Consider the following 144,179-nt stretch of genomic DNA (forward strand, 5'->3'; position numbering starts at 1 on the left):
GGGAAAGATAAGTATTTTGTGGTTTCTCCGTTTGGTGTATTTTCCTTCGTGACTATTAGTGCAATGGTGGGACCAGTATCCGCACTATCCAGTTCCCTAGTAAGGGATAGGTGCAGGGCTAGTAAGGGATTCAGGTATCCTGGTCAGCGACAGGTGAAGAGCCTGTATAGGGAACGTAAGGAGTGTTCAGGAACACTGCTTCAGGGGAGTGCAGGAGGTCTCCACGTCCCTGTTCCCTATTGCAGGGCCCACCATTGTAACTGTTTCCCCAGTGTCCCCTTTTGTTGTTTCAGTTACCGACCTGCGGGTCGTGTCACATAGGACAGGTATACGTGACAGTTTGGTTGTGTAAGGATTCCGGACTTTCCTTTGTGCCTGTTTGCCCTGATACAAGATGGAGTCTTCTATGTCGCCCTGTCATGGAACTTCCTGTCTGTCCTGATTATTTAAGTCTGGGTCGTGTGCTCCTCTTTGCCTGAGTATTTTGTTGCTGTTGGCCTCTGAGCTCCTGCCTGTCTGCTGGTGGACTCCCTGCTTCTGCTGCTCATTACTTGGTGCTCTGCCTCTCCACATTCTGCTGCATACAGTCCTCTGTGCGTCTCCCTGATGCTGTTTGTGCTTAACTACTGTCTGGACTTCAAGAGTGGAACTATTCTCCCTTGGAACTGCTGTGGCCTGTAAGAAATCCTGACATCATCGTCATCTCCTCTAGGTCTGAGTTTGTGTGGGCTGCGGTGCTGTATTTGTGCGGGACCTTGAGCCCAAAAGTACAAATGGTGACCTTCTCTTAATACCACTCCTGTATAATGCTGGACTTCTATGTTCAAGTGCTGTGTGCATTTCTACCCTTATGTTTGCTGGACTTCTACACTTTAGTGCTGTGTGCGTGCTCATTCTTAATTTTGCTGAGCTGCCTCATTAAATGTGATGTGCTTACTCTCATACTCTCTGCTGGACTCCTACACTTAGTGCCTTGTGCATACCTGCGTTATATTACTGTTGGAATGGTTCATGTTAGCGGTCGCGACTCGCACATCAGTTACTCTGGACATTCCTTATTGTGCTGTGTTTTTGTTACTATTGCAGGAAGTGATCTCTTAGTTTTGCTTTACTTGCATCATTCTATATTGTGAAGTGTTTTCGTTACTATTGTAGGAAGGGCTCTGTTAGTTTTGTTACACTTGTTAAATATACTTATTTGCATCAACTTTGGTCTCAGTTTCATATTATCCCACGCATTCAGATTCCGTTGTACCTATATAGTTGTTACAGGTTGGTGTATTATGGTACACTACTACTCCCCTCTTCCCTGTGCGGGGGAAGGGTACAGACTGAGGGCGGATTCAGGAGATAAGGCAAGGTATGTGGCACCAGCATCTTCACCATCAGACGTAATCAGGGAAACATGACGCGCTAAGATGCCCCAGGCATTAGGTACAGGGAAGGAGCCACTGGTCTCGGGACACCCGACAACAGAGTTATGACTTTAGCTTTGATCGAAACCATTTTTTGATCCAGTATGGATCCTATCACTGCTCTGTTGTTTTCAGGGAGGCCTGTAAACTATACTTCAGGAACCAAGGAGCGAAGGGTGGGGATAATCTCGCTCTTTCAGGGTGACCCCCAAGCATGAGCATTTTCTCTTCCGTCTGACTCCCAGTCCCTCCAGACGGTGGAGCAATTTATTCTGGCACTGTTTAATATATACAATTAGCTGAAGAGCCCGGCGCTGCCCGGGCATCGTAACTAACTACAGTTAATTATAACAAATTATAATGATTATATCTATATATATATAAAGCTGAGTGTATAGCCCCACCCACTCCACATAGCCACATTCACTATAATATCCCACATCATCCTGTCAGCCAGAGATACCGGACTACTACCCCTAATGTCCCACGTCGTCCAGTCAGCCAGAGCCACCGGACTACTAATATCCCGCATCATCCCGTCAAAGCCACCGGACTACTACCCTTAATGTCCCACATCATCCCGTCAGCCAGAGCCACTGGACAACTACAACTAATATCCCACATCATCCAGTCTCAGCCACCGGACTACTACCCCTAATATCCCACATCATCCCATCAGCCAGAGCCACCAGACAACTACCACTAATATCCCACATCATGCCGTCACAGCCGCCGGACAACTACCCCTAATATCCCACATCATCCCATCCGCCAGAGCCACCGGACTACTACCCCTAATATCCCACATCATCCCGTCAGCCTGGGGTCAGAACCAGAGCGCTGAGTGGAATGGTCCTAACTTCCATACCAGGGATCCTTTTATGAGAGGCCTGGGGTGAGAATCAGAGCGCTGAGGGATTTACCCTAACTTCTATACCGAAGATCCCTTTAAGAGAGTCCAGGGGTCAGTACTAAAGCGCAGAGTGGATTTGCCCTGACTTCCATACCGGGGATCCCTTTAAGAGAGCCTGGGATCAGAACCAGAGCGCTGAGTGGATTTGCCCTTACTTGCATACCGGAGATCCCTTTAAGAAAGGCCTGGGCTCAGTACCAAAGTGCAGAGTGGATTTGCCCTAACTTCCATACCAATGATCCCTTTAAGAGTCCCTGGAGTCAGAACCACATAGCTGAGTGGAACGGTCCTAACTTCCATACCGGGGATCCCTTTAAGAGAGGCCTGGGGTCAAAACCAAAGTGCTCTGTGCTCCTTTCTGAGGGGCACACAATGGCTGGGAGCTTATGTTCCCAGGGATGCTAGATTTCTCCCACCATGTCAGTGTCTGCTGAGATGTTGTCAAGTGGGAAAACTTGCTCATAGCAACCAATCACAGCTTAGCTTCTTTTAACCAGCACTAGTGAAAAGAGAGATGCTTAGTGATTGGTTGCAAGGAAATCTGTTGCTCATAGCAACCAATCACAGCTCACCTTCTTTTGAACAGCTCTGGTGAAATTAAAGATGCTTCATGATTGGTTGGTGTTACACACATACATACATTCAGTTTTTTATATATATATAGATGACCCCGACCACATCTCCCTGGCTGAGTCCACATTATGGTGCAGGAGTATTGCTCCAAGTTTCAGAGGTGGGCCACGGACACTAAGTGGAATGACCTTGCACTCCATAGCCAGTTCTGTGAGGGGCTATCAGTAAGGGTGAAGGATGCCTTAGCCCTGTATGAGACTCCAGTGACCCTTGAGGTGGCCTTGTCTCTGCCATCTTCGCCACAGACATAAAGAGACACCACAATGTGTGGGAGGTCCGGAGCCAAGGGAAACCTTGTCTGAGTCATCTGAGGAACCCATGCAGTTGGGTGGGGCAACTCGTTCTGGAAAGCAGTCTGTTGTTCGGTGCAAGGGGGAGTATATTTTTACTGTGGTATAAAGGGCTATTTCATGGGCACATGTCCTTCCTTATCTCACAGTAAACAGCCGCCGGAAAACTAAGAAGCCCAGATTGCGTCGAGGTTAGCAACCTAGGTGTACACATCTCCTCTGTGGGTAGGACACAATTTATTTTGCTGGCAGAAATCCATCTGAGCAAAAATAAGGTGGTTATTTCTGCATTTCTGGACAGTGGGGCATGGTTTATCCTAAAGATAAGGAAGGACATGTGCCCATGAAATAGCCCTTTATACCACAGTAAAAATATACTCCCCCTTGCACCGAACAACAGACCGCTTTCCAGAACGAGTTGCCCCACCCAACTGCATGGGTTCCTCAGATGAGTCAGACAAGGTTTCCCTTGGCTCCGGACCTCCCGCACATTGTGGTGTCTCTTTATGTCTGTGGCGAAGATGGCAGAGACAAGGCCACCTCAAGGGACACTGGAGTCTCATACAGGGCTAAGGCATCCTTCACCCTTACTGATAGCCCCTCACAGAACTGGCTATGGAGTGCGAGGTTATTCCACTTAGTGTCCGTGGACCACCTCTGAAACTCGGAGCAATACTCCTGCACCATAATGTGGACTCAGCCAGGGAGATGTGGTCGGGGTCATCTATATATATAAAAAACTGAATGTATGTATGTGTGTATCAGATCAGATTATAGGAGCAAAATGGTTTTCTACATGAGATCTCAGGGGGCGTCTAATCTCACTCATATTAAAGAGGGGGATGAGTGGAAACCAGCTTTCAGTACTGGTCCATACAGCTTGTCTGATTTCAGTCTGACAGGAGACTCTCTAACACACATCATACTCTTGGAAGTCCCAGACACAATAACACCTTTCCCAGAATCCCCTGGGGCTGAGCTAACCACTTGTCTGCTATAACCATTTTAACCGCTATAGTTGCTGGATGATTCTAAATCAACAGTGCAGCTTCTATCTGTCACATTTTGTATTGATATAGTTAGTCTTTACCCCAGCATCGATATTGAGGTATCACTTATTACAGGTCATCCGCAATTATTCAGCAGAAATGCAGAAATTTTTAGTTATAGCCATTAATATTCTGCTCCAAAATAATTATTTTTCTTTCAATGGCTTCTATTCTGTACAAAAACAGGGCACCTCAATGGGGGCAGCATTCACCCCATCCACTGCAAACATCTATGTGTCATATGGGGAACAGCAATATATCTTCTCTGATTCCAACCCCTTTACTTTCCATCATGTGACCCCTGACTCCTCCCCTCCTGTGACCTCATTACAGGTCCTGTGCGCACAGAACAGCCATATGTGGAGTGCGGCTCTGCGGGTGGAGGTAGGTGTCGGAGGGTGCTGCCCGGGCATAGTAACTAGCTACAGTTAATTATAACAAATTATAATGATTATATCTACAGTATATATATAAAGCTGAGTAGAGCCCCGCCCACTCCGCATAGCCACATTCACTATAATATCCCACATCATCCTGTCAGCCAGAGCCACCGGACTACTACCCCTAATATCCCACATCATCCCGTCAGCCAGAGCTACCGGACAACTACCACTAATATCCCACAGCTTCCCGTCACAGCTGCCAGACTACTATCCCTAATATCCCACATCATCCCGTCAGCAAGAGCCATCAGACTACTACCTCTAATATCCCACATTATCCCGTCAGCCAGAGCCCACCAGACTACTATCCCTAATATCCCACATCATCCCATCAGCCAGAGCCACCGGACTACTACCACTAATATCCCACATCATCCCATCAGCCAGAGCCACCGGACTACTACCACTAATATCCCACATCATCCCATCAGCCAGAGCCACCAGACTACTACCCCTAATAACCCACATCATCCCATCAGCCAGAGCCACTGGACTACTACCCCTAATAACCCACATCATCCCATCAGCCAGAGCCACCGGACTACTACCACTAATATCCCACATCAGCCAGAGCCACCAGACTACTACCCCTAATATCCCATATCATCCCGTCAAAGCCACCGGCCTACTACCCCTAATATCCCACATCATCCCGTCAGCCAGGACCACCGGACTACTACCCCTAATATCCCACATCATCCCGTCAGCCAGGGCCACCAGATTACTACCACTAATATCCCACATCATCCCATCACAGCCACCGGACTACTACCCCTAATATCCCACATCATCCCATCAGCAAGAACCACCAGACTACTACCTCTAATATCCAACATTATCCCGTCAGCCAGAGCCTCCGGACTACTACCCCTAATATCCCACATCATCCCGTCAGCCAGAGCCACCGGACTACTACCCCTAATATCCCACATCATCCCGTCAGCCAGAGCCACCGGACTACTACCCCTAATATCCCACATCATCCCGTCAGCCAGAGCCACCGGACTATTCCCCCTAATATCCCACATCATCCCGTCAGCCTGGGGCCAGAACCAGAGCGCTGAGTGGAACGGTCCTAACTTCCATACCAGGGATCCCTTTAAGAGAGGCCTGGGGTGAGAATCAGAGCGCTGAGGGATTTACCCTAACTTCCATACCAGAGATCCCTTTAAGAGAGGCAAGGGGTCAGTACCAAAGCGCAGAGTGGATTTGCCCTGACTTCCATACCAGGGATCCCTTTAAGAGAGCCTGGGGTCAGAACCAGAGCATTTGAAGGCAATTGCCCTGATTTCCATACTGGAGATCCCTTTAAGAAAGGCCTGGGGTCAGAACCAAAGCGTAGAGTGGATTTGCCCTAACTTCCATACCAATGATCCCTTTAAGAGACCCTGGGGTCAGAACCACAGAGCTGAGTGGAACTGTCCTAACTTCCATATCGGGGATCCCTTTAAGAGAGGCCTGGGGTCAGTACCAAAATGCTCTGTGCTCCTTTCTTTGGGGCAGACAATGGCTGGGAGCTTATGTTCCAAGGGATGCTAGATTTCTCCCACCATGTCAGTGTCTGCTGAGGTGTTGTCAAGTGGGAAAACCGAGGCTCATAGCAACCAATCACAGCTCAGCTTCTTTTAACCAGCTCTGGTGAAATGAGAGATGCTTAGTGATTGGTTGCAAGGAAATCTGTTGCTCATAGCAACCAATCACAGCTCACTTTCTTTTGAACAGCTCTGGTGAAATTAAAGATGCTTCGTGATTCAGTTTTATATATATAGATGTGGAGTGCAGCTCTGCGGGTGGAGGTCGGTGCCGGAGGCTCCATTATTCTCTATGTGGAGTGCGGCTCTGCGGGTGGAGGTCGGTGCTGGAGGCCCCATTATTCTCTATGTGGAGTGCGGCTCTGCGGGTGGAGGTCGGTGCCGGAGGCTCCATTATTCCCTATGTGGAGTGTGGCTCTGCGGGTGGAGGTCGGTGCCGGAGGCTCCATTATTCCCTATGTGGAGTGTGGCTCTGCGGGTGGAGGTCGGTGCCGGAGGCTCCATTATTCTCTATGTGGAGTGCGGCTCTGCGGGTGGAGGTCGGTGCTGGAGGCTCCATTATTCTCTATGTGGAGTGCGACTCTGCGGGTGGAGGTCGGTGCCGGAGGCTCCATTATTCTCTATGTGGAGTGTGGCTCTGCGGGTGGAGGTCGGTGCTGGAGGCCCCATTATTCTCTATGTGGAGTGTGGCTCTGCGGGTGGAGGTCGGTGCTGGAGGCCCCATTATTCTCTATGTGGAGTGTGGCTCTGCGGGTGGAGGTCGGTGCTGGAGGCTCCATTATTCTCTATGTGGAGTGTGGCTCTGCGGGTGGAGGTCGGTGCTGGAGGCCCCATTATTCTCTATGTGGAGTGTGGCTCTGCGGGTGAAGGTCGTTGCTGGCAGCCTCATTATCCTCTATCAGGATTCGCCTTTGTTTTTTCTGTCATTTGTTCTTCATCTAAATAAGGAATCACACAGACGCTCCGGAGGAGGCCACGTATCACAGCAGTTGCTCCCCATTAGAGATGAGGGAACCTTTCAAGGTTTGGTTCATCTAACCTCCCAATGTTCGCCAAACAATTTGACAAACATACCCGAACCCATTTTGAATTCAGTGAGAGGCAAAACCAAACAGCTCAAATTAGGGGCAGACACCAGGAAAAGTGTCACCAATGACCCAAAGTACAGATAGTATAATTGTGCAGCATGGATGCCTGGAGCAGAGCTTAGAGCAGCATCTGTATCTGAAACATTGATCAGGAACAGGTGGATGAGTGACAGGTGAAGGCCTGGTGCTCTGAGAGCTCTGCCAAATTCAGGCAACACACATGAAGGAGACCCAACTTGGAGTCTACACATTTCAGAGAATTATTGTCACACATCCCCAAAGTGACATCAATTTCCCCACAGTAGGAATAGTATAATTGTGCAGCATTTTGACAACTTCTGTTACTGGATGGGCTACTCCACTCCCTTTCTTTGGCAGCTGCTCAGCGGTATTATTTGTTATAGCACCATTTATGTGTAAAGGGGTGTACATAATAAGAACAAGTACAATAATCTTAAACAATACAAGTCACCGACTGATACAGAAGGAGAGAGGACCTTCCCCGTGAGGGATCACAGTCTACAAGGGCTGAGTGAGGATACAGTAGGTGAGGGTAGAGCTGCTTGTGCAGCGGCATGGTGGAGAGATGGTTACTGCAGGTCGTAGGCTTGTCGGGAGTGGTGGTTCTTCAGGTTCCATTTAAAGGTTACTACAGTAGGGAAGAGCATGATATTTTTGGGTAGAGAGTTCCAGAGTAGGGGATGAGCAGGAGAAATCTTGTATGTGATTGTGGGAAGAGGAAATGAGGGTAGTAGAGAAGGAGATCTTATGAGGATCGGAGGTTGCCTGCAGGTCAGTACTGGGAAACTAGGTCACAGATGTATGGAGGACACAGGTTTTGAATGGCTTTGTATGCCATTGTTAGGGTTTGGGTTTTAAACTGGAGTCTCTAGGTAATGGGGAGCCAGTGTAAGGATTGACAGAGGAGAGCGGTCGGAGAATAGTGGGGGGGTTAGGTGGATTAGTCAGGCAGCAGAGTTTAGGATGGATTGGAGGGGTACAAGACTGTTAGAATGGAGGGCACAAAGCAGGAGCCTGCAGTAGTCAAGGGAGGAGATGATGAATGCATGCACTAGGGATTTTGCAGATTCTTGATTAAGGAATGTATGGATTCAGGAAATATTTTTGAGTTGTAGTCTGCAGGAAGGGGGAATGGCATGGATATGTATTTTGAAGGAGAGATCGGAGTCAAGAGTTACCTCGAGACACAGAGGTTGTGGGATGCACTCATCTACACCTTGTTGATGAATTCCAGAAAGAGCATGTTTTCCCCAACTGACTGTGGGGAACCTCAGATGTGTGAGTTATGCAACCACGAGAAGCACTGCATCCTCAGTCACAACTCTGGTTGTGTACAGCAATGGTGGCAGGTGTGCAGTTCGTGAGGGTGGAAAGGGTTGCCTAGCCTGGGCCTCTTTTAAGACCCAACTGCAGGTTCCAACGTTGTAAAAATTACTGGAGCACATGCTCATTCTGGCCCTCATCTACAAAGCGCACCGCTGTATGCTGAAAAAGAAATGGAGTTGAGTATCCCTTCAGTAAGGGTATGTGCACACGTTGCAGATTCTGCTGCTGAATTTTCCGCGCAGAATTTGCTAAATCCGCAGGTAAAATGACCTGCGCTTTACCTGCAGATTTAGTGCAATTTTACTGCAGTTTTTGTGCGGATTTCCCCTGCAGTTTTACACCAGCGGATTAATTGTCAGTTGTCTTTGGATAGGACGATGTTTGTTCAGTAGAGTTTTCAGCAACATTACCACCTACCCCACATAAACCTCAAACACCAAGCGTGTTCCCCCTTCCACCACAACCTTACTTTTTCCCACTCATGTTGGCTGTACCCTTCCCCTCTTTTAACTGGCTGTTTCACAACTCTAGGCCCAGACCTGTAAGTCACTTGTCACTAATTTAATAATCATTATTTATTGGCTGATATAGTGTGGCTAGACCACAGAATTGGCACAAAAGATTAATATGTTGAAATGTGGACTGGTGCCTGCATCAGAGTATTATCCCAAACGACTTTTATTAGTAAATGTGACCTCTGGAGTCCTGACTGCAACACAGTATTAGCCCAAATAATTTTAAGTAGGAAATGTGGACTACTGCATGCACAACACTATTAGCACAAACTATAGGGTATGCCATTTATATGGATACACCTGGATAACCACCAAAAAGAGCAAAATGAAGGACAAAGATCAAAATATATAAAAATATTCAAATTTTATTATCTCATAAACACTACATATCATAACAAAGTAGAATAGAGTACCAAATAGTAAGGAGTCGGACCAGTACACAAAGAAGCATACAGGAGGTATAACCCAAATAAGGTTATATGCAAAGGTATATGCCAAAAATTTAGATGGAAAAATACGCAGGTTGCCCAATAAGCACACAAAGGGATATATAAGATACTAGTCAAATGACATCCGTCCAAATAAACGAATGACTATGGTGTTTTACCCAAATGAGCAAAGCGCCATCAATAAGAGAAATGCATGCCATATCCCTAAGATAACCTATGCCCATAACTGCTAAAGTAGTATATCACGGTATATCATAAGTATTTACCTGCAGTCATGATGAAATTTGGGGTAACCACCTGTAATGATGCACCTCTACGCGCGTTTCTCCGCCTCAACACGCGGTTCAGGAGGTATTTAGCCATTTTAAAGCAGTGGATTATAGTGTATATATTGGCTGTAATTCTATATGAGTATATATGCAAGTGAGATCTACATGAAATATATTTCAATCACAGCAGTGCCCAGCAGGGAAGAGGAACTTTAAATAGGAGCTGCCCCTCCAAAATAGGCTGGGGACAGCAATTCAAACGCACACACTACACTTAATAAAAGCAGGGAAAGTGTGGCTGCGTGTACCCCAAGCACAAACAGAAACCAGTACAGCATAGCCAACACAGGAACTGAGGCTTAAGGCACCTGGCAGCGGCTGCAAGCCTGGACACGTGGAAAGTAATGCACCAGCTGCAGAGGACCTCGCAACCCACGGATAGCTTCAGCAGCAGCCAGGGACCGCACACGCGGATGGTCATGCTGCAGAGCAAAGATTCTACAACACATGTACGGCTATGCAGCAGAGCAAGGAACTGAGCAGCATCCATTCAGGTAACACAACAGTATCCCAGCTGATAAGAGGGAAAGGAGCAAAGGGTAAGAGCACAGACATGCAGAGTACCGCCAGGGAAACAAAGCACAAACACACCGGCTTTACAACTTGCAGCAGCAGGAGCGGCCTTTCTGCGCTGTTACACTGAGAATATAGCAACAGCAAAGCATGTCCGCTTTTTATATGGAGAGGGACATGTGACTTCACCAATGACAGAAGCCCTTGTGTCATGAAATTGTTGATGGTTTCTGCGCCTTGTTTGCCTGCTGGAATACACACATTAAGTTCATTAAAAAAACATACAGACTGCCGGTACTCTGACCTCTTCCCATATCATTGCTTCCATTCGCTTCCAAACTCCTGGAACAGCACGTCCACGCTGAACTTTCCTCCCACCTATCATCTAACTTGCTCTTTGACAATGTACAATCTGGTTTCCACCCCATCACTCCACTGAGACAGCCCTGACCAAAATTACTAACGACCTACTTACAGCCAAATCAAACAGACAGTACTTCATACTCCTGCTTCTAGACCTGTCCTCTTCATTTGACACAGTTGACCACTGCCTCCTACTACAGATCCTCTCCTCCTTTGGCATCAAAGGCCTTGCCCTATCCTGGATCTCCTCATACCTTTCCAACCGCACATTCAGCGTCTCCCACTCCCACACCACCTCCTCATCCCACCCTCTCTCTGTTGGAGTCCCCCAAGGCTCTGTTTTAGGACCCCTACTCTTCTCAATCTACACACTTGGTCTGGGGCAACTCATAAAGTCCCACGGATTCCACTACCACCTTTATGCTGATGGCACTCAGATCTACCTCTCTGGCCCAGACGTCACCTCTCTGCTGTCCAGAATCCCAGAGTGTCTATCAGCCATATCCTCCTTCTCGCTTCCTCAAACTCAATGTAGACAAATCTGAACTCATCATCTTTCCTCCATCTAACAGATCTTCTTTACCCGACCTAGCTATAACAATTTATGACATCACACTTTCCCCAGTACCAGAAGTCCGCTGCCTCGGAGTAACCTTTGACTCTGCCCTGTCCTTCACACTGCACATCCAAGCTCTTTCTATCTCCTGTCACCTCCAGCTCAAAAATATTTCTAGAATCCGTCCTTTCCTCAACCCTCAATCTACTAAAATGCTTGTGCATGCCCTCATCATCTCCCGCCTCGACTACTGCAACATCCTTTTCTGTGGTCTCCCTGCTAACACCCTCGCACCTATCCAGTCCATCCTTAACTCTGCCGCCCGACTAATTCATCTCTCTCCTCGCTACTCCTCCGCTTCTCCCCTACGCAAATCTCTTCACTGGCTCCCATTCCCTCAGCGTATCCAGTTCAAATTACTAATACTGACCTACAAGGCCATCTATAACCTGTCTCCCCCATATGTCTCTGAACTAATCTCCCGATACCTTCCCTCACGTAATCTCCGGTCCTCCCAAGACCTCCTTCTCTCCTCCACACTTATTCGCTCCTCACCCAACCGCCTCCAAGACTTCTCCCGAATAGCCCCTATTCTCTGGAATTCTTTGCCCCAACAAGTCCGACTATCAACCACATTTGGATCCTTCAGACGGAACCTGAAAACCCTCCTCTACAAGAAAGCCTACAGCCTGCAATGACCCCGCTACCTCCTTCTCACTCACCACTACCGGTGATATCACCTCAACCAACACCGGAACTGCTGCAACCCACCAACCTACTGTCTCCTTCCCCACCATCCTGTAGCATGTAAGCCCGAAAGGGCAGGGTCCTCTCTCCACTTTGTATCAGTCTGTCATTGTTAGTTTGTTTACTGTAAGTGATATCTGTAATTTGTATGTAACCCCTTCTCATGTACAGCACCATGGAATCAATGGTGCTATATAAATAAATAATAATAATAATTCATCACCCCTTCCCCTCATCAAATACGAACCCCCCTAACCTAGCCAAAGTCCTAATGTCACGACTCAGCTGTTAGGTGACCCGGGACAAGGAGCACCTTCCCTGTCCCTAACTCTAGGGGGTGCCCCAGCTCACCCTATTCCCCAGGATACTTCTGAAGGTGACGATGCCAGGGCAGCCACCCTTCTCTTATCTCCTGAGTTAACCCTCCGCCTGTTCTGTTAACCCACCCAGGGAAGAGGGGTGCTATTCTGCACCACAGTACACCAACCCGACAAGGGTAAACTGAAAACATCATGCATACAAATATTCACTCACATATATCAGGAATGCATCGGGGAGTGGAGGATGGGGAAAAAAACAAAATAGAGGAGGGAAGGGAATTACCACACTTGCAAACCATGCAACAGTCACAGATAACTCCTCCAAAACTCCTCATGTGAACACCTCTCCTCTAAGCCATGAAACAAATGCTAGCTCTGATGTGGGTTTGAATCAGGACCCAGATTATATAGGGGATGTTGGTGGCTAACTGAGCACAGCTGAGAGCTCAGAGTTTCCAACATGGTCGATTAACCCCTGTTCTGCCAAAAGAAGAAATGAACACCATTAAAAAGAACTGCTTTTCAGCGCAGGAGTAGTAGCAATCAGATGCTGCGGTCTTCTGGATACTCTCTGCGGTAACCCTGTGACACCTAACAAAAGCATTATTGGAATCGCGATCATTTACCAAAATGTGCTCGAACTTTGCTCTGGAACACTAATCCGAATGTGCTACGTTCGTGCCGAATTTGAGATTGACGAACGTTTTCCGACAAGTTTGCACATCTCTACTCCCCGTATCGTACTGCACATTGATGCCTTCCTGAGCAATCCTTTTTCTTTTTTTCATGGACTTGTAACAGAAGGAGCGCCCATAGTGAGGTCACATGACGATCTCTGGTCCTCAGAATGGACGGGGTCCTGAGATGCCATTTTTTGACGTCTTATCTGCTCTTTTCAGGTCACTTCTTGTAACTGTTTTGCAGCTTTAGAGACCTGACGGAGTTAATAGAAGTTGAATAACTGAAAGTATGAACAGTGAGTTGTTTTTCATTTTGGTGCATTATGTTACAACTTTTGCCCTTTTTCGGATTGGTTACAGGACATGTCCACCTGACATATATATATATATATATATATTTGATATGTCATCCCCTGAGGAAGAAGTGGTATACACTTCGAAACGCGTTGGGAAATAAACAGTTAATCTTTCTCATAATCTGGATTCTTGAATTTGTCAAGCAGCGCACTGAAGTCCATAAATTTATTCCAAAAAAATCTGATGCTCCGGTATCTTGTTTTCCCATGGTATTTTGTATGTTTCTTCATCAGCTGATCTTCCTTCCATTTAGGATCCTGGCAGATACAATCGGTATAATTATCTTCTAGAAGATTTACTTTAAACTTTAACGGATGGCTACAGACAAGATGGAGAGGATATTACACCTCACCCTAGAGATCCTCTTCCGGCTTACTGGAGAGGTGAGAGATTCTGATGACGTCACATTACATCATTCTTATCTATGGGAATAACAGATGGACAGAACTGGAGAGGTGAGGACTCTGGAAATGTCTGCAGTGAGATTTATTAATGTGTCTCTCCATAACCAGGATTACACAGTAGTGAAGAAGACTTCTAGTGAGCGCTGTCAGGACCCTGTGTCTGAGGGATGGGGAAAACCCCTGAGCCCAATCACAGGGCCTACACCTCACCCCCTGAAACATGAGGACATCAATGACAAGAAGATCCTAGAACTCATCTACAGGATGACTGAGCTGCTGACTGGAGAGGTGACACTGCTGGGAATGCTGGGACATTATACAGTAACACTATGAAGGGATCGGGGGGGATGACGGTATCATTGTATGTGTCAGGTTCCTATACGGTGTCAGGATGTCGCCATCTATTTCTCCATGGTGGAGTGGGAGTATTTAGAAGGACACAAAGATCTGTACAGGGACGTCATGATGGAGGTTCCCCAGCCCCTCACATCACCAGGTAATAGACTTTACTAAATACACACGGCCTATAATTATCTGTATGTAGAGAATGAATTCAGTCCCTGTATGTGTTTCCTCCAGATCTATCCAGTAAGAGGACAACACCAGAGAGATGTCCCCGTCCTCTTCTTCCACAGGACTGTAACCAAGAAGATCCCAATGTTCCTCAGGATCATCAGGTAGATGGAGAGAAGCTGTCATGAGATCTCCCCTATGATGTGTAGACGGCTGTGAAGGTCTTGTGCTCAGTCTTGTTTTATCCACCAGTATTATGTGTTTTATACTTGTGTAATGAGAGCGGTGGAGATGGCAGGATTAGAGCTGATCATAGATGGGACTTCTCCATCTGTCTGTGACTTTTACAATATTTGTTTCAGGGTGAAGATCTGACCCATATTAATACTACAGAGACATATGTGAAGGGTGATGGGCGGTGTAAAGAGGAGATTCCTACATATGACTACCCAGGTGAGTAGTGACCACTAAATGCAGAGAAGTCACAGATTCTACTGTAATTACACACGTGGTCAAAACTGTTGGTACCCCTCGTTTAATGACAGAAAAACCCACAATGGTCACAGAAATAACTTGAATCTGACAAAATTAACAGATAAAAAAATCTATGAAAATGAACAAATGAAAGTCAGACATTGCTTTTCAACCATGCTTCCACAGAATTTTTAAAAAATAAAACTTGAAATTATGTGACAAGAGACATGTTAAATCGCGGTTTGCCCACTAATTAGCATCACAGGTGTCTACAATCTTGGAATCAGTGTGTGGCCTGTATAGAGGCTACAGATACTGACTGTGCTGTTTTGTGATATGGTGAGTATCACACTCAACTCAAGCAGGAGGAAGCGAAGGAAAGATTTGTCTCAGGAGATTAGAAAGAACATTATAGACAAACATGTTAAAGGTAAAGGCTATGAGACCATCTCCAAGCAGCTTGGTGCTCCTGTGATTACAGTTGCACATATTATTCAGAAATTTAACCTCCCTGGATGTGGCCACAGGAGGAAAATGGATGAAAAATCTTGCAACAGGATAATGACCCAAAACATACAGCTAAAAACACCCAAGAATTGCTAAGAGGAATACGTTGGACTATTCTAAAGTGGTCTTCTATGAGCCCTGATCTAAATCCTATTGAGCCTCTTTGGAAAGAGCTGAAACATGCCAAAAGCAAATTTTGGCACAGTGCCAACAATTTTGTCTGGCACGCACCAGGGCAAGTGGGAAGCGCGAGGCTAAGTGCCAGAACTGGTGCATCTTATATATGCTCCATTTTTGGTGCAGCTGAAAGCTGATGTTTTTATTCTGAAATGGGGCCAGTGTCCATGTTCCCTTTGTAGGCTCTTAATATCAGCCCGCAGTTGTCTGCCAAGCCTTTGCTGGTTAATAACTATAGGGGGACTTTACGTCATTTTTTTTTTTTTTGAGCGGGACCCCATTTTAACAAGCAGTAAAAGCTAAGTGTACAACTGAGAGCTGATATTAATAGCCTGGGAAGTTCCATGGGTATTACCTCCTTTCCAGGCCATAAAAATCAGCCCACAGTCATCTGCTTTACCTCTGCTGGTTATGAAATTTAAGCCCATGCAATTTTTTTTCAGAAAAATAATCATTTAATTAAATACATGTACAGTAAGCTGCACATACACACTGTGCTAATTATATGTGTGACTGACATCTTTATATCTATCTATTCTACGCATACAGGGAGGGCCATTTATAAAGTTGGATCCAAAATGGCCACCTTCAAAATGGTCGCCATAGTCACCACCCATCTTGAAAAGTGTTCCCCCTCCCACATACTAATGTACCACAAGCAGAAAGTTGATATCACCAACCATTTCCATCTTATTTAGATGTATCCATGTAAAGGACCCACCCTGTATATACTGTTTGTAATCTATCTGGTCTATTCTGTCGCGTCACGCTGTGATTCTACTGTACGCGGCAGATGAATTGCCGGCTTTTCATGAAATATATACAGTATGTGTTTATTGAAGTATATTTCCTTGGAAAAATGTGTAAATGACAGAGTAATTCCGTATGTCAAAGTTCATGTTTAAAATTGAATTGCAATCAAATAGCAATTACATGGTGTTCGGATGTCAGTCGCCTGCTAGGTGTGAAAAATCGGATTGTACTCGCATGAAAATCGCATGGCACTGTTTATGACATTAGTCCTACTTTTCTAGACTGAAATCGGAACATTTTTTTCATGGTAATGGGTAAAAGCCCTCAACACCTAATCTCTGAAGCCATTGTCACCTGTACACAAACGAAAATAAAACAACAATATCTCTCGCCTGTCCAAAATTGAATGAATAGAGTTACCAACGCTGTAATCAATCTGTCCGACATTTGCTCATAATAATAATCTTTACTTATATAGCGCCAACATACTCTGCAGCGCTTTACAATTCAACAGTTCATATACAACAGTCCTAACAAAGTTAACGATAATACAGTAATTAATGCAAAGATATTGAGGACCCTGCCCATAAGAGCTTACACTATACAATGTGGTGGGAGTGACACAAAGTACAGTGGCTTATTTTCAATGATGGTCCAACTATCTTGAGGAATTAGGGGTGGATAAAGGTTGGATGAGATAGTCACCAGCCTATTTTTGTAGTGCTTTTAGGTGCAATGGACTTTGGAGGGTTAAGAGGCAACCACTCCCGCTGAAGAGCAGGGGAAAGTGACTCCCTGCAACAAGAGCGGGCCTATGAACTGTGATTACCTCAGTGAGATCATCGCAGTTCACTTTGAAAAATCAGGGTGTGAACGAGTTATTCTACCCAGCTTTTCAACGTGAGTAGTCCCCTCAGGTTACCGCTTATTCTGATAAGCAAATGTCGCACAGATGGATTACGGCATGGGACACTTTGGATTCTTTCAAATTTGGACAGATGAATGATATTGTTTTTTCATTTTTATTTCTTTACAGGTGACCATGGCTTCACTGGATTAGGTGTTAGGCTATGTGCACACGTATGCAGAAAATTTCTGCATGAAAAACGGACTCCTTCCCGCGCGTTTTTGCCGCGATTTTTGCTTTTTTTTTTTTGTTGTTTTTTTCCCGGAGCATCCCCAGACACAGAAAATAGCCAGAAATGCGGAATTTACCGCGAAATTAATGAGCATGCTGCGTTTTTTACCGTGAAGCAGTTTTTCGTGGTAAAAAAAACGCATCAATATGCACAAAGTGCAAAATGCATTAAAATGAATGGCAGCTTCTTTTAGGCATTTTTTGAGCGGATTTTTTGGTAAATCCGTGGGAAAAAAGCAAAAAAAAAACCACAACGTGTGAACACAGCCTTAAGGTGAGAATAATGTGTGTGGTTTTTTAAGATTTAATTTTACTCTATGTAGACAGTGAGGCCTGAATACATCTCTCAATATTGTTCCCTGGTTGTGCTGATCACAGGCAGAGCAGGGTACAATGATGTGAGCTGTTTTCAACACCCAGAGCCGGGGATCAGCGAGAACAGTACCGATGATTCCCAGGCTCCTGTACTTTTCACACTGAAGACACACAGATGTTATCCATATCTCATTAGTGTGCACGTGTGCGAGACGTTTTGTGGACCGTTCTGCTAAAAAAAACAGTCATGTCAGCATGCCTTGCCCACAGACACATGGTCCGTGGAAACACACTGTTAAGCCGGTGGTGGCGAGTAGCAAGAGTGGACCCACTGGACCATGATACCGAAACTCCCCGAGCGAGCGCACCAGGTTCGACTAACCCCTATACAGGGATCGTTAGGGGCAGGCACCAGTTTGGTCCACTCTGCCATCTCCATCTTGGCTAGCTCTATCCTGGTCCGCTCGGCCATCTTTTCCTTCAGATTAGTACGCACATCAGCCATCACCTCTCGTATGATCTCCACTGCAGGGTTTAGGCCATAGAACGCCAGTCTGTTCTTTACCTTCCTCTGGAATTCGGTCTCCTCCACGTTCACATTGGGGGGCGCTGCACTGTCGTGTTCTATGATGGCTGCTATCAAATCCGCTTTTGTTTTGTTGCTAGTGATCAATCCTCGGGCTTCCACCAGATCTTTTAATGTAGTCCTCTTTAACTTCTGGTAGTTATTTTCCATTCATTCCTTTCCTCCTGTAGAAGGGGTATCAAATCCCGCTGTCTGCCACCAGTGTAATGGGGTCTACCCAAGCTGGGGTACCTCTTTCAGTACCACCCCGTGGTTTCGGAGGTCCACTCTGCTTTGGCTGGAGTCTGAATGAATGACGCTGGCTGTAATTCCCTGTTTACATGGACGCATATAAAAGATCACTGCTTCTCCATGTATTTCCAGTCTGACAACACTTTCCTCACAGGACACAGAATATATCACACAGATACAGAGGGCCGGCCAATAGAAAAGCGGCAGGCCAGACATACATTACAAAAGCCGCAGGTGGCCGGAGCCTGCCGATGTTTACTGTGGAAATTACAAAGGTGGGGGGAGGGCGGACAAAAGGGTAATGCTGATGCATTAGGGACATGCATCTCACATAGAACCTATTATACATCCATATAACTGCACAACATATTCTGGGTGCTAAGTGGTTCTGTAACACGTAAGATTTGATCAATTTTCTGTTGCAGGTTGTGTTTTTTCGTTGGAAAACATATAAGGTTAAAAACAAACTGCACGGAGGAAAAGGTGAAAAACAAAGAATTTGATGCGCTGCATAAAAAATTGAAAAAACGGGGCTATGCAAATTGGATGTTAGAGCTAAAATCAGGGCAGATAATAGGGACAGAAAAGATTTATTGGGACCAAAAAATAATGTGAATCCCATAAAAAAGAGAGACATAAATAAAAATAATAAAATATTTGTCAGTCTTGAATATAGTCTGCAATTTGATAAAATAAAGAGCATTTTTTTAAATGCCTACCAATCCTCTATGAGGATGAAACATTGGGAAAAATATTAGATTCTGGCACCAATGTTGTTGCCAGACGAGTTCCCACTATTGGAGATATGGTTTCCCCTAGTTTCTTTACATCTGCAGCATTATCGGAAAATTGGCTAGAACCCTTATGTTTCTGTGGACTGCAAGGAGAGCAGGCGGTCATCCACGGAGGCCATATAGGTCAATCTGTGGGCCTGGGTATCGCGCTGCTGTACTAGTCCCTGCTGGAGGCTGGCTAACTGGACATTGGACAGGCAGTGCTGCCAAGTCAGGTCACGCAGGGAGACAAGAGGGGCGGGCGCACGTGCGGTCGGGCCCTAAGGCGAATGCACGAATAGAGGGAGCTCGCCGAAGCGCCTGTACAGGCGCCTGGCGGGGAGCAACAGCAGGACGTGGGCAGCCCTGGAGCAGCGTGCGAGCGGCAGGGCAGGTAGCGGCGGACCCGGGCCTGGTGGCAGTAGGCATGAGGGTAACACACATTGACATGTGCGAAGATCCATTCATTGCAGTGGGTCGTCACCGGTACGTATGAAAACTGTCACCACATGTACCGGACACACTGACGTGTGAAGGAGGCCTTAAGGGGGTACTCTCATTTCCAAGATCCTATCCCAAAATATAGTAGGTGTAATAATAATAGCAAATACCTCCAATTAGTAATGTGGTATTCTTTTTCTGATTCTCTGTCGCTTACCCCATTACAGTAGCTTAGGTATCCATGGTTATGACCACTAGCAACTAACAGTCACTATATGAGTGGTAGTAACCATGGATACCTAAGATAATGCAATGCTCTGCACATGGGGTGAGCAACTTAGCGAGTCAGAAGAACTACACTACATATTTCCTAATATTATTATTACACCTACTACATATGGGGATGGATGACCAGAGATGGGAATACCCCTTGTGGAATCTCACATGTTTTTATCTGTTGCTACAGATTGTAATTTGATAAAGCTTATTTTTAATCCTCTCTTTATTGCTTCAAACTTTTCTGTGTTTGTGTATCATGTTTGTCGATTGTACTTTAGAGGTTCAGTACCATGGGATTTGTGAACAGGTGGCTCACCACTGTCTTAGGTCATAGTTTCATTATACTTTGAGTTGTATAGAATTATGTATATAGAAATTATATAATATATAAGGCATTGATATTGAAAAATAATAAAATCAGTTTTATTCTTGGCAGATGACTGTGGTGTAAAACCAGATACCTATGAAAAGCATGCCATTATTCCAGCTATACCTCCAGCCCTTCAGAGCAAAAATCAGTCATCGGAGCCTTTTCAATCAGTCACCTATTTGGATTCATCACAGACTGTTAAGCAAAATGAAAGCCACAAAAGTGATGTTGAACATCAAATAATTCACACAGAGAAGAAACCATTTTCCTGTTCAGAATGTGGGAAACGTTTTTTCCAGAGATCAGATCTTCTTAAACATCAGAGAATTCACACAGGAGAGAAGCCATATTCATGTCCAGAATGTGGGAAATGTTTTAACCGTAAGTCAAGTTTGGTTACACATTACAGAAGTCACACAGGGGAGAAGCCATATTCATGTCCACAATGTGGGAAAGGTTTTACCAACAGTTCATATCTTCTTAAACATCAAAGAATCCACACAGGGGAGAAGCCATTTTCATGTCCAGAATGTGGGAAATGTTTTACAGAGAAATCAGGTCTTCGCAATCATCAGAGAATTCACACAGGAGAAAAGCCATTTTCATGTCCAGAATGTGGGAAGTGTTTTAACTGTAACGCAAATTTGATTACACATTCCAGAATTCACACAGGAGAGAAGCCATATTCATGTCCAGAATGTGGGAAAAGTTTTATCCAGGGACAAAATCTTATTAAACATCAAAGAATCCACACAGGAGAGAAGCCGTATTCATGTCCAGAATGTGGGAAATGTTTTAGTTCGAGTTCAAATCTTGTTGCACATCAGAGAACTCATACAGGGTAGAAACCATTTTTTATGTTCAGAATGTGGGAAATGTTATTCCTGGGAATCATATCTTCATCATCTAAAATCTCATGTAGAGTGTGAAGCAAATGAATAACAATGGATATTAATAAGGCAGGAGAGTTACATTTAGTTGACAAAGGCTTTTGGTGGAGGTAGGTGTCAATCCTGGCACCTTAGCTCCTGGATTCTCAGCTTAGAGGGGGGATAGCAAATGGTCTGTACTAGAAGGAATATCTCCTATTTGAAAGGGCACAGCTTGGCTCATTGTCCATTCATAGACAACATCGTTTAATCCATTCCCGACTTGCGCTGTATATACACGGCGCAGTAGGAGCTGTGTTCCTTCAAACTGCCGTATAGATATGGCGCTGTGATCAGCTAGATCAGTGATCTGTCATTATACAGTTCATGACTTATCCGGGGATAATTTGCAAAAGTAAAAAAAAATTAAAAAAATTGTAAAAATATTTTTGTAAAAATCACAAACTAAAGAACAAAAAAAAAGAAACTATTAATCCAATAAATATATTTATGTTTAAAATAAAAAGTACACCTCTTTGGTATCGCCCCTTCTGGAACGACCCGACCTATAAAACTGTCTCACTGTCCCCTTCAATGAACTCCATAAAAACAAACAAAAAAAGGCAAAAAGCTATGCTTTATCATGATATTGCCGAACAAAAGTGGAAAAATAAGCGATAAAAAAGCAATCTCCATAAAAACTGTACAGCTGAAAACGTCATCTTGTCCTGCAATAAACAAGCCGCCATACGGGTCCGGCAGCAGAACAATAAATAAGTTATAGCTCTCAAGATAAAGCGATTCTTTTTTTGAATAAAATAGTTTTTATTGTGTAAAAGCGCTAAAACATAAAAGAATATAAATGAGGTATTGCTGTAATCGTACTCACACAGCAAAATTATCCTACGTAACGGGCCATAAAGCATGAATATAAATAGACCACAAAAAAAGCTTTTACCAAGGCCAGAGTAAGAGTTAAAAAGTACAAATGTTATTGAATATTGCATAAAAAAAAGAAATCATAAAAAGTCAGACACACTACAACAGGTATCAGGAAAAGTGGTGGGTACACCCAACCCAAAGTGGTGACAGTGACATACACCTGGTAAACCTTCAAGGCACAAAGTTTATTGTATGGGTAATGTCTTAGTGCAGGTAATAGCGATGGTTTAGTCCATTGTACATAGGTAATGATTCTGTAGAAATTAAAATAAAATGTGAACTTATATTCCAAGAATCAATACACTCCCTCTCAGAAGTTATGTCTCTTATCCATGTTATGTAAATAAAAGCTTTTTTTTTTGTCTGTTTGTTTTTTTGTTTTCCCTTTTTTTGTTTTCCAAAATTTTTATTAACATTTTGTATATTTTAGCAGTCATCAAATTAATTTTATCCAAGCCTACTGACATTTTCGCCTTATATCTGTTCTCCTAGATGATTTGTGCAGAAGGGAAAAAGGGTAATTGAAGAGTAAAAGGGACTGGGTTGAGGGTAGAGAACTCAGAATTAATAACTTTACATATTCTAGGCAACACATATTAAACAAGTGGAAAACAAAAAACATTTTTTTGAATAAAGTATCCTGAGGCACCTGAAGCCCGTAAAAGGATTATTTGGGTTTAGGGTTTGGGAAATATTGAATTCCATTGGCTCCATTTCTTCTCCTATGTATTAATGCAGCCACACAGCAATGGCATAAAGTGAGACTAGGGACTTTTTTTTTTTTTAAGTGGCGGAGGAATACAGTGCGGAAGGATACCTACCTTCCGTCATTGGATTCCTGCAGCCCGTAGAGAACGGCAGCAACAGCTGATGCTGCAGTTCTCTACCCAAGATCGTCGTGGGACACACTCGTGGACTGCTTCGGATCGTGGGTGAGTATTTTTGTGGTTTGTTATGTTAATATTTATTCCGGAAAAGACAATGGCTTCGGGGAACAATGTGACAAGTATTGGTAAGTATGTTACTCTATGTTATATGTACTGTATGTCTATGTATGTATTGTATGAATGTATTGTATGTATGTAGTATATATGTGGTATGTATGTAGCATGTAGTATGTATGTAGCATGCATGTAGCATGCAGTATGTATGTAGCATGCATGTAGTATATATGTAGTATGTATGTAGCATGTAGTATGTATGTAGCATGCATGTAGTATATATGTAGTATGTATGTAGCATGTAGTATGTATGTAGCATGCATGTAGTATATATGTAGCATGCATGTAGTATGTATGTAGCATGCATGTAGTATGTATATGGTATGTATGTAGCATGCATGTAGTATATATGTAGCATGCATGTAGTATGTATGTAGCATGCATGTAGTATATATGTGGTATGTATGTGGTATGTATGTAGTATGTATGTAGTATGTATGTAGTATATATGTAGTATATATGTGTTATGTATGTGGTATGTATGTAGTATGTATGTAGTATATATGTAGTATGTATGTAGCATGTATGTAGCATGCAGTATGTATGTAGCATGCATGTAGTATATATGTAGTATGTATGTAGCATGCATGTAGCATGCAGTATGTATGTAGCATGCATGTAGTATATATGTAGTATGTATGTAGCATGTAGTATGTAGCATGCATGTAGTATATATGTAGTATGTAGCATGTAGTATGTATGTAGCATGCATGTAGTATATATGTGTTATGTATGTAGCATGTAGCATGCATGTAGTATATATGTGGTATGTATGTAGCATGCAGTATGTATGTAGCATGCATGTAGTATATATGTAGTATGTATGTTGCATGTAGTATGAATGTAGCATGTATGTAGTATGCATGTTGTATGTATGTAGCATGTAATTTTTTTTTTTTTTTTTACATTTAACACATTAGCCGGATGATGGGACTACTACTGTCCCATCATTGGCTAATGTGTCAATCACTGTCATGGTAGCAGGCATCGCCAGATGGGACTTGTAGTCCCATCGGACGATGCCTGCACAGACCCCCGGAGCCTGCACAGCCCCCCGGCAGGCCGGCACAGCCCCCCGGCAGGCCGGCACAGCCCCCCGGAGCCTGCACAGCCCCCCGGCAGGCCGGCACAGCCCCCCTGCAGGCCGGCACAGACCACCGGAGCCTGCACAGACCCCCTGGCAGGCCGGCACAGCCCCCCGAAAGGCCCGTACAGACCCCAGAGAGGCTGTACAAGGGCAGGAAAGGGTTTTTCTTATTCCGATACCGGAAGTCCCATAGACTTGAATGGGACTTCCGGTATCGGAATCGGCGATACCGATACTTTTTTTAAAGATCGGCCGATACCATCCGATACGATACTTTGAAGTATCGGACGGTATCGCTCAACTCTAGTTCTGAGTAAACTTTAAATTTCGACGCTTTAATTACTATATCATAATCATCTAGAATGGCTTCTTTTAAATTTTGTTTTAGTAATTCTAAGTGTGTTTCAGGGGAGGGATGCCCTCGACTATTTTGGAGGTTTTCCTTTAGTTTGATGTGAGATTGTATATTTTGTTGTTTTATCTTTTTTTTACGGTTGTGTCTGGAGGAAATCTGTATCATTTAACCTCTGATGCAGGGCTGTGGAGTCGTAGCTCATTTTGGTGGAGTCGGTATAAAATGGTCCGCCTCCTAAAATATATAATAAATTGGGTACAGTAATTCAATGCAGAATGTGCTGAATATTTTTTCATAGGAATTTGGGAAAGTTATGAAATGTCCTATAAATGGCTGTTCTATTTATGATCTAAGGCTACATTCACACACAGCGTTTTTGCTGCGTTTTTTGAGGATACGTTTTTCAGCTGCAAAAGCAGATCAGATTTTTTAAAAACTGCATCACTTGAAAGGTTTTTGAGCTCATAGATAATGTTTTCAATAGCGCAGATTTCTAATCTGCTTTTGCTATCTATCCATTTATCCATATCTGTCTATCCATATCTTATCTGTACCAAAAAGAATGAAAGCCGGGTAGCACACAGACTAACACTCCTTTAGGACAGGCATTGCTCGTCTTCAGTAACACATCAACATCAATTGATAGTTGTAATAAATAGACTGCATTCACCACATCTTAAGGTGCAGGCTTTATTTTCAAGTGTAGGGGTGTGCAGTATAAGGTTCTGCAGCAGCTGAAGTGTGCAGTATGAGATTCTGTGGAACAGTATGAGGTTCTGCCCCCCCCTAGCTTTGATCCTGGCTAAAACCGTTTCTTATAGATATGGCGAACCCTCAGGTAACCCTAAATGAAGGTCAATGGACACAGGTGGCTGAATTGAAGGAATTGCTTAACCCCTTAACGACCAAGCCATTTTGTCGGTTAAGGACCAGGCCTAAATTTTGAAATCGGACCACTGTCACTTTATCTGCTTATAACTCTGGAACGCTTCAACGGATCCTGCTAATTCTGACATTGTTTTTTCGTGACATATTGTTCTTCGCGTTAGTGGTAAAATTTCGTCAAAATGACTTGCGTTTATGAAAAAAATGGAAATATGGTGAAAATTTTTAATATTTTGCAATTTTCAAACTTTTAATTTTTATGCCCTAAAATCAGAGAGATGCCACAAAAAATAGTTACTAAATAACATTTTCCACATGTCTACTTTACATCAGCACAATTTTGTAACCAATTTTTTTTTGTTAGGAAGTTGTAAGGGTTAAAAGTTGACCAGCGATTTCTCATTTTTACAACAAAATTTACAAAACCATTTTTTTTAGGGACCACCTCACATTGGAAGTCACTTTGAGGGGTCAAAATGACAGAAAATACCCAAAAGTGACACCATTCTAAAAATTGCACCCCTCAAGGTGTTCAAAACCACATTCAATAAGTTTATTAACCCTTTAGGTACTTCACAAGAATTGAAGCAATGTGGAAGGAAAAAATGAACATTTAACTTTTTCCCCCCAAATTTTTCTTCAGACACAATTTTTTTTAATTTTGTCAAAGGTATCAGGAGAAAATAAACCACAATATTTGTTGTGCAATTTCTCCTGAGTACATCGATACCCCATGTGTGGAGGAAGACCAATCTTTAGGCGCACGGCAGTGCTCAGAAGGGAAGGACCATCATTTGAGATTTTGAATGTCAAATTGTCTGGAAACAAGATCGGACGCCATGTCGCGTTTGGAGAGCCCCTGGTGTACCTAAACAGTGGAAACCCCCCATATGTGACCCCATTTTGGAAACTAGACCCCCCAAGGAACTTATCTAGATGTGTGGTGAGCACTTTGATCCCCCAAGTGCTTCACAGAAGGTTATAACGCAGAGCCGTAAAATTAAAAAATCATATTTTTTCCACAAAAATGATCTTTTCATCCCCAATTTTTATTATCCCAAGGGTAAAAGGACCCCAAAAGTTGTGCAATTTGTCCTGAGTACACAGATACCCCATATGTGGGGTGGATCCACTGTTTGGGCGCATGGCAGAGCTCGGAAGGGAAGGAGCGCCGATTTGGAATGCAGATTTTGATGGAATGGTCTGTGGGCATCATGTTGCGTTTGCAGAGCCCTTGATGTGCCTAAACAGTGGAAACCCCCCACAAGTGACCCCATTTTGGAAACTAGACCCCCCAAGGAACTTATCTAGATGTGTGGTGAGCACTTTGAACCCCCCAGTGCTTCACAGAAGTTTATAATGTAGAGCCGTGAAAATAAAAAATCATTTTTTTTCAACAAAAATGATTTTTAATGAGCTATAATTTTTCCATATTCCAGCCGACAGAGTCATGTGCAGGCTTGATTTTTGCGGGACGAGTTGACGTTTTTATTGGTACCATTTTCGGGTACATAACATTTTTTGATCACTTTCTATTCTGATTTTTGTGGAGGCAGAATGAACAAAAACCAGCAATTCAGGAATTTTTTTTTCTCCGTTCCACGTGTGGCAAAATTAGTATGGCAGCTTTATTCTTCGGGTCACTACGATTACAGCGATACCTCATTTATATCTTTTTTTATGTTTTGGCGTTTTTTACACAATATAAACTTTTGTAGAAAAATAATCATTTTTGCATCGCTTTATTCTGCGAGCTATAACTTTTTTTTTTTTTCACTGATGGCGCTGTATGGTGGCTTGTTTTTTGCGGGACAAGATGACATTTTTAGCGGTACCATGTTTATATCCGTCTTTTTGATCGCGTGTTATTGCACTTTTTCCACGCAGTATGATACCGTTTGGAAAAAGTATAACTTGCAACTTTTTTGTGGGTTTTTTTATGGTGTTCACTGAAGGGGTTAACTATGGTGACATTTGTATAGATCGGATTTTTTCGGACATGGCGATACCAAATGTGTATTTTTTTTGTTTTTATTTTTTTTATATAAAAAAGTGTATTTTTAGGGAATTTTTTAAAATTATTTTTATTTTTTAATTTTTTTACATCTATTTTTAAAAAATGTTTTTTCTTTTACTTTGTCACATCATGGGACTTTCACTTTCGGTATATTACATTGCAATGCTCCAGCATTGCAATGTAATATGCCTATTCTGAGAGCTGCTGAGATGGTCTCACCATCTCTCCATAGCTGTATGACCCGGAGGTGTCATGACACCTCTGGGTCATCATAACACAGGTCGGGCCCTCGATTACATCGCTGGGATGCCGACCTGAGGCAGAGGGAGCCCCCTACCCTCTGCCTCCTCCCTGAATGCTGCGATCGCGCTCGATCGCAGCAGTGAGGGGGTTCCCAGCTGTCAGTGCAGGACGCTCAGCCACTGCAGCGCTGAGCTCCTGACACTGATCATCAGGCAGGAGATGCTGTGCCTGTCAGCTGTCATAGTCCTGACACTGCTACTGCTGCCATATCTTCATCCTCATCAGATGAGGCGTTTGACTTTGACAAGTATTTGGATGATATGGAGCAGGCAAAGCGTTGCCGCAAGGAAAAAGATTTCACTCCGTCTCCTATAGCAGCAGATTGACCAGATTTCAGCAAAATGTTTCACTTGCTCTCAAAGAAATAGAAAAATTCAACCGTTCATCAAAACTGACTGTGCATGAGGCAACTCCTTTATACCCGGAAATTGTTAGAGATGTTGCCCATGTGGTTACGGCTTTGCCTCCAACCCAAGTTAGTGTAGACAGGTTGTTCTCTGGCCTTAAAATTATTAGGTCAGATGTGAGGTAATCTATGAAGGAGGATCTGATGGAGGCAATTTTATTTCTTAGGACAAATTCATAGACTGCACAAGTGTTATTTAGTATGTTTTTGCTGAAAACTGTTTTTTGCCACTTACATAGTTTATTACATAGTGTTATATATATATATGTAATTGATATTACATAGTGTATTACATATTTACAATTTATTACAGTTTTTTGTGTTCTAAAGTTGTATTCCAATAAATATATATTATGTTCTATCTAAATGTCTTGATTATTGTATCATAAAAAAGATTAAATGTCTGATGTTCACATTGTACTACAATAAATTTTTCACTTTTCACAAATATAAGCAATATATGTTGGAGTCGGTGAAAGGGAAATTGAGGAGACTGAGTCGCAGGTGTTGTGAGTTCATTTTCCCCTTCATTACTGAGGCCCGATGAACTCCCTCTTCTGGTAAAGAAAGGTAGTGAGCCTGATTATCAAACACCTGAGCCTAATGATGATGACTGGCTGAGTGGAGTTACTGACTGGATATGAGGCTGCCAACGCCCTTCTGCCCTGCGGGTGATTTCTCTGTGGGATCCTTGGAGACCAGTCTGAATTCCTGCTCTTCTAAAGCTAAGTTTTCTGCTCGGCTCTCTGCATTTGTGCTTTGACTTTATTTTGCTTTGTTTTTCTGGATTTCTGCCATTCCCTGCTGGGGTGAGCTGAATTCCTTTAGCTCTGTCTTCTGAAAATACCTGAGTGCTGATTTAGTTTTTGAAGCCTAGCTGCTTCAGGGTCTTTTTCCATATCAGCTTGTTGGCTTATGTCTTTGATAGGGTTTTGGCAGATTGCAGACAGCAACCTTCCTTTCCTGCTCTGTTTAGTTAGCTTGGGCCCCATCGTTTGCTCAGCCTATCTTTCTATCTGTGTGAGTGTTTTTTCATCTTGCTTCACCGTCATTATATGTTGGGGGCTGCCTTTTACTTTGGGGTCTGCTCTGGGGCAGTTTAGATTTCCTTTTCTGTCTTTAGGCTATTTAGCTCTCCAGCTGTGATCGAGGGGTCTAGGGCACCGTAGGAACCCCCCACGGCTACTGCTAGTTGTGTTGATAGGTTCAGGGGTCTGCAATCTGATAGTTGCCAACTTCTCTGGTTTTCTGGACGTAGCTTCTATTTTTGTGTCTGCCTCCTACGGTGACTCGTTCATAACACGCAGGTTTGGCTTACCGACTCCACAGCCCTGCTCTGATGACCGCTTTGTGCGTGCACCAAAAGATAAAGGGGTCTATCTTATCTGATTTGCTCTCATCGAAATAAAGTTTTAGAGTTTCCTCAACCTCTTTTTTTTTATATTCAGGGAATTTTAATAGCATGGAGTTACACCTCCAGAGGAAGATATTTTTGGAAAAAGGTCCTAGAGTTAATTCTGTCAGGACTGGAGAATGATCCGAAATGGATTTATTTAGGATAGATACTTTTCTAACCTTGGGGAGAGAAAAAATGTCTGTTCATAAAAGGTCAATTCTTGATGATGTTTTATGAACATTGAAGTAATGAGAATACTCCCTTGAGGAAGAATTTAAACATCTAATTGTGTCATATAGTTGGTTATTAATAAGCCATTCATTGAGTGAGGGTGATAAATGACGTGTAGTTGAGGTGGAATCAATGTTCCCGTCGGGGACAATGTTGAAGTCTCCCAGTAGATACAGTTCTCCCTTTCTGTGAACCTGGATTTTTTTAAATTAATTTGTTTAGAAAACTCAAGTGTTTTTTATTAGGGGCATAGATGTTTACTATGGTACATGTTTAGTTGGCAAACCAAGATGTGAAATCTACCCTTAGGGTCATCAATCTCCTCAATCAACTGAAACGGGATTGTATTTTTAATTACTGTCATGTCGGACGCTGTTCACACCACAGCGTCCGGCAGGCAGCGGTAGTTCCATCTCCGTCCACTATAGCCTCAGTGGCGCCGGCTTGATTTTACTCAGGTTATCTGGGGTTAATCTAGCTGGAAATCAGGTGGGATGTTTGGTCACGCCCACGGTCTTTAAATAGTCGTGCTGGCCTGTGGGCGTCGCCGATTATAGCTTGTGTTTTGTGCCAAGTGGTTCCGGTCTGGAGTGGAGGTGTTGGAGAGAGAAATTCATAGCTGGTGTCGTATGATCCGTTGTTACCTTTTCGTCTTCCTATATTTGTGCTTTGTTTTGCCCTGTTCACATTATAGTATTGTCCTGTGTGGTTGCGGCGCGGTGTGGTTTGAGTTCTCCCTGTCTGTCATTACTGTGTGGGTTTTGGTGGTTTGACAACTCACTGGGTGGAGGGTGGAGGGTTCAGCTTAGGGCTGAGCAGGAGATAAGGAGAGGCTGGAGGCTCAGGCATTTTCACCTTTAGCAAAAACCCTGGGTTGAGGGTCAGACAGGGTTTTCCCTAGTTTGAGGGACTCCGCAGGGGCCCGGGTTTTGTCAGCCTCCTTCGACCTAAGCCTCGCATAACATTATAATCGGCCCAACATTTGTCCATGGATTCCATGACTTCCATAAACCGCCAGTTGGCGGCGCTGTCCGTACAGGTCACCGAGTTGAAGGGGGCAGTTCAGCAGCAGGGCCTGGTTGTAGCTAATGTACAAGCGGCTTCTGCTGGTGCAGGTGCAGAGCCTAAGATTCCGCTGCCTGAACGATTTTCTGGGGAACGCAGCAAATTTGTCATCTTTCGGGAGGCCTGCAAGTTATACTTTCGCATGCGCCCGGTCTCCTCAGGTAATGAGGCTCAGCGGGTGGGTCTGGTGTTATCATTACTGAGTGGGGACCCCCAAGCATGGGCGTTTTCCTTACCAGCCGACTCTGCTACATTTCATTCGGTTGAGAATGTTTTTTCAGCACTCGGGCTCATTTATGATGACCCCGACAGATTGGCTTTAGCAGAATCTAAGATCCGCGCCCTCCGTCAGGGGGAACGTATGGCGGAAGACTATTGTTCAGAATTTCGCCGTTGGGCAGTAGACACACAGTGGAACGACCCAGCGCTGCGGAGTCAGTTTATTCATGGGGTCTCAGAAAGAGTTAAACAGGCCCTCCTGATGTATGAGACTCCTGCATCGTTAGAATCTGCCATGAGTTTTGTTATCCGTATTGATCGCCGTTTGCGTCAAGGGGCGCAGGAGACGCTGCCTCTGGGGGAAAGCAGGGGTGCCAGTGTGGTTGCTGCAGATGAGCCCACGGAACCTATGCAAATCGCTGGGGTATCACATGTGCAGCGTCGCGTTCCTGGGTTCAGGAAGCATGGAGCATGTTTTTACTGTGGTAAAAGAGATCATTATGTAAATGCTTGTCCTGTGCTACCAAAGAAAGTCGCACCGGCGGAAAACTGGTAAGCTCAGAGGGTATGGAGGAGGCCCAACTGAGCGTATGCATATCCTCCATGATGGTATCTCAATGTATGCTCCCTGCCAGGGTTATTATTGCGGGCAGAGAGCTACCAATATCAGTGTTTGTGGATAGCGGTTCAGCCACCAATCTCATGGATGAGGAGTTTGCACGCATGGCAGGTTTCAAGATCGAAAAACTCCCTCATCCTATTCGCGTGGTTACCATTAATGCCGCTCCCCTCCCACAGGGGGAGATTACTGAGTTTGTAGCTGAGGTTAAACTCCACATTGGGGTCCTACATTCTGAGTGGGTTACATGTAAGGTACTCAATAATCTCCCAGCACAAATAGTCCTGGGTTTCCCATGGTTGTCTAAGCACAACCCGGTGATTGACTGGAGAACCCAGGACATAGTCCAGTGGAGCAGTTTCTGCCAGGAAAATTGCTTGGCCACATGTGTGTCCGCCGTGAAGTCCAGCCTTCCGGAGGCATTGCTGGATTTTGCGGACGTATTCTCTGAGAGGGGTTGCTCAGAACTACCTCCACATCGAGCCTATGACTGTCAAATTAGGTTAAAACCCGGGGCTAAATTGCCAAAGGCGAGGATGTTTAGTATTTCTGGTCCGGAGAGACAAGCTCTTAAGGACTACATTGCGGAGAGTTTAAGTAAAGGGCACATCCGGCCTTCATCCTCACCTGTAGCAGCGGGGTTTTTCTTTATTAAGAAGAAAGATGGGGGGTTACGCCCGTGTCTGGATTTCCGGGAGTTAAACCAGATTACGGTCCGTGATCCCTACCCGATGCCTCTGATCCCTGATTTGTTCAACCAGGTGGCTGGTGCGAAGTGGTTTTCCAAACTTGACCTCAGGGGGGCATATAACCTCATAAGGGTCCGTCAGGGGGATGAGTGGAAGACGGCATTTAATACCCCTGAGGGTCATTTTGAAAGCCTAGTTATGCCATTTGGGTTGACAACCGCGCCTGCTGTGTTCCAACATTTCATAAATGATGTATTTGCTCATGTGCTGGGGAAATTTGTGATTGTGTACCTGGATGATATCCTTATTTATTCGAGCGACCAGGACACTCATTTAGAGCATGTCAGGCAGGTGTTACAGCTGCTCCGTGAGAATAAGCTCTATGCTAAGCTTGAAAAATGCGTGTTTTTTGTTCAAGAGTTGCCTTTTTTGGGATATATTGTGTCCGCCGCAGGGTTTAAAATGGATGCCGCGAAGGTGCAAGCGGTGCTGCGATGGGAACGGCCTGGTAATCTAAAGGCGCTCCAGCGGTTCCTTGGGTTTGCCAACTATTATAGGAAGTTTATTAAGAATTTCTCTACTATAGCCAAACCGCTCACGGACATGACGAAAAAAGGTACCAATCTCGCTATCTGGTCTGAGGATGCGGTGCGTGCATTTGAGCTTCTGAAGAACCGTTTTGCTTCAGCCCCCATTCTGGTGCAACCGGACGTACAGTGGGTGCGGAAATTATTCAGACCCCTTTAAATATTTCACTCTTTGTTTCATTGCAGACATTTGGTAAATTCAAAAAAGTTCATTTTTTTTCTCATTAATGTACACTCTGCACTCCATCTTGACTGAAAAAAAACAGAAGTGTAGAAATTTTGGCAAATTTATTAAAAAAGAAAAACTGAAATATCACATGGTCATAAGTATTCAGACCCTTTGCTCAGCATTGAGTAGAAACACTTTTTTGAGCTAGTACAGTCATGAGTCTTCTTGGGAATGATGCAACAAATTTTTCACATCTGGATTTGGTGATCCTCTGCTATTCTTCCTTGCAGATCCTCTCCAGTTCCGTCAGGCTGGATGGTGAACGTTGATGGACAGCCATTTTCAAGTCTCTCCAGAGATGCTCAATTGGGTTTAGGTCAGGGCTCTGGCTGGGCCAGTCAAGAATGGTCACAGAGTTGTTCTAAAGCCCCTCCTTTGTTATTTTAGCTGTGTGCTTAGGGTCATTGTCTTGTTGGAAGGTGAACCTTCGGCCAAGTCTAAGGTCCAGATCACTCTGGAACATGTTTTGATCCAAGATATCTCTGTACTTGGGCGCATTCATGTTTCCTTCAATTGCAACCAGTTGTCCTGTCCCTGCAGCTGAAAAACACCCCCATAGCATTATGCTGCCACCACCATGTTTCACTGTTGGGATAGTATTGGGCAGGTGATGAGCAGTGCCTGGTTTTCTCCACACATACCACTTAGAATTATCAACAAAAAGTTCTATCTTCAAATCACCAGACCAGAGAATCTTATTTCTCGTAGTCTGAGAGTCTTTCATGTGTTTTTTTAGCAAACTTTATGTGGGCTTTCATATGTCTGGCACTGAGGAGAGGCTTCCGTCAGGCCACTATGCCATAAAGGCCTGACTAGTAGAGGGCTGCAGTGATAGTTGACTTTGTGGAACTTTCTCCCATCGCCTTACGGCATCTGTGGAGCTCAGACACAGTGATTTTGGGGTTCTTCTTTACCTTTCTCACCAAGGCTCTTCTCCCACGATTGCTCAGTTAGGCTGGACGGCCAGGTCTGGGAAGACTTCTGGTGGTCTCAAATTTGCTCCATTTAAGGATTATGGAGGCCACTGTGCTCATAGGAACCTTGAGTACTGCAGAAATTCTTTTGTAACCTTGGCCAGATGTGTGCCTTGCCACAATTCTGCCTCTGAGCTCCTTGGCCAGTTCCTTTGACCTCATGATTCTCATTTGGTCTGACATGCCCTGTGAGCTGTGAGGTCTTATATAGACAGGTGTGTACCTTTACAAATCAAGTCCTATCAGTTTAATTAAACACAGCTGGACTCCAATGAAGGAGTACAACCATCTCAAGGAGGATCACAAGGAAATGGACAGCACATGACTTAAATATGAGTGTCTGAGCAAAGGGTCTGAATACTTATAACCATGTGATATTTCAGTTTTTCTTTTTTAATAAATTGGCAAAAATTTCTACATTTGTTTTTTTTTTCAGTCAAGATGGGGTGCAGAGTGTACATTAATAAGAAAAAAAATAAACTTTTTTTTATTTACCAAATGGCTACAATGAAACAAAGAGTGAAAAATTTAAAGGGGTCTGAATACTTTCTGTACCCACTGTATCTAAACCTTTTACGGTGGAGGTCGATGCGTCTGAGGTGGGAGTGGGGGCAGTACTGTCACAGGGCTCGTCCTTGAGCAATTTGCGTCCATGCGCCTACTTCTCCAAGAAGCTGTCGCCGGCCGAACGGAATTACGACATCGGCAACAGGGAGTTGTTGGCCATCAAATTGGCTTTTGAGGAATGGCGACACTTCTTGGAGGGGGCGGCCCACCAGGTCACAGTCATCACCGACCATAAAAACCTGCTCTATCTGGAGTCGGCCAAGCGTCTGTCTCCCAGGCAGGCTCGCTGGGCATTGTTTTTTACACGTTTTAACTTTCTGGTGACTTACCGTCCTGGGGCGAAAAACACCAAGGCGGATGCCTTGTCCAGGTGTTTTCCAGGGGGAGAACCTCGGGAAGAGCCGGTACCCATCCTCCAGGAAGGTGTAGTGGTTTCGGCTCTCACGACTGAGGTAGAGGCGGAGATTGCCGAGGCCCAGGAGGAGGTACCACCAGTACTTCCCGCTAATAAGTCGTTCGTACCCCTTCATCTTCGTCTTAAAGTGTTGGGGGAACACCATGACTCGGTCCTGGCCGGTCATCCAGGGGTTAGGGGCACCTTGGAACTAGTATCGCGCCGCTTCTGGTGGCCAAAAATCCGGCAGGATGTGGTTTCCTACGTGACAGCTTGCATCACGTGCGCCAGGGCCAAGTCGCCCAGAACCCGTCCTGCTGGCACTCTACAGCCTCTGGGGATACCTAGTAGGCCATGGACAGAAATCTCCATGGACTTTATCACAGACTTGCCTGCCTCGGCGGGGAACACGGTCATCCTGGTGGTGGTTGATCGATTTTCGAAGATGGCGCATTTTGTGTCGTTGCCTTCCTTGCCCAACGCGAAGACGTTGGCTCAGGTCTTTGTGCAGGAGGTGGTCAGACTGCACGGAGTTCCGTCGGACATAGTGTCTGATAGGGGTACCCAGTTTGTGGCGAAGTTTTGGAAAGCTTTTTGCTCACGATTGGGGATCAAGTTGTCTCATTCGTCGGCGTTTCATCCGCAGTCAAATGGTCAAACTGAGCGTATGAACCAAAATCTGGAGCAGTATTTGCGATGTTTTGTGTCTGACAACCAAGAGGAGTGGTCGACGTTCCTTCCCTTGGCCGAGTTCGCATTAAATAATCACCGCCAAGAATCATCGGGAGAGTGTCCGTTCTTTTGTGTTTATGGGCACCATCCTCAATTTTGTACCTTGCATCAGGGGGGCTCTGGGGGCGTCCCAGAGGAGGACCAGTTAGGAGTTCAACTATCATCGGTCTGGAGGAGTGTGAAACAGCGATTGCTGAGCATGAGTGCAAGATACAAACGTGTGGCTGACTCTAGACGCGTGCCAGGTCCGGACCTGTGTGTGGGTGATTGGGTGTGGTTAGCTACTAAAAACATAAAACTCAAAATTCCATCATTGAAATTGGGTCCAAGGTTTATTGGCCCTTTTAAGATTGCTGCCATCATAAACCCCGTTGCTTTTCGGTTGGAGCTTCCTGCGGTATACAAGATACACAACGTGTTTCACAGGTCTTTATTGAAAAAGGTGGTAGGCTCTGTGGACACGACGCCGATGCCACCTCCAGTCATGGTGGATGGCGATTTAGAGTTTGAAGTCTCCAAAGTGGTGGACTCTCGAGTACTGCGCCGTACCCTTCAGTATTTGGTGCACTGGCGGGGGTATGGTCCGGAGGAGAGGTCTTGGGTACCAGCCTCGGACATACATGCGGATCGGCTGGTCAGTTCCTTTCACCTCCGTCATCCGGACAAGCCGGGTCCTATGAGTCTTGAGGGCCCTGGGGTCCCTCGTAGAAGACGGGGTACTGTCATGTCGGACGCTGTTCACACCACAGCGTCCGGCAGGCAGCGGTAGTTCCATCTCCGTCCACTATAGCCTCAGTGGCGCCGGCTTGATTTTACTCAGGTTATCTGGGGTTAATCTAGCTGGAAATCAGGTGGGATGTTTGGTCACGCCCACGGTCTTTAAATAGTCGTGCTGGCCTGTGGGCGTCGCCGATTATAGCTTGTGTTTTGTGCCAAGTGGTTCCGGTCTGGAGTGGAGGTGTTGGAGAGAGAAATTCATATCTGGTGTCGTATGATCCGTTGTTACCTTTTCGTCTTCCTATATTTGTGCTTTGTTTTGAGGCTGGAGGCTCAGGCATTTTCACCTTTAGCAAAAACCCTGGGTTGAGGGTCAGACAGGGTTTTCCCTAGTTTGAGGGACTCCGCAGGGGCCCGGGTTTTGTCAGCCTCCTTCGACCTAAGCCTCGCATAACAATTACAGTCATAACACCGGCTTTCTTTTCTGTTTACCTTTGATGAATTTCGTTTCCTGCAGACAAATGATATTTGCTTGGGAAAGTCTGATCTCCTTCTACAGGGCACATCGCTTCCAGGGACTGTTGAGCCCTCTGACATTGTACGACATTATTTTCATGTGCATAATGAGGATCAAAAGGCTGCAAACACACTCAGGATAATGTTAATGAAACAGAGTAAAAAAAAAAAAAAGTAAGTAAAAATTAAATAATGAATCAATCCAATTAAGAATGCTTAACAGTAAAATACAATAATAGAACAATTGTAACGAAATTGAATCCCAGTAGAGAGTTCTCTTAAAGGATCCACACTCTTGATGGGATCTCTTTTGAAGTGGGGAAAAGTTTGTGGTGATTGCTCACCAAGATTCCCCTAGTTGAAATGAGACATTATCAGAGTTAAGTAGCCTTTCAATTACTTGTTTCCATTGGAGTATAAATGAAGCCAATCAGAAAGTTAACTTGGAATATACCCACTGTTCAAGAAGAGATGTTCAGGTGAAAGATTTGAAGAACTCCAGGCCTTCTTCTGGAGAATTTATTACAACTGTCTTCCCCTTGTAGTGAAACAGCAGTTTGGTAGGGAAGCCCCATCTGTATTGTATATTTCTTTCTCTTAAGAGGTTGGTGATTTCTTTAAAGGACTTACTTATAACCTGACGTTAAATTCATCCATTGGTTGTATAAATTATTCTTTTGAAAGCTGAAACCCTTCGAAATGTGGTTTAGGTTAAGAAATATTGATCATTTAATGGACACAGAATGGTCAGATTTTGGCAAGACAAAAGTTTTGTCAGCCGCAGAAAGTAATGTGTAATATTCAAGCAAATAATTAACTTAAAATACAAATATATGTTGCATAACATTGGTGAATGAAGTTGTGGTGCTATTAGAGTCATATTTAATATTTTGTGTGACTTCCATGAGCTTGAAGGACTGCATCCATGCGGTTCAACAATGATTCATACAATTTATGAATTAAGTCATCAGGAATAGCAAAAAATGCAATCTTACATGCCTCCCAGAGTTCATCTAGATTCTTTGGTTTTGTCTTCCAAGCTTTCGCTTTCATCCTACCCCAAACATGCTCAATGATGTTCATGTCTGGTGACTGGCCTGGCCTGTCCAGTCCTTGAGCACCTTGATCTTTTTTGCCTGGAGGAACTTTGTTATAGAGATGGATGTATGAGATGGAGCACCATCCTGCTGCAGATTTTGACCCCTTTTATGATTTGGAATATGAGGTAGCTAATACTTCTTGATATTTTAGGCTATTGATATTGCTTTCCACCTTGCAAATGTTTTGCACACCCCCATACTGAATGTAACCCCAGACCTTTCCACCACCAAATTTAACTGTTTTCTGCGTGTATTTTGGATCCATACGGGCTCCAGTCAGTCTCCTGCAGTATTTGCAGCGGCTGTGGTGTAACTCTACTGATGATTCATCAGAGACATCCACCTTCTGCCACTTTTCCAGCATCCATCTGTTTAGCAGGCTGTGGGACCTTGCAAATGCCACACGGTTTTTTATTTGCCTTTTCTTTAGTGCTGGCTTCTGGGCACTGATTCGACCATGGAGGCCATTTCAAGACAGAATCCTACAAACTGTTCTAGTTGACACAGGGACTTGAGGTGACCAGGCCTGTTGGAGCTCTGCTGCAGTGGAAGAAGGGCTTGCTTTGGATTTTCTAACCAACAAATGTTTCTCCTGAGCAGTTGCCTTGCGGGGTCTGCTGGACCTGGGCTTGTCAAACACATCTCCAGTCTCTGAATCTTTTTTTTAATTCTTTGTACTTGACGCTGAGACCCACTGCAGAGGTGGCTGGCACCTTTAATGTATCTGGTCTTCAGCCTCTTGATAATCCAGGCTTTGGTCGCAGGGTGGATTTTTGGCATGTTGCAGCTCAAGTGAAGGTCTGGGGTACTGGGTTTCTTTTTATACACACCCACTAATTACCCGATCATTATTGAGCACAGGTGAGGATGTAAACTAGGATTGGGTGCATTTATATGACCAGGTGACACAACTTTTGTCTTGTATAATCTGACCATTCTGTGTCCATTAAATGATCAATATTTCTGCATTGATGGCAATTTATTTTCTTAAACGAAACCACATTTCGGAGGATTTCAGCTTTCAAAAGAATAATTTATACAACCAATGGATGAATTTAATGTCAGGTTATAAGCTTTTATTTACATAACATGAATAAGCGACATAACTTCTGTCAGGGAATGTACTACCCACACAAGTGGCTCAGGTAGTGCAGATAATCCAGGATGGCACATCAATGCAAGCTGTGGCAAAGTTTGCTGTGTCTGTCAGTGTAGTGTCCAGAGGCTGGAGGCACTAACCGGAGATGTGGAGGGGGCCATAGGAGGGCAACAACCCTGCAGAAGGACTGCTATCTCCGCCTTTGTGCAAGGAGGAACAGGAAGAGCACTGCCAGAGCCCTGCAAAATGACCTCCAGCAGGCCTCAAATGTGCATGTGTCTGCACAAACGGTTAGAAACCATCTCCATGAGGATGGTCTGAGGGCCCCATGTCCACAAATGGGTTTGTGCCTATAGCCCAACACTGTGCAGGAAGCTTGGCATTTGCCACAGAATACAGAATTGGCAAATTCGCCACTGGCGCCCTGCGCTCTTCACAGATGAAAGCAGGTTCACACTGAACACATGTGACAGAGTCTGGAGACGCCATGGAGAGTGATCGGCTGCCTGCAACATTCTTCAGCATGACCGGTTTGGCAGTGGGTCAGTAATGGTGTGGGGTGGCATTTCTTTGGAGAGCCACACAGCCCTCCATGTGCTCACCAAAGGTAGCCTGACTGCCATTAGGTACCAAGATGAGATCCTCAGCCCCCTTGTGAGACCATATGCTGAGGCGGTTGGCCCTTGGTTTTTCCTAATGCAGGACAGTTCCATATCTCATGTGGCTCGAGTATGTCAGCAGTTCCTGCAAGATGAAGGTATAGAAGTTATGGTCTGACCCGTCCGTTTCCCAGACCTGAATCCGATTTTGCACATCTGGGACATCATGCCTCGCTCCATTACCAACGTCACATTGCACCACAGACTGTCCAGGAGTTGGCGGATGATTTAGTCCAGGTCTGGGAGATCCCTCAGGAGACCATCCGCCGCCTCATCAGGAGCATGCCCAGGCATTATACAGTAGGGAGGTCATACAGGCACGTGGAGGCCACACACAACACTGAGCATCTTTTCCTTGTCATGAGGCATTTCCACTGAAGTTGGATCAGCCTGCAATTTGATTTTCCACTTTGATTTTGAGTATCGTTCCAAATCCAGACCTCCATGGGATATTAATTTGATTTACATTGATAATTGTTATGTTTTATTGTTCTAAACACATTCCGCTATGCAATGAATAAAAATTTGCAACTGGAATATTTCATTCAGAGATATCTAGGATGTAGTATTTTAGTGTTCCCTTTATTTTTTTGAGCAGTGTATATACAGGGTGGGCCATTTATATGGATACACCTAAATATAATGGGAATGGTTGGTGATATCAACTTCCTGTTTGTGGCACATTAGTATATGGGAGGGGGGAAGCTTTTCAAGATGGGTGGTGACTATGGCGACCATTTTGAAGTCGGCCATATTGGATCCAACTTTATTTTTCAGTGGGAAGAGGGTCATGTAACACATCAATCTTATTGAGAATTTCACAAGAAAACAATAGTGTGCTTGGTTTTAACATAACTTTATTCTTTCATGAGTTGTTCATGACCACTTATAAAATATGTTCAAATTGCTGCCCATTGTGTTGGATTGTCAATGCAACCCTCTTCTCCCACTCTTGGCACACTGATGGCAACACCACAGAAGAAATGCTAGCACAGGATTCCAGTGTCCATTGTTTCAGATGCTGCATATCTCGTATCTTCACAGTATAGGCAATTGCCTTCCGATGACCTCAATGATAAAAGTCTAAGGGGGTCAGATTGGAAGACCTTGGTGGCCATTCAACTGGCCCACGACGACCAATCCACTTTCCAGGAAACTGTTCATGTAGGAATGCTTTGGTGTGGTATATGGGGTACAAAGATAGTGGGGCCATTCTTCATCAATGGAAACCTCAATGCCACTGGATACCTGAAATTGCTACATGATGATGTGCTGCCTCTTTATGCACTGAAGATGGCACGTTCCCTGAGTTTTTCCAGCAAGATGGTGCACCACTACATTATGGGTGTCAGGTCCGAGCATTCCTACAAGGAATCTGACCCCCTTAGACTAGCATTTCTTCTGCGGTGTTGCTATCAGTGTATCAAGAGTGAGAGAAGAGGGTTGCATTGACAATCCAACACAGTGGGCAGCACTTTGAACACATTTTATAAGTGGTAATAAACTTGCAAATAATCCATAAAATAATAAAGTTACGTTAAAATCAAGCTCACCATGGTTTTTCTTGTGAAATTCTCAATAAGTTTGATGTGTCACATGACCCTCTTTCCATTGGAAAAAATAAAGTTGGATCCAAAATGGCCACCACCCATCTTGAAAAGTTTCCCCCCTCCCATACACTAATGTGCCACAAACAGTAAATTGATATCACCAGCCATTCCCATTAGATTTAGGTGTAGCCACATAAATGGCCCACCCTGTGTATGTATGTGTGTGTGTATATATATATAATATATACACAGTACAGACCAAAAGTTTGGACACACCTTCTCATTCAAAGAGTTTTCTTTATTTTCATGACTATGAAAATTGTAGATTCACTCTGAAGGGATCAAAACTATGAATTAACACATGTGGAATTATATAATTAACAAAAAAGTGTGAAACAGCTGAAAATGTTTTATTTTCTTGTTTCTTTAAAGAGTCCTCAGTAGTTGATACCTTTTAATGGCTAACTGAAAAGATGGTAACACATTGCAAGCTTTCGAGACTACTCAGGTCTCTTCAGCAGGCTAGACTAATACAAAATCTGAAGTCACATTTTTATGCACAATACAGCCTAGAAAAAATGCAATAGATAAGACAAGTGACGTGAAGCAGAACTATCAATATGGGATAGGGAGAAACATAAATATAAACATTGGACCAGTTCATAGATAAGGAGTCTGGATGTTTTATGGTCCTCTGATTGGGGTCTAGTTCTGTGTTGCCCCGCAAGGTTTTAAAAGGAAATTCCTTAATTGATGTAAAAAGACATAAATCCATGCGACACATTCATTCCAGCACTGAGAGTGTCAAAGTTCGTCATAAATTTGTACTCCCAAACTCGTCTCTCTCTCTGAGATGTGAAGTTACCTTTCAATACCAGTAATTTCATATCCATGCTGCTGTGATCAGGGATACAGAAATGTTTTGCCACAGGTAGATCCATTCTTTTTTCTCTTATTGTGTGACGATGAGCATTCATCCTTGTTCTAAGCTTTTGCCCTGTCTCCCCCCACATACAGACCCCCAGTTGGACATTTAGTACAAATAATTAAGTACACCACATTAGATGTAATGCAGGTGAAAGTACCTGGGATCTTGTAGTCCTGATGTGAGTTGGGGATCTTTATCTTGTCCGTGGTCATTATAAATGGACAGGTTTTACATTTTTTCTGGTTGCACGGAAAGGTTCCTGCAGCTGTTGGAGAGGACAGGGAGCTTCTGACAATGATGCTTCTTAAATTTGGGGGCTGCCTAAAACACAGCAGTGGGGGGTCTGGAAAAATGGATTTGGGTTGTAGGTGACTACTAGAGGCACTCGGTTATTTTCTTCTTTAGCTTTGTAATGTAGCAGGTAATTCCTTGACAATCTGGTGGCTCTTGTAATTTGGTTTTCAATTGTTCTTGGATGGTAACCCTGATTCAAAAAGGTCTTTTTGAGGCGACCAAGGTGTTTGTCTCTATCCATGGGGTTGGAACATATACGATTGTATCTGATGGCTTGGCTATAGATAATAGAGTTCTTTATGTGTTTTGGATGGAAACTGTCCCATTTAAGGTATGTTGGACGGTCGATTGGCTTCTGATACAGGCAGGCATGTAAACTGACAACTGACCTATTGAATAAACTAGCAGCAATAGGTCCTCTACCAGAAGGAACCATCCTGGCCACCATGGATGTGGAATCTTTGTACTCTAATATCCCACACCAAGATGGTTTACATGCCTGCAAATTCTTCATGGAAAACACAGGGACTGATGCTAATGCTGTGGTGAAACTTATAAAATTCATCCTCACCCACAATTACTTTGAATTTGACAACAGGATCTATCTACAGGAGACTGGCACAGCTATGGGAAGTAAAATGGCTCCACAGTATGCAAATCTTTTCATGGCCAAGCTTGAAAGCGATTTTTTGTCCTCATGCCCCATCAGGCCCCTGGCCTACTACCGCTTCATTGATGATATTTTAATCATCTGGACGGAGTCTGAGCAACAGCTAAAGACGTTCCACGAACAGTTTAATCAATTTCATCCCACCATCAATTTAACACTCAACTACTCCAGTACCGAGATTAATTTTTTGGACACCATCATTAAGCTAAAAAACAATGAAATAGAGACATCCCTGTATCAGAAGCCAATCGACCGTCCAACATACCTTAAATGGGACATTTTCCATCCAAAACACATAAAGAACTCTATTATCTATAGCCAAGCCATCAGATACAATCGTATATGTTCCAACCCCATGGATAGAGACAAACACCTTGGTCGCCTCAAAAAGACCTTTTTGAATCAGTGTTACCATCCAAGAACAATTGAAAACCAAATTACAAGAGCCACCAGATTGTCAAGGAATCACCTGCTACATTACAAAGCTAAAGAAGAAAATAACCGAGTGCCTCTAGTAGTCACCTACAACCCAAATCTGGAGGTGCTAAGGGGAGCTGCACGGAAATTACAACCTTTACTACAAAAAGATGCCCGATTAAAATCCATTTTTCCAGACCCCCCACTGCTGTGTTTTAGGCAGCCCCCAAATTTAAGAAGCATCATTGTCAGAAGCTCCCTGTCCTCTCCAACAGCTGCAGGAACCTTTCCGTGCAACCAGAAAAAATGTAAAACCTGTCCATTTATAATGACCACGGACAAGATAAAGATCCCCAACTCACATCAGGACTACAAGATCCCAGGTACTTTCACCTGCATTACATCTAATGTGGTATACTTAATTATTTGTACTAAATGTCCAACTGGAGGTCTGTATGTGGGGGAGACAGGGCAAAAGCTTAGAACAAGGATGAATGCTCATCGTCACACAATAAGAGAAAAAAAGAATGGATCTACCTGTGGCAAAACATTTCTGTATCCCTGATCACAGCAACATGGATATGAAATTACTGGTATTGAAAGGTAACTTCACATCTCAGAGAGAGAGACGAGTTTGGGAGTACAAATTTATGACGAACTTTGACACTCTCAGTGCTGGAATGAATGTGTCGCATGGATTTATGTCTTTTTACATCAATTAAGGAATTTCCTTTTAAAACCTTGCGGGGCAACACAGAACTAGACCCCAATCAGAGGACCATAAAACATCCGGACTCCTTATCTATGAACTGGTCCAATGTTTATATTTATGTTTCTCCCTCTCCCATATTGATAGTTCTGCTTCACGTCACTTGTCTTATCTATTGCATTTTTTCTAGGCTGTATTGTGCATAAATATGTGACTTCAGATTTTGTATTAGTCTAGCCTGAAGAAGAGACCTGAGTAGTCTCGAAAGCTTGCAATGTGTTACCATCTTTTCAGTTAGCCATTAAAAGGTATCAACTACTGAGGACTCTCAATCCTGAATATTTTTCTATCCACTGGCTAACACGGTACAAAGATATACATCTTTCCTGTATCATGAGAGGGGTACTCATTTATCGTGGGACACGTCTCAAAAAAAACTATAGCGGCTGAGATACTCGAATTATCGAACCAAGTTCAAAAATTAGAAAAGCAGCATAAACGCGATCTAGACACTGATACACTTGCACACTTATCCACGTTGAAACAAAAGCTGTTAGCTGTAATAGACCAAAAGTCCAGACATTTTAGGGAGCGTGCCAGGAATCGCTTTTATCAGTTTGGGAATAAGTGTGGGAGACTATAGGCAAAAACTATAAACCCGTGCACACCCAATACTTATATTCCCTATATTAAAAACCAGGAAGGGAAGAGGGTCCATAGTATGAGGGACATTCTCTCCTGCTTTGGAGACTATTATAAAGAACTATATAATATAGGTGGCCACCACAAAGATATGCCTATCCAGCGCCTCCGTGATAAGATAAAGAAGTACTTACAACAGGCCAAATTACCCACAATATCAGAGACAGGAGTTGGAAAGAGACTTCGTTAGAGGAAATCTCTGAGACTATTGATGATTTGAAGAAGGGGAAGAGTCCCAGCCCAGAGGATATTCCCCGGGATTTTACAAACAATTTTCATCATTGCTAAGTCCAATATTTTTAAACCTATGTAATTTCATCTCATCAGGAGGCTCTTTTCCTTCTCAGTCACTGATCGCCAATATTGCTGTAAGCCCTAAACCGGGTAAGGATCCCTCTATGCAGGAGTTATCGTCCAATTTCCCTGATACACCTGGATATCAAAATATATGCAAAAATGATAGCAAAAAGATTATGCCCCGTTACCAGATCTGATAAATCAAGATCAGGTGGGATTTGTGCCGAGACGGGAAGCCAGGGCCAACACCATTTGTACTATCTCCTTGATCGATAGGGCGGTTAAAGAGGGGGAACCCATGTGCATTCTGTCGATTGACGCAGAGAAGGCTTTCGACAGGCTGAACTGGGACTTTATATTTCAAACGTTAGAAGGAATTGGCTTAAAAGAAACTATGCTCCGTAGAATTTCTGCTTTGTATTCATCTCCCAGTGCACAAGTAAAAGTTAATGGCGCGCTTTCAAACACATTTTTAATTCGGAACGGCACGAGGCAAGGTTGTCCTCTCTCACCCTTGCTTTATATACTCATTATGGAACACCTAGCAACTGCGATACAGAATAATCCCTCCATTAGAAGTGTAAAAGCTCAATCAGAAGAGCACAAACTGGCCATTTTTGCCGATGATCTTCGTCTATATGTTTCTTCCCCAACTATAAGTCTTCCAAATATCTCAGAATTACATAGATTGGGTCGTCTGAGCAATTTCAAAATCAATACTCAAATCTGAGATTCACAATATCTCAATACAACCAAGTGAGATGGAGAGATTAAGGCTAGTTTCACACTAGCGTATTTTACATGCAGCGCATGGCGCCGCTAAGCCCCGCCCCCTGCCTGCCCCATCCGGTTATTGCCTCATACTATCGCACACGGCCGCATGCGATCTGCGCACCCTATCTTTAGCATAGGGTGCGCAGACCGTGTGCTAGTAGGATTTGTGTGTGCGCTGCGCACTTTTGAAGGTGCGCCGGTGTGCGCCGAACGCACCATGTTGCATTTTGGCGCGCTCGGCGCACCTTCAAAGGTGCGCAGCAGCGCACGCAAAAATCCTACTAGCACACGGTCTGCGCACCCTATGCTAAAGATAGGGTGCGCAGATCGCATGCGGCCGTGTGCGATAGTAGGAGATGACCGGACGGGGCGGGCAGGGGGCGAGGCTTAGCGGCACCATGCGCTGTATGTAAAATACGCTAGTGTGAAACTAGCCTAACAGCTTCATTTCCCTTTAAGTGGCACTCAGATTTTCTTACTTATTTAAGAATAAAAATCACCGCCAAGGTATCTAATCTTTATGAAGCAAACTTTAAGACAGCTTTACATAAAGCTGAGTTAGACTTGGAAAAATGGCATAAATTACATTTGGTTTGGAAGACTGAGCGCTATTAAAATGGATTTGTTACCCCGTCTCCTATATTATTTCCAAACAATTCCCTTATATTTACCCGCCTCCTTTTTCTCACGTCTTAAAGCGATTATTTGTTTTTTTTTGGTCACAAAAGCGAGCGCGTATTTCATATTTTTTGTTAAGTAGATCAAAGCAAAAAGGGGGGGAATAGGTCTACCCGATTTTGCTATATATAAGATATAGTCGAGCAGCAATTGGCACCTGTATTTTAGATTTGTTTCACAATGAAAAAAAAAAACAAAAAAATGGGTTACATTAGAAAATGATCTTAATGGATTTGATTCCCGAATAGTTATCTGGTCCCCAAGGGGAGAGAGGGAGCGGGATATACTTCTACCCTTCCTCACTAAAAGCATGATATCACATATCAAAAGGGAGGATCAAAAACTGGAAATCTCAGTCTCCTGGCCCCCTAACTCCTATATATGACAATCCATCTTTTCCTGCAGGACTAAAAATAGACGTTTACATAAAAAAAGAGCTTCATGCCCCATAGTTCATGATTATGTTACAAGGACGGGAATGAGGTCTCTCCAGGACATATTTAGGGATGAGGAGCCGCCAACGGGTGCATGGGTTCTTTTATGAGCAAATAAAAAGTTTTATTACTAAATTAGCCAAACAATCCAACCCATATAGAATATTATCCCCATTTGAGAGTCTTTGTTTATCGACAAACCCTACAGACCACACTATTTCTTTACCATACAAAATCTTCCAAGAAGGTCAGACCCCATTGCGAGATTTCCCAGCATTTTTTTTTTGAAAATGGGAGATTGACTTGGCTAGACCCTTATCAGTTGAAGAAAGAACAAAGATTTTCTTATGTACACTCAGGTCATCGCTCGTATCTGAAACTGAACCTGTCAAAGACTGAACTCCTTGTGTTTCCTCCCTCTACTAATGTACCTATACCCGACATTGCCATTTCTGTGTGTGGCTCCACTATTACTCCCCAGCAACATGCCCGCTGTCTTGGGGTCATACTTGATTCCGAGCTTTCCTTTGCCCCCCCACATTCGATCACTGGCTCGCTCTTGTCATCTGCACCTCAAAAACATTTCTAGAATTCGACCTTTTCTTTTGAGTCTGCAAAAACTCTTACTGTTTCTCTTATTCATTCTCGTCTCGACTATTGTAACTCTCTTCTAATCAACCCTCCCTCTTACCAAACTCTCCCTTCTCCAATCTGTCTTGAATGCTGCTGCCAGGATCATATTCCTCCCCAGTCGTTACACCGATGCCTCTACCTTGTGCCAGTCATTACACTGGCTACCCATCCACTCCAGAATCCAGTATAAACGTTTATGAATGGGTCACCGAGGAGAAAAAAAGCAACACACGCTAAGTCTCAGAAAACCAGAGAGGTTGGTAACTATGCAGATTACAGAGCCCTGATCTTAACACACAACTAGAAGCAGTTGTGGAGCGTGCCTACGATGGTCCTGGACGCCTCGTCACAACCGGAGAGCTAAATAAGCCTAAAGTAAGAAAAGAGGAAAACTAACTCCCCCAGAGCAGACCCCAAAGGAAAGATAGCCCCATACATGTATTGACGGTGAAGCAAGATGAAAACACAAACAAAGGCAGAAAAATAGGCTGAGCAAACGATGGGGCCAAACTAACTTGAAAGGACAGGAAAGGAAAAATACTGTCTGCAATCTGCCAAAAAACCCTACCAAAAATAATGTCCAACGCTTCTGATAACAAAATTAACCCTGAAGTCACTAGACTTCTCCACTATATCAGCACTCTGGAATATTCTGAGACAGAGCAAAAAGAGGCCAATCTAATAAAGGAAAAAAAGGCAAATTGGCAAATACAGATAAATAAGAGTGGAAATTCAGCACAGCCCAGCCGGGCTGGCTGACCACACAAAACCTGAGTTGGCCAACAAGAGCAAGTGTGAACATTAGCAAAAAACAAAGTTAACTTGAGAAGACTGGAGCAGAGCTGAAGTCCAAGACCTGAGAAGCAGACTGAATCACCAGCAACAGGATAGGGTGTCGGCTGTCTTATATCCAGTCTGATACTCCAGAGATCCAATCATTATCATCCTCGTCAGGTGGCAGACCATTACCAATTAAACTAACCTCACTACCTCCTGTCACCACCAGAGGGAGAACGGAAGGAGAACTCCCAGCTGGTGGAGCAGAAAATGAGCTCATAGCAATAAACTTATTACCCTCACCCACAAAGCCCTCCATGGCTCAGCACCACCCTACATCTCCTCCCTTGTTTCAGTATACCACCCTACCCACGCCCTCCGTTCTGCTGATGACCTGAGGTTAGCATCCACAGTAATCAGAACTTCCCACTCCCGTCTCCAAGACTTTACACATGCTGCGCCAATACTTTGGAATGCACTTCCCAGGTCAATACGATTAGTCCCCAATCCCCACAATTTCAAGCGTGCCCTGAAAACGCATTTATTCAAACTGGCCTATCGCCTCAACACATTAACCTAATCTATCCCTGTGTGGCACAGCCAAAAGTTTTACCATAACCAGGTTCCCCGCATCATGTTCCCACATGCTTTATGCATCCATTAGGCCTCTGCGTCTGTACTGTTACACACTTAACATTATGGCTGGTCCATACAATCAGGGCCACTGTTACCACCCACCTTTCGTGTCTCCCTTTCTTTCCTCATAGACTGTAAGCTTGAGAGCAGGGCCCTCATTCCTCTTGGCATCTGTTATGCTCTATGTGATTATTGTTATGCTGTAATGTCTATTGTCTGTACAAATCCCCTCCGAATTGTAAAGTGCTGCGGAATATGTCGGCGCTATAGAAATAAAATTTATTATTATTTATTATTATCGCTTTGCTCAACGTCACAAGAGGAGCTTCAAAATCTTGTTGAGATGGTACGGATGCCCATCAGAATTAAACTTAATTTATCCCACAACACCAGATACGTGCTGGCGATGCTTAAAAGATAGAGGTTCATTTGCACAGATTTGGTGGTACTGCCCACTCATACAGAAAGTGTGGTTAGCATCCTTTGATCTCTTCAACAGATTGTCTATAAGCAAAATTACACCCACAATGGAGGTGACTTTGCTGTCTCTGTGTAGCTCCTCGATTTCTGGATTTAAGAAAGGTCTTCTTAGGCATATTCTCACTGCTACTAGGAACGTGATTCCTAGATTTTGGAAACAGGAAAAGGTTCCCTTGCACTCTGATTTGGTGATGGAACTCAACAACATATATAGGATGGAACAATTGAATGGTAACATTGGGAAGGTATATAACACTTGGGCCTCCTGGGTTATATTTAGAGAATCGCCGGAATTGGATTCTTGGTTGTTGGATCCATAGTCGGTGGGTCGTATGAGTCTGGCTACAGGATGGGATCATATCTTTTACCGTACTCCTTGAAACCCCCCTCCCCCCTGTTTTTCTATCCTTTCTTCTTTCCCTTTTTCTTCTCTATCTTCTATTCTTTCACAGACCTAGAATCTTAGTCTAGGTACCTTCTTATTTAAAATTTAATTCAACTATAGACCAAGTTGTACTGATGTAATTGCCTACATGAACAAGCACTCCAGGCGCTCATTCATAATTTGTTTCATATGTATGATTGTCTAGGGCAAAACTGTCATAGTTGTTATATAATTCTTTTTTTTCTGTGATGGTAGAAGCGGTATGTTCTTTTCTCTTTCTGTTAATAATGATTGACATGTATAAATACCTCAATAAACTTGATTTATAAAAAAATGATGTTGCTTCTTATAATCCATGCATCTTATTGCTTACCGGGGGTGGTGGCTGCGGTGAAGTGGGGACCCAGAGTCGCTGCTGGAGGAGGCAGGAGTGAGATGATGCTGCAGGCTGAGATGAGGTGGTGTTTTGATGTGCGGTGCGCCCCTGCGGGTGTCTGGAGCTATTGTGGTGTCCGGTGCTGCTACAGGTGTCTCTCTGCGGGTGCCCAGTGGTGCTACAGGGGTGTCCGGCACTGCCAGGGCTTTGCCGTCATTTTGGGAAAGACCAGAACCCCTGCAGCACCGCCAGACACCCCCTCATCCTAGCCTGCTGCCTGCAGCAACGGTATCGGTAAGGTATATACACATTATAAGACGCACTCCCATTTTCCCCCAAAATTTTTTGGGAAAAAGTGCATCTTCTAATCCAAAAAATACGGTAATTTTTCAGTGTCCATGACAGCCCATCCTGTATATTGTAGTAAAGTGTGGAGAAAAAAAATCACCAGCGAAGTATAATGTTCCATTGATGTACAGCGGGTAAAAGAATATAGGAACTAAGGGAAGACCTATACAAATAATAGAAATACAAAAGAGCAAGATAAAAATAAATAACATAATAAAAGACTAAAAACAACCAGCATCCAACAGACCGGTTAAAAGAAACTAGAAGACAGCATGAAAAAAGGGATGAGCAATTGGTACGGGGTGGTTTATTCGGATGGCAAGAAGGATACGTAACTATTGTGAGCATGTAAGCCACGTGGTGTTATGGTATCCAGCTTGTATATCCACCTTGCTTCCTTTTGTGCAAGTAAACATTTCCAATTACCCCTCTAGGGCTAATAAACACTATCTATATCTTTCACTACCAAGCCCGTAGGATCACAATTATGTGTTGTTCTAAAGTGGCGTGGTATAGGTTTCCCAGTCCGTTTCAGAATTGGCACCTTGTCAGTATCTAGTCCTAGGATGTTTTTTCTTGCCCTTAGACTTAGTTAACATGGATCTTGATGTTTCACAAGTCGGCCATCTTGCTTCCTGCCAAAGCTGTATATAAAGCCAGCACCTGTTCTGTTTCATTGCTTGAGTATTATGTTTTGGACTTTGTGCCTCTGCAGTCCCAAGCCTGGACTTACTATCCCTGTTGGTCCTCTCTTAACGGCGGAGTCCTCTGCCAACCTGCACGTCTGGATCCCTGCCTGCTGACCGAGTGATTGCTGAACACTTGACTTCAGGAACCTCTGCCTGACTACACCTGCGGTGAAGTAAGAACTCCAGCCAGCTAGTGTGTTCCTCCGCTCTGCAAGAGTCTGTGTCTTGTGCCCGCATTGCTCAGTGACTTTGCATGCTGTGTCGCAGAGTATCAGCTCTGCTATTACCATTTATCAGATTGACTGAACATTTATCTGGACTTATATGCTATATTGCATTCAGATTACTAATACAATATTGCTTGCGCAACCCATTGTGTCTGCAGTCTCTTTGACCTAGCCACTGGTGGCCAGTTGTCTCCACTAGTATCGTGACAGCATACTCAAGCCTTAAAAAATGGATGCCGCTGGGCCAGAGACTTTAGAAGTGCGTGTTAAGAAGCTAAATAATATCACTGCCACTGTACACGCTGAAGTGCAGACATGGAAGAGCAGAATAGAAGGCCTAGAGGGGCAGACTAAATATGATATGCAAGTGCTCAGTCAGCATACACAGTCTCTTACTGACCACGGTCAGCATTACTCACGGGTTATCAGCGAAGCGGCCGCACTTGGATCACCGTTCCGGACAATGCCTTACTCAATAGGCCGCCTAACAGTTCCAGACCCACAGCCGGGCAGTAGCTCCCCTACGCAGAGCCGTCACAGACTCTACCAGGTCCAGGGCCTTTCGATGTGCTATTCAGGAAGTTCAGTCTCATACACTTCCAACACACGCAGGCCTTCCAGGACCTTGCACTCTGACCACTCAGGATCAAAACACACAACCCATGTGATCAGACCTCAGTCACATTATATGTCCCAAACCACCCCCATATGTGGGCGGTGTATGTGTGACTAGCCGATCCCACCCAGCTCTCTGACTAGCCCTATAAGCCACCCTTATAGGTAAATAACTTGTGGACTACAAGTCCCAGCATGACGCTATTTTTGGGCTTATAGCGCAGAGAAGCTCTGCGACACAAACTGGACATTTACAATCATGCCGGTCACTGTTTCACCACCACAATCAAGGAAATAGTCAGTCAAAGAAAAAAGAAACATCCGGCACTGTCCCTGAGGAAGAAATACCCGCAAAGCCACTTATAACCGCTATCAGTGTGACACCTATAACCCTTGCTGAACGGGTGCTCTATCCATGTGAAGAAAAAACATGAACTATCATAGTAGAAAAAGACAGCAGGATGGCACTCACCGTTCTCTTGAAATGATTCACTTTATTTCATGTTAATAAAGCACAGGCAATGGCACGGGAGAAATGCAAAAAGACGGACGACAGCCGTTTCGTGCACAATGCACTTCAACAGGTCCCTACTTCTAAATCCTTTCCTGATCGGCCTACATATTTCTTGTTGACCTCAAAACAGTTTGGCTTCTCACTTGAGTGTCCTTTCAGGACCGGTACGGCCGATAGAAACTCAACATACTGTATACACACGTGGTCAAAATTGTTGGTACCCCTCGTTTAATGACAAAAAAACCACAATGGTCACAGAAATACCTTCAATCTGACAAAAGTAATAAATAGCAAATCTATGAAAATGAACAAATGAAAGTCAGACATTGCTTTTCAACCAAGCGTCCATAGAATTTAATAAAATAAGACTCATGAAATAGGCCTGGATAGAAATGATGGTACCCTTCACTTAATATTTTGTTGCACAACCTTCTGAGGCAATCACTGCAATCAAACGATTCCTGTAACTGCCAATGAGACTTCTGCGCCTCTCGACAGGTATTTTAGCCCACTCCTCAGGAGCAAACTGCTCCAGTTGTCTCGTGTTTGAAGGTTGCCTTTTCCAGACGGCATGTTTCAGCTCTTTCCAAAGAAGCTCATTAGGATTTAGGTCAGGGCTCATAGAAGGCCACTTCAGAAGAGTCCAATGTTTTCCTCTTAGCCATTCTTGGGTGTTTTAGCTGTGTGTTTTGGGTCAATATCCTGTTGCAAGACTCATGGCCTGCAACTGAGACCAAGCTTTCTGACACTGGGCAGCACATTTCTTTCTAGAATCCCTTGATAGTCTTGAGATTTCATTGTACTCTGCACATGTGCCAGAAGCAGCAAAGCAGCCCCAGAAAATAACAGCGCCTCCTGTTGGGAGGCAGAAAGAACAAAAAACAGTAATTCATATATTATTTTTTATGCCTTTCCGCATGTAGTAAAATTGATAAGGCAGTTTTATTCTTCGGGTCAGTATGATTACAGCAATACCTCATTTATTTTTTTTAAGTTTCAGTGCTTTTACAAAATAAAAACTATTTTATAAAAAAAAAAGAATCGCTTTATTATAACTTATTGTTATTATAACTTATGTTATTTATTACAACTTTTTTATTTTTCTGCTGACGGACCCGTATGGCGGCTTTTTTTTTTTGCAGGACAATATGATGTTTTCAGCTGTACAATGTTTATTTAGATTGGGGATTTTTTTCAGTTTCTTTTCCCTTTTTCTTCAGCAATATGATGATAAAGCATAGTTTCTTGCATTGTTTTTTTTTGTTTGTTTGTTTTTAAGGTGTTCACTGAAAGGGTTAACTAGTGGGACAGTTTTATAGGTTTGGTTGTTCCAAAAGGGATGATACTAAATATGTGTACTTTTTTTTTCATTTTATTTTTTTACATAAATATATTTATTGGATTAATATTTTTTCTTTTTTTTTTTTTTTTTTTGTTCATTATTTTGTTCATTATTTTTTTAATATTGTTACATTTTATTAACTTTTTTCCTACTCTTTTACATTGTCCCCGGATGGGACATCAACTGTATAATGACAGATCGCTGATCTACACGATCATGGTGGTTTGCAGGAACACAGGTCCTACTGCGCCATATATATACAGCGCTAGTCGGCAATGGGTTTAAAGATGCTGTCTATGAATGGACAATGAGCCAAGTTGTGCCCTTTCAAATACCTGTGCCTTCCTATACAGACAATAGAAAATATTCCTTCTTGTACAGACTATTTGCTATCCCCTCTAAGCTGAGAATCCAGGAGCTAAGGTGCCAGGATTGACACCTACCTCCAGCAAAAGCCCTTTGTTCTTACAATACTGGTATATCCAGTTTCACCCTTTTGTCAACTAAATGTAACTCTACTGCCTGATTGATTTCCCTTATTATTTATTTCCTTCACACTCTGCATGAAATTTTAGATAATGAAGAAGATATGATTCTCAGGAATAACATTTCCCACATTCTGAACATAAAAAATGGTTTCTACCCTGTATGAGTTCTCTGATGTGCAACAAGTTTTGATCTCCATCTATAACATTTCCCACATTCTGGACATGAATATGGCTTCTCTCCTGTGTGAATTCTTTGATGTGTAATAAGATCTTGTCCCTGGATAAAACATTTCCCACATTCTGGACATGAATACGGCTTCTCTCCTGTGTGAATTCTTTGATGTTTAAGAAGATCTGGTTTCCGGATAAAACATTTCCCACATTCTGGACATGAATATGGCTTCTCTCCTGTGTGAATTCTCTGATGTTTAAGAAGATCTGAATTGTAGTTAAAACTTTTCCCGCATTCTTGACATAAATGTGGCTTCACCCCTATGTGATTTCTTTGATGTATGCGGAAATGTGATTTCTGGTTAAAACATTTCCCACATTCTGAACATGAAAATAGCTTCTCCCCTGTGTGAGTTCGCTGATGCATAAGGAAATGTGCTTTCTGGTTGAAACATTTGCCACATTCTGGACATGAATATGGCTTCTCTCCAGTGTGGATTCTTTGATGTTTAAGAAGATCTGATCTCTGAATAAAACATTTCCCACATTCTGGACATGGATATGGCTTCTCCCCTGTGTGCCTTCTTTGGTGTTTAAGAAGATCTGAATTGTAGTTAAAACTTTTCCCGCATTCTTGACATAAATGTGGCTTCACCCCTGTGTGATTTCTTTGATGTACCCGGAAATGTGATTTCTGGTTAAAACACTTCCCACATTCTGAACATGAAAATAGCTTCTCCCCTGTGTGAGTTCGATGATGCATAAGGAAATGTGATTTCTGGTTGAAACATTTTTCACAATCTGGACATGAATATGGTTTCTCTCCTGTGTGAATTCTTTGATGTTTAAGTAAATCTGGTCTTTGGATAAAACCTTTCCCACATTCTGAACATGAATATGGCTTCTCCCCTGTGTGACTTCTGTAATGTGTAATCAAATTTGACTTCTGGTTAAAACATTTCCCACATTCTGAACATGAAAATGGCTTTTCTCCTGTGTGAATTCGCTGATGCATAAGGAAATGTGATTTTTGGTTGAAACATTTTCCACATTCTGGACATGAATATGGCTTCTCTCCTGTGTGAATTCTTTGATGTTTAAGAATGTCTGGTTTCTTAGTAAAACATTTCCCACATTCTGAACATGAAAAAGGCTTCTCCCCTGTGTGAATTTGTTGATGTTTAAGAAGATCTGGTTTCCGGATAAAACATTTCCCACATTCTGGATGTGAAAATGGCTTCTCTCCTGTGTGAATTCTCTCATGTCTAAGCAAGTTAGATTTATGTTTAAAATATTTCCCACATTCTGAACAGGAAAATGGCTTCTTCTCTGTGGGAATTATTTGATGTTCAACATCACTTGTGCAGCTTTCATTTTGCTTAACAGTCTGTGATGAATCCAAATAGGTGACTGATTGAAAAGGCTCCGATGACTGATTTTTGCTCTGAAGGGCTGGAGGTATAGCTGGAATAATGGCATGCTTTTCATAGGTATCTGGTTTGACACCACAGTCATCTGCCAAGAATAAAACAGATTTTATTATTTTTCATTATCAATGCCTTATATTTTATATAATTTCTATATACATAATTCTATACAACTCAGGCTGGATATCCTTAAAGACAAAAATGTCCAGGAAGGATGGGAAATCTTGAAAAATGAAATTCTCAAAGCACAATTGTTAACAATTCCGAAAAGAGGGAAGAATAGGAAGCATTTAAGGAAGCCAGGATGGATAAACACAGAACTTAAGCACATGCTAAAAAGGAAGAAAAAAATGTTTATAAAATGGAAAGAGGGAGGCATATCTAAAGAAGAATATAATGCTGTCTGCAGAACCTGCAGGGCACAAATCAGATTATCTAAAGCTGACAATGAATTGAGGCTTGCAAGATATGTCAAAAGCAATAATAAAGGATTTTGGGGATATGTCAAAAGTAAAAGAAAAGTCAAAGATGCTATAGGATTTTTACAGGATGAAAATGATGAAATGGTAAGACAGGATGTTGAGAAGGCCGAACTTTTAAATTCCTATTTTGCATCTGTTTTCTCTCAGAAAGGAAATGTAACATCAACTGTTCTTCACTGTCCTATTAAGGGAATAGAAGAATCCAGGATATCTATAAACAGAAAGATAGTGAGGAAACACTTAGCTAACTTAAATGAATTCAAGTCTCCAGGTCCAGTTGAATTACACCCCAGAGTACTGAAGGAGATAGCAGAAGAAATTTTTGAACCCCTCTCCATAATCTTTGAAAATTCTTGGAGAACAGGAGAAGTCCCAGAAGACAGGAGAAGAGCAAATGTTGTTCCTATCTTCAAAAAGGGGAAGAAGGTGGACCCAGGCAACTATAGGCCGGTGAGTCTGACTTCTATACCAGGAAAGATCTTTGAACAAATTATTAAACAACATGTATGTCAGTACCTGGATAAGAATGAAGTGATTAAACAGGGTCAGCATGGGTTTGTAACTAATAAGTCATGTCAGACTAACTTAATTTCCTTCTATGACGGAATCACTGATTGGGTGGATCAAGGAAATGCTGTAGATATAGTATATCTTGACTTCAGCAAAGCATTTGACAAAGTATCTCATACAATCCTTATTGAAAAAATGACTAAGTATGGAATGGACAAGGCAACGGTTAGGTGGATTCATAACTGGCTTAGTGATCGGACCCAAAGAGTGGTCGTAAATGGCTGCACATCCAGTTGGAAGAATGTCTCAAGTGCGGTACCACAGGGCTCTGTCCTGAGCCCTGTATTGTTCAACATCTTTATCAACGATTTAGATGAAGGAATTGAGCGTAAACTGATTAAATTTGCTGATTTGTTTAGTTTGCAAAAGCGAAGACTGAGAGGAGACTTAATAGCTGTCTACAAATATATCAAGGGCTGTCACATTGTAGAAGGATCAACTTTATTCTCATTTGCACAAGGAAAGACTAAAAGCAATGGGATGAAACTGAATGGGAGGAGAAACAGATTAGATATTAGAAAAAACTTTTTGACAGTTAGAGTGATCAATGAGTGGAACAGGCTGCCATGAGAAGTGGTGAGTTCTCCTTCAATGGAAGTCTTCAAACAGAGGCTGGACAGACATCTGACTTGGATGATTTAGCGAATCCTGCTTTGAGCAGGGGGTTGGACCAGATGGCCCAGGAGGTCCCTTCCAACTCTACGATTCTATGATTCTATGATTCAAAGTATAATGAAACTATGACCTAAGACAGTGGTGAGCCACCTGTTCACAAATCCCATGGTACTGAACCTCTAAAGTACAATCGACAAACATAATACACAAACGCAGAAAAGTTTGAACCAATAAAGGGAGGATTAAAAATAAGCTTTATTACATTACAATCTATAGCAACAGATACAAATATACACCATAAAAATATGTAAGATTCTTAAAAGGGTATTCCCATCTCTGATCATCTATCCCAATATGTATTAGGTGTAATAATAATATTAGGAAATATGAATTAGAAATGTAGAATAGTTGATCTTACTCACTATATGGCTCACCCCATGTGCAGAGCATTGCATTAGCTTAGGTATTCATGGTTACTACCACTCATATAGTAACTGTTAGTTACTAGTGGTCATAACCATGGATACCTAAGCTACTGTAATGCCCTGGACATGGAGTAAATGACATAGAGAATCAGGAGAGGAACAGAGGCCGCTATCTGCAGACCGGATATAACTTCAAGAGAAATGTGCTGTCTTCCAGGTGCAAAAATTAAAGATGTGTCTGACAGGATATCAGGACTCTTCAGACCTACAGATGACTACCCATTCCTGCTACTACATGTGGGGACAAATGACACCGCAAGAAACGACCTGGAAACCATCTGCAGAGACTTTGAAGACTTAGGCAAGAAAGTGAAAGAACTGGGAGCGCAGGTGGTCTTCTCTTCCATCCTCCCAGTGGATGGCCATGGAACAAGGAGGTGGAATAAGATTCTGCAGGTGAACAACTGGCTACGTCGATGGTGCCGTCAGCAACGATTTGGATTTCTGGATCACGGAGTGAACTACTTATACGATGGACTACTTGCTAGAGATGGGGTGCACCTTACGAAGACTGGAAAGCAGGTATTTGGAAGTCGCCTTGCTACACTTGTAAGGAGAGCTTTAAACTAGAACAACATGGGAAGGGAAGCAAAAGACCAGAAAAAGCCATACACCTGACAAATGCTATTGAGAACTCTGCTATTAGAAGTGGAAAGGAAGAACAAAGACGAAAGAATCTAATTAATAAAAATATTGGAGAAAGAGAAACCAATCACAAACTAAAATGTTTCTATACTAATGCACAAAGCATGGGCAACAAACAAGGAGAATTGGAACTACTAACACAGGAAAAGAAATATGATGTCATTGGAATCACTGAAACTTGGTGGGACAATACACATGATTGGAATACAAGACTAGAAGGATACAACTTATTTGCAAGAAACAGACTTGATAAACGAGGAGGGGGTGTCGCATTGTATGTTAGAAATGCGTATATCTGCACAGAGATTGAAGCTTCAGAGACTGGGAGTTCTGTGGAAACTGTTTGGGTAAGAATACAAGGACAGAACAATGGAAAGGACACCATTGTAGGCATTTACTACAGGCCGCCTGTGCAAGCTGAAGATATGGATGAACTCTTTATGCATCAAATGGCCAAGTTCTCCAAAAAATATGACATAGTTGTCATGGGAGATTTCAACTATCCAGACATTTGTTGGGAATCTCTCTCAGGCAAAACTAACAGGTCAAGGAAATTCTTATCCTCTCTTGCTGACAACTTTATCTTCCAAAAGGTAAAGGAGAAAACAAGGGGAACTGCTACCTTGGATCTAATCCTTATAAACAGGGAGGAAATGGTTGAGGAGGTAAAAGTGGCTGGGACCCTAGGAGGTAGCGACCATGCTATTTTAGAATTTTGGATAACTAGAGGCGGAAGACCTGTGAAGACTCAGACGTCAAGGTTAGATTTCAGAAAGGCAGATTTTAAGGGATTCAGAAAGAGAATTGGAGGGATCCAATGGCTGGATATCCTTAAAGACAAAAATGTCCAGGAAGGATGGGAAATCTTGAAAAATGAAATTCTCAAAGCACAGTTCTTAACAATTCCGAAAAGAGGGAAGAATAGGAAGCATTTAAGGAAACCAGGATGGATGAACACAGAACTTAAGCACATGCTAAAAAGGAAGAAAAAAATGTTTATAAAATGGAAAGAGGGAGGCATATCTAAAGAAGAATATAATGCTGTCTGCAGAACCTGCAGGGCACAAATCAGATTAGCTAAAGCTGAAAATGAATTGAGGCTTGCAAGAGATGTCAAAAGCAATAATAAAGGATTTTGGGGATATGTCAAAAGTAAAAGAAAAGTCAAAGATGCTATAGGATTTTTACAGGATGAAAATGATGAAATGGTAAGACAGGATGTTGAGAAGGCTGAACTTTTAAATTCCTATTTTGCATCTGTTTTCTCTCAGAAAGGAAATGTAACATCAACTGTTATTCACTGTCCTATTAAGGGAATAGAAGAATCCAGGATATCTATAAACAGAAAGATAGTGAGGAAACACTTAGCTAACCTAAATGAATTCAAGTCTCCAGGTCCAGATGAATTACACCCCAGAGTACTGAAGGAGATAGCAGAAGAAATTTTTGAACCCCTCTCCATAATCTTTGAAAATTCTTGGAGAACAGGAGAAGTGCCAGAAGACTGGAGAAGAGCAAATGTTGTTCCTATCTTCAAAAAGGGGAAGAAGGTGGACCCAGGCAACTATAGGCCGGTGAGTCTGACTTCTATACCAGGAAAGATCTTTGAACAAATTATTAAACAACATGTATGTCAATACCTGGATAAGAATGAAGTGATTAAACAGAGTCAGCATGGGTTTGTAACTAATAAGTCATGTCAGACTAATTTAATTTCCTTCTATGACGGTATTACTGATTGGGTGGATCAAGGAAATGCTGTAGATATAGTATATCTTGACTTCAGCAAAGCATTTGACAAAGTCTCTCATACAATCCTTATTGAAAAAATGACTAAGTATGGAATGGACAAGGCAACTGTTAGGTGGATTCATAACTGGCTTAGTGATCGGACCCAAAGAGTGGTCGTAAATGGCTGCACATCCAGTTGGAAGAATGTCTCAAGTGGGGTACCACAGGGCTCTGTCCTGGGCCCTGTATTGTTCAACATCTTTATCAACGATTTAGATGAAGGAATTGAGGGTAAACTGATTAAATTTGCTGATGACACAAAGCTAGGAGGGATAGCTAATACTAGAGAAGAGAGAGAGAGGATTCATAAAGATTTAAATAAACTGGAGAAGTGGGCAGCAACTAACAGAATGGTTTTTAACAGGGAGAAATGCAAAGTACTACATCTGGGCAATAAAAATGAAAAAAGCATATATAGAATGGGAGGAATAGGGCTAAGTGACAGCACATGTGAAAAAGACTTGGGTATACTAATAGATCACAGACTGAATATGAGTCAACAGTGTGATGCAGCAGCAAAAAAGGCAAATGCAATTCTAGGATGTATTAACAGAAGCATACAGTCTAGATCACGTGAAGTAATTATTTCCCTCTACTCCTCTTTGGTCAGACCTCATCTGGAATATTGTGTCCAATTTTGGGCACCACATTTTAAAAAAGACATCAACAAACTGGAGCAAGTTCAGAAAAGAGCGACCAGAATGGTGACCGGTCTGCAAACCCTGTCTTATGAGGAAAGGTTGCAGGATTTGGGAATGTTTAGTTTGCAAAAGAGAAGACTGAGAGGAGACTTAATAGCTGTCTACAAATATCTAAAGGGCTGTCACATTGTAGAAGGATCAACTTTATTCTCATTTGCACAAGGAAAGACTAGAAGCAATGGGATGAAGCTGAATGGGAGGAGACACAGATTAGATATTAGAAAAAACTTTTTGACAGTTAGAGTGATCAATGAGTGGAACAGGCTGCCACGAGAAGTGGTGAGTTCTCCTTCAATGGAAGTCTTCAAACAGAGGCTGGACAGACATCTAACTGGGATGATTTAGCGAATCCTGCTTTGAGCAGGGGGTTGGACCAGATGGCCCAGGAGGTCCCTTCCAACTCTACCATTCTATGATTCTATGATTCTATGAAAACTATACCAAATTTCTAATTGGAGGTATTTGCTACTATTTTTATTACACCTACTATATTTTGGGATAGGATCTTGGAAATGGACGCACCCCCTTAAGGCCTCCTTTACACGTCAGTGTGTCCGGCACGTGTGGTGGCAAATTTCATAGGTACCAGAGACACTTAAACATGTAGACCCATTCAAGTGAATGAATGTGTGCACATGTCAGTGTGTTTCCACGAACCGTGTGTCTGTGGGCAAGACATGCTGACATGACTGTTTCTTAGCAGCAGCATGAGCCTCAAAACGTCTCACACACGTGCAAACTGATGACACACTGATGACATCAGTGTGACACGTATTGACGCCTGGGTATCAGCGGTACTGTTCACGCTGATCCCCGATGCCGGGTGTTGAAGACAATTTTTAGAGTTGTATTCAGCCCTCGCTGTCTACATAGTGTAAAATTAAGTATAAAAAAGATCACATTATACTCACTTTAATACCTAATCCGGAGAAGCCATTGTCCTCTGTAAAGAAAGAAAAATGAAAAAAACAATATCATCTCACCTGTCCAAAGTTGAAAGAGTCCAAAGTGTCCCATGCCGTAATCCGTTTGTGTGACATTTGCTCATCAGCATGAGCGGTGGCGACCACTCACGTTGAAAAGCTGGGGAGAATCACTCGTTGCACCCTGATTTCTCACGGTGAACTGCGATGATCTCACTGAGGTCAGCACAGTTCATGGGCCTGATCTTGCTGCAGGTTGTCATTTTCCCCAGCTCTTCAGTGTGAGGTGTTGCCTCATAACCCTCCATCAAACTCCATCGCACCCAAAAGCACTAGAAATATTAGCTGGTGACTAACTCATCCAACCTTTATCTACCCCCAATTCCTCAATATGGCTGGGCCATTATTGTAAATAAGTCTCTGTACTTTGTGTCACTCCCACCACATTGTAGATTGTAAGCTCTTATGGGCAGGGTCGTCAATATATTTGCATTAATAATTGTATTATCATTTACTTTGTTATGACTGCTGTATATGAACTGCTGAATTGTAAAGCGCTGCAAAATATGTTGGCGCTCTATAAATAAAGATTATTATATTATTATTATTATTATTATGAGCAAGGGCAGCATGGTGGCTCTGTGGCTAGCACTGCAGCCTTGCAGCACTGGGGTCCTGGGTTCAAATCCCACCAGGACAACATCTGCAAGGAGTTTGTATGTTCTCTCTGTGTTGGTGTGGATTTCCTCCGGGTTCTCCGGTTTCCTCAACAGACATACTGATAGGGAACCTAGTGTGGCGTAGCGATCACTAAGCGGATTGGGGAACACTCACATGGCAGTGATATTCAAATGCACAGCAGCTGTTTCTTCATTTAAACAAGTCTAGTCCTGGTTTATTATGCAATCATAAACCACTGTAGGCCATGTTCTACATCACAGACCTAACATGCAGTCCATTCTCAATGCACAGTTCATTAACTGACCCTCATCAGTGCGCACAGTTCTTTATGCTCTGGGTTACCTGCTTAGCAGCATTGCCAGCTTCACAGGCTGGCTTCACATTGGTCCTGTCAGTAGTCTAGAACTTTAGTAGCTTCCTGGACCTTCAGGAGGCCCAGCCAGCTCCAGTCTCACATATGGCCATCTCCCCATGTGGTGCACACAGGAAATATGTAGAACCTTCCTGTGTTCACAGGAGCACACCCCCTGTGTTAACCAGTCCCACCCATCACTTCTGGTTAACCCTTAAATTTAGCCCTTTACTAAAATACTACCTGTCCTGGATTCAGATCGCAGCAGACCTCTGTGCGATAAACACCTGTCTCCCCATAAACCATTAGTTGGTACACTACATATTCTCCCCCTCTGTTCAAACCTGTGGGGATGAACACTTGACCACAGTCCAGGGTCGCAGGAAAACCCGTCCCTGTCATCTCTAGTTGCAAGTCGAGGGGACCCTTTCCACCTACTAAAAGCATTAGCCTCTAGAACTTGATCCCTCAACATCACCTGGTCCTTAAGAGACTTACCATCTGTCCCTGTCACCAACTTCCTTTTTGTGGTACCAGATTTTGCCATCTCCCAATCCTGAGTCGTGACTTGGATAGACCTTTCCAGCCCCTGGCGGTCAATACAGTAGTGTGATTCATCTCCCTCCATATCTACAGTCAGGACTGACTCGGTATTGTCGCATATACTATCAGGTCTCTTGTCTAAGACCCTCAGCATGGGCTTAACAGGGAATTCCATACGACTCAACGTAGTATGCCCCCTATCCTCAGGACATCTCCGAAAAGCTCTCAGATGGCACGTTCCTCCATCGCCTAGAGACCCGTTGCATCAACTGTCTCTATCTTCTGCTGTGACCCATCCATTACTGGGAGGACCTCCACATCATTGGGTACCACGCTTTAAAGATGGCTTCCATCTCTGGGAGGAACGCGACTCTCAATTCTTGCTCTTTCCAACCTTAACTGCTGTACATCTTTGAGGTGAGCCACCCTATACATGAAGAATATTCGCATATTGCCAAGATTCTCCTCTGTCCCTACCATGACAAACGGAACCATACCCACTTCCCTGGGAATCTGGTCTTTGTTATTATCGAGAATTCTCACTTGCATCACTCCGGACATATCTACCATCTCCTGCTTGAGTCGTCTGTTTGTCCCGATGACTTCTCTCAGCAAAGTACTAGGCACCTGGACAACATATTCCAGTAGATTCTAAGCTTTTCTCATAAGCTGAAGTCGCCTAGCGGCTTCCTCATTCTTCCACCGGATCAACCGCTTCATGCGAACACACCTCCAGTGCATGTCCCTTAGGATAGCCTCTCAATCCACCGTGACATCAGACGTGGACAAAATCACCAGCTGTTTAACTTCTGGGGACCAGAGCACCCTACAGGCTTCCACTGCCTTCTTAAAATCGCCATGTACTCTAATATCATAGTGCTTAGGAAGGAGGGAAAGGACCCCTTGGAATGTGGATCTTACCGTCCTATTTCACTAGTGAATGTGGACTATAAAATTTTTACTAAGAACCTAGCTACCAGGCTGAACTCAATTATATTGAATCTTGTACATCCTGATCAAACGGTTTTCATGCCTGGTAAGAGCACCTCCATTAATATCAGACGGGTTCAGTCAATAGTCCAATATAGCTCCCTAATACCCGACAACAAATGGGCATTGGCGTCATTAGATGCCTCCAAGGCTTTTAACTCTCTTGAGTGGCCTTTTCTCTCTGCATGCTTCCAAAAATATGGCTTTGGTGACAAATCTATAAAATGGATTAAAATATTGTATATGAAACCCAAGGCCCATATCATAGTAAATAATTCTATATCCGAGTCTTTTCCATTACATAGGGGGACTCGTCAGGGCTGCCCTCTTTCCCCTGCCCTCTTCGCTTTTGCAATTGAGGCACTGGCAATACGCATAAGATCTTCCCATGGCATTAAGGGAATTGAGGTAGCGGGTTGGGTGGACACTATAGGTCTATATGCTGATGATATGGTGATATTCATGGATGAAGTGGAAGAAACTTTGCCGCAAGTGATAGCCCTAATAGACAGATTCAGCAAATATTCAGGCTTATACATAAATTGGGAGAAGTCGGCTCTGTTACCCCTTTCTCATGCCCCGATGCCGCAGCTAGAGGCTCTCGCCTCACTGTCTATTATATCTAATTTAAAATATTTGGGTGTCTATATATCCCGTTAAAGTGCGCTTGATTTACAACTTAATATCCACCCACTGCTGGAATTAGTTAAAGTTAAATTTACATCCTGGAGCAAGCTTCCGTTGTCTGTAGCCGGACGCATTAATTTCATTAAAATGATATTACTTCCCAAGCTTAGCTACTCCCTTCAGCACAGTGCTGTGATGGTGCCCAGATCTTTCTTTATGAATCTCAACTCCCAGATCACATCGTTTATATGGGGGAAAACTAGGCCCAAACTTAAATTGGCCACCTTACAAAGACCCAAAAAGGGAGGTGGAGCGGCGCTACCAGATTTTTTCCTGTATTATTTAGCTGGGCAGGCCAAAGCTCTATGTTACTGGATGCCGGGTAGCTACATTCCCAACTTTGAAAGTCACCTGCTTCATGCTGCACAGACTGATTGCCCACTGGGTTTCCTTGAGTTAGAAAGAACTGGTGCCCCTCGTCTGCTGCCCTTGCTTCGCTTGGCGCGATTAACATGGAGGCAAATTAAGAAAGTGACTGGGTTTCAAGATTTTATAGCCTAAATGCCTCTGTGGAATAATGATTATTTTCCAGAATTGATAAACCACCCGTCCACTGAATTTTGGATTCAGCATGACGTCTCTTCCATGGGGGACTTATATGATCGGGGGACCTTGAAATCTTTTGAACAATTACGGGTCGCGCATGATATCCCAAGATCCCAATTTTTCCGCTATTTACAACTGAGATCAGCTCTTCAATCGCATGTGAGATGTAGGTGTGTAGGCCGTACTATTTCATCTTTACCTCTGATAGGAATCCTTAAATCGCAGGGCCCTCAGGGTCTCATCTCCTCTTTATACACATACATGCTGTCAGCGGGAGCAGAATCTGCCATAAGTTCTATCAAAAGAAAGTGGGAACGGCTCATCCCTAATGCGCAGGACGAGGAGTGGGAGGGGATTTTGGAATCTCCGATTGGAGTATCACCATTTATTAACAACAGAATGATACAATTATATATAAACTGTGTTCCAAATTATTATGCAAAAAGAGTTTAGGAGTGATAAGGTTAGAATTTTTTTGTCATTTAAACTCATTGATGGTGATGTGTGTCAGGGCTCTTTATATCACTGAAAGCAATTGCAGATACCTGTGCAAATTAGTTTGTTAGGTGTGTCCAAATAAAGGCAAGACTGCTTAAGAAGGCTGTTCCACATTATTAAGCAGCCTACATTTTTTGCCAAAATGGGAAAGAAAAAGGATGTGTCGGCTGCCGAGAAGCAACAAATTGTGGAGTATTTAGGTCAAGGCATGACTACAATCAACATTGCCAAGACACTTCATCGTGATCATCGCACAATCAAGAAGTATGTAGCTGATTCCCAGCACACACGTGTGCGTGCTCATAAGGAAAGATTGAGGACTCTTTCCAACAGGCAATTGTGTCAGGTTAAAAGAGCAGCTGCAAAAATGCCTTGTCATAGCAGCAGACAAGTTTTTGAAGCTGCTGGTGCCTCCAACGTCCCCCGAACAACAAGATGCAGGGTCCTTCAGAGGTTTGCAGCTGTGCGTAAGCCATCCTGTCGACCGCCTCTGTCCACTGCACACAAGCAGAAACGGCTCCAGTGGGCCTAACGATACATGAAGACTGACTTCCAAACTGACTTCCAAACTGTTTTGTTCACCGATGAGTGCCGTGCAACGCTCGATGGTCCAGATGGATGGAGTGGAGGATGGCTGGTTGATGGACACCCCATGAAAACACGGCTAAGGTGCCAACAAGGAGGAGGTGGAGTAATGTTTTGGGCTGGAATCATGTGGAGAGAGATTGTCGGCCCCTTTAGGATCCCTGAAGGGGTAAAGATGAACTCCATAATCTATGTGGAGTTTCTAAAACAGCACTTCCTGCCATGGTTCAAGTGGAAGAACCGTGCTTTCCGCAGCAAGATCATTTTCATGCCTGATAACGCACCATCTCATGCTGCAGATAACACATCTGCATCTCTGGCTGCTATGGGCATAACAGAGGACAAACTTATGGTGTGGCCACCATCTTCCCCTGACCTCAACTCCATTGAGAACCTCTGGAGCATCATCAAAAGGAGTGTCTATGATGGCGGGAGGCAGTTCACATCTAAGCAACAGCTCTGGGAGGGTATTCTGTCCACATTGAATTGAAGCACAAACCATCCAAAAACTGACAAATTCAATGGACAAGAGAGTTCAGAAGCTTCTTTCCAACAAGGGGTCCTATGTGCAAATGTAACATCACCTAGAATAAAGTTTTGACTTGAAAACTCTTTGATTTCATTTTGTAATAAGCTGATAATGCTTATAATTTCACAATTGACCATTTTTTTGTTCAAAATAAAAATATAAAGGTTGAAAACTCTGCTGTGCATAATAATTTGGAACATGCATTTTGAGTGTTTCTTATTTTTAAAAATATACTGTTTTCATAGGCTGTTTGTTCAAAAACATTGCAATTATACTAGAATATTAGATGACTTGAAAATAACAATGACTGCAATTCATATAGGTAATTTAGAGAAAATATGAGGAAATATTTTTTGCATAATAATTTGGAACACAGTGTAATTAATCAGTCGTACTTGACTCCGACACGACTTTTTAGGATGGGCCGATACCAGTCATCAGAATGCTTACGGTGCCACTCTTCAGTCACAGATTTTATTCATATGGTATGGCAGTGTCCCACTGTCCTGAATTACTGGGGAGAGGTGACAACATTACTGTCATCCCTAATACAAGCCCCGATCCCTTTAGAGCCACTGGTCTGCTTGTTTGGGGTATGGGATGAGGAGATCTGGGATCGATATGATGGGGTCTTCCTGCATGAGACGCTGTTTATGGCACGGAAGGAATTAGCATTACGGTGGACGGGAACTTCATCCCCCTCCTGAATTTGGATTGACTTGGTGAATTCGATTGTTCCATATGAACGCACCCTATACCAAAATAGGAGATGCCCGGGTAAATTTGAAAAGATCTGGGGGAGGTGGAACTCCTCTCATCTTACCCTGCAAGGTTGAGACATCACATACGAGATAGTATGCTGTAGGATATTAGGTTGCGAAATAGTAGACATCGGTTGATGTAGTGGTAGCCGTAGTTTAGTTTAGGAATTTCTGATTAGATTTCCTTATCTGAAGACTATGTTAAAAGGCTTATGTGTGTTGTTCGATATACATGTTGTATGTTATATAGCCAACTGTTCTTTGCGCATACTGGGAAGGTTATGTACAATGCTACCTTGTTCTTTTAAAATAATAGTGTGCAATTTCTTGGCTTTATATTTTCAATAATGGATGGAAGCATGTATGCTCTGTAGAAAATATTTATTAACATGAGCCAATTGTATGCTGTGCATTTTTTTTGTATCCTGAAGTTCAATAAACGAATTAAAAAAAAAAATCGTCATGTACTGACTCTCTGGCACACTCTTCCCTCAGGTCTTCCGGAACCTCAACAAGGCACTTGAACAAGGGAGTCTCCCCCTTCTCCACTGCACGGAGATGATCGCCTGGCTCAGTTTCCGACATCGGCTCTTGGCCAGAACAGACACCTGCCGCTACATTTTCTTCAGGGCTGCCATATTCATCAACTGCTTTTCTGCCAGGTGACCTCTGAGCTCGGACATCTCTCTCCAGCATACTCAGTCGGCACTTAGCAGCCTGTCTCTGAAGCTCTTCATGCTTCAACTGCTCCTTTATCCTCCTCAGCTTGCTTCTTCCATCCTCTGGATTGGTTGAGCTTCCATCACTCGAGGAGGTATCTGCTTCAAGCCTTACTTCTGTGGCTTCTTCCACTTCTGCACCCTTGGTCTTCACCTGTGTCTCAGCAATGGCAGGTTCAGACTTCTCATGAGTCTCAACAGTGTCAGCTTCAGCCCGATCTTGGGTCTCAGTAGTGTCACCTTCAAAGGTTTTCACTCCCTTCAACTCTTCATTCATGGTGCTGTTTTGGTCTCCAGCCTCAGCAGTTGCTACTGGTAAAGACACGTCACCTTCCTTCCTGATCTCTTCAGTGTCTGGAAGAGAACTCCCATAAGAAAAAGAAGCACATGACCTTTCATTATCAGCAAGAGACACATGGACCTTTTCTTTATGGCACTCGATTGGAGGATTTGCCGTCCTTGTTGGGCCCTTCCTTACTGGATTCCCTTTCTTTCCTAGAGTCACAGTCACCCCCGGAGTCTGTGTCACACCCCACAGTAAGGTGACCCCTCAAGTTACTCTCTAACTTGGTGTCAGCTCCACTCTTTTTAGCCACCACACCACTACCAGTCACACTATGTCACACTTCAGGTGACGTCAGGTCATTAAGTTAGGCAGACGCATATCTTCCTCTGGTCATCCCTACGTATGAACCGTCAATGTTGGGAGGTGCACATACCGTAATGTACCAAACCCCAGCAGCATAGAGCCCTTTATCCTCCTGCTGCAGAGAAGCTCCCTTCTCCCACAAATCCGGGGACAGCCTAGAGTCCCAGACTACTATCAACGAATAGGATAAGTTTGTGACTACCGCGACATCATGGGTTGCAATGTCATTGACCGTCTCGAGGATCACCCTGGACACCGGATAGTCTTTAGTGTCCCCATGGATGCAGGTGACCCTTTTTGGTATCTCAAATACATTGGGTGCAGCCCCCACTAGGGTCACTGAGCTCCCAGAATCCACTAGTCTGACTATGCCTTCTACATTCATCTGCAGGGCACAATCACGTAGCCCCTTGCCGGGTGGGTCATATGGCAGACAGGGCACACATTGTACACTTCCCTCTTTTGGGCAATTACCACTTTCCGGGACTCTTCCCCTTTTGGGCCATTATCCCCTTTAGGGCCACCACCCTTTTTTGGGCAACTACCCCCTTATGAGCAACCACCCCCTTTTGGGCAACTACCCACCCCCTTTTGGGACTCCACCCCCTTTTAGGCAACTACCCCTTTTGGGATACCGCCCCCTTTTGGGACTCCAGTGGATGCCCATGGATCACGGAGTGATAGCGCTCCTCAAGAGCATCACTGCAAACCACTTCACATATGGCTGCTTCACCTCCCACAGCTGTCACTGGACCTCCTGACACTGCACACTGATCCACACCGGGCATCTTGCACAGCTCCTGCTGCGTTCGCTCTTGGTCCTGGCACGCTTCTCTAAGCCCCAGCCAACATGGGTTGAGGGTGTTGATGACCTTGGTAACCACGCCGAGTTACACCAGAAGCTTTAAACTTCGTGGCCCCACCGAGCCACAGCCAGATGCCTGCTTCCTCGTGTGCTGATGCAGTGGTATCGTTGCTCCTAGCAACCAGACTGCACTGCTGCAGAATCGAGAAAAAGTGCACCTCATCCACTGCCCCCAGCAACCAAGTTTGTAGGCCTTGTCCGATGCCCCTAGCAACAAGGCTACAAGAATGCCACTAGCATTCTCCACCACATGTTACATAGCGATCACTAAGCAGGTTGGGGAACACTCACATGGCAGTGATATTCGAATGCACAGCAGCCGTTTCTTCATTTAAACAAGTCCAGTCCTGTTTTATTATGAAATCATAAACCACTGTAGGCCAAGTTATACATCACAGACCTAACACGCAGTCCATTCTCAACTGCGGTTATGTCTGCACAGTTCATTACCTGACCCTCATCAGTGCATACAGTTCCCTATGCTCTGGGTTACCTGCTTAGCAGTGTTGCCAGCTTCACTGGCTGGCTTCACATTGATCCTGTCAGTAGTCCAGACCTTTAGTAGCTTCCTGGACCTTCAGGAGCTCCAGCCAGCTCCAGTCTCACATATGGCCATCTCTCCATGTGGTGCACACAGGAAATATGTAGGACCTTCCTGTGTTCACAGGAGCACACCCCCTAGGAGGTGTGTGATTAACCCATCCCACCCATCACTTCTGGTTAACCCCTGAATCCAGCCCTTTACTAAAATACAGGTTTGTGGGACTACAAGACCCAGCAACCTGTCCTGGAATCAGATCGCAGCAGACCTCTATCTGTGCGATACACACCTGTCTCTCCATAAACCATTAGTTGGTGCACCACACTAGATTGTGAGCCCTAATAGGGACAGTTCTGATAATGTCTGTAAAGCGCTGTGGAATTAATGGTGGTATAAAAGGGAGTAAAATAAATAAAATGTCACATAGATGGATTACGGCACTGAAAACTCTAGATTCTTTCAACGTTGGACAGGTGAGAGATATTGTTGTCTTTAATTCTTGCTTGTTTACAGGGGACAATGGCTTCAGGGGATTAAGTGTTAAGGGCTTGTACCCATTACTGTGAAAAAAAAGTTATGATTTCAGTCCCGAAAAGTAGGACTAGTGTCATGCAAATGCCATGCAATTTTCAAGTGAGTGCAATCCAATTTTTAACACTTAGCATATGATTGACAACTGAATGCCATGTAATTGCTATCCAATTGCAATACGATTTTAACACGAGCTTTGACACAGAGTAATTTGCTGTCATTTCCACATATTTTCAAAGGAAATATTCTTTAATATACACATATATACAGGTGCATCTCACAACATTAGAGTATCATCAAAAAGTTAAAAACTTAATGCACATTTTATATATTATATATATATATATATACATATATATATAAAATCACAGAGATGGCTTGTTTCTGTGATGTAGCCCGGATTGTTTTCTTTAGTGCACATAAGCACTAAGGGACGTCACCGTACCTCTATATGTGTTTGAGGACCTGCGGTGATGTCACAGTCACTTGACTAGTCAGGTGATGGGTTCCAGGGTGTGGTTATACCTATTTAAAGTAGGCTACTGTTTAACACAGGGCTGTATGTGGGGAAGCCTCCTGTGTGTGTTGAGGCTCCAGGACCGAGACTGAAGTACTGGACACTCATACTTTGTTTTGCCTGAGCTAAAGACTATTTCTTTTGTTCTGTTCTGTTTTGGGTTTGTGAAGCAATCAACCCCGTGAACTTTAAAAGGAACGTGCCTCCTGATTGCGACCCATTGCACCTGAGCGAGTACAGTCCCTACAATTGGTGCTAGACATGCGGGCAGCATTACCAGCAGAGATGTGAGACTATTACTGCATGTCTTGGGTCAAGTCTGTAGCAAGCCAGCAAGCATTGCTGGAAAAAATGGAGGACCTGCTGAAACACTTGGTCCAGTCGCAGTCACAGCAGCAAGAGACCAACAGGCTGTTGTTGCAACAGATACAACAGAGCCAGCAGGAGCAACAGCAGCAGATGCAGATTCTGGCAACCGCCATCCAGGGCAACTCCAGCTCTGGCTGATGACGCCCATGTCCGGAAGGCGGTAAGATGCGCATTGCAGAAAATGACCCTCGAGGATGATGTTGAGGCCTTCCTGACAGTGTTTGAGAGGGTCGCTGAGAGGGATGGAACAGTGGGCAGAGGTACTGGCGCCATACCTAACGGGAGCCCCTGAAAGCATACTAGGACTTGACTTTGCAGGACGCCAATGAGTATCACAAACTGAAATAAATCTGAGAATCTCGTATGTTTGGGGGTGACAATGACTGTCAAGGCACAGCGAGTTCAAAGCAGGGCCTATCACCGGGACAAACCGCCTCGCTCCCAAATATTCTACCTCTTGCACCTGGTCCAGAAATGGCTGCAGCCAGAGTCCTCTACACCTGCACAGATGGTAGAACGAGTGGTTATTTATCGGTTTGTACATTCCCTATCGAGACCCCTACAGGCTTGGGTTGCCCAGGGTGATCCCCAGAATGCCGATGAGAGAGATACCAGGGGATGGAAGACTCCTTGGGGAGGTAGCCCATTCTGTATTGGGGTCCCAGCAGGGGGAGGAGTCCCAGAAAGGGGTGGGGTGTCCAAGGTCAATAGGGGCAGGGGAGGTGGTGCCCAAGGTCCCTACAGGTGATGTCATTTGCTGGCGGTGCCACGGGTCAGGACATATAGCTGGCCTTTGTCCCCAGACCACTGAGCAGATGGACTGCAGCATGGGATGCCGTAGTTCATACTATGCATATCTAGCCTGCAGTGTGAACTTTCCACCTAACGAGAGACCTCAAGTGTGTCCCGTGAAGGTGAACGGTCGAGCAGTAATGGCGCTGCTAGACTCTGGGAGCTTGGTGAGCCTTGTGAGGGCCACTTTTCCTCTGAACCTACTCCCAGGGAAAAAGGTCGGTGTTCGGTACATACATGGTGATGCAAAGGACTACCCTATAGTCGGAGTGGACATTGAAATGGCGCATGGCACGGAGTCACATGAAGTCGGCGTCGTTCGGGACTTGTTGCACCATATAATTGTAGGTTGGGATTTCTGTTTGTTTTGGGATCTGTGGGGAAAGGGTTCTGAGGTTGCTAGCAAGAGTAGGGAACCAATGAACCGTAATAAGGTATCGCCACAACAAGAGGAAGACAGGTTTCTTTTTTGCTTACTTGTAGGGGATGAGGAGGAAGTGTCCCCTGTATCTAACATTCTGGAGTTAGGGATGGCCGGTGAGAATTTTGTGACTGCCCAACATAGGGACCCAACTCTGAGGGAAGCCTTCAACAATGTTACCGTCATTAATGGGGTGCCACAGGAGCAGGGGCTGACACAAGATTTCCCTATTTTATGATGAGTGGGGAGTTGTTATACCGGGTCATGAAAATAAGGGAGGAGTTGGTAGAGCAGTATATAGTGCCAGGCCCCTATAGACGAAAAGTGTTGGACATGGCCCATTCACACATCTTGGGGGGACACCTGGGGGTGGAAAAAACACAGGAATGGGTTGTGTAGAGGTTCTATTGGCCTGGGTGTCACCGGGAAATAGTAAACTATTGCAGGTCCTTCCCTACATGTCAGTTAACTGCCCCACTTCTCACTTCCAAAGTCCCATTGTGCCATTGCCCATTGTTAAGGTGCCATTTGAGAGAATTGCCATGGACTTGGTTGGTCCACTAGTTAAATTAGCCCAGGGCCATCAGTATATATTAGTCATCCTGAACTATGCCACACGCTATCCTGAGGCAATTCCCCTGAGAAATTCCTCCGCAAAGAGTATAGGCCACTAGTTGGTCCATGTGTTTTCCCAGACAGGTTTGCCGAAGGAGATCCTGACTGACCAGGGGACACCTTTTATGAGCAAGGTGATGAGGGAGTTGTGCAAGATCCTGCAAATCTCCCAGTTGAGGACTTCAGTGTACCATCCAGATGGCCTTGACAAGTCAGGTGATGGATTTCTGGGTGTGGTTATACCTACATAATGTAGGCTACTGCTTAACACAGGGCTGTATGTAGGGAGGGGGAAGCCTGCTGTGTGTGTTGAGGCTTCAGGACCGAGCCTGAAGTACTGGACACTTGTACTTTGTTTTGCCTCAGCTAAAGGCTATTTCTTTTGTTCTGTTTTGTGGGTTTGTGAAGCAATAAGCCCTGTGAACTTTAAAAGGAATCTGCCTCCTGATTGCCACCCGTTGCACCTGAGCGAGTACAATCCCTACTAATAAATATTTAATATATATATATATATACACTCACTGGCCACTTTATTAGGTACACCATGCTAGTAACGGGTTGGACCCCCTTTTGCCTTCAGAACTGCCTCAATTCTTCGTGGCAGAGATTCAACAAGGTGCTGGAAGCATTCCTCAGAGATTTTGGACCATATTGACATGATGGCATCACACAGTTGGCACAGATTTGTCGGCTGCACATCCCTGATGCGAATCTCCCGTTCCACCACATCCCAAAGATGCTCTATTGGATTGAGATCTGGTGACTGAGGAGGCCATTTGAGTACAGTGAACTCATTGTCATGTTCAAGAAACCAATCTGAGATGATTCGAGCTTTATGACATGGCGCATTATCCTGCTGAAAGTAGCCATCAGATGCCTGTTCTTAGCTGAGAGGAGTGGTACCCAGTGTGGTCTTCTGCTGCTGTAGCCCATCTGCCTCAAAGTTCGACGCACTGTGCGTTCAGAGATGCTCTTCTGCCTACCTTGGTTGTAACGGGTGGCAATTTGAGTCACTGTTGCCTTTCTATCAGCTCGAACCAGTATGCCCATTCTCCTCTGACCTCTGGCATCAACAAGGCATTTCCGGCCACAGAACTGCCGCTCACTGGATTTTTTTTCTTTTTCGGACCATTCTCTGTAAACCCTAGAGATGGTTGTGCGTGAAAATCCCAGTAGATCAGCAGTTTCTGAAATACTCAGACCAGCCCTTCTGGCACCAACAATCTTGCCACGTTCAAAGGCACTCAAATCACCTTTCTTCCCCATACTGATGCTCGGTTTGAACTGCAGGAGATTGTCTTGACCATGTCTACATGCCTAAATGCACTGAGTTGCCGCCATGTGATTGGCTGATTAGAAATTAAGTCTTAACACACAGTTGGACAGGTGTACCTAATAAAGTGGCCAGTGAGTGTATATATATATATATATATATATATATAGTACAGACCAAAATTTTGGACACACCTTCTCATTCAAAGAGTTTTCTTTATTTTCATGACTATGAAAATTGTAGATTCCCTCTGAAGGCATCAAAACTATGAATTAACACATGTAGAATTATATAATTAACAAAAAAAAAGTGTGAAACAACTGAAAATATATCTTACATTCTAGGTTCTTCAAAGTAGCCACCTTTTGCTGTGATTACTGCTTTGGCATTCTCTTGATGAGCTTCAAGAGATAGTCACCGGAAATGGTCTTCCAGCAGTCTTGAAGGCGTTCCCAGAGATGCTTAGCACTTGTTTTCCTTTTCGCCTTCACTCTGCGGTCCAGCTCGTCCCAAACCATCTCGATTGGGTTCAGGTCTGGTGACTGTGGAGGCCAGGTCATCTGGCGTAGCACCCCATGTCTCTCCTTCATGGTAAAATAGCTGCTAGGAAACCACTGCTAAGGACAGGCACCAAGCAGAAGAGACTTGTTTGGGCTAAAGAACACAAGGAATGGACATTAGACCAGTGGAAATCTGTGCTTGGTCTGATGAGTCCAAATTTGAGATCTTTGGTTCCAAGCACCGTGTCTTTGAGCGACGCAGAAAAGGTGAACGATGGACTCTACATGCCTGGTTCCCACCGTGAAGCATGGAGGAGGAGGTGTGATGGTGTGGGGGTGCTTTACTGGTGATATTGTTGGGGATTTATTCAAAATTGAAGGCATACTGAACCAGCATGGCTAGCATCTTGCAGCGGCATGCTATTCCATCCGGCTTGCGTTTAGTTGGACCATCATTTATTTTTCAACAGGACAATGACCCCAAACACACCTCCAGGCTGTGTAAGGCCTATTTGACCAAGATGGAGAGTGATGGGGTGCTACGCCAGATGACCTGGCCTCCACAGTCTCCAGACCTGAACCCAATCGAGATGGTTTGGGGTGAGCTGGACTGCAGAGTGAAGGCAAAAGGGCCAACAAGGGCTAAGCATCTCTGGGAACTCCTTCAAGACTGTTGGAAGACCATTTACAGTGACTACCTCTTGAAGCTCATCAAGAGAATTCCAAGAGTGTGCGAAGCAGCAATCAAAGCAAAAGGTGGCTACTTTGAAAAACCTAGAATATAAGACATATTTTTAGTTGTTTCACACTTTTTTGTTAATTATATAATTCCCCATGTGGTAATTCATAGTTTTGATGCCTCCAGAGTGAATCTACAATTTTCATAGTCATGAAAAGAAAGAAAACTCTTTGAATGAGAAGGTGTGTCCAAACTTTTGGTCTGCACTGTATATATATATCAGTGCTGCTGATTCCCAGGTGCCGTTATGTGTGATACTGATGCAGCACATGGTTGCCACGCATATGAAACACATAGACACGGATATATCCAAGCCAGAAAAAATTGTTGGTACTTTGCCAAAATTAGCTTTTGGCCATGACTGTATCTATAATGTAGCGTTGGAAGCGTCCGTCTGTCCAAAGTCGGTATAGACTGCGCCTGCGCAGTGTGGCTGGAGTCAGAAGGACACATCCAGCATTAATAGAGGTGACAGGGAGGAGGACGAAAACGAAAGAGGAGTTTGGCACCGGAGACTGCGGTATGCGTAGATGGTGACCGAATACGTGAGGACATACCGCAAGCTCCTTCGAGGCTGGAAGAGGAGTGTTGGACTGAAGTCAGCGCCTACACATGGCACGATATCTGGCGCTATTTTACTGAAGAAAAATTTGCACACAGCGTCTTCAACAAAATTTAAATTTTTAACTCAGACATGTAGCCGGGGAGCGGGGAAATGGTTCATTGTTTTTTTTTGTATGTATAGAACAACAGCAGGGCATGCAGTATGGGGGAGCATATAATAGGATGGGGGACAAATACCAAGCTGGGGGAGCATATACCAGGCTGGAGGGGCATATACAAGGCTGGGGGAGCATATATCAGGATGGGGGAGCATATACCAGGCTGGAGGGGCATATACAAGGCTGGGGGAGCATATACCAGGCTGGGGGAGCATATACCATGCTGGCTGAGTATATATACCAGGCTGGAGGGGCATATACAAGGCTGGGGGAGCATATACAAGGCTGGAGAGAATATACCAGGCTGGCTGAGTATATATATCAGGCTGGGGGACATATACCAGGCTGGGGGAGCATATACAAGGCTGGGGGAGCATATTTCAGGCTGGAGGCACATATACAAGGATGGGGATGCATATACCAACCTGGAGGAGCACATGCCAGGATGGGGGAGCATATACCAGGTTGGGTGGAGCATATACCAGGTTGGGGGGAGCATATACCAGGATGGGGGAGCATATACCAGGTTGGGTGGAGCATATACCAGGTTGGGGGGAGCATATACCAGGATGGGGAGCATATACCAGGATGGGGAGCATATACCAGGCTGGGGGGAGCATATACCAGGCTGGAGGGAGCATATACCAGGCTGGAGGGAGCATATACCAGGCTGGGGGAGCATATAATAGGCTGGGGGACCAGGATGGGGGAAAATATACCAGGCTATTGGAGCATATACCAGGATAGGATACAGGAGCATATACCATGAGTGGAAAAACATATACCAGGCTGGAGGAGCATATACGAGGATGCAGAAGCATATACCAGGATGGGGGAACATATACCAAGATGCAGGAGCATATACCAGGATGGGGAAACATATACCAGGCTGGAGGAGCAAATACCAGGCTGGAGGAGCATATGCCAGGCTGGGGGAGCATATACCAGAATCATAGAATCATAGAATCGTAGAGTTGGAAGGGACCTCCTGGGCCATCTGGTCCAACCCCCTGCTCAAAGCAGGATTCGCTAAATCATCCCAATGAATGGGGAGCATATACCAGGATGGGGGAGCATATACCAGGATGGGGGAGCATATACCAGACTGGAGGAGCATATAGCAGGATGCAGGCACATATACCAGGCTGGGGGAGCATTATATAGGCTGGGGATCCAGGATGGGGGAGAACATACCAGGCTAGGGGAGCATATACCAGGATAGGATAGGGGAGCATATACCAGGATGGGGGAACATATACCAAGTTGAGGGAGCATATACCAGGTTGGGGGAGCATATACCAGGCTGGGGGACCATATACCAGGTTGGGGGAGTATATATCAGGATGGGGAAGCGTATACCAGGCTGGGGGAGCATATAACAGGCTGGGGGAGCATATACCAGGTTGGGGGAGCATATACCAGGTTGGGGGAGCATATATCAGGATGGGGAAGCGTATACCAGGCTGGGTTAGCATATAACAGGATGGGGGAACTTATAACAGGATGGGGGAGCATATACCAGGCTGGAGGCACATATACCAGGATGGGGTTGCATATACCAGGATGGGGTTGCATATACCAGGCTGGAGGAGGATATATCAGGATTCAGGAGCATTTACCAGGCTGGAGGAGCATATACCAGACTGGAGGAGCATATACCAGGCTGGGGGAACATTATATAGGCTGGGGATCAAGGATGGGGGAGAACATACCAGGCTAGGGGTGCATATACCAGGATAGGGGAGAATATGCTAGGATGGGGGAGCATATACCAGGATGCGGGAGCATATATCAGGATGGGGGAGCATATACCATGCTGCAGGCGCATATACGAGGCTGGGGGAGCATATATCAGGATGGGGGAGCATATACCATGCTGCAGGCGCATATACGAGGCTGGGGGAGCATATAATAGGCTGGGGATCCAGGATGGGGGAGAACATACCAGGCTAGGATAGGGGAATCAATAAAACGCTGGAAGGAAAGTAAAAGCGCAATAGGGTCTTATCTGGATATTAAGAGATACCTCTAATCAGATTTTACTCACCAGATAGAGCCCAAACACAGGCTCACAGAAATATTAGCTGCTGCAGATCTATCGGTCTCCTCGTGACCAGCCAGAGTAAAAAAAAAAATGGAATAAAAAGGTGGAATAACTTGCTTGAAAGATAGAAGTCCAAATGGATATTCAGATGAAAAGGTGGCTTTATTCAACGCATTTCGGAGTATTATGTTTCCTTTATCAGGATCCACAAAAGTACGCGTTGAATAAAGCCACCTTTTCATCTGAATATCCATTTGGACTTCTATCTTTCAAGCAAGTTATTCCACCTTTTTATTCCATTTTTTTTACTCAGGATAGGATAGGTGAGCATATACCAGGATGGGGGAGCATATACTAGGATGGGTGAGTATATACCAGGCTAGGGGAGCATATACCAAGAAGAGGGAGAATATACCAGACTGGGGGAGCAAATATCAGGCTGGGGGAGCATATACCAGGATGGGGGAGCAAATATCAGGCTGGGGGAGCATATACTGAGCTGGAGGAGGATCTATCAGGATGTGGTAGCATATACCAGACTGGGGGAGCATATACCAGGATGGGGGAGCATATACCAGGCTGGAGGAGCACATACCAGGATGGGGGAGCATATACCAGGATGGGGGAGCATATACCAGACTGGGGGAGCACATACCAGGATGGGGGAGCATATACCAGACTGGGGGAGCATATACCAGGATGTGGTAGCATATACCAGACTGGGGGAGCATATACCAGGCTGGGGGAGCATATACCAGACTGGGGGAGCATATACCAGGATGTGGTAGCATATACCAAGATGAGGGAGCATATACCAGGATTAGCTATTGATCCCGTTGTACGCCCGGGTTGTGAGCATTTTTATTGGTGCATTTTTGTGCTATGTTAAAGGGAACTCGTCACCAAAAATAACGTTGTTAACCTGCAAATGTGTAATCAATCTGCAGGTTAACAGTGTTATTATGCTGCCTGGTGCCCGCACAGAGCCAAATGCAGAGGGGGGAAAATGGTCTTTATTCTTAGCAGTATGGTCATTTCAAAAAAGTGCTCATTTCTGCATCATAGAAGATCTTCATATGCTGCCATGTCACGTCTCACCATGACTACTCTGTAATGGTCTTGCACTGGCATGCTCCTGCACTGTCACTTTTCTAACCAGCCTTCCCAATACAGTCCATGGCTGCGCTGGTGGAGATGCTGCACTAAATTCACAGGGTCACTTAGTTCATTGTGTAAAGATAAAAGAAACCACAAAAGCGCGCCCATAGGGCTTTGCCAGATATAATAAGTAAAATTTGAATTGTTCAGGGTACTCACCCTCAGAGGTTGTGTAACGCCACAACTACTAAATACGCTCAATCCCATATAATGAAGCTGCAGCTGGAGGCTGTAGACAGACAGCGTCTGCTTCCATTACTCAAAGAGGAGATTGCAAAAGGGGAAAAAAACACCTGGTTCCCACTCTGGTACATCCGACCTGAGGAAGAGGTCATGGAATGGACCTCGAAACGCGTTGTCTTTGTATGTACCATGAAATAAAGCATTGATAATGGAACCTACTCCTAGAATCGACTGGATTTCCTCCATTTGAGGGTTGAAGTATAGCAGCGCGGGAACCAGGTATTTTTTTTTTTCCCTTTTGGGATCTCCTCTTTGAGTTAGTTCATTGTGTAAGAGTCAAATTAGCCAATCTGTTATTACCAGAGCTAAGTTGTTACCCGGTTTTGAGTAGATTATTACCGGACCCTACTTCTAAATCCTTTCCTGATCTGTCTACATATTTCTTGTTGACCTCAAAACGGTTTGGCTTCTCACTTGACTGTCCTTCCAGGACCGGTACGGCCGATAGAAATTCAACATATAATTACAGTAGAATCTGTGACTTCTCTGCATTTAGTGGTCACTACTCACCTGGGTAGCCATATGTAGGAATCTCCTCTACACACCGCTCATCACCCCTCACATATGTCTCTGTAGTATTAATATGGGTGAGATCTTCACCCTGAAACAAATATTGTAAAAGTCACTGACAGATGGAGAAGTCCCATCTATGATCAGCTCTAATCCTGCCATCTCCACCGCTCTCATTACACAAGTATAAAACATATAATACTGGTGGTAGCACGGACAAACATGATACACAACTAAAATATGTGTATAAAATACATATTTATTAATTCAATTAAAAATCATTATGTATATAATAAATACAAAAATAGGGGAAGGACAAAAATCAAAAAGTGGAAAAAATACTATGCGGGGTGATACGGGGCAAACATATTTAGAGCACCAAAACAGTATAATGTTGCCATATATAATATATAAATTCCAATATCATTAGAGTAACATGGCAGAGGGTGCACACAAATATATATATAGCAAATAAAGCAAAATATATATTAAAGTGTTAAAAAGTTTATACATAGAGACCCGGTAATAAAGGATTTGTCAAAGCTCAGGCGAAACGCGCGTCGGGCAGGTGCGGGCTGCTGCAGGGGTCTCTCGCTGGTCAGTATACTGCTTCTATTTTCCTCTATGGGCATTTCCTTATACATTGGCACTTTATACTAAATGTATATTTGCACTTTATTATCTCTGGTCACTTGACTTTTATTACCGGGTCTGTATGTATTACTTTTTAACACTTTAATATATATTTACTTTTTGTGCATATGAGGATAGTTATCCATTTGGCTTTATTTTTGTGCAGTACTGTCCTGATATTTATTGTATATCTATATATATTTTTGTGCACCCTCTGCCATGTTACTCTAATGATATTGGAATTTATATATTATATATGGCAATATTATACTGCTTTGGTGCTCTAAATATGTGTGTCCCGTATCACCCTGCATAGTATTTTTTCCACTTTTTGATTTTTGCCTTTCCCCTATTTTTGTATTTATATACATCATGCTTTTTAATTGAATTAATAAATATGTATTTTATACGCATATTTTAGTTGTGTATCATGTTTGTCGGTGCAATATCCAGTGGATACACAGATTTCTCATGCTGATTGTTTCTATTTGTGTATATAATACTGGTGGATAAAACAAGACTGAGCACAAGACCTTCACAGCCGTCTACACATCATAGGGGAGATCTCATGACACCTTCTCTCCATCTACCTGATGATCCTGAGGAACATTGGGATCTTCTTGGTTACAGTCCTGTGGAAGAAGAGGACAGGGACATCTCTCTGGTGTTGTCCTCTTACTGGATAGATCTGGAGGAAACACATACAGGGACTGAATTCATTCTCTACATACAGATAATTATAGGCCGTGTGTATTTAGTCCTGTCTATTACCTGGTGATGTGAGGGGCTGGGGAACCTCCATCATGACGTCCTTGTACAGATCTTTGTGTCCTTCTAAATACTCCCACTCCTCCATGGAGAAATAGATGGCGACATCCTGACACCTTATAGGAACCTGACACATACAATGATACCGTCATCCCCCCCAATCCCTTCATAGTGTTACTGTATAATGTCCCAGCATTCCCAGCAGTGTCACCTCTCCAGTCAGCAGCTCAATCATCTTATAGGTGAGTTCTAGGATCTTCTGGTCATTGATGTCCTCATGTATCAGGGGGTGAGGTGGAGGCCCCGTGATTGGGCTCAGGGGTCTTCCCCATCCCTCAGACACAGGGTCCTGACAGCGCTCACTAGAGGTCTTCTTCACCACTATGTAATCCTGGTTATGGAGAGACACATTAATAAATCTCACTACAGACATTTCCAGAGTCCTCACCTCTCCAGTTCTGTCCATCTGATATTCCCGTAGATAATAATGTAGAAAGAAGCCATGACATATCTGGAGAACTCTTGCAGGAGGTGCTATTGATGAGGAGAGGCTGCCATCTGCTGGAAAGCCAAAATCAAGTGGAACTAAAGTATGCTGGAAGGTTTGCAGGGTGAATGACCTTGTGTGCTTGACTGGATCAGGCGACCCACAGGAAAGACTTCCATGGTATAAAAGCCCTGCGCACCCATCCACCCAGATGTCGGTCACCATCTGGTAACGTCTGGATTCCAAAGGAGAAATCCCCAAGAACTGCTTACACTGGTCAGAGCCAGAAGCTGCGTACTGAGGTCAAATCTCCGAGGCCCGACAACACTGACGCCCAGTCCTCTTTCCCTTGAGCCTGAGAGACTTCCGCTAATGGTCAAGGCAAGAAGACCCATGGAGACTGTGACAGGAGAGGCACGCCTACGATTGAGGAGAAACAGCAGGGCCGTCACTTCCAGCTATTGACAGGGAATTCTGTATGTCCTTTTAATATAATGTTTTAATGTATTTCTGGGGTCTTACATGCATACTCTGTATATGAAAATGCTGTCTCATGATAATGATTACCTATAACCTTATTCTTCATAAGAAATTGTACGTGATGGATAAACTGTTTACTGCACCCAGTTGGACATTGAAACTACACGTCCACATGCTAGGTAGATACTGGGGCCATGAATACTTAGTAAGACAGGTTAATGAGGCTAATGGAGCTATAACTGTCATGAGGATAGATTAATGAGAATAATATTGGGGTCTTGTGTAATTTACCCATGACCTATTAAAGCTTTCAGCACGTCTACACAAATACTAATAATTAACAGCCGAGTACAATCTGATTGGTTAACAAATATGAATATGATTGGTTGGAACCATTTATGCTTACTGTTGAATGATCAATTGTCCAATGAAATGTGATGATGTAATGTTACCGCCTACTCAAATGAGCATATAAGCTACCTAATTAAATCAGGAAAGGGGGGAACATCCTGCAGATACATACCCTGTCTCTGTGTGTGTTTGTTCTCCGCTACTCGAGTAGGCCTCAGATCAAAATCTGGCAACCTTCCAGCATATCGATCTCCCATTGAGAGATAAACATCAAATCACAAACTCATCAGTTGGCGTCCCTGGGTGGGCTGGTTACAACAGAAGACCCCAGTATCCTGAAATCCGGCACCCGCAGACTGACGGCCTAGAGGACACACAGATCAAAATCACCGGTGAAGGTAAGAGCCATTGATTCTTACAAATTCTGTGTCTCCCCTCTGCTAAATGTTCTGAACCGGCTCTTGGGGTACAGTATAGTCTGTCTTCTTACATACCAGTGCTAAGAACCGTAGAATATCCTTGTGATACATAATACGTATGCTGGAGGGAGAAACCTAAAAGCTGCTACGTATGATTGCGCATGAATGATTGAACCAACCTTGAGGGTACTAGGAATTCTTTACTGTGTTTTTGCCCCTTGGGAGCGTCTCTCCATGGTAACTGGCTTGCCAGGATTCATGTGAGGACACGTCTCTGGCGGCATACGCATAAAGAAGGCTGCGTACGTCCTCTTGGAGAGTGCTAGAGGTACTATTACGGTGTTAAAACGCCGTTACAGACAGGATAGGTCTATCCACCTTCTATTCTGTCTGATACGCACAAACTGCCCTCTAATGGTGCTAAAGAACTTTGAGGACTAATGATAGCTTTAGTCTTCTGGTTGATAAATAAGATCTCTGAGTATACAAGGCTCAGCAGGTTTAGTTGAGGGAAAAGATTTTTACTGGGCTAATAAGAAAATTTGGGTCATATTAGTCTGCCTATAGTTAATTGGATTTGCTCTCTGGTATATATAGGTTTATTATAACTGTAGAGAAGTGCCATCTCATACTGAGTACGTAGAGATTTAGTGTTAGGTGACCAGGTGGGTCACGAGGTCTGGCCGGACCACTAAATAGTTAACCTTCTTATCAAGGTTCCCATGGGTTTGATGCCTATCAACTGATCAGTTTCAGTTTAGGACACGCAAGTTCAAACATTGAGCGGGAACCTCATAAAACAACGGTACGCAGTCTATGTATCGAATTCGCGCAGTGCAGTCGGCATGGATATTGCTAAGCAGGAGTGATAATGAAGTAGACTTGTTGAGATGTGGGCACACAGTAATAGCGTATATTAAGAGAATAAGTGAATAGCAACCAGAGAAAGAGGCAGATAGAGAGATATGGTCTAGGTGCGGCCTGTACATTGAGTTAGCGAAGTGCAGTCAGTACGGGTCCGCAAGCCATAGACATTTTACATTTTAGGACAAGCCAGGAGAATTTTTTCGCCCCAATACAGTCAAGTATCAACCAGAAAACATAGATAGGATTTTTAGCAGGAGCACCAGGAGGTGATAAGCTTAAGGAGTTAACAGTTTACTGAATCTGTGTGAAGGAATGTGAATGACCTTTGAGACTCTCTGCTGATAAGTGGAAGTGCATGATCTCATGTGTGAAATTCTGTTGTATTGCTTGCCGTGTGTGTGTGTGTGTGTGTGCCAGATATTCCATGAGAAAATGTCGTGCCCTAATTGCACATTTGGATTAATGTTGATTATATCTCCTGAAGGTTGGAGAATTGTCAAAATTATACCAGGAGGGTATATCCAACAGCTCACTGGTTTTGGATTTCTGTCAGACAGATTTCCAGAGTATAAAGTGTTTAGGCTCAATGTGCATGGTATTCCTGCAACTCCCTGGGTCGACGGAATTTCATTAAGTGACATAGAAAATTATAATCTTGTCAGATGTCCATTAAATAATGGCCAACCAGAGACGTACCTGGTTGAAGCGCAGCTTGCAGCTTTGCTCACTGGATTCACATTATAGCATAATACGTATTTGTAGAAGGTATACAGCTAGTTTTTCATAATGTCAAGTTTTTTTTTTTAGAATGCATGTTGATAAGAAGAAAAAGGAGAGGCAGATGGTTCAAGGTACAACGTTGCCTTTGACTTGAAGCAGTGTTAGATATCCATGGAAGGCAATTGTCAGGTAGTAAAGATAAGGAATGCTTTTAGTATGTGTTAGGAAAAAAAAAAGAGGAACTCCCGTTATATGTGTAATGGAAATCCACCACTCTGCCACCTATTCGGTATTAATATGGTGATTTCCAAAGGGGGGGAGAAGAGAGGAGAGTCAGCTATTTTTAAATATTTTTAATCCATAAAGGTATCTCTCATTAATCTGGATTTTGAGTTTTTCTTTCCGGAAGGTCCAAGAACCTGGTTGTATGGCGATCACACAGCATGAGATAGTAGAAAGCAGAACCACTCCTCCCTCATAACTCTACAGGGGAGGTGGAGTTGACGGCACTCATTGAGGCGTTTAGGGGGCTTTAAGGTAAGCAAGACACCACATATACAAGTCATTGTTTTCAGGTGAACCCACAACTGCAGCCCCATATGGGGAGAAAAGGTCTTTTCTTACATCAACAGGCCCTGGAAGAGGTTGCCATAGTGGAAGTGAGGGTACATATGAGAAGGAACCCGTGGAGCACGAAGCAAACAAAGTGGCTGGGAATCAGCCAGAAGACCAAGGTACTGGGAGACCCCTGAGGCGCCTCCACTGGTCATGGTGAGCATTAAAGATAACCAGTTAGACTTAAGTATCTTACAGGCTCTGACTCGGTCACCAACCGGGGAAGAGACTGAAGTCTGGTCGGAAGCTGGAGCTCAGAACCGTGGATGGTGGGACAGTGGGTATGTTTGCCAAAATCCTTGCACCATGTGATGGCTCATGACTCAACGCACGTGAGTGAAGACAAAAACTATGTGCTCTGAAGAAAGATGCTCGGTCCACCTGTTTAGCTTTACATTAACATAGATTAGATGCGCACAATACAGATAGACTAGAAAGATGCCATAGACATACACGTGCGCCTGGGCCCTCCTATCCGTTTCAATGACTGCAGATTGACTTCATACAGGCTGCCCAAGGTAAGATGTATGAAGTATGTGCTCGTGTGTGTTGATCTCTTTTCAGGGGACTGGAGGCCTTCCTGATGTCAGAAGCTACCACAACTGAGGTACTCTTTTGTCCACATAGATGTTGTAACTATTTGACAACCCCTGCAGCAGGTCCGGAGTCCAAAAGGGACTCCCATTTGTGTACAAATAAGTTTTTGATTCTATTTTAGTTAATCCAGACATTGGTTGCTGACCAAAAGACACGAAGACCACTGGAGCCACTGGTTGATGGTCCCCGCTAAGCCACATCCGTAGAGTTAAACGGAAGACCGGTCTACACAAGCTACTATGAGGTCCTGGAGTGGAAGAATATGGGTCCTGTCCCTGATGATGTTGGCAGCTCTACTGCAAGAAGGACAACTGGACGAGACACTTCAGAATAGCACATCAGTAACCTTGTGGTTTGACACCAAGGCAGCAACAGCTACATTTAGGGTGGACTTGTGTCAGATAGTGAAGTGTCAATGGAATCTTAAATTTGGGAAGAAGAGTAGCAACCCCAATTATAAATATCTAACAGGAGTTGAAGGGGCGGTGGTATATATCTGTGTAACTAGACCTGGAAATGAGAACTGTAATTCTTGGTCAGATGCAGCTTGGAACACGGGAACGTCATGGGGGTATAAGCCAGAGGAAGCCATGACTCGTGTTAGTTCATCAGGAAAGCCTCTCCTCAAGAGGATGAATATTGCTGTACCCATTCCAAAATGGGGTTGTGATCCAGAGGTTTTGGACTGGAGATTCTCTTGCAATCCTCTCCTTATAACACTGGATGAACCCTCTCTTGGAGATGAAGGTCTCTATGTATTGGGACTGTATACCCCAGGTAGACAGGTTCAGCAGGGAACATTTTGGTTAAAAGCTGTTCCTGCACAGGACAAGGAACAAGAGGAGGACAAACCCCAAAGGTCAGGAGAAATGTTGGATGTTGATGGAATTGGAGAATTAGGCTATGAGGAGAAGTTAGCCGTAGAAACAGGCTACACAGAGAGGAATGAATGGTTGCTATGGATGAAGTATACTACAGAGCAAAATAACAAAACTGATTGTATTGCATGTGCAACCGCTAGGCCCCATTTAGGGATTATTCCCCTCAGATATTCAGAACAGGATCAAGTAGACTTACAGTGTATTCTAGCTTTGTATAATGCCACATATGACCCTAGTGATAATGTTCTGTGTCAATCTCTATCAGTCCGGTATCCAATAGCAAAAATTGATCAGGTACCACCTAGAGTTTATGCATATCCAGGTGACTACACTTGCTTCCTGAGAACAGGACCAGGAAGATGGGTAGGAAATCTAACTTCAGAGTTTTGTCACAACACCATCCCAATAAATACAGATACAGGAGGGTTTAAAGCCAGTTGGTTTCAAAACCAAACTATAGCAAGGAGTGACATATGGTGGTTATGTGGAGATATGAAATTGAGGCCTAGGTTGCCACCAGGTTGGGTTGGCAGCTGTGCTCTAGTTCAAGTGCTCATGCCATTTAAAATAATTTCATCAGAAGAGATTAAAGGAGGTGGAATGAATGTTGAAACCCTACACAGAAATAGGAGGTCAGTACCTGCTGGGTCCTTTGATCCTAGAGTTTATATAGACAATATAGGGGTACCCAGAGGGGTACCTGATGAGTACAAGGCCAGGAACCAGATAGCAGCAGGTTTTGAATCAATTTTCTTTTGGTGGGTGACAATTAATAAAAATGTGGATTGGATAAATTATATTTATTATAATCAGCAAAGGTTTATAAATTACACAAGGGATGCAGTAAAAGGGATAGCTGAACAATTAGGCCCAACTTCTTTAATGACACATCAGAATAGGATGGCTTTGGATATGTTGCTAGCGGAAAAAGGGGGCGTGTGTAAGATGTTTGGAACGTTTTGCTGTACCTTCATCCCCAATAATACAAGTCCAGATGGGAGTATCACCAAGGCGTTGGAGGGTCTTACATCCCTGTCCGAAGAATTGGCAGAAAATTCGGGTATCAACAATCCCTTCATGGACTGGTTGGAATCCTGGTTCGGTAGATGGAGTCATCTTGTGTCCAGCCTCCTCATCTCTCTGGCAGTAGTAGCAGCAGTACTTGAGACCTGTGGATGCTGCTGCATACCATGTATCAGAGGACTACTTCAAAGATTGATTGATGCGTCTATTACTAAAACTATGTATATTACAATGAAACCTTACAATAATGATTATGAGCAAATGGTTTGAGGTTGAGAATTAGATATGATCTCCCTTTCCCTATGGGGAATTCGGCAGAAGAAGGGTTAGGAAGTCCGACACTGGCATTAGGCCTTTGAATGTACCTATATGTGAATGGTAGAGTCATATCTGTTCTCAAAAGGGGGGACTGACAGGGAATTCTATATGTCCTTTTAATATCAATGTATTTCTGGGGTCTTACATGCATACTCTGTATATGAAAATGCTGTCTCATGATAATGATTACCTATAACCTTATTCTTCATAAGAAATTGTACGTGATGGATAAACTGTTTACTGCACCCAGTTGGACATTGAAACTACACGTCCACATGCTAGGTAGATACTGGGGCCATGAATACTTAGTAAGACAGGTTAATGAGGCTAATGGAGCTATAACTGTCATGAGGATAGATTAATGAGAATAATATTGGGGTCTTGTGTAATTTACCCATGACCTATTAAAGCTTTCAGCATGTCTACACAAATACTAATAATTAACAGCCGAGTACAATCTGATTGGTTAACAAATATGAATATGATTGGTTGGAACCATTTATGCTTACTGTTGAATGATCAATTGTCCAATGAAATGTGATGATGTAATGTTACCGCCTACTCAAATGAGCATATAAGCTACCTAATTAAATCAGGAAAGGGGGGAACATCCTGCAGATACATACCCTGTCTCTGTGTGTGTTTGTTCTCCGCTACTCGAGTAGGCCTCAGATCAAAATCTGGCAACCTTCCAGCATATCGATCTCCCATTGAGAGATAAACATCAAATCACAAACTCATCACTATCATCGACAGTAACGGGGTCAGCTGGGACTAGGAGTACACTTTGGGAAGGGGCCGGTTGGTGCAAGGCTCAATGGGCTTTCATATACTAATTCAGGAAGAGACTTGCGGCCTAGCAGGAAAACTCGGTGATCCCCGCTAGAACCAGAGTTTTGAGTGAGAACTCACGTGGTGACTCCCAAGACTGGGCACACCACCTTTGTGAAAAGGACACTAACGTTAACTAGTGAAAGACTTTCTTGTTTATTTTAAACCTGTTGTTATTCCCTCTACTGTAAAATTGCATAGCTACTAACACTAATTGTTTAATAGTTACTGTTGCGGGCATGGCCTAGACAGCAGGTGAAGAAGAAATGTTTTACACAGCTCCTGCTTTCCATCTTGAAAAATCCTCGGTTACATGGCTTTAGCCTCAGTCCTGAAGCCCAGAACTGACCAGTGTGTCCCCTCTAAATGCGGTCTGTGCTCCAGGGACATTGCTGTGGAGATAAATCATGAAACGCACCAGGAAAGTGGGAGAGAAGGAGACCCGGCCGAGGGAAGATGAATCCTTCAAAATGGCTTCTACACAAGGAACTCCAGCCAAAGAAAGAGCAGCAGATGCTGCTGCAAGACTAGAACATTTTAAAGGGGTCTCTGTGACTCCCCTGCAGCTTGAGGCACAATCAGGCATGGAGGACGCTCGCAATAGAACTGAGCAGCAATTGGGGATGGAAAAAAGAGTTACAAGATGGGAACATGGTGCAGACACTCACATCATGTGAGGAAAGACCACCCCTGCAGACCAAAGGGAGCAAGTCTGGATCACCCCTGCAGACCAAAGGGAGCAAATCTGGATCACCCCTGCAGACCAAAGGGAGCAAGTCTGGATCACCCCTGCAGACCAAAGGGAGCAAGTCTGGATCACCCCTGCAGACAAAAGAGAGCAAGTCTGGATCACCCCTGCAGACCAAAGGGAGCAAATCTGGGTTATGGGCTCCCTCACAGGATGATGTCCCTGAACCAACTATGAGAGATGAATTTGCAGCCGTCTCCTTGTCTAACACTACTTTAGCAATGATTAGTGAACAGATGGGTAGCATGAAGGAGGATATTCACCACCGTATTAAACAAGACCTCCATACAGTAAATAAAAGAGTGAAGGAGGTGGAGGAGAGAGTTGGATGCGTGGAGGATAAAATGCCTCAAATCATTAGAGATGTTAAGAAAACTGTGCAGAACATTTCCCTACTGTCGGCTGAAACGCAGGAAGCGCAGAAATAATATAAGGCTGGTGGGGGTCCCCGAACAAGTGGAAGGAAAGGATCCTGAGGGATTTTTTGAAGAATGGCTATATAACACCATAGGAAAGGAGGCGCTCTCGTCAGTTTTTGAAATTGAACGAGCACACAGGGTGCCCAGCAGACCCCTCCAACCAGGTGGTCCCCCACGTCCAGTCACTATCCGCATACTGCATTACCGTGACAGAGACGCTATTCCTAAAAAAGCCAGGGAACTTAAAGATCTTCCATTTACCCGGACTTTTCTGAAGAAATACAAAAAAGGTGAGCAAAGATTTTTGACAGAGATAATCAAGTGCCCTACTCCATGCTTTATCCTGCTAGACTCCGAGTCTCTTTGTGACCCCGCATGATGACTTGGTGTGGCTGGACAATGACGAATAAGACCTACGGAACAGGCGCCCCTGAGAACTGTGTGACCCTGACACAAGTGGACGGTTGTGGCTTCTTTTTTACCCCTTCCCTGCGTGTAATATTTTTCAATTTTTGCCAGTCTGTTCTATTGCAGGTAGCCACTTAATACCTGTTTAGATAAGCGGGGAGGCTGGAATTCACATGGTGTGCTACATAACAACAACAGAGGCAGCCCGTCACACGACTCCAGGAACATACAAAGCCTCAATCCTCTTATTAGAAGAGGAATGTCTATTAAGTTGTTTATATGGGTTATTAGTTTTTTTATATGCAGTTGGGTTAGGGAACTACTGTATGCATGACCAGCTACCTGCATAGGTCATGGATGTCATTTGAATATTATTCAGTCTATAGCACGCACTCTAGAGGAGCGAGTCTTCTGGTTCATAGAGCCATCCCGTTCACATGCATCAAAATCATGGTAGACTTAGAGGGTCGTTGTATTTGGTACTATACATAATACCCCAATCCTTATAGTAGCCATTTATATCCCTCCACCTTACTCCGGTGAGGTGCTGAAAAAAATACTCACTCTCTCCTCCACACTCCCACACGTGCCTTTGCTCATGATGGGGGATTTCAATATGTATTTACACCCGTACTGGGATAAATTTCATACAGGAACTATACCTGAGTCAGCCTCACGGACCGCTCTATCCAGAGTTCTATCGGAACTGGAGTTGATAGATATTTGGCGCACTAAGCACCCCAATATCAAACAATACTCTTGCTATTCAACGTCTGACCATTCGCTATCCAGAATTGACTTGGCGGTTGGAGATGTGAATATTATATCTCTGGTATAGGAGGTTGAGTATTTACCAAGAACCGTGTCGGATCATTCCCCCATAAGGGTACAACTGAGATGGGCACGGAGGGCTTGGTCACCAAGAACATATGGCGGTTAAACCCATTTTGGATTCAAACTATTGGGGGTTCTCTACACAACAGATTGCGGGAATACTTTAACATTAAAATGGACTCCACTTCGAGGTTAATAGTATGGGATGCCATGAAAGCATTTGTTAGAGGGCTCTATATTGGTGAAATTAGTAAACGGAAAACTAAAAGAAGAGACTACACCCAAAAGTTACAAGAGCAGGTCGGCCTAGCATAATCGGAATTTATATCAAACCTCTCAGCTAGCACTGCGGAAAATATGAAAGAATCTCAAAAACGTATGAAAAATCACCTAATGGGACAAGCTGCCCATTCAAGTTTTTTTTTTTGCAAAACAAACATATTTTACGGAGGGTGAAAGTGCCGGCCACTTGCTAGCAACTATTGTTAAAGCTCAAAATGGGTCCTCGTACATTTCTAGACTAGTCTCTGACACTGGGGTCGTGGTTACGGAGGAGGCAGATATTCTCTACACTCTGCATTACTTTTCTAATATTTATTCTAGAAACTTCACCAATTCAGAAGAAATAAGAGAACTTTTAGCAACCATTTCATTACAACAATTATCAAATCTAGAGAGGGATATACTAGAAAAACCAACTGAACCTGAGGAATTGGAGGAGGCCATTCAGGGGTCCAAAAATGAGAAGGCCCCAGGCTCAGAAGGGTTACCAGTGGAATTCTTCAAAACATATGAAGAAATATTGCTTCCAAATTTACTGGCAGTTTTTTAAAAAAAGCATTAGAATTGGTAACCTCCTGGTATCTATGAAAGAAGCGGTAGTGGTTTTGATATTGAAGCCTGGAAAGGATCCATCCCTGCCTGATTCTTATAGACCCATCTCCCTCCTCCAAAATGACGTCAAACTGCTGGCCAAGATTCTTGCAAATAGATTATCCAAGGGTAATACACGATGATCAAACTGCATTTATACCAAACATGTCCACTCAAATAATATAAGGCGGTTATATATGGGGATGCAGCTTAGTTCAAAATCCACGGGAATAAGGGCGATCCTTTCCTTAGATGCCACCAAGGCATTTGACAGCGTTGAATGGAACTTTTTGTGGACGGTGTTAAAGGGAATGGGATTCGGTGATAAATTTATTTCAATGATCCAGTTATTATACAGTTCTCCTAGGGCAAAACTCCGGGTTAACGGCCATATATCGGGATCGTTTGATCTGGGAAGTGGAACACGGCAGGATTGTCCCCTGTCATCCCTTCTTTTTGCAATAGCCAATAGAGCCACTTGCCTGTTCGATGCGAAATAATCCTGCAATCTCTGGATTTCGGTGTGGGTCAATAGAGATGAAAATCTCTCTATATGCGGATGATGTGCTTCTTTTTTGGAGGGACGTAGGCACTTCTGTCCAGTTATGTCCAGTAATAGACATAATTAAAAACACATGGAAAATGGTTGGGCCTTCTAATTAACTGGAGCAAATCGGTACTTGTGCCTGTTGATCTTCTTCCAGAGGAATACTCATTGGAGCATACACAAATTCACAGTAAACTCTTAAATATTTGGCGGTAATAGTCTCTGCTAACCCTCAGGACTTTCATTCACATCATTTAGCCCCCCTGCTGTTAAAATGTAGGTCTAAGGTGGAGACATGGTGTTGCCTCCTGATGTCCCCAGTGGGAAGAAGTAATCTTTTGAAAATGAACCTTGTGTCACAACTCCTTTATTTTCTTCATAATACTCCGATTTGGATTCCTTTATCTTTCTTTTATAAAATACATGGGCTGTTCGGGAACTCATCTGGAAAATACAGCAACCCAGAATTAAACTTGAAATCCTGCAAAGCGGAAAGAATAATGGGGGCTTAGCAGTTCCAAACGCTTGGTTATACTTCATAGCCTCCCAGCTACAGCAATTTCAGGGCGGGGTACAACTGACCACTGTGGAGCTTGGGGTCAGCTAATAAAGGAGGACACTAAATCGGAGATACCACTATTAGCTCTTGAGGCTGGCTTTCTCAGGGAAAATGAGCCAATGGATCACACTCTAAATTTGATCTATAAAATCTGGGATAGGGGCAAAGACATTCTCCATATCAAGGGATTCATCACCTATTCCTCTCTGTGGCACAATTCTAAACTAAGCAAAATAGAGGGCTTCTGTGAATGGGAACGCAGAGGGATTTTGCTATTGACTCAACTAATACGTGACGGATCAATCCAAAGTTTTGATCAGATTCGCTCTGCGTTTGCCATTCCACATACAGCCTTCTATCAGTATTTGCAGCTTTGTCATGCCTTCCAGACACAAATTAAGATTACTAAGGTAGATATCACTAATCACTATATCTGAGTTTAATCACTACAGCATCTAATACGAAGGGCCGTATTTCCTTCATTTACAGGATATTATTACCTTTGTATCTAGATAAGCATTCCATGTTGGTCATATCAAATGGGGAAGAGGATGTTGGCCCCATATCTGAAGAACAATGGAATGAAATACTAGAAACAACACCTATACTATTTCTATCTGAGTCCAAATTTTCCTTATCCACAGGGTATATAAGCCACCTAATATATTGTTTAAAATTGTTGCTCGGACTGAAGACTCATGTCCGAGATGTGATATGAATGGGGCCCAGCTGATGCATAGGCTATGGGAGTATGTTGATATAGGCCACTACTTTGTGAGAGTATTCGGGATACACAATGTTAGGGCCTGCGGAACGCACCAAATAATATAAGAGTAGATATGAGGTGCGTTCGCAGCCCGGGATCCACCCTGCAGAGATGGAACCTGCTACCAAGTAATGGCGGAACAAGATGGTGGAAGAACGCTTGCTCACACGTGGGTTAACTTCACCCAGTGTGAATGGAAGCGAACTCTGTTGCTTCACAGAGCCGCTAAAACAAACGCCCGAGTCTGTTGAACTCACAGAGCTCAGCTGGGTGAGCGCTAATTAAAGGTCACAGAACTCTGTCCCAGAGACACAGGACTAGAGTTCCTCTGGACCATCAGCTGTTATGATTAGGTAACCGAGGAGGATAGCAGGGGAATAGACTAGGCAACCAGATAACCAGAGAGGTTGGTAACTTAGCGGATTGCAAACCCCTAAACTGACAACACAACTAGAATTAGCCGTGGGACGTACCTACGATGCCCTAGACGCCTCGGCACAGCCAAAGAATTAACTAAGCCTACAGATAGAAAAGGGAAAGCTAAACTGCCCTGGAGTAGAACCCCAAAGGAATAGATAGCCCACGAAAATATATTGCCGATGAGACAAGATGAGGCACAAAACACAGGCAGAAAATAGAGTAAGCAAATGATGGGGCCCAAACTGTCTAGATAGAACAGGACAGGAAAGGATACTCTCTGCAATTATGCAAAAAACCCTAAGAAAAAATCCAACACGTCTGATATGCAAAAATACTGAGGCCACACGACCTCTCCCCCACTAGATCAGAACTCTGGTGTGAACTGGATGCAAAACAAAAGACACTGATATAACAGGGGATTAGAAATACTGAAAAAACTGACATGAGCTGTGACATAAGGAACAGAGTCCAGCACAGGTCCCAGCAGGGAACAAGGCTGGACTCACACCAGCAAAGCAGAAATCAGAGGAAGGCAAAAAAATGGATCAAATGCAAAAAGATTCAAGCAGACAAATAACTTATCTGAAAGATGCAGGACGAAGCAGGAGGCAAGCAGACTTCCAAAATGCTCAGGAAGAAAACCAAATCACCGGCAACAACTGAGGGAAGATTGCTCACTTAAATCTCTCCAGTCTGTAACACCCGACCTCCAATCATCCTCCTCAGGCGATTGACTTCTGTCAGCCAGACCAGCTCCATTACCAGCAGCAACCACCAGAGGGAGCCCAAACTCAGAAGCCAGGTCAAAAGTGTTCACAACAATCAGCGCTCAGCACCGCGGCTGCGGAGCCTGCAAAAGAACGGACTATCTAATCGCGCCAAGTGTGCACAGTATCACTTCGACGAAAGCCACTAACCACCCAGAGTGGGGAGGAAAGCGCTAGAGTTGCGCACGGCGGCTACTGCTACCTGGCACGGTACGACAGTGCCCTGAGCAGAGAGGCACAATCGGACACTAGAAAGTGCAGAGGACTGGGATGCACTGTGGCGTATAGCTTAGCCACTGACAGGCGCTGACTCTAACCTCAAAACCCTAACAACAGACACAACCAAGGGTAGTGGTTTCATAATGAGTCATTCACATTATCAAGCATCCGTCATCATACACACCATAAGCCACAAGAGTCTATACTACCGCGTGGCCGAGCGGCCATGCGACTCTTTTATAGCGGCGTCCTTCCGGGACCTTCCCAGTGGACCAATCCGAGCAGGAACGGGACCTGCGCATGTGACCTCCGACCTCCAATGAGAGGTCGTCACACGGGCATGCTCAGTAAGCAAAAGACAGGACTTAGTCCCAGAAGCGTCTTCTTGCTGCTGACTCAAGCATGATGTCATAGCAGAGCCAGAAGGAGCAACCAGACATTTAGCATCAGCGTGGGCAAGACGCTGGGACCGACGTCTTTGCTGAGCAGGAATCTCTGTGGCTGCAGAGGAATGGGAGACCGCAGAGAACATGGCTTGAGATTCCCCCTGTGCAATGTAGACAAATCTGAACTCATCATCTTTCCTCCATCTCACGTATCTTCCCTACCCTATCTATTATGGTAAACGGCTCTCTCCCGCACCTGAAATCCGCTGCCTTGGAATAACTCTCAACTCTGCCCTGTCCTTCAAACCACACATCCAAACTCTTGCCGCCTCCAACTCAAAAATATTACCAGGATCCATCCCTTCCTCAGCCCTCAATCTACTAAAACTCTTGTGCATGCCCTCATCATCTCCCGCTTTGATTACTGCAACACCCTCCTCTGTGGCCTCCCCGCCAACTCTCTTGCACCACTCCAGTATGTCCTCAACTCTGCTGCCCGACTAATCACCTCGCTACTCCCCTGTTTCTCCCCTATGAAAATCCCTCCACTGGCTCCCAATTCCCCAACAAATCCAGTTCAAACCACTAACACTGACCTGTAAAGTCATCCACAACCTGTCCCATCCATATATATGAAATAATCTCCCAATATCTTCCCTCACATAATCTTCGATCCTCCCAAGACCTCCTTCTCTCCTCCACACTTATTTATTCCTCACACAACCACCTCCAAGATTCCCCCCGAATATCCCCCATCCTCTGGAATTCCATGCCTCAACATGTCCGATTATTCACCACCCTCGGATCCTTCAGACGGAACTTGAAAACCCAGCTCTTCAGGAAAGCTTACAGCCTGCAATGACCATTCTCACCACCACCAGAGCTGCTGCACCTCCGAACTTCTGTCTCTTCCCCATTATCCTGTAGAATGTAAGTCTGCAAGGACAGGGTCCTCTCCCCTCTCTACCAGTCTGTCATTGTAAATTTGTTTACTGTTAACGATATCTATAACTTTGTATGTAATCCCTTCTCACGTACAGCACTATGGAATTAATGGCGCCATGTAAATAAATAATAATAATTTAAGATCCCCTGTGACTACTGTCACTCTGTGAATACTGTTTCTGGCCAGGAAATTGTTAACATTGCACTGGTTAGACCGTAATCCTACAATATTGGAGAAATTGAAAACTAAAATTAATAATACCATATGCTTGGATAGAGGTACTTACATTAAAAGGAACTCAAAAAAGTTTATAAATATATGGGAACAGTGGCTGGTCACCCCTGGGGTGGCATCTGTGGACCTACTCAGAATAACTGTACTAGACCGGTTGGCTATTACGGCTTTTTAAATATTGTATGTTGAGGACATATAGATACTAATTATTTTCTGCTCATAAACATGTTCCCATTCTTTGGGGAAATCTTCATTTGGACAAAATTGTTAACTTTGTTTGTCATGGAATACCCTGGCAGGTATAGGACTATATAAATTTTAAGGGTTAAACTTGTTTATTAAGTTTATTGTTTTTTGTACTATAATATATAATGTATGTAGTTGTCTATAAAATCAAATAATCAATAAAAATTATCTGATTTAAAAAAAAAGTTACTGTTGCATATAAATAGTATTATACCAACCCCTGGCGGTTTCCACCTTGTGATCTCTGCTCGTTGCATCCCAACACCCGCATTACTTTTGGTGTATACGTCAGGATGCAACATTCAGACACTGAGATGGTGGACCAGTCTGTGAACCTGTAGAGTCAGTGGGCTGGACTGGGGGGTGGTCCCTCTGTATACCGCGCAGTAACGTACAGACACAAAATGGAGACAATTTTCGGGTGCAACAGGTCCAAGTTTATTCTCTTGCCATCCACACGACGGCCTCACAGTACACCACAGTCCTGTTCCAGGCTCTCCGGTTACAGAACACTTTAACGTACCATACTCTCAATAGGGACGTATATGTACGTGTTGTCCCTTTTCACCCTTTGACGCTCTGACAGTTCCGTCACTGTGGCTGCCGTAGGCCTTTACACCAACAGTAATTTTACCGGTCATACGTCATTCCAAATACGGTGTCCTACACCCGGTGCCTCGTCTATACTGCGGTACTTCTTGTCAGGACCACCCCCCTGACTTCCTTTCTCCTCAGTCCCCTTGGTTGGGTTTTCCTCACAGTGGCACAACTGTCACAGTGTCCTTATCACTTGAGCTCCCCCTGGGGACTGGAACTTTTTGGAACCCTCCTTCAAATTTATATCTTTCTCGCTTCCCTATAACTCCGCCCCCATGACCAACGGTTTCTTAAGCCCTAAGCTGATGTCAAGTCGTATGGGCACACTCCTCCCTGCCCTCTAATGGTCATCCCAAGGTACTGCACGTCCACTACACTTTCCTAGCTGTTTCCCCACTGTAATAACTGACACCTGTCTAAACTGTGCAAACCTTCCTTTCTCTATTCTGACAAGTCCGTCTGTCCGTCAGGTCACCTTCCCTACAAACCAACCCCAGCAAGGGAAATATACCCTTGGGGGCCATGCTCAGCAGCCTTCCCAAGTTCACAGGGAGCCAATCAGACCGAGTTAACCCTCCTGACCCTTGATGGGGAGGCCCAGCAGACGGTTATGTACCGCCCACCAAGGGGTCGTGACACTGTGGAAAAGCCGAAAAGGTGATAAAAATCTTGGCTGATTTGCATGATGACACGACGGACATAGGGCACCTCCTCATGCGTTTGTTCTATCAGGTCCAAGGGGAAACTGAGACCATAGCTCAGTATGTTAATGTATTGCAGGAAGTGATGGCCCATATCACCAAGAAGACCCAAGACAGGCACCGAAGAAGTAATGCGGGACCAACTCGTTGCTGGACTGAAGGATCCCTCTCTGAAGCAGATCTTAAAGGAGAGTCCATGCCTGAATCCTGGTCTGGGCTTCCTTGAGGTCGGGGCTGAAGTTAGAGTCTCGGAGACCCCTGTTCTCACTGCCACAGTAAGGAGTCATGAAGTGGTCACCCCTGAGTCAACACTTACTGAGTCCAACTGGGTGCGGGAGATACATCAAGAGAATTGGAACATTTGAGGTGAGCTATGCAGCTTCAAGGGGACCCTTGTTGCCAATCCTCTAGCTGTTCACCTGGCCTCACATGAGGAAGGGGGCACATTTCAAGAGACTGTCCGAATCGAGAAGACGTAGCGACCATGGGGTTTCGAGCCTCAGGGGGTGGAAGAGAGAACTCTGAAGATATTGTCTCCGAGAGACCCATTACCTTGGCTGAATTCAATAGGGAATGCATTCACTTCTTGATGGACATGGGGTCTCAGGTGATCACAATGCCTGAGTCATATATCCAGAGTTATTTTCCCAAAGCTGCTCGCTCCAGAAAAGAACACAGCATCCGACGGGTGGTGGCTAATCAACTGCCTATCCCAGTAGCAGGAGCAGTGTGGATGTCTGTCCGGATGTGCGGGAAGGATCTGAGCAAAAAAGGAATAGTGTTGACAAAGGGGTCCGGAGGTGAAGGACCCATTGTAACCCTAGGCATGAATGTACTAAAAGTGGGACAATTCTTAGCCGACGGCCCCGATAAAAACAATTGGACCCGTGCTACCAGTGATCCGGCAAATAAGAAGGTGTTACAGCAACTAGTGAGTCAGCGAAATTCAGTAGTTATCCGCTGCCTCCCAATATCTCTGCAAAGTACTGATACCGCCCGAAGCCACAGTGACACTGCCAGTGGGGCTGACTGTACTCAATATGCTGGTACTGGCCGTACTGTATCCTTAGAGAGCGTGGATGTCCATATTGAGCTTATAGAGGGAGAAGAAACCGTGTGACAGGGACGAGTACCTGTGCGCTGTAAAAACTCAAGTGGAGCAATTCTACAGTTGATGCCCACACAAGAAGTGACCCGAGTTTGCATAATGCTGGAAGATATCCCCAGAGCTGATGCTATAGGACTGACACCTGTGGGAAGAGACTCATGGACCTTAGCGGTGTTGCTTGATAGGCAGGAAAACCAAAGTGAACCAATGACTGGACTTCACCTCTTGGAACAGATGGATGCCAGCCTCATAGTGTTTTCCTCGATGTAAGTTGGGAAGGTTGAACAGTTATTACAGCGATAACAAGAGGTGTTTGCACAGCATGAAGATGACTTTGGGTGCACCCATGCTATTCCTCATGACATCCCTACAGGAACCACTGCTCCCATTTGAGAGGGGTATCAACAGGTCCCACTTCAGATGTACCAGGAGGTAAAAGACCTGTTGGCCCACATGCTGTGCAATGTCGTAATGTAAAAGCCAGAGTCCCTGGGTGGACCCCATCATGTTTGTTTGGAAAAAGGAAGGTACACTGCGTGAGTTTCTGTGTGCACTACCAGAGACTGAACAAGTGTACTGTACGGGACTCTAATCCCTTGCCCAGAATTGAGGAGTCCCTATCTGCGTTAGGAAAAGCCAAATATTTTTCCTCACTTGATTTAGCCAGTGGCTACTGGCAAGTCCTGATGGCTGAGAAAGACTGCCAGAAAACAGGCTTTGTCCTCACTATGGGCATGTTCGAGTTCAATCGGATGTCTTTCGGACTGACGAATGCACCAGGAACCTTTCAGAGGTTGATGGAAAGATGCTTGGCAGACCTGAACTTTGAAGTCACTTTGATGTACCTGGATGACATAATCATTCATTAAGCCGTTTTTGAAGAGCATCTTCACCAGCTGGAGCAAGTGCTGTAGTGGATTCAAAGACAAGGATTAAAAATAAAGCCTCAGAAGTGTCATCTATTCAAGAGAGAAATTGAATACCTGAGACACACCGAGTATAGTGAGGGAATTTACCCCACCACAGAGAAGGTGGCTGTAGTACTGAAGTGACCCACGCCTACAGACCTATTAGAACTGTGAGCATTCCTAGTGCTAGCCAGATACTACCGCTGGTTCATAAGGGACTTCACCAAGATTGCGGTACCACTCAACAAATTGTTGCGGGGCACGGCTGGGGGAGCCAAATGTCAATCCATTCAATGGGGACCATTGAGGAAGCATTTCAATCATTGAAGATGGCATTGACAGATGCCCCAATCTTGGCCTACCCTGACTTCTTACAGTCCTTCGTGCTGTACACCGATGGAAGCCTATAAGGACTGGGGGCAGTATTGGCTCACGTACAATAAGGAAGAAAGCGGGTGATCATGTATGCCAGTAGGTCACAGAGACACAGAGAAGTATCCAGACAATTACAGTTTGTTCAGACTGAAGTTGCTTGGGCTGGTATGGGACGCTGAGTATTTGTTGGGGTCAGAAATACACGTGTGGATGAACAACAACCCCCTGGCCCAACGTAGAAACTGCAAAGCTGGGAGCACTTAAACAGTGGTGGGTAGCAAGGATGTCTAAATACCAGTACAGGATCTCCTATTGGTCCCAGAATATGCATGCAGACGCCTTATCCCAAGTCACCCAAGCCGGACCGATCACAGACATAGATGAAGAGCTTGAGGGTGATGAGTAACCGCTCAGGAGTCTAGAGAAGAGCCCAGACCCACCCAAATTCTTGACTGTTCAAGGGATGAGTTGATACACCTGCAACAGTCCAATCTGGAGCTGGCAAAACTGAGTAGGTGGGTCACTCTAATGCAAAGACCTGATCAGGAAGCTAGGGCTGCTTCATCCCCAAGGGCCATGCAGATCTTGGGCCAGTGGGAAAGGCTCTTCCTAAAAGATGGCCTGTTGTACCGAAGGATTCAATTCCCTTGAGAATTCGATGTTACCTGGCAAGTAGTGGCTCCGGAAGTGCTGATTATACAGCTGGCTAAAGAAGATCATGAGAGGGGGTGCCCATTTCAGTGTAGAGAAGACCTTGCGGTGGCTGCAACGACTGGTGTACTGGCCTCAACTGCAGCAGAAGGTTGAAGGAGTTTGGCGAAAATGTCACGGGTGTGAGCTGAACAAACCCCGGAACAGAGGGCTCCTATTCAGGCTAGCTGAACCTCTGTGCCTTTAGAGGTCCTGATCATCGACTATCAGATGATCGGAACTTCCTACAGTGGCTACGGGTATTGCTTGGTCATGACTGATCACTTCACCAAGTTCATGGTGGTGACTCTCATCCTGGATCAGACAGTCAAAGCTGCAGCCACAGACATCTGTCAGGAATTCATTCGCATATATGGATGCCCAAAGCGAATTCACTCCAACTAAGGAGCCTTCTTCCAGGGGTGAGTGATGGCTGAACTGTATTGTATCTAAGGAAATGACAAATCCAGAACCTGGTTGAGCAGAAGTTTCAGGAAGTGGAATATTCAAGTCGATCCCCAGTGTCAGGAGGACAAATTCTGCCAGGGGACCATGTATTGGTGCCGGTCAAACAACCCGGAAACAAGCTGGATCATCGTTGGGAGGCGGTACCCAACCAAGTAATGAGGAAGATTTACTCGAATAACTCAGTCTACAAGTTTTTTCCTGAGGGAAATGATGCTGTGGCACCTCGGATGTTGCACAGGAATATGCAGCGACCTTGCTCTTCTGAAGCATAAGACCACAACGAGGCTGGAACCCCAACAGAAGTGGCTGAGGTCACGTAAAGAGGAGTCTTAGAGGAAGAGGAAGAATGGCTTGCAGCGCCGATGAGTTCACCGGAGATGCCATTGCTGCTCTCGAGTGGGAGAGAAAACTAACTTGGAGTCAATTTACCACCTCCATTTTTCTGGGTCTCCAAGTACCTCAGACGCACCTCTACAGGAAGAGCACAGCAGGTCTGAGCAGGCTAACATTGGAATTCCCCCTAACTGTCTGGTCCCACATACAGCAGAAGATCAAGGAGTGCATTCAACTGTTGGATGAACTCAGCCTACCTGTGGGAACGACGAACTTGATAGAATTACACTCACCCGAGGGACTGGCGAGCAAAAAGGGGGAAAAATGTAACAAGAAGCTATGACATATCTGGAGGAATCTTGCAGGAGGTGCCATTGATGAGGAGAGGCTGCTATCTGCTGGCGAGCTGAAATCAAGTGGAACCAAAGTATGCTGGAAGATTTGCAAGTGAAGTGAGCTCATGTGCTGTACTGGATCAGGTGACCCACAGGAAGAACTTCCCTGCTATAAAACCTCTGCGCACCCATACATGAGGAGATTTGGCACTAGGGAAGGGAGCGGGGCAGACATGCTCCTGAGACACTGCTGACACCAGCGTGGCAAGCCTCAGCAGGGAATCTACGCCACCCAGGTGTTGTTCACTGCCTGGCAAGGTCTGGATTCCCCAGAAGATATCCCCAAGAATGGCTTACACTTGTCAGAGCCAGAAGCTGCGCTGGTCAAGTCTCCGAGGCCCGAATACGCCTGCCAAGAACTGATGCCTAGTCCTCTCCGACTTGAGCGTGAGAGACTTCTGCCGACTTCTACAACAGGAAAGGCATGCCTGCAATTGCAGAGGAATGGTGCAAGTAAGCAGGGACGTCACTTACAGCTATCATCAACAGTAACGGGATCATTTGGGACTTGGAGTACAGGTTGGGAGCGGGCCGGTTGGTATGTGGGAGGCTCAATGGGCTTTAATGGACTGCATCAGGAAGAGACGGGAAATGGGAAAACCTTTTGACCTCCGGTAGAACCAGAGCTTTGAGTGAGAACTCACATGGTGACTCCCAAGACTGGGCGCACCACCTTTGTGAAAAGGACACGAACATTAACTAGTGAAAGACTTTCTTGCTTATTCTAATCCTGTTGTTATTCCCTCTACTGTAAAATTGCATAGCTACTAACACTAATTGATTAAAAGTTACTGTAGTATATAAATAGCATTATATCAACCCCTGGCTGTTTCCGCCTCGTGATCTCTGCTCGTTACATCCAGACACCTGCATTACAGTGTAATGTGACATCTTCAGAATCTCTCACCTCTCCAGTAAGCCGGAAGAGGATCTCTAGGGTGAGCTGTAACATCCTCTCCGCCATCTTGTCTCTGTCCATATCCATCCTTGAGGGGTCTAGGCAGATTTTGTTGTAGATGTCAACGTAAAAGATAAAATTTATCAGGAACCTGAATGGAAAGAAGGTGAGATTATGTGCAATCATACAAAATACTATGGAAAAAACCCCAACAAATTACTGGGTTGGTGCTGATAGCTGAGAGCAATAACCTAAAATGTGGAGTTCAGACTGTAACACCATTACAGGCGCCTCTTCATTCCAAATCCAAAAAAACGATAGAGTTTTTATGTTGTTTAGACGTGAAACGTATATTGTAATCATTGTGTAATCTAGGCACGAGACGTCCTGATGGTTTAAATAAAAGAAATGAACTAATGTTCCATTACTAATATTTATTTATGTGTTAACTCAATTGTGTGTAACAATATAATAATGTTTTTAGTTCATTTTTCTCTCTGTTATAGTAGCATTGTGGGATATTATGTTTCAGGTGAGATGTTCTTATTTTAGGACCTTAATGAAACTGATCACCTGATCCAGTAGACCATCCTTATTGGCTACTTTAGCCTATACATGTTTGAGCTGCGAAACTAAGGCTAGCTATGACAAAGATCCACCTGTGATCGAAACGCGTTGCCGTTAGGCCGTTGTGTGTACACTCACTGTATTGGAGGATTTTTCTGCCAATCTATGATTTTTTAACATTGTTCCAGTAAAGAAAATCGATTTTATGGAGCTGGAACGTCAATCCTTTTGCTTCTTAGTTCCAGTGAACTCCTGGTATACCGCGACGCCCCTCCTAGATAACCTGGCACAGTGGGCCCAGGAACCATGTGCACCACCTGCGTGCGTAACACAGACATCAAGTATCTTTCTTCAGTTGGGATCACAAAAAAAGGTAAAAATGAATATAGAGTAAGGAGATATTGAATAATACAATTCAATACACGGCGTATTGGATTCCGCTATAAATCCAAAGAGAAAGAGGGACAAACTATGTATAGCCGCCACGGCAAAATACCTGACATGCCCATAACTGCACCCATAGCCAGACCCATTTACCATTTATTCCTACCCTGCCAGGAGGAGATGTCAGAAGGGGGCATGATGGCAGTCAGGGACATTCAGCAGACTGCCCGGGATGACAGGACATAGACCCAAATCTGGGACTGTTCTGCTGTACTCGGGATGGTTGGGACCTATGGATTTATTGTTCATTCCTTCATATTGGAGCAGCCAGAACTTTTTCATTTTTACATAAGGTTCACTATATGAGGTCTCGCTTTTTGAGTGCGATGAGCTGTAGTTTATTTTTGTAAAGGCCATTGTGCCAAACACGTCTGTTAGGCTGTGTTCACTGTAAGGTAGCGCTGTCATTCGGGTAGGGGATACTCGCTTGGCAGCCAAATAACCACATCCGGCACGGGATTTCCATAAAACAATCACAGTCCATGCTGTTTATTTAGGCATCATAAACCATGACCAGCAACATAAAGTTCATATTAACAGCATAGCGTCCATGACAGAGCTTCACTCTGTTATCCCTGTGGTCACACAGGTTGTGCCATGTCCAGCACACAGGCTCTCTTAGCCTCACAGTTATATCCCTTCTCAGGGTGTACCTCATGGCTGCTTCTCCATACTGCAGACATCCATTCCCTCCAGGGAACTATCAGGCACATGCAGCCATTAAACACAGCGTTCACTTGCTGTCAGGAAGACAGCCCCATCTCTCTCAGACGTCCCGAAAACAGACCAACCAGGTCCCAGCATTCACTCCATGTGACCTACCCTGGCCACCTTATATGGTCCGTAGCCACACCCACCAGGTCACATGGCTATGACCTCATCACAGGTCCTTCAACCACTCATACACACTATACAATAGCGTTCTTAAACACACCCCCTGGGTGGGTTTGTAGGTAACTGGTCCTGCCTGTCTCACCAGCTACCTGGAGACTTCTCCCTGACACATTGGAACGAAAGCTCAGCTCTGCAGATCAGCACATAAGCAAGCCTCCATCCCAAGGCGACCCACCTTGAGATACATAACGATCCTTTAGCACCCTGCTCCTGTTACCACTCTGGACAAGGCTATCCATTCGTCCTGGGACACCCACACAGCGCCCCCTAGCAGACACAGTGGTCACTACACCACATCACACATAACCTGCAACGTTTAGTATTTAACGCACTTCTTCTATACAGACGTGGGAAGGATGGCTAAGGTAAATGTTATTATTTTTCCTATTTTGTGCTGTATGACTACCTGGATTAAAGGTATAAATATTCAAAGTTTGAAAATTGTTAATTTTTCAAAATTTGTCAAAACGTCTGATATTTTCTTATAAATAAAAGCAAAACATATAAACCTAAATTTACCACTAACAAAATACAATGACTCATGAAAAAAACAATCTTAAAAATGACTGAAATATTGTTTGCCACATTCTGTAAATTGACATGTCAGATTTGAAAATTTTGGCTTGGGCACTAAGCGGATAAAAAAAACTGCAATAAATTATTATTCTAAAGGTTCTTTGTTATTTTATAAGAAAAAAAAAGTCTGACTTTCATTTTAGCTCTAGAATGCAGGTACATAGAGATACACTGGTATATAGAAATGCATCTCTATGTACCAGCACAAGAAGTTGTGTGTTTGAATCACCAGGGCCCAGACTTGAAGAAAAGTGAAGAAAGAGTTAGAGCACAGAGATGCCGGTATCCCCCAGAGTCAGAGAAGGAACTACTAACCACAGAGAGCTGGGAGGAGAGGAGGCGACTTACAGACACAGAGTGAGAGGCGGGACGTTACCGTGAACGCCCGGGACAGCTCCCCCAAATTGGGACTGTGCTGCTAGATGTTTGGAAGCAACGAATAATGGGGAGTGTCCCACACCGACCTCCACCTGCAGAGCCACACTCCACATAGAGAATAATGGACCCTCCAGCACCGACCTCCACCCGCAGAGCCGCACTCCACATAGAGAATAATGGAGCCTCCGGCACCGACCTCCACCCGCAGAGCCGCACTCCACATAGAGAATAATGGAGCCTCCGGCATCTACCTCCACCCACAGAGCCGCACTCCACATACAGAATAATGGAGCCTCCGGCACCGACCTCCACCCGCAGAGCCACACTCCACATAGAGAATAATGGGGCCTCCGGCACCTACCTCCACCCGCAGAGCCACACTCCACATAGAGAATAATGGAGCCTCCAGCACCGACCTCCACCAGCACAGCCGCACTCCACATAAAGAATAATGGAGCCTCCAGCACCGACCTCCACCCGCAGAGCCGCTCTCCACATAGAGAATAATGGAGCCTCCAGCACCGACCTCCACCAGCACAGCCGCACTCCACATAAAGAATAATGGAGCCTCCAGCACCGACCTCCACCCGCAGAGTCGCACTCCACATAGAGAATAATGGAGCCTCCGGCACCGACCTCCAACCCACAGAGCCGCACTCCACATAGAGAATAATGGAGCCTCCAGCACTGACCTCCACCCGCAGAGCCACACTCCACATAGAGAATAATGGAGCCTCCGGCACCGACCTCCACCCGCAGAGCCGCACTCCACACAGAGAATAATGGAGCCTCCTGCACCGACCTCCACCCGCAGAGCCGCACTCCACATAGAGAATAATGGAGCCTCCAGCACCGACCTCCACCAGCACAGCCGCACTCCACATAGAGAATAATGGAGCCTCCAGCACCGACCTCCACCCGCAGAGCAGCACTCCACATAGAGAATAATGGAGCCTCCGGCACCGACCTCCACCCGCAGAGCCACACTCCACATAGAGAATAATGGAGCCTCAGGCACCGACCTCCACCCGCAGAGCTGCACTCCACATCTATATATATATATATATATAAAACTGAATGTATGTATATGTGTATCACCAACCAATCACGAAGCATCTTTAATTTCACCAGAGCTGTTCAAAAGAAAGTGAGCTGTGATTGGTTGCTATGAGCAACAGATTTCCTTGCAACCAATCACTAAGCATCTCTCATTTCACCACAGCTGGTTAAAAGAAGTTGAGCTGTGATTGGTTGCTATGAGCCACGGTTTTCCCACTTGACAACACCTCAGCAGACACTGACATGGTGGGAGAAATCTAGCATCCCTGGGAACATAAGCTCCAAGCCATTGTCTGCCCCAAAGAAAGGAGCACAGAGCACTTTGGTTTTGACCCCAGGCCTCTCTTATAGGGATCCCCGGAATGGAAGTTGGGATCGTTCCACTCAGCTCTGTGGTTCTGATCCCAGGGTCTCTTAAAGGGATCATTGGTATGGAAGTTAGAGCAAATCCACTCTGCGCTTTGGTACTGACCCCAGGCCTTTCTTAAAGGGATCTCCGGTATGGAAGTCAGGGCAAATTCATCCAGCGCTTTGGTTCTGACCCCAGGCCTTTCTTAAAGGGATCTCCGGTATGCAAGTAAGGGCAAATCCACTCATCCCTCTGGTTCTGATCCCAGGCTCTCTTGAAGGGATCCCCGGTATGGAAGTTGGGCAAATCCACTCTGCGCTTTGGTACTGACCCCTTGCCTCTCTTAAAGGGATCTCTGGTATGGAAGTTAGGGTAAATCCCTCAGCGCTCTGATTCTCACCCCAGGCCTCTCTTAAAGGGATCCCTGGTATGGAAGTTAGGACCGTTCCACTCAGCGCTCTGGTTCTGGCCCCAGGCTGACGTGGGATATTAGGGGGAATAGTCCGGTGGCTCTGGCTGACGGGATGATGTGGGATATTAGGGGTAGTAGTCCGGTGGCTCTGGCTGACGGGATGATGTGGGATATTAGGGGGAATAGTCCGGTGGCTCTGGCTGACGGGATGATGTGGGATATTAGGGGGAATAGTCCGGTGGCTCTGGCTGACGGGATGAGGTGGGATATTAGGGGTAGTAGTCCAATGGCTCTGGCTGATGGGATGATGTGGGATATTAGGGGTAGTAGTCCGGTAGCTCTGGCTGACGGGATGATGTGGGATATTAGAGGTAGTAGTCCGGTGGCTCTGGCTGACGGGATGATGTGGCATATTAGTGGTAGTAGTCCGGTGGCTCTGGCTGACGGGATGATGTGGGATATTAGGGGGAATAGTCCGGTGGCTCTGGCTGACGGAATGATGTGGGATATTAGGGGTAGTAGTCTGGTGGCTCTGGCTGACGGAATGATGTGGGATATTAGGGGTAGTAGTCTGGTGGCTCTGGCTGACGGAATGATGTGGGATATTAGGGGTAGTAGTCCGGTGGTTCTGGCTGACGGGATGATGTGGGATATTAGGGGTAGTAGTCCAGTGGCTCTGGCTGACGGGATGATGTGGGATATTAGGGGGAATAGTCCGGTGGCTCTGGCTGACGGGATGATGTGGGATATTAGGGGTAGTAGTCTGGTGGCTCTGGCTGATGGGATGATGTGGGATATTAGGGGTAGTAGTCCAATGGCTCTGGCTGACGGGATGATGTGGGATATTAGGGGGAATAGTCCGGTGGCTCTGGCTGACGGGATGAGGTGGGATATTAGGGGTAGTAGTCCAGTGGCTCTGGCTGACGGGATGATGTGGGATATTAGGGGGAATAGTCCGGTGGCTCTGGCTGACGGGATGAGGTGGGATATTAGGGGTAGTAGTCCAATGGCTCTGGCTGATGGGATGATGTGGGATATTAGGGGTAGTAGTCCGGTAGCTCTGGCTGACGGAATGATGTGGGATATTAGAGGTAGTAGTCCGGTGGCTCTGGCTGACGGGATGATGTGGCATATTAGTGGTAGTAGTCCGGTGGCTCTGGCTGACGGGATGATGTGGGATATTAGGGGGAATAGTCCGGTGGCTCTGGCTGACGGAATGATGTGGGATATTAGGGGTAGTAGTCTGGTGGCTCTGGCTGACGGAATGATGTGGGATATTAGGGGTAGTAGTCCGGTGGTTCTGGCTGACGGGATGATGTGGGATATTAGGGGTAGTAGTCCAGTGGCTCTGGCTGACGGGATGATGTGGGATATTAGGGGGAATAGTCCGGTGGCTCTGGCTGACGGGATGATGTGGGATATTAGGGGTAGTAGTCTGGTGGCTCTGGCTGATGGGATGATGTGGGATATTAGGGGTAGTAGTCCAATGGCTCTGGCTGACGGGATGATGTGGGATATTAGGGGGAATAGTCCGGTGGCTCTGGCTGACGGGATGAGGTGGGATATTAGGGGTAGTAGTCCAGTGGCTCTGGCTGACGGGATGATGTGGGATATTAGGGGGAATAGTCCGGTGGCTCTGGCTGACGGGATGAGGTGGGATATTAGGGGTAGTAGTCCAATGGCTCTGGCTGATGGGATGATGTGGGATATTAGGGGTAGTAGTCCGGTAGCTCTGGCTGACGGAATGATGTGGGATATTAGAGGTAGTAGTCCGGTGGCTCTGGCTGACGGGATGATGTGGCATATTAGTGGTAGTAGTCCGGTGGCTCTGGCTGACGGGATGATGTGGGATATTAGGGGGAATAGTCCGGTGGCTCTGGCTGACGGAATGATGTGGGATATTAGGGGTAGTAGTCTGGTGGCTCTGGCTGACGGAATGATGTGGGATATTAGGGGTAGTAGTCTGGTGGCTCTGGCTGACGGAATGATGTGGGATATTAGAGGTAGTAGTCCGGTGGTTCTGGCTGACGGGATGATGTGGGATATTAGGGGTAGTAGTCCAGTGGCTCTGGCTGACGGGATGATGTGGGATATTAGGGGGAATAGTCCGGTGGCTCTGGCTGACGGGATGATGTGGGATATTAGGGGTAGTAGTCTGGTGGCTCTGGCTGACGGGATAATGTTGGATATTAGAGGTAGTAGTCTGGTGGTTCTTGCTGATGGGATGATGTGGGATATTAGGGGTAGTAGTCCGGCGGCTGTGACGGGATGATGTGGGATATTAGTGGTAGTTGTCTGGTGGCCCTGGCTGATGGGATGATGTGGGATATTAGGCGTAGTAGGCCGGTGGCTTTGACGGGATGATGTGGGATATTAGGGGTAGTAGTCCGGTGGCTCTGGCTGACGGGATAATGTGGGATATTAGAGGTAGTAGTCCGGTGGCTCTGGCTGACGGGATGATGTGGGATATTAGAGGTAGTAGTCCGGTGGCTCTGGCTGACGGGATGATGTGGGATATTAGTGGTAGTAGTCCGGTGGCTCTGGCTGACGGGATAATGTGGGATATTAGAGGTAGTAGTCCGGTGGCTCTGGCTGACGGGATGATGTGGGATATTAGTGGTAGTAGTCTGGTGGCTCTTGCTGACGGGATGATGTGGGATATTAGGGATAGTAGTCCGGCAGCTGTGACGGGAAGATGTGGGATATTAGGGGTAGTAGTCCAGTGGCTCTGGCTGATGGGATGATGTGGGATATTAGGGGTAGTAGTCCAGTGGCTCTGGCTGATGGGATGATGTGGGATATTAGGGGTAGTAGTCCGGCAGCTGTGATGGGATGATGTGGGATATTAGGGGTAGTAGTCCAGTGGCTCTTGCTGACGGGATGATGTGGGATATTAGGGATAGTAGTCCGGCAGCTGTGACGGGATGATGTGGGATATTAGGGGTAGTAGTCCAGTGGCTCTGGCTGATGGGATGATGTGGGATATTAGGGGTAGTAGTCCGGTGGCTCTTGCTGACGGGATGATGTGGGATATTAGGGGTAGTAGTCCAGTGGCTCTTGCTGACGGGATGATGTGGGATATTAGGGATAGTAGTCCGGCAGCTGTGACGGGATGATGTGGGATATTAGGGGTAGTAGTCCAGTGGCTCTGGCTGACGGGATGATGTGGGATATTAGGGATAGTAGTCCGGCAGCTGTGACGGGATGATGTGGGATATTAGGGGTAGTAGTCCAGTGGCTCTGGCTGATGGGATGATGTGGGATATTAGGGGTAGTAGTCCAGTGGCTCTGGCTGATGGGATGATGTGGGATATTAGGGGTAGTAGTCCGGTGGCTCTGGCTGACGGGATGATGTGGGATATTAGAGGTAGTAGTCCGGTGGCTCTGGCTGACGGGATGATGTGGGATATTAGAGGTAGTAGTCCGGTGGCTCTGGCTGATGGGATGATGTGGGATATTAGAGGTAGTAGTCCGGTGGCTCTGGCTGACGGGATGATGTGGGATATTAGTGGTAGTAGTCCGGTGGCTCTGGCTGATGGGATGATGTGGGATATTAGGGGTAGTAGTCCGGTGGCTCTGGCTGACGGGATGATGTGGGATATTAGTGGTAGTAGTCCGGTGGCTCTGGCTGACGGGATAATGTGGGATATTAGAGGTAGTAGTCCGGTGGCTCTGGCTGACGGGATGATGTGGGATATTAGTGGTAGTAGTCCGGTGGCTCTGGCTGATGGGATGATGTGGGATATTAGTGGTAGTAGTCCGGTGGCTCTTGCTGACGTGATGATGTGGGATATTAGGGATAGTAGTCCAGCAGCTGTGACGGGAAGATGTGGGATATAAGTGGTAGTAGTCCGGTGGCTCTGGCTGATGGGATGATGTGGGATATTAGGGGTAGTAGTCCGGTGGCTCTGGCTGACGGGATGATGTGGGATATTAGGGGTAGTAGTCCGGTGGCTCTGGCTGACGGGATGATGTGGGATATTAGGGGTAGTAGGCCGGTGGCTTTGACAGGATGATGTGGGATATTAGGGGTAGTAGTCTGGTGGCTCTGACTGACGGGATGATGTGGGATATTAGGGGTAGTAGTCCGGTAGCTCTGGCTGACGGCATGATGTGGGATATTAGGGGTAGTAGTCCGGTAGCTCTGGCTAACGGGATGATGTGGGATATTAGGGGTAGTAGTCTGGTGGCTCTGGCTGATGGGATGATGTGGGATATTAGGGGTAGTAGTCCGGTAGCTCTGGCTGACGGGATGATGTGGGATATTAGGGGTAGTAGTCCGGTAGCTCTGGCTGACGGGATGATGTGGGATATTAGGGGTAGTAGTCCAGTGGCTCTGACTGACGGGATGATGTGGGATATTAGAGGTAGTAGTCTGGTGGCTCTTGCTGATGGGATGATGTGGGATATTAGGGGTAGTAGTCCGGCAGCTGTGACGGGAAGATGTGGGATATTAGGGATAGTAGTCCGGCAGCTGTGACGGGATGATGTGGGATATTAGGGGTAGTAGTCTGGTAGCTCTGGCTGACGGGATGATGTGGGATATTAGGGGTAGTAGTCTGGTAGCTCTGGCTGACGGGACGATGTGGGATATTAGGGGCAGTAGTCCGGTGGTTCTGGCTGACGGGATGATGTGGGATATTAGGGGTAGTAGTCCGGTGGCTCTGGATGACGGGATGTTGTGGGATATTAGGGGTAGTAGGCCGGTGGCTCTGGCTGACGGGATGATGTGGCATATTAGTGGTAGTAGTCCGGTGGCTCTGGCTGACGGGATGATGTGGGATATTAGGGATAGTAGTCCGGTGGCTCTGGCTGATGGAATGATGTGGGATATTAGGGGGAATAGTCCGGTGGCTCTGGCTGACGGAATGATGTGGGATATTAGGGGTAGTAGTCTGGTGGCTCTGGCTGATGGAATGATGTGGGATATTAGGGGTAGTAGTCCGGTGGTTCTGGCTGACGGGATGATGTGGGATATTAGGGGTAGTAGTCCGGTGGCTCTGGCTGACGGGATGATGTGGGATATTAGGGGGAATAGTCCGGTGGCTCTGGCTGACGGGATGATGTGGGATATTAGTGGTAGTAGTCTGGTGGCTCTGGCTGATGGGATAATGTTGGATATTAGAGGTAGTAGTCTGGTGGTTCTTGCTGATGGGATGATGTGGGATATTAGGGGTAGTAGTCCGGCGGCTGTGACGGGATGATGTGGGATATTAGTGGTAGTTGTCTGGTGGCCCTGGCTGATGGGATGATGTGGGATATTAGGCGTAGTAGGCCGGTGGCTTTGACGGGATGATGTGGGATATTAGGGGTAGTAGTCCAGTGGCTCTGGCTGATGGGATGATGTGGGATATTAGAGGTAGTAGTCCGGTGGCTCTGGCTGACGGGATAATGTGGGATATTAGAGGTAGTAGTCCGGTGGCTCTGGCTGACGGGATGATGTGGGATATTAGTGGTAGTAGTCCGGTGGCTCTGGCTGACGGGATAATGTGGGATATTAGAGGTAGTAGTCCGGTGGCTCTGGCTGACGGGATGATGTGGGATATTAGTGGTAGTAGTCCGGTGGCTCTGGCTGATGGGATGATGTGGGATATTAGTGGTAGTAGTCCGGTGGCTCTGGCTGATGGGATGATGTGGGATATTAGTGGTAGTAGTCTGGTGGCTCTTGCTGACGGGATGATGTGGGATATTAGGGATAGTAGTCCGGCAGCTGTGACGGGAAGATGTGGGATATTAGTGGTAGTAGTCCGGTGGCTCTGGCTGATGGGATGATGTGGGATATTAGTGGTAGTAGTCCGGTGGCTCTGGCTGACGGGATGATGTGGGATATTAGGGGTAGTAGTCCGGTGGCTCTGGCTGACGGGATGATGTGGGATATTAGTGGTAGTAGTCTGGTGGCCCTGGCTGACGGGATGATGTTGGATATTAGGGGTAGTAGGCCGGTGGCTCTGGCTGATGGGATGATGTGGGATATTAGGGGTAGTAGTCCGGTAGCTCTGGCTGACGGGATGATGTGGGATATTAGGGGTAGTAGTCCGGTAGCTCTGGCTGACGGGATGATGTGGGATATTAGGGGTAGTAGTCCAGTGGCTCTGACTGACGGGATGATGTGGGATATTAGAGGTAGTAGTCTGGTGGCTCTTGCTGATGGGATGATGTGGGATATTAGGGGTAGTAGTACGGCAGCTGTGACGGGAAGATGTGGGATATTAGGGATAGTAGTCCGGCAGCTGTGACGGGATGATGTGGGATATTAGGGGTAGTAGTCTGGTAGCTCTAGCTGACGGGATGATGTGGGATATTAGGGGTAGTAGTCTGGTAGCTCTGGCTGACGGGACAATGTGGGATATTAGGGGCAGTAGTCCGGTGGTTCTGGCTGACGGGATGATGTGGGATATTAGGGGTAGTAGTCCGGTGGCTCTGGATGACGGGATGTTGTGGGATATTAGGGGTAGTAGGCCGGTGGCTCTGGCTGACGGGATGATGTGGGATATTAGGGGTAGTAGTCCAGTAGCTCTGGCTGACAGGATGATGTGGGATATTATAGTGAATGTGGCTATGCGGAGTGGGCGGGGCTATACACTCAGCTTTATATATATACTGTAGATATAATCATTATAATTTACTGTAGCTAGTTACTATGCCCGGGCAGCACCGGGCTCTTCAGATTCCGACACCTACCTCCACCCGCAGAGCCGCACTCCACATATGGCCGTTCTGTGCGCACAGGACCTGTGATGAGGTCACATGAGGGGAGGAGTCAGGGGTCACATGATGGGAAGTAAAGGGGTTGGAATCAGAGAAGATATATTGCTGTTCCCCATATGACATACATATAGATGTTTGCAGTGGATGGGGTGAATGCTGCCCCCATTGTGGTGCCCTGTTTTTGTACAGAATAGGAGCCATTAAAAGAAAAATAATTATTTTGGAGCAGGATATTAATGGCTATAACTAAAAATTTCTGCATTTCTGCTGAATAATTGCGGTTGACCTGTAAGTGATACCTCAATATCGATGCTGGGGTAAAGACTAACTATATCAATACAAAATGTGACAGATAGAAGCTGCACTGTTGATTTAGAATCATCCAGCAACTATAGGGGTTAAAATGGTTATAGTAGACAAGTGGTTAGCTCAGCCCCAGGGGATTCTGGGAAAGGTGTTATTGTGTCTGGGACTTCCAAGAGTATGATGTGTGTTAGAGAGTCTCCTGTCAGACTGAAATCAGACAAGCTGTATGGACCAGTACTGAAAGCTGGTTTCCACTCATCCCCCTCTGTAATATGAATGAGATTAGACGCCCCTGAGATTTCATGTAGAAAACCATTTTGCTCCCATAATCTGATTAAAGAGGTCCAGGATGAGAGGGAGCGGATGCAGATCCCGGACCATAATGTGACTAAGTTCGCAGAAATCTAGGCTTGGGCTTAATCCTGTCTTTCTTCTTTACAAAGAAAACCCCCACAGCAATGAGGGATGAGGATGGTCTGATAGGACCCTTTGTGAAACTTTCCACGATATGGCCTGCTTCTCTGGAGCAGAGATATTATTTAGTCTGCTCTTTGAGACAGGAACAAAATTAACGGTGCAGTCATAATGACGATGGAGGGGAAGTTCTTGAAACTCCTGCTCCGAGAACACATTCCCAAAGTCAGACAGGTATGTAGGTACAGACTGGGTATCAACCCTTGCAATCTGGGTACCCAAGCAGTGTCCTTGACAATACTCACTCAACTGTACCACCTCTCGAGTCTTCCCGTCTACCACAGGGTTGTGCAGAGTGAGCCAAGGAAGTCCAAGAACCACAGGAGAGGGCAGACCATCTAGCACATAACAGTCAATACCTTCTGAGTGCATGACCCCTACATGTAGATGTAACCCTCAGACGGCTTGAGTAAAATTCCCGTCTCAAGGGTGCAGAGTCGATGGCCATTATGGGTATAGATCTGGACAGTGTATATGGTTTGAGGTCCTGGACCTGGACAAAGCTAGCGTCGATCAAGTTAAACCATGCCCCACTGTCCAGAAATGCAGAAATAACCACCTTATTTTTGCTCAGATGGATTTCTGCCAGCAGAATAAATTGTGTCCTACCAACACAGAGATGTGTACACCCAGGTTGCTAACCTCTCCGCAATCTGGGCTTCTTAGTTTTCCGGCGTCTGTTTACCGTGAGATAGGGAAGGACATGTGCCCATGAAATAGCCCTTTATACCACAGTAAAAATATACTCCCCCTTGCACCGAACAACAGACTGCTTTCCAGAACGAGTTGCCCCACCCAACTGCATGGGTTCCTCAGATGACTCAGACAAGGGTTCCCTTGGCTCCGGACCTCCCACACATTGTGGTGTCTCTTTATGTCTCTGACGAAGATGGCAGAGACAAGGCCACCTCAAGGGACACTGGAGTCTCATACAGGGCTAAGGCATCCTTCACCCTTACTGATAGCCCCTCACAGAACTGGCTATGGAGTGCGAGGTTATTCCACTTAGTGTCCGTGGACCACCTCTGAAACTCGGAGCAATACTCCTGCGCCTTAATGTGGACTCAGCCAGGGAGATGTGGTCGGGGTCATCTATATATATAAAAAACTGAATGTATGTATGTGTGTATCACCAACCAATCATGAAGCATCTTTAATTTCACCAGAGCTGTTCAAAAGAAGGTGAGCTGTGATTGGTTGCTATGAGCAACAGATTTCCTTGCAACCAATCACTAAGCATCTCTCTTTTCACTAGAGCTGGTTAAAAGAAGCTGAGCTGTGATTGGTTGCTGTGAGCAAGTTTTCCCACTTGACAACACCTCAGCAGACACTGACTGGGTGGGAGAAATCTAGCATCCCTGGGCACATAAGCTCCCAGCCATTGTCTGCCCCTCAGAAAGGAGCACAGAGCACTTTGGTACTGACCCCAGGCCTCTCTTAAAGGGATCCCCGATATGGAAGTTAGGACAGTTCCACTCAGCTCTGTGGTTCTGACCCCAGGGACTCTTAAAGGGATCATTGGTATGGAAGTTAGGGCAAATCCACTCTGCGCTTTGGGACTGAGCCCAGGCCTTTCTTAAAGGGATCTCCGGTATGCAAGTAAGGGCAAATCCACTCAGCGCTCTGGTTCTGATCCCAGGCTCTCTTAAAGGGATCCCCGGTATGGAAGTCAGGGCAAGTCCACTCTGCGCTTTGGTACTGACTCCTGGGGTCTCTTAAAGGGATCTTCGGCATGGAAGTTAGGGTAAATCCCTCAGCGCTCTGATTCTCACCCCAGGCCTCTCATAAAAGGATCCCTGGTATGGAAGTTAGGACCATTCCACTCAGCGCTCTGGTTCTGACCCCAGGCTGACGGGATGATGTGGGATATTAGGGGTAGTAGTCCGGTGGCTCTGGCTGATGGGATGATGTGGGATATTAGGGGTAGTAGTCCGACGGCTGAGACTGGATGATGTGGGATATTAGTGGTAGTTGTCCAGTGGCTCTGGCTGACGGGATGATGTGGGATATTAAGGGTAGTAGTCCGGTGGCTTTGACGGGATGATGCGGGATATTAGTAGTCCGGTGGCTCTGGCTGACTGGACGACGTGGGACATTAGGGGTAGTAGTCCGGTAGCGCTGGCTGATGGGATGATGTGGGATATTATAGTGAATGTGGCTCTGCGGAGTGGGCGGGGCTATACACTCAGCTTGTGAGGTAGCGCTGTCATTCAAGGTTGGGGGACACTCGCTTGCAGCCACACAATCAGATCCAGCTCGGGTTTTCACAAGCCATAACAGTCCATGAGGTTTATTTGCCATCATAAACCACAGCAGCAATATACAACAGACCAGCTTCCATTATATAGCTTCACATTACAGCGTAGCGTCCATTATACAGGCTATTTAGCCCCAGGGTTATCTCACCCACGTCAGGGTTCCCATATGGCTGTTTCTCCAGTCTGCAGACATCCACTCACTCCTCAGGGACTCTCAGATACTGGCCGCCATTACCCACACAGCCGCTCCACAGGCTGTTAGTGAGGAGATCCTTCTCCTCACAGGACCTTCCAAACTGGACCAATCAGGTCCCAGCATTCACTCTTGTGACCTACCCTGGCTAAGTTATATGGTCCATAGCCACGCCCCCTGGGTCACATGGCTATGACCTCATCACAGGTCCTTCACCTACTCACACAGCCTTTTACTATAGGTGTTATCAGACACACCCCTGGGTGGGTTTGTGGGCAGCTAGAACCCACCCATCTCTCCAGCTGCCTGAAGGCTTCTCCCTAACACATAGGCATGACAGATCAGCTCTGCTGATCAGCACATAACCAAGCCTTCATTTCAAAGCCACCCACTTTGAGACACACCACGGCCACTCCGTATTCTGCCACTCATCCTCTCTCTTGGGACATCCACACAGCGCCCCCTAGTGGACACAGTGGTCATTACACCACATACCCTGCCCCTCTGTTCAAACTTGTGGGGTTGAACACACAATCTTACACCAGGATCTCGAGACCGGGCACACATTACACCTTGCCCCACAGGACGAGAGAACCGTCTCCATCTGTCATACGGCCTCATCTCTGCATTAGGCCTCCCCCGCCCCAAGCAGTCAGAATATCGGTCATTGTCTTTAACCCTCCAGTTGCAGTCTGTCTGCGTCATCAGACACTGTTTAGTCACCACCCTCCTAGAGTGCGCTTCGTCACCTGACCGTTGTCCCACTGACCGGCTCTCCCGGTTGGTACGGTCATCAGTCTTAATCGGTCCTACTGTCTGGCCTGAGTCTGACCCATTCAGCGTCTCACAGGAACTGCTGTCTCTCAGCCTCGCACGGCCCATCGTACTGCCACTTTCTGACATTCTTCGGCCACCTGCCATGTCACTACTTGGAGGAACCCTTCGGGTCCTTACATCTTGGGTTGGAGGCGGCCGCCACCTGGTATTCCGTACTTCTTTATTAATTCGCTGACAGTCCAGCCTCAACTGCTCAATTTCTTGCAGGTACCCCACCCGATACTCCACGAGCATCCGAAAATCTATCAGGCTCTCCATGGAGCCAACCACGATGATGGGAATTCTACCCACTTCACTGGATACCGGGTCTTCATCATCAGGAGGGATCCTCACCCTCATCACACCGGAGATATTCACGAGGTCTTGCATCACCTTCCCGGATCTTCCAATGATTCTCCCAATCAGAGCTTTGGGTACCGGAACCACATCCTTCCGCAAACCCCGCCGATCCATAGCCTCTCTTGCTATCTCTAGGCGTCGAGCAGCCTTCACATTACTCTCCCTAACCAATTGTTTGACACATAGACACTGCAAATGCATCTCTTTCAGGACAGCTACTCGGTTTGATTTATCTTCTCTGGCTGATACTATCACTAACTGCCGAGTCTCAGGTGCCCAGTGCACCTCACACGCCTTGACCGCCTCTTTGAAAGCCTCATGCACACCTTCCTCAGCACAGGCTTCTTGCATGTCCTCTGGTACATCAATCACAGACTGGAAGGTCATGGTATTGCTCTCTTCCTGGACCGAAGGATCTGGCTTTACCACGGACACTTCCCTCACTACAGTTGCCCCGACCGGGTGACTGTCTTCTTTAGTTCTTAACCCACCAACTTCACACGATGGGATCACTTCATGTCCCTTTGCCACGATGGCTACTGGCAGTTCTATCTTATTATCACTCGCGTTCACCCGCGGTAAGTCTTCGTCCAACTTCTCTCGCAGAAGACTTTTTACTACTCCTCTGAGTTCCTCCATCTCTTCCTTGAGGTTCTTGTTCACACTTTGCCAGGTGGACAGGTGACCTCTGAGCTCCAAGACTTCTCTCTCGAGCTCCTCGACCCTGTGCTCGGCCATTTGTCTCAGTACGCTTTCTCGTTTGACATGTTCATCCACCTCTTCTCTGAGGGCCTGATTCAGTCCTTGCCACGTTACCATGTGACCTTTGAGCTCAGAGACTTCTTTCTCTAGCCCTGCTATTCTGTGCTCCCTGTCTCTCTCAGAGCCACAGTCACCCCCAGAGTCTGAGTCATCCCTCCAGTTACTCATTAACCGTGCGACTACTTCAGCCGTCTTATCCACCATGTCAGCGTCAGTTTTGTCACGAGATGTCTGGTCTGTCCGTTGGGCTGACATACCCCTTTTCCTGGTCACTTCCACCTCTGACCTTTCCACGTCAGGAGCCATCACCGTCTTCGTATTGGTTAGCCCAACAGTAGGAATGTCTCCACCCTCCTGGCATATATCATCAAACCTGACAAAGTCCCGGCCCCACTCCAAGGCATACACTAAGTCTGATGGTATACTGCCCCCTTGGCACTCACTGCCTTCGAGACCCTCAAACATTATTCTGTCTACCGCATAGTTCACTGTGACCCCATGTGCACAGCGAACCTGGACCATTTTCTCGGTCAGACAGAAAGTGAGAGGAGTTCCTACCAGCGTCACCTGACTCTTTGAGTCCAACCGTCCCGAGATCCCTTCCCGATGCAGCATCACAGTACACACTTGCGGCCAGTCATCACTCGGAAAGAATATCCCACATTCTGGAAATGACATACATGAACACAGCAGTTTCCCAGACATACCCACTGAGCCAACCAGTGCTACCATTTCAATCTGAATGCATGGGATAATATGAAACTGAGACCAAAGTTGATGCAAATAAGTTTTTATCTAACAAGTGTAACAAAACTAACAGAGCCCTTTCTGCAATAGTAACGAAAACACTTCACAACATAGAATGATGCAAGTAAAGCAAAACTAAGATATCACTTCCTGCAATAGTAACAAAAACACAGCACAATAAGGAATGTCCAGAGTAACTGATGCGCGAGTCGCGACCGCTAACATGAACCATTCCAACAGTAATATAACGCAGGTATGCACAAGGCACTAAGTGTAGGAGTCCAGCAGAAAGTATGAGAGTAAGCACATCACATTTAATGAGTCAGTTCAGCGAAATTAAGAATGAGCACGCACACAGCACTAAAGTGTAGAATTCCAGCAAACATAAGGGTAGAAATGCACACAGCACTTGAACATAGAAGTCCAGCATTATACAGGAGTGGTATTAGCAAGAGACGGTCACCATTTGTACCTTTTGGGCTCAAGGTCTTGCACAAATACAGCACCGCAGCCCACACAAACACAGACCTAGAGGAGATGACGATGATGTCAGGATTTCTTACAGGCCACAGCAGTTCCAAGGGCGAATAGCTCCACTCTTGAAGTCCAGACTGTAGCTAAGCACAAACAGCATCAGGGAGACGCACAGAGGACTGTATGCAGCAGAATGTGGAGACGCAGAGCACCAAGTAATGAGCAGCAGAAGCACGGAGTCCACCAGCAGACAGGCAGGAGCTCAGAGGCCAACAGCAACAAAATACTCAGGCAAAGAGAAGCACACGACCCAGACTTAAATAATCAGGACAGACAGGAAGTTCCATGACAGGGCGACATAGAAGACTCTATCTTGGATCAGGGCAAACAGGCACAAAGGAAAGTCCGGAATCCTTACACAACCAAACTGTCACGTATACCTGTCCTATGTGACACGACCCGCAGGTCGGTAACTGAAACAACAAAAGGGGACACCGGGGAAACAGTTACAATGGTGGGCCCTGCAATAGGGAACAGGGACGTGGAGACCTCCTGCACTCCCCTGAAGCAGTGTCCCTGAACACTCCTAACGTTCCCTATACAGGCTCTTCACCTGTCGCCGACCAGGATACCTGAATCCCTCAATAGCCCTGCACCTATCCCTTACTAGGGAACTGGATAGTGCGGATACTGGTACCACCACTGCACTAATACACACGAAGGAAAATACACCAAACGGAGAAACCACAAAATACTTATCTTTCCCTGCTGCAGTCACCGGGCAGCAGCGATCATCACTGGATTAGCCTTCAGCAGTGGCTCGAACCCTCAGAGCCAACTGCAGCTGATAAGGAGAGAGTTAAATTAACCCTTCACGGTTGAGCCAGTGATTTCCAAATTATTCCAGTGTTGCTAGCAACTCAAATGACCACACGGAGACGGGGTCTCTGTACGGGAGGATCGAGGCAGATCACTGAGCCCCTTTATTTTAGTCACATCTGTTATAATCTTTTGCTTAATTATGCAAGGTTCTCAAGCACCAATAGCATCATTTCACTTTATAAGCCAATAATATTGCAAGAAAACCGGAAACTACATATAAGTCCGTATCCAAATAGAAAGTAGTATAATGGCATATTCAGAGCAATACACTCCCCCCCCCCGAGCCCCTTATCTTGCACCTGATGGAAGCAGTCTGGTTTCATGACAGGCCATGCCAATTATAAAAATTTATCTTACAACGACAAAAACGGAGAAACGAAACCTTACAATGAATGGATAAAACGAAACTTCAACTCTGATTTTAGTATTAACCCTTAACATTCCACCCCTAGATAAATTTTTTTAACACATGCAGCATCAGAGGTGCTATCCCAAGCTAACAGCTTGAGGGGTACTGGTCTTCACATGACTGATGCCGTGTTACCAGTCATGGCTGTCGCGGCGCACCCGTCCCCCCTGTATACTGCAGTTCACGAATAACAATTTTTGATGACGGTGGAAGGGATCTTTTGTAGGTAGCCATGCGCTTGGCTTCAACATCTTCATCAAGTAGCCTTTTGAGATCGGTGTAGAGAAAAGCAGAGGCAACGACACCTTTGGTATCATCATTAGCTGTCTTAGTGCAGAATTTCCTAATACATACAGAAATACACCAAAGAACAAGTTTTAGTATCACATATACAACAAGGATACAGGCAGCAATGTGTAACAAGCTCTGTAAGATCCCAGCTATTCAGCCCCCAATTCCCCTAAATCAATTGGCTGAATTGAAAAAGGAGAAGGTGTCCGAACAACCAACTGTCCTTATTACGATCATAGTCTTTATCGTATTAATCTCTGAGTCATTGAATATCTTCTAACTTTAACCTTTAACTTCTACCAATAATAATATGAAAAATGCGGAAAACCAAAACATTATGCCCCTTCATTTGCTATTGGCTTGTTGGGTGTGAGGAGAACTTGATAGGGACCGTCATACAAGGGTTCTAGTCCGTGCTTCCTGACATGCCTTTTCACGACTACCAAATCACCAGGCTTCAGGTTATAACAGGTATCGGTTTCTGCTGAATCTGGAAAGGAAAAGAAAACTAGAACATAGGTGTTAGCAAGATTTTTACTAAGCAGAATAACATATTGAACAACACGGTCAGTCTCTTCTGATAACTGCTGAGGCTGGAAATTTGCAACTGGGGGCCTAGTACCAAACAATATCTCATATGGGGACAGGCCATATTTTGTAATAGGGGAAGTACGAATATGGTATAGTCCAATGGGTAGGAGCTCTGGCCATGGAGCCGTAGTCTCCTGCATCATTTTGGTCAATTGTCCCTCAGTGTGCCGTTCAGCCTCTCAACTTCCCCACTGGATTGTGGGTGGTACGGAGTATGGAGGGCTACAGTGGATCCAAGCATTGTCAGAACTTCTTGGTACACATGAGAAGAAAAGGCCGGACCTTGATCACTTTCAACAACTTCTGGAACCCCATATCTGCATATAACTTCCATCACCAGTTTCTTCGTTGTGGTCTTTGCAGTCATATTGGTAACAGGGAATGCTTCCGGCCAACTGGAGAACCGGGGCCCAGTAGAATTTTTGCACCAGTGCGAGGGCCTGATTTTTTTTCCTCGATGTATAGGCCCATGTGCCCATATGGCAATAGCAGGGTACATCCGCTTAGGGAGACACACAAGTCGCTCCTTTTTCCAGAGACCATTATCCATTCGTGCCCCATCAGTCTTCCATTGCTTCACCTCTTCCTTTGGAGACATTCTCTGCATCGTCATTAAGCAGTCTCGCGGGGTCCGACAGAAAACTTCAGTCTGTTGTAGATCATCAGGTTCTTGTAGGGTCAATGCTTCTTGTAACTGTTTACGCTGAGAGCGTGTGGTCACCATAGTTGGTATGGTTGGTTCAACGGATAAGAGAGCGGCGGCTTTTGCTTGCATATCCGCAAATGTGTTGCCAACAGTCTGTGGACTGTTCCTAGGACCGTGCGCCTTAACTTTGATAATAGCCACCTGAGTAGGTAATTTGATCGAGTCCATGAGGGCTTTAACAGCTTCAGCATTTTTCACTGGGGTTCCAGCAGTAGTAATAAACCCTCGATTGGCCCATAGAGCCCCAAAATCGTGAGCAATACCAAATGTATACCGTGAGTCCGTGTATATATTAGCCCGTTTGTTCTTGGCCAAAGTACATGCAGTAGACAGAGCCTGGAGTTCTGCTTCTTGTGCTGACTGAGGGCGGGAGCGCAGCTGCGTGCACTACAGTGTCCTCTGTGGTAACAGCATATCCCGTGTGGAATCTACCAAACTCATCAGCATATCTTGAACCGTCCGTGTATAACACCAGATCAGGATTTGGGAGTGGGTTCTCACTGACATTTGGTGGAGTAGCTGTTTCTTCAGTCAAAAGTTGGGAACAATCATATTGGAGGTAATCCTCATCACTGCCATCTTTCCTTATAGCTCATTATACCGTCTTTCAAGGCGTTGTAAAGGGGTTGCATTATGCGGGATGCATCCGGTATCCACTGACACCAATAAGTGCATAGTCCAAGAAAACGCTGGAGTTCAGTTTCATCTTTTGGGAAAGGAAGGGAGCTGACAGCTATTTTTCTTTCTTCTCCGAGGTGTCTGACACCCTGAAGGAGACAGTGACCCAAGAATATCACTTGACCAAGGCAGAACTGAAGTCTCGAGGCCGAAACCCGACAGCTCAGTGCTGCCAGATACTTAAGGAGGCTAACAGTGGCAGAAATGGCAAAAGACACCTGCTCATATTTTTTTTGCAAACTGGTTGGGACTGTTTTGGGCCCCTTGTGACATAGCAGGGACGACAGTTAATATGGACAGTTAAGTAAATACAAATAGAAACTGGCAGTCTGGGTATAACGGAATGCTAAAGAAGGCATTGGTAAGATCAATAACTGTAAACCAAGCAGCATCCTGGGGTATCTGGGACAAAAGAGTATGTGGATTAGGCACCAGGTTTGAGAAACACTTTTACTGGTTCTACTGGCATTTTCTCTTTATCATTTCGCCGTTTTGACAGGAGTTTAGATGGTATCTCTGAGAGGTATGGGGTGAGTCACTGATCCTCAGGCAATATTGGGGGTGGACCTGGGCCTATCAGGGCCATCATAACTGTAGGAAGGGCATGCAAAATACAGATTTTCTCACTGTCTTCATCTACATAGGGATTATATAACAAAAAAAAAAAACCATCTGACCATCATCTTGGAATTGTATTCAGGAGCGGAACTGCGATAATAAATCTCTCCCTAGTAAATTTACAGGGCATGTGGGAGAGATTACAAACTGGGCAGTAACTTCGGGGAAGGGTCCCACAGAAATAGGGTTTATAAAAGTATATTAATTGGGTCTACCATCTACTCCGATCAAAACAGCAGGGGAATGACAATCTCTGATAGTGCTCGAGTCTGGCGCATCGCCAGAATTAGCAGGGAGGGGCTGAGGAGCAGGATTCCCAGTAGCTGAAGTCTGAGGGGGGGGGGCAGAGTTTGCTGTGTGCTCCAGTGATAAGAGATTGGCTGTGCACTCGCAGCTGCGGTGGGGGCGAAGGGGGATATGGTGTGGGCTAAGATGGGAGGGGGTACTGAAGCAGCTGCAGCTGTTAGCTTGCTTTTTTTTTCTTTTTTTTTTTTTCAAATCATCACTTTTAACTATTTCCCTGACACATTAACCTCGATCTCAGTGTCGTCTCCGTTAATCACATTCTCAATTCTCTCCTGTACCACAACACTTTCTGTCTTTTTCACAGTGGTAGACAATTTTCCTTTTTCCACATAGCAATAAAAACAATCAGAATTCACTTCCTCTGTTCTTCCTAACACCTTCGTCACACAATTCATGTGCAACAAGTTCCACCCAAACATCAAACTCACCCTCAACTCTTCAAAATCCCAAATCCATTTTCTAGAACCTACAGTCAAGCTCTAAGGTACATTCAGATCTGTTCAGACAATGAGGATAGAAAACTACAACTACTATCACGCCTATCCTCAAAAAGCCCTCTCTTGACCCATCCTCTGTATCTAGCTATCGCCCTATATCACTTCTCCCCTACGCCTCCAAGCTACTGGAACAACACGTCTACCTTGAACTGTCCTCCCATCTCTCTTCTTGCTCCTTCTTCGACCGCTTACAATCTGGCTTCCGGTCACACCACTCCACTGAAACTGCCCTTACTAAGGTCACCAATGACCTCTTAACCGCCAAGAGCAAGCGACACTACTCTGTCCTCCTCCTCCTGGACCTGTCGGCTGCCTTTGACACAGTGGACCATTCCCTATTACTACAGACCCTCTCATCTCTTGGCATCACAGACTTGGCCCTATCCTGGATCTCATCATACCTAACAGACCGGACATTCAGCGTCTCCCACTCACACACCACCTCCTCACCTCAGAGACCTCTGCTCTCTCTCCTCACCTCGCCCCCTATCCGTCGGAGTCCCGCAAGGTTCAGTCCTTGGACCCCTGCTCTTCTCCATCTATACCTTCGGCTTGGGACAGCTCATAGAATCTCATGGCTTTCAGTATCACCTCTATGCTGATGACACACAGATCTACATCTCTGGACCAGATATCACCTCCCTACTAACCAGAATCCCTCAATGTCTGACTGCTATTACATCCTTCATCTCCGCTAGATTTCTGAAACTTAACATGGACAAAACAGAATTCATCATCTTTCCCCCATCTCACGTGACCCCCCCCAACGAACCTATCCATTACAGTAAATGGCTGCCCACTCTCCCCAGTCCCACAAGCTCGCTGCCTCGGAGTAATCCTTGACGCTGATCTCTCCTTCAAACCACATATCCAAGCCCTTTCCACTTCCTGCCGACTTCAACTCAAAAATATTTCACGAATCCGTTCATTCCTCAACCAAGAATCTGCAAAAACCCTAGTCCATGCCCTCATCATCTCTCGACTTGACTACTGCAAACTCCTGCTCTGTGGCCTCCCCTCAAACACTCTCGCACCCCTCCAATCTATTCTAAACTCTGCTGCCCAACTAATCCACCTGTCCCCCTGCTATTCCCCAGCTTCTCCCCTCTGTCAATCCCTTCACTGGCTCCCCATTACCCAAAGACTCCAGTTCAAAACCCTAACCATGAGATACAAAGCCATCCACAACCTGTCTCCTCCATACATCTGTGACCTCGTCTCCCGGTACTTTCCTGCACGCAACCTCCGATCCTCACAAGATCTCCTTCTCTACTCCCCTCTTATCTCCTCTTCCCACAATCGCATACAAGATTTCTCTCGCGCATCACCCCTACTCTGGAACTCTCTACCACAACAAATCAGACTCTCACCTACCATCGAAACCTTCAAAAAGAGCCTGAAGACCCACCTCTTCCGACAAGCCTACAACCTGCAGTAACCACCGACCGACCAAACCGCTGCACGACCAGCTCTACCCTCGCCTACTGTATTCTCACCCATCCCTTGTAGATTGTGAGCCTTCGCGGGCAGGGTCCTCTCTCCTCCTGTACCAGTTATGACTTGTATTGTTAACATTATTGTACTTGTTTTTATTATGTATACCCCTCCTCACATGTAAAGCGCCATGGAATAAATGGCGCTATAACAATAAATAATAATAATAATAATAATCACTCAGAAAAACATCGCAGACCTCCAACCCATATTCCACAGAGACCACAGACTGAAAGCAATATTCCCGGAACTGCCACTTCTCTCCTACAAACAGCCTCCCAACCTAAGGAATATCCTTGTCAGAAGTACCCTCACATCACCTTCAGAGACAGGCACAGTCCCTGTAACAGTAAGAAATGCAAGACCTGCCCCCACATATCACCAACAGATAAAGTCCCCATACCCAACACAAATCAGGACTATAAGATCATGGACTCTTTCTCATGTCCATCCTTCAATGTCGTGTACATGACACAGTGTACAAGGTGCAATGCAGGGACATACATCGGGGAAACTAAGCAAAAGCTACAAACAAGGATGAATCTGCACAGACATACGATAAAGACTGAGCTGGACACACCTGTAGGGATACACTTCTCTAGACCTGGACACAGCTTGGCAGATCTAAAAGTCCTAATATTGAAAGGTCATTTTTCATTTTTTTTAATAGTGACAGAGAATGGAAGATTTGGGAGTTTAAATTTTTAAATATGTTCCAATCGCTAACAATAGGACTGAATTTGACACCTGGGTTCATGACTCATTACATGGACACAGTTCACACCTCCACAAGAAGGTCTTCAGATCTCTAATAGAACACTTGGTCCTCATCTGCATGTGTAACAAAAACCTTAATTTGATTTCCTTGGCATGTCTATAGCTAGCATCATCTCATGTCCTGTTGTAATTCCTATTTAAATGTTGCCATCTTTTCTCAGTGATTCACTTGTAATCTAGCCTGATGAAGGGGCCGCCTGAGCCCTGAAAGCTTGCTTGCAAATATAATTTCTCTGGTTAGCCAATAAAGGTATCACACCTTGAATAATTACATCTATTTTTCTGGCTAACACGGTACCACAATATTATTTTGTATTATACATGTGCCAAGCCACAAAATTCTTCTTTTCCTTCCACAGATTCTCTCATTTACAGCTAAATACCCTTACTTCAATTGTGCACAATACTGGAGCGGCCGTCTCAGTTTGTTCCACCGGGTCAATAATCCCTCTCTGGGATTGCCCAAAATTCGTGGTACTCAGTGAAAGGAGGAGGGCGTCTCAGACTCTCCCTCCGGACACCTCTGGTTATATATATCTATATATACCTGAGTTACGTATCCTACCCATCTTCGATCACATGACCACCCTGATTACTAACAGTGAATTCAGGAATTCAGGATATTTTGACTATAAAGAGAGCCACAATCACTGGTCAATCCGGGGTGTCCGTCCCTTATGAGGTACGGTTCGAGCACTGGGCCCCCAACGGGACTACACCTCTATATGATTCCACCCATGAATCACCCCACCAGGGGACAAACCTCAGATCCTCTTTGCAGCAACAAGCACAGGAAAACCACACCAACGGTTAGTCTGAACAGTATAACTGCCAACTTACCGTGGTTGTGGGGGGGGTGATCATTCCCAATTTTCCAACACCTGTGTCCGCTCTGAGGGTCCTTTGTCTTGTTGTCCTCCGGGGGCAGAAGCGTCCCTATTCCGGGGCCCCACGTTGCGCGCCAAGCTGATAAGGAGAGAGTTAAATTAACCCTTCACGGTTGAGCCAGTGATTTCCAAATTATTCCAGTGTTGCTAGCAACTCAAATGACCACACGGAGACGGGGTCTCTGTACGGGAGGATCGAGGCAGATCACTGAGCCCCTCTATTTTAGTCACATCTTTTATAATCTTTTGCTTAATTATGCAAGGTTCTCAAGTACCAATAGCATCATTTCACTTTATAAGCCAATAATATTGCAAGAAAACCGGAAACTACATATAAGTCCGTATCCAAATAGAAAGTAGTATAATGGCATATTCAGAGCAATACACTCCCCCCCCCCCCCCGAGCCCCTTATCTTGCACCTGATGGAAGCAGTCTGGTTTCATGACAGGCCATGCCAATTATAAAAATTTATCTTACAACAACAAAAACGGAGAAACGAAACCTTACAATGAATGGATAAAACGAAACTTCAACTCTGATTTTAGTATTAACCCTTAACACTACCTCCACATCTTTCTCTGCTGCAGTCACCGGGCAACAGAGTTCAGCACCAGATTCACTGGCTTAGCTTTCAGCAGTGGCTCGACACCTAAGAGCCAGCTGCTACCTTCACCATCTTCAGCAGTGGCTCGACACCTAAGAGCCAGCTTCTAACTTCACCATCTTTCTCTGCTCACAGTGCAGCAGCGTTCAGCACGACATCAGCTTTCAGCAGTGGCTAAAAACCTCAATGCCAGCTGCTAACTTCACCATGGTTGGAATCCACCAAGGAACTGCTATAACCAACCCCAGCTGATACACCATGCGACCTTATATAGCAAAGGAGGAGTGGTCACATCAGCAGGGAAAGCAAAAGACATGTAATAACCCCAGTGGCCACCGGGGGCAAAAAACCCATATTAAGCTCCCAGGCCTGAAAGGAAAAAAAAAGGTTTAAATGAGGGAATCCAGAATCTGACGCAGATGCAAGAATTGGACTGTGACACAGACTAACAAGTTAATATGAACAGGGATAACGAAAAATACCAAACAAACAAATATATTCACACATATAACAGTGGAATGCTCTGGGGAGAGAAGGATGGGGTTAAACCAAAGTAGGAGAAGAAAGGAATTATCACACACTCAAAACCTAGCAACAGTCACATATAAATCCACCAACCGCCTTCTCCAATAACAATCAACAATTTCCAGCCGTGCAGCATAAGCTAGCTCTGACAAGGAGTGCTATCAAGGGCCCAGAATATATAGGAGATGTGAGTGGCTAACAGTGCACAGATGAGAGCCTTATTCCTCAGGAGCTCTCAACAGCGCAGATTAACCACTGCATTGCCAAAAGAAATTTACACCGTTTAATATGAAAGAGAAGTGCTTCGAATCAGTGCAGGAGTAGGAGAAATCATATGCTGCGGTCTTCTGGCTCCTTTTTGTTGTGGTAAACCTGTGACAACATCGCCAAATGTGTCTCTCAGTGAGTAGGACCCCATGACCTTTCCCCGAAGCTCTGCACCACTCCCTGGGAAGGAGGCCTATCTGGAGGTCTGAAGCCACAACCTCTCTTGCGGGCCATGTACACCCGCCGCACAGCCCTTGCGGGATACACAGGAGTGATCTGATTGCTCAAAAATACAGACCGAAGGAACAAAATAGATGGGCGGAGACAGAGAGACACAGAGCTAGCCAGGCAGAAGATACCATACCCGACACCACATATTTACCTGCCGCGCGTCCTCCTGCGGCAAAGACTGGTCCCTGGGGGCTGTGGCGTACCATCTACTCTGCTGGTCTGCCTCTCCTGCCGTTGTGGCTGCTGGTTACTGACTGGATCAGCTGGGTTGCGTCTCATGTCCTATATCGGTACTCGCAGGGTGGGTGCTGTGGCTGAGGCTTCTCCTGTCGTTCGCAGGGTTTACCTGGCTTTAACCCTGAAACAGCTATATTGCAGTCTGAAGGCCTGAGGTTGTGAATCTCAGGAATGCCTCTTCACTGGTCATGGTCCCTTTTCCCCTGGGACTCTTGTCCAGGAAGCAGAATTCCTATGAACAAAAGACTCCTCAGCCTCCTAGGTGCATAAGAGGGGTCACTTATAGCACCAACACCTGCTCCATCGGCTTTTCCATCCCCCTTCTTCCCTCTTTATTGGACATCTTTTGTAACAACAAGTCTCCAGCATAAACAAGTGCTTCTCACAAAATTAGAATATAACCAAAAAGTTAATTTATTTCAGCTCTTCAATACAAAAAGTGAAACTCATATATTCAAGATTCATTACAGACAGAATGATCTATTTCAAGTGTTTATTTCTGTTAATGTTGATGATTATGGCTTACAGCCAATGAAAACTCAAAAGTCATCATCTCAGTAAATTAGAATACTTTATAACACCAGCTTCAAAAATGATTGTAAAATCCGAAATGTCCTGCTGAAATGTATGTTCAGCAAATGCGCTCAGTACTTGGTCAGGGCTCCTTTTGAATCAATTACTGCATCAATGCTGCGTGGCATGGAGGCGATCAGCCTGTGGCACTGCTGAGGTGTTATGGAAGCCCAGTTTGCTTTGATAGCAGCCTTCAGCTCATCTGCATTGTTGGGTCTGGTGTCTCTCATCTTCCTCTTGACAATACCCCATAGATTCTCTATGGGGTTGTTACGACTTGACGGGGCAAGCTTCCAGAAGTGGACCCTCTGGGTTGTGGTACCGAGCCCCGCCAGGTGAGCAGCCAGGTGGAACCGACCTCTATACAGGGATCATACGGAGCAGGCCCAGGGGATTCAAATACCACGACAGCCGGTACCAAGAGGGTTGGTTCGTAGAGAAGCAGAGAAATACCGACTAGACGGAGACAACCGCAGGGGGAAACGCCGGAGGACAGGGATGGGGATGGCTGGGCTGACAAGGAGGACAAGATGCAGGTGACAGTGGTTACGGGAGCCTCAGGAAGGGACAGACGAGGAAGTTGCTGGACCGAGAGGTGAAACCAGGACAGGCGGTGGAAAGGAACTGCAGAGCTGGGTAGGGGACCACGAAGTCACCAGGACGGAGCAGACACAGCAGACAGGGAGAAACCATGGCTGAGGGAACACAAGCAAGGAAAAGGGGTAAATATCCAAATGGCAGAAAACACAGGGCCTAACAACGGGAACGAGGATTACACAAAAATTAGGCAACTCTGCTAAAGAAGAGCGGCCTGATATACCCAGACACAGTAGCCCATTGATCCGCCAGTGCTTCCGGGTCAGGGCACCACTGTGGATGAAAGGGACGGCGTAGCGCGCGTGTTACAGTTCTGGAGCACAGGACTAGGGTAGGAGGGGGAAAACTGACCCTGCACTGTGACTAGGCTGATGCCCTACGATGGAGTGGGCGACCCATTCCTTGTGAATAGACCCACCGACGATCCTAGGCTAATTCAAGCGAAGACCTTTAGATAGGGGGAGGGGGGTCCCTGAAAGATATAAGGTCTGGATACAAAAACGGGTCACCTCCTAACAGAAAACACAAATAAGGTTGCAGAAACAAACTGAAAACAGAAACTAAGACAAGCAGAACCAGAGGTCCCAGAACTGCATTAACTAAACACACAGAAAACAAGGCAAAGCTCCAAGCCAGACTTCAAGCGGATTAACACTGTTGTCCAACAAGGAATGGGAGACAAGTGCAGGTAAATAAAGGGTGATACAATCACCTGACCAAAGGCAAACCCAGCACCAAGAGATAAAGACCAGCAGCGAAAACACTACAAGAAAATGGCAGATAGTCACAAACTGAGCAGATTCTAACAGTACCTCCACTTTAAAGAGGATCCCCGGATCCTCTAGGCCGAGCCTTATTCGGAAATCTCCTGTAAAAAGCCTTAATTAATCTTGAGGATGAGACGTCTACAGCTTTCACCCAGGAATTGTCCTCGGGATCGAAACCCTTCCAGGACACGAGATACTGTAAGCCTCCTCTGTGTCACCTGGAATCAAGAATGCGTGAAATCTCAAACTCACAGTCCTAATCAATTGGAGGAGCAGACGGCGTAGCCACCTTATCAGGTATGTCAACTTTCTTCAGCAAAGATAAAACTGAATTAATTTTCCAGGACAAAGGAATGTCCAAAGTGACCGATGCCGAGTTGACAATCAGAACCACTTTGAAGGGTCCTACAAACTTAGGCCCCAATTTTTTAGAAGGGATCTTTAAACGCAGATTCTTAGAGGACAACCAAACCATGTCCCCAACAACAAAGCTCGCCTCCCTTCTTTTTTTGTCAAAATATCTTTTAGACCTCTTATTAGCCTGATTCAGATTATGGCGCACACTGGTCCAAACCCTTTGCAAATCTCCAGAAAAAAAGAACACCCAGACGAAGAAGACGTATGATTATTGAGAGCAAACTGAGATAATGGTAGATATTCCGACCACATCTCCTGATTGTCTGCTACAAAACATCTCAAAAACTGCTCAACGTCCTGGTTCTTCCTCTCTGGTTCGTCCTCGGCTCTTCCTCTCGGTCTGTCCATTGGACTCCGGATGATAACCTGACGAAAATCACAAATGAACCTTAAGTCTGTCACAAAAGGCACGCCAAAAATCGAGCTACAAACTGTGGTCCCCTATCGGAGACAAAGTCCGTGGGGACACCATGGAGTCTGACAATCTCTTTCACAAATGCCCTGGCAAGTGTCTTAGCGCAGGGTAATTTATTGAACGGAACCAAATGACACATCTTACTAAACCGGTCTACCATGAGCCAGATGACAGAAAAACCCTCAGAGACCGGCAGGTCGGTGATAAAATCTATTGCAAGATGCGTCCATGGGGAACTAGGAACTTCTAATGGGCACAGCAACCCTGCCACTGGGGCATGAGAAGCCTTAGACCTAGCGCACACGGTTCCACTGATGCACCTACTTGACGATATCTTTTAGTCACCCCGGCCACCAGAAATTCTGACCGATCAACATTCTAGTCTCGGCAATCCCTGGATGACACGCCAAACAAGATTCATGACATTCTGCAAACAAATCACTCCTCAGGGCTTTAACATGCAAAACACAAGCCGCGGAGACACCATCACATGTTTGTCAACGCAAGCAATGACTAGCCAGGTCTTTCCCCGGGAAGGAACAATCACGGGAAGGGCAGTCTCCAACCACCTATGCCAAAACATGGTATCCATCCACAGACAGCTGTTACCTGGCTAGTCATTGCTTGCGTTGAGAAACATGTGATGGTATCTCCGCTGCTTGCGTTTTGCATGTTTTGGCATATTTCCCATAAGGGATGGGGTCATTGCTCTAGAATCACTGCGTTGAGAAACATGTGATGGTGTCTCCGCAGTGTTGGATGTTGATCTCCATGAGTTCATTCATCCTCATTTTTCCTCAGGGCTTCAGGCACAAATAATTTCCCATACGGAGTGTTGGTTGGTGCTGCATCCTGTGCTTTAAGAATGCTATTTTCCAACTCAGAACCTAAAGCTGCCACCACCACCCCTTTCTGCAGAATAGATTCCTCCTTTTCAGTATTAACCGCTGGGGAGAAACTTCGAGACAAAGCATCAGCTTTAACATTCTTTGTCCCAGGGATATATGTCACAGAGAAATGGAAAAGGCCAAAAAACAATGCCCACCTAGCTTGACGAGCATTCAAATGTTTAGCAGCATCCAGATAGATCAGATTCTTATGATCAGTGAAGACTTGTATAGGATGCCTAGCGCCCACCAAAAAATGTCACCAATGCTCAAACGCAAGCTTAATAGCCAGCAATTCTTGGTTCCCAACATCGTAGTTGAGCTCCGCCTCCAAAAATTTCTTAGAGAACACACAGGGATGTGTAGTGAAACCTCCACCAGGGGGAGCTGGTGAGGGAAGAGAGGTTATACACTAAGAGCAGCAACCCTGAGCAACAGCACAGGTGCCACAGGTAACGAGAGAGAATAGTCAGAAGAACCGAGTCAGGAACTAACAGGAGCAGACGTACCAGAAGGAGCAGCAATACACGTAGTCAAAATACCAAAGCCGAGAGTCAGAAAGCCAGGACATGAGCACGGGGTCCAAAACGTGAGACGAAATACGTGGTCGGGGTACAAGCCAGGAGGTCAGATGCCAGAGAGGGAACGTAACAGCAGAGACGAATATCAAGAGACGGGGTCAGAAATCAGTCCGGGTCATACACGTGAATATCAGTCAAAGGCAGGAGGATCACTGCAAGCTTGAGCTATCACTAACAATGGTCAGCAGGCTGTGAGGGATTTAAATAGCCCAGCTAGCTCAAGAACGAGGCTGAGGAGATTAACCCCCGCATGACCAGTCCGGAGTGAAGACAGCAGAAGATAAACTCCGGACTGGACCATGACAGTACCCCCCTCCCAATGGGGGGCCACTGGACCCCCAGGCTTCCCTGGATGACGAGCGTGAAAGGCCCGGAGCAACCGATCCGCATGGACCAAACGCGCCGGCACCTATGACTGATCCTCAGGACCGTATCCTTTCCAATGGACCAAGTACTGAAGTGAACGACGGAGCATACGAGAATCCACCACCTGTTCCACCTCGTACTCAGTCTGCCCATCTACCATAACAGGCGGCGGGTGCGAGGGAGACTCGTCAGAGGAGGGCAACGACGGTTTCAGAAGCGCTTTATGGAACACATTAGGAATCTGTAATGACGGAGGCAACCGCAGGCGAAAGACCACAGGATTAATCACCTCTAAAATCTCATACGGACCAATAAACTTGGGACCCAACTTAGCAGAGGGAATTCTCAGCCTTATGTATGTTTTTGGTGGATAACCATACCTTATCCCCCACCTGATAAGTCGGCCCCACCGAGCGTCGTTTATCTGCAAAAAACTTATATTTGCCCTGAGCCTCCCCAATGTTTCTCTGAACTTCCCTCCAAACCTCCTCCAACCGCAAAAAGGCTGAATCAGCCCCTGGACACTCCGAATCTAGTCTGGAGAATTCACCAAAATGAGGGTGAAACCCATAATTGCAGAAGAAAGGAGAAGTACCAGTAGACTGATTGACACGATTATTGAAGGCGAATTCCGCCATAGGTATCATAGAGCACCAATCATCCTGTCTGGATGTGACAAGACACCGCAGGATCTGCTCTAAAGACTGATTGGTCCTTTCAGTCTGACCATTGGTCTCGGGATGGTAGGCCGATGAAAAGGTCAGACTGATGCCCAGCCTTTTACAAAAAGCTCTCCAGAATTTTGACACGAATTGCACCCCTCTATCAGACACCACACTGACAGGCACACCATGCTCAATGAATAGCTTAGATAGAGTCTCAGCATTAGGAAGGCCCGTTAAGGGTACAAAATGTGCTTGTTTGCTGAACCTATCCACAACTACCCAGATCACGGTTTTGCCATTAGAGGGTGGGAGATCGGTGATAAAATCCATGGACAGGTGAGTCCACGGTCTATCCGGAATTGGCAGTGGCACCAATTCCCCGGCCGGCCGTGGGAGGCTTTAGCGCGGGCATGAGCTTCACAGGAGGACACAAAACCAGTGATGTCAGAAGTCAACGAGGGCCACCAGAACAGCCTAGTGATGGCTTTACGAGTGGCCGAGATTCCTGGATGCCCACTCAGAGCTGAGTCGTGGAACTCCCGAAGCACTCTTAACCAATACTGGACAGGCACAAAGAGCTTATTTTCAGGTATGGACGGGGGAGCAAAAGATTGGGCCTCACGAATCTCCTGCTCCAATCTCTGGGACACCAAAGCCACCACCACCCCACGCTGAAGAATGGAGGAAGGAGGCTCCAGAGGCGATACCGGATCTAGGCTGCGAGACAAGGCATCCGCCTTCACATTCTTGGAACCTGGTCTGAAAGTGATGGAAAACTGAAATCGGGAAAAAAAAAAGTGACCACCTTGCCTGTCTCGGAGTCAGACGTTTGGCGGATTCGATGTAAGACAGATTCTTGTGATCTGTAATGACAGTGATACGATGGACAGCCCCCTCCAAAAAATGCCTCCATTCTTCAAAAGCCAATTTAATGGCCAACAACTCTCGGTTACCCACATCATAATTCCTTTCAGCAGAGTAAAATTTTTTAGAAAAGGCACAGGGTCTTAAGATAGTTAATGTGGTGGGCCCCTGGGACAACTCAGCCCCCACTCCCACTTCAGAGGCATCCACTTCTACGATGAATGGTTTAGACAAGTCAGGTTGCACCAGTACCGGAGCAGTCATGAAACGTTCTTTTAACAAAGAAAACGCCGCCACAGCTGGAGCTGACCAGTTTTTAAGATCCGCTCCCTTTTGGGTGAGATCAGTGAGGGGTTTGACCACTTGAGAGAACCCCTTGATGAATTTTCTATAATAATTGGCGAAACCCAGAAATCGCTGAAGACCCTTGAGATCTCTGGGTTGCACCCAATCCACAATGGCCTGTACCTTCCTAGGGTCCATACGAAACCCCTCAGCGGACAGGATGACCCCTAGAAAGGACACCTCTTGAGTAAAAAATGAACACTTCTCCAATTTTGCAAAGAGTGAGTTCTCCCTGAGCCTCTGGAGAACCGCATGAAGATGACCCATATGACTTTGTCTATCAGAAGAATATATAAGTATATCGTCAAGATAAACAACTACAAAACGTCCAATTAAATCAGAAAAAATATGGTTAATGAAATTCTGGAATACCGCTGGTGCGGTAGTCAAACCGAAGGGCATAACCAAATTTTCAAACAGACCCTCAGAGGTGAGAAACGCAGTTTTCCATTCATCCCCCTCCCGCATACGGATGAGATTGTATGCTCCCCTGAGGTCCAACTTAGAGAACCACCTGGCCCCCGACAATTGACTGTATAAATCAGGTATCAGTGGGAGAGGGTAGGCGTTTCCTATGGTTATTTTATTCAGTTCTCGAAAATCGAGGCATGGGCGTAAACCACCATCCTTCTTTTTTACAAAAAAGAACCCCGCTGCCACGGGAGAGACAGATGGCCGTATATGCCCTTTACGGAGGCTCTCAGAGATATATGTTATGATGAGTCACAGAAGGAGGAAAAAACAAAATACCAGCTAAGTCCAGAAAAACCAGAGAGGTTGGCAGCTATCGGATTGCAGACCCCTGAACAAATCCACAACAACTAGCAGTAGCCGTGGGGGGGGTTTCTACGGTGCCCTAGACCCCTCGATCACAGCCGGAGAACTACATAGCCTAAAGACAGAAAGGGGAAAAACTAAACTGCCCCAGAGCAGACCCCAAAGCAATAGGCAGCCCCCAACATATAATGACGGTGAAGCAAGATGAAAACACTAACACAGATAGAAAGATATGTTGAACAAATGCTGGGGCCCAAGCTAACTACATAGGACAGGATAGGAAAGCTGCTGTCTGCCATCCGCAAAAACCCTATCAAAATGAGCCAACCGATGTGAGGTACTCCTGGGGTGGACCCGCTAGACCATGGCAACGAACCTCCCGGGGGCGAGCTGACAGGTGGACCACCCCCTATACAGGGAGTGTTTGGGGCAAGCCCGCAGGTAACTATTACCACGTCAGCTGGTACCCAGTGGATGTATAGACAGACAGACAGGTAGACACGACTGGGAGACACCGGACTGGCGGGCACGGCTTGGAGACACTGGGCAGGCGGGCACAGCTAGGAGACACAGGACGGGCGGGCACAGCTAGGAGACACAGGACAGGCGGGAACAGCAGGCACGAACAGAAGGACACTGGTGCGGGAACAGAACTGGACAGAACACGACCACGGACCTCCCGATCCTAGGAGAGAGGATAATGGAAAAGGCAGAGGAGCTACGGGAGAACAGGACTCAGGGGCATACATGGAGAACGGGCCAGAATCACTAACGAAGCGCAGTGATAATCAGGCACCGCCAGCAGGAAGAGGCGGCCTGATATAGGGGAAGAAGCAGGACCTTCCGGGTCGTGACCTCTCAGTGCAGGAGAGGGAGGCGCGCGTCCTCAGGGGGAACAGGAGGCGCGCGTGTGCCCGGGCATAGTGTGTGCGCGCTCCCGCCGAGGAGGAGCGGGAGCGCGCACCCGGCGCGGTCCAGAAGACCGGACGGACGCGACAGCCGGACGGAGGAGAGGAGCCGGGAGGAACCGTGGAGAAGCCCGAGGCAGCCGACGCCGCGGCGAGGAGACCACCGGCGAGCGGGTAAGCTGCGGTCGGGGGAAAGCAATGGGAGGAGTGCGCGGCAGCCGCCGCGTGACAGTACCCCCCCCTTACGCGCCCCCCTCCGCAGCCCGGAAAAAAAATTTAGCCATGATTCGAGGAGCCTGGATGTTCTCCTGGGGCTCCCAGGACCTCTCCTCAGGGCCAAAGCCCTTCCAATCAACCAAAAAAAAGGTTCTTCCCTTTTGCCTCCTCATGGCCAAAAGATCTTTAACCTCAAACACATCGTCTGCGGAGACAGGCGGAGGCGAGTGAGGAGCCGTGGAATGGAAACGATTGAAGATAACTGGCTTTAGAAGAGACACATGAAAAGCATTAGGGATGCGGAGAGAGGCGGGAAGCCGAAGTTTGTAGGAGACGTCATTAATACGGGACAAGACCTCAAAAGGTCCAATATAGCGGGGACCCAGAATATGGGAAGGGATCTTGAGGCGAATAAACTTGGAGGCCAGCCAAACTTTATCACCTGGGTGATATGGCGGGGCATCCAGGCGCCTCTTGTCTGCGTGTCTCTTTACCCTGTTACGAACCAACTCGAGAGCGGCCTTGGTCTCCTGCCAGATCCTGGAGAATTCACCGGTCAGAAGATCAGCCGCCGGTACACCCGAGGCAGGAGGAACCGGTAGAGGTACACCAGGATGTTGCCCGTAGACGACAAAGAATGGGGATTTGCCAGAAGACTCACTGACGTGGTTATTATAGGCAAACTCAGCCCACGGGAGTAATTCAGACCAGTCGTTCTGGTGGACATTAGAAAAGTGCCGGAGGTAGTTCACCAAACTCTGATTCGTCCGTTTTGCCTGACCATTGGACTGTGGATGGTAAGATGAGGAGAAGTCAAGAGTGACATCCATCGATTTGCATAGGGCTCTCCAGAAGCGAGAGGTGAATTGGACTCCTCTGTCTGAAACAATATGTTGGGGCAGTCCATGAAGACGGAAGATGTGCTGAACGAAAATCTTCGCCAAGGCTGGTGCCAATGGCAAGCCGGGAAGAGGGATGAAATGTGCCATCTTAGAGAACCTATCTACCACCACAAAGACGACAGTACAGTTGGCAGACTGGGGCAGATCCATAATAAAGTCCATGGCAATGTGTTGCCAAGGAGACGAGGGTACTGGAAGCGGGTGTAGAAGGCCAGAAGTTAGCTGCCTAGGGACCTTGATCTTGGCACAGGAGAGGCAGGAGGCGACGAAATCCCGGACATCCCGGGGAAGAGTCGGCCACCAGTAGTAGCGGGACACCAGGACAAGTGTCTTTTTAAGCCCGAGATGGCCAGCCAGCTTGGAAGCATGTCCCCAGTGTAGGATTCGTCTTCGGTCCTTCTCCGGCACAAAAGTCTTGCCAGGTGGAGGTGAAAGGAGAGAAAGCGGTGCCACCGTGATGAGCCTGGATGGATCCAAGATATGCGCGGGTTCCTCTTCGACATCTGCGGAAAGAGAGGACCTGGACAAGGCGTCAGCTTTGAGGTTTTTATTACCAGGACGAAAATGCAGATCAAAATCGAATCGACCGAAGAACAGTGACCACCTGGCCTGTCGTGGGTTGAGTCTCTGTGCAGACCGAATGTAAGCTAGATTTTTATGGTCTGTGAAGATTGTGAAGGGATGTACGGCGCCCTCCAATAAGTACCTCCACTCCTCTAGAGCTAACTTGATGGCAAGCAGTTCTCGGTCTCCGATGGAATAATTCCGCTCTGGAGTGGAAAAGGACTTGGGAAAGAAACCGCACGTAACAAGCCTACCAGAGGGAGACTTTTGAGATAAAACCGCTCCAGCTCCAGTTGCAGACGCATCCACTTCGAGGACGAACGGTTTGTTGACCTCAGGACGATGGAGTATTGGTGCTGTGGCAAATGCTCGTTTCAAAGACAAGAAGGCCTCCTCTGCTTCAGGGGTCCA

At 45.4% G+C, this 144,179-nt stretch overlaps 2 protein-coding genes and 1 long non-coding RNA gene across 3 annotated transcripts; 2 read left to right on the top strand and 1 right to left on the bottom strand.

Moving 5' to 3' along the window:
* The first annotated feature begins 13,783 nt into the window (after nt 1-13,783).
* On the top strand, nt 13,784-23,095 carry LOC141094317 (gastrula zinc finger protein XlCGF66.1-like). The gene is made up of 6 exons (XM_073580156.1): nt 13,784-13,922; nt 14,052-14,231; nt 14,316-14,439; nt 14,523-14,620; nt 14,819-14,909; nt 20,567-23,095. The coding sequence occupies exons 1-6, from the start codon at nt 13,854-13,856 to the stop codon at nt 21,343-21,345; spliced, it is 1,341 nt and encodes a 446-aa protein (XP_073436257.1). The 5' UTR covers nt 13,784-13,853; the 3' UTR covers nt 21,346-23,095.
* A 30,401-nt stretch (nt 23,096-53,496) lies between these two features.
* Nucleotides 53,497-117,556, bottom strand: LOC141094353 (uncharacterized). Its single transcript, XM_073580191.1, has 7 exons — nt 117,507-117,556; nt 106,156-106,297; nt 83,924-84,103; nt 83,716-83,839; nt 83,535-83,632; nt 82,312-82,402; nt 53,497-56,807 (listed from the first exon to the last, which is right to left on the bottom strand). Exons 2-7 carry the CDS (start codon nt 106,231-106,233, stop codon nt 55,273-55,275), a joined length of 2,106 nt encoding a protein of 701 aa, XP_073436292.1. The 5' UTR covers nt 106,234-106,297; nt 117,507-117,556; the 3' UTR covers nt 53,497-55,272.
* LOC141094364 (uncharacterized) lies at nt 84,075-91,091 on the top strand. Its single transcript, XR_012233031.1, has 2 exons — nt 84,075-85,428; nt 88,370-91,091. It is a non-coding gene; the product is annotated as an uncharacterized lncRNA (long non-coding RNA).
* Nucleotides 117,557-144,179: the final 26,623 nt, after the last annotated feature.

Source organism: Dendrobates tinctorius, unplaced genomic scaffold (genome assembly GCF_039654945.1).
Source record: "Dendrobates tinctorius isolate UK_male_01 unplaced genomic scaffold, ASM3965494v1 ptg000063l, whole genome shotgun sequence".
Taxonomy (NCBI): Eukaryota; Metazoa; Chordata; class Amphibia; order Anura; family Dendrobatidae; genus Dendrobates; species Dendrobates tinctorius.

What these genes read in the sequence shown, in the direction of transcription:
- LOC141094317 (XM_073580156.1), top strand. Translation starts at nt 13,854, where the DNA reads ATGGCTACAGACAAGATGGAGAGGATATTACACCTCACCCTAGAGATC. An exon ending in CTGAGCTGCTGACTGGAGAG is followed by an intron (nt 14,232 to 14,315) that starts GTGACACTGCTG and finishes TGTATGTGTCAG; the next exon opens with GTTCCTATACGGTGTCAGGA. An exon ending in CCAGCCCCTCACATCACCAG is followed by an intron (nt 14,440 to 14,522) that starts GTAATAGACTTT and finishes TGTTTCCTCCAG; the next exon opens with ATCTATCCAGTAAGAGGACA.
- LOC141094353 (XM_073580191.1), bottom strand. Translation starts at nt 106,233, where the DNA reads ATGGATATGGACAGAGACAAGATGGCGGAGAGGATGTTACAGCTCACC. An exon ending in TCTTCCGGCTTACTGGAGAG is followed by an intron (nt 84,104 to 106,155) that starts GTGAGAGATTCT and finishes CTCCATAACCAG; the next exon opens with GATTACATAGTGGTGAAGAA. An exon ending in CCAGCCCCTCACATCACCAG is followed by an intron (nt 83,633 to 83,715) that starts GTAATAGACAGG and finishes TGTTTCCTCCAG; the next exon opens with ATCTATCCAGTAAGAGGACA.